The 144,179-nt window shown below is 38.7% G+C and overlaps 3 protein-coding genes across 3 annotated transcripts; all 3 read left to right on the top strand.

The window, feature by feature from the left end:
- The first annotated feature begins 8,044 nt into the window (after window positions 1-8,044).
- Window positions 8,045-8,707, top strand: LOC127799779 (uncharacterized). Its single transcript, XM_052334003.1, has one exon. The coding sequence runs from the start codon at window positions 8,045-8,047 to the stop codon at window positions 8,705-8,707; it is 663 nt and encodes a 220-aa protein (XP_052189963.1).
- A 47,454-nt stretch (window positions 8,708-56,161) lies between these two features.
- Window positions 56,162-83,484, top strand: LOC127799321 (CBS domain-containing protein CBSCBSPB3). Its single transcript, XM_052333248.1, has 14 exons — window positions 56,162-56,543; window positions 56,684-56,843; window positions 56,951-57,083; window positions 57,469-57,639; window positions 78,435-78,513; window positions 78,618-78,731; window positions 78,896-78,962; window positions 79,763-79,868; window positions 79,939-79,997; window positions 81,592-81,698; window positions 81,778-81,914; window positions 82,236-82,318; window positions 82,423-82,512; window positions 82,884-83,484. Exons 1-14 carry the CDS (start codon window positions 56,401-56,403, stop codon window positions 83,055-83,057), a joined length of 1,623 nt encoding a protein of 540 aa, XP_052189208.1. The 5' UTR covers window positions 56,162-56,400; the 3' UTR covers window positions 83,058-83,484.
- A 750-nt stretch (window positions 83,485-84,234) lies between these two features.
- On the top strand, window positions 84,235-94,600 carry LOC127799778 (uncharacterized). The gene is made up of 4 exons (XM_052334002.1): window positions 84,235-84,310; window positions 89,925-90,049; window positions 91,416-91,493; window positions 91,758-94,600. The coding sequence occupies exons 2-4, from the start codon at window positions 89,948-89,950 to the stop codon at window positions 94,164-94,166; spliced, it is 2,589 nt and encodes an 862-aa protein (XP_052189962.1). The 5' UTR covers window positions 84,235-84,310; window positions 89,925-89,947; the 3' UTR covers window positions 94,167-94,600.
- The last annotated feature ends 49,579 nt before the right edge of the window (window positions 94,601-144,179 follow it).

Here is a 144,179-nt window from a genome sequence, read left to right as displayed (position 1 = left end):
TACAGTCCCTCCCTAATAGTTATGGAAAAGACTCTTGAAGAGTGGTTGTCCATACTAAGGGAGACCGAACCTAAAATTGATTATAGGTTAAGGGAAGTGTTCTCTTAGTTGAAGGGCCTAAGACGCATAGGGGCAAACCCAAGAGTAAGAAAGCCAAAATGAAGAAGAGTTCTTCAATAGCGTAATCTGGAAGAGTCCAAAAGACCAAAACCCGAAAAGGCAAGGAGGATGCGGTCTATCTCCACTGTGATAAACTGGGAAGTGTAAAGTAAGAAGAGTTCTACTCAGGACACTTCAGGTATTTATGTTATTGGAATTAATCTATCTACTTCTAATCAGTCCACATGGGTATTAGATATTGGATCTAATGCTCATATTTGCACTTTCGTGTATGGGCTTAGGAGTACAAGGAGATTAATAATGGGCGAAGTGTACCTACACATGAGAAATGGATCAAGAGTTGTTCCATTAGTTGTAGGGACCTATTTATTGACATTGCCCACAGGTCTTGTATTGGAGTTACATAACTGTTACTACAATCCTAGTTTGACTAGGAAAATATTTTCTAATTCTTGTTTGACAAGGATGGATATTCATCTTTATTTAAGAACCATAGTTGTTCGTTTTATAAAAATGAGTTGTTTTATGGTAAAGCAACAGTATATAATGGTTTGTATGTCCTTGATGTTGATACTCTTATAAATAACATAAATATTAAGCGACTTAAATCAGGTGATTTAAATAACACTTATTTATGGCATTGTCGCCTCATCCATATAAATGAGACTTACACATTCAACTTGTATAAAGCTGGATATCTTAGCACATTTGATTATGAATCATATGGTGCTTGCGAATCTTGTTTACTTGGCAAGATGACTAAGTCTCTTTTTAAAGTAAATGGAGGCTACATAAGTGCTAGGGTTTGTGCACATTGATGTGTGTCTATGTCCACCCAAGCTAGAGGTGGATATCTCTACTTCATAACCTTTACTGATGATAAATCATGTCTTGGTTATGTGTATCTTATGGGACACAAATCTGAGGCTTTTGAAAAGTTCAAAGAATTCAGATTTGAAGTAGAGAAACAAACTAGGAAAAGTATCAAAGTACTCCGATCAGATCGAGGTGGTGAATACTTGAACAGTGAGTTTTTAGATCATCTAAAGTAGAATGGGATTCTCTTACAATGGACTCCACTTGGAACACCAGAGATGAATGGCATGTCTGAAAGGAGGAATATGACCTTATTGGACATGGTCTGGTCCATAATGAGTCACACTGAACTCCCCATTTCATTTTGGGGAAACGCACTCCTCATCGCGAGCTTAGTTTTGAACAAGGTTCCAAGTAAGTCAGTTACTCAGACTCCATATGAGATATGGAAAGGAAAGAAGCCAAATCTATCTTTCCTTAAGATTTGGGGTTGTCAAATTTATGTCAAACGTGTTGACAATAATAAGCTAAAACCTAAATCGATGAGATGTTTGTTTATGGGATATCCAAATGGATATTACTTTTACCACCCATATGAACAAAAGGTGTTTTGTTGCCAAGCATGTGGTATTCCTTGAGAAGGAATTCTTAGATGCTGTGGCTAGTGGGAGAAATGTTAAGCTCGAAGAGATTTGAGGCAAACCACAAACAAATACTCCCCTCCAGGAACCCGAGAAAGATTAGACACAAGATGTTGTGTCAACTCCCTAACCTTCTACACAAGAACCTCGTAGGTCGATGAGGGTTCGTCGCGAGCAAGAGAGATATGGATTTTTCATCTCGGCACATGGAGATGTGCTTCTAGCTGAGAACGATGAGCCTACTACCTATGATAAAGCAATGCTTGACATTGACTCTGGGTTATGACAAATAGATGACAAAATAGGTTCCCTTAAAGGAAACCTGGTCGAGGATGTGTATATGACACAGTCTGACAGTTTTGTTACTCATAAACATGCAAATAAGATTTGCAACTTGCAAAGGTCCATTTATGGACTAAGGCAAGCATCCCGGAGTTAGAATCAATGTTTTGATGAAAAAAATCAAAAAATTTGATTTTTCACAAAAGGGAAGTTGATCCTTGTGTTTACAAGAAGGTTAGTGGGAGCGTGGTGGTCCTTTTAGTCCTATATGTGGACAATATATTGCTCATAGGGAATGGTGTTCCCATGATGCAATTAGTTAAAATATGGCTTTCAAAATATTTTCTCCATGAAGGATTTGGGAGAAGCAGCATATATTCTGGGAATAAGGATCTATAGAGATAGATCCAGGAGGTTAGTAGCACTCTCCCGTAGCACATACATTGATAGGGTGCTAAAGAGGTTTATCATGGAAGATTCTAGGAGGAGAAGTCTTCCCATGTCACATGGAATACATCTCTCCAAAGCTATGTGTTTGAAGACACAAGATGAAAGAGATAGGATGAGTCGAGCACCATATGCCTTGGCTATTGGCTAGATCATGTATGTCATGTTATGTACGAGGTCTAATATCGCATATACTTTGAGCATATGTAGTAGATATCAAGCTGATTCAGGTGAGAAACACTGGATTGCTGTGAAAAACATTCTTAAGTACTTGTGAAACACTAAAGAGATCTTTTTTCATATGGAGAATGAGAGCATATCATGCAGGGGTTCATAGATGCTAGTTTCCAATTCGACCATGATGATTTTAAATCACGTACAGTCGAAATTCATATTCTGCCTATATGGTTGGGCCATGAGTTGGAAGAGTTCCAATAAGAGATAGTGGCAGATTCAACAACTGAAGCCGAATACATAACAACCTCTGAAGCAGCTATGGAGGTTGTATGGATCCGTAAGTTCATTAATGAACTTAAAGTGGTGTCCAGCATTGTTGATCCAATAATAGTTATTGGGACAACAATGGAGCCATCGCGTAAGCGAAGGAACCACAGTCTCATCAACGAACCAAATTTGTATTGCGGCATCACCATATGATAATGGAGATTATCAGCCGAGGTGACATATGTAGAGAAAGTGTCGAAGAATGACAACGTCGTAGATCCCTTGACTAAAGCTCTATCCCAGGAGAAACATGAAAGTCATGTTCGATCATCAGGTATAAGATAGGGCATGATGTACACTGACAATTGTAATCATGGTTATTATTTGAATAAGGAGTTCAAATTTACAAGAAGTCATTCTATTAGTTTTTGTTATTATTGTAATAACCGAATGAAACTAGATAGAAGTCCATATGATGTATACTGTGATTAATCTATAAAGATGTGAGATGATGCATCACAGTTTCTAGACATCATTAAACATCCCAAGTTGTAGCAATGTCAAGAATGGACATTGACAATTGCGGTAAGACTTGTATGTGCTATGTTTTTGCTATGTGATAGCAATGGGGGTCTCACACCCATAGGCATGGGGATGTCTAGACAAGTACATAGATGACCAATGTTGGAGAACGTATCACTGGACATGACTCGCCATGAGAATCCATTTTGGTTATATGTTGATGGAATTCTCATACGAGATGGGTGTAACTAATCCTTGGACCTAAGGTTGTCAGGTTCATCTCATAAGAAGATCGGTATGCTTTGACATCGTTTCGATGGGCCTAGACAAAGGCTGCACGTGGGCGGTCGTTAGGTATATCGTGAGGCTTATGGAGATGGGTGTATAACCAAGATGTGACTCGTTTATCCCTTGATAGAGGATGATGTATCTAAGTCGCCTTTGGTGGATATTCACTTTAAATCTATGGCCATGGTGAAAGAGATCAATAAGGAGTTATTGATTCATTTTCTATTAAATGAAGATATCCGGATGACCGAAGAAAAACTTATGTGATCATAATCAAATAACACATTGCCAACTTGAGATCACATAGGATACATTGATGAGAGGATCGAATTACACGCTAATCATGCTCGTGAAAGGTTATTTGCGGATTATGAATCCTTCTGAATAATTGGGTAGGCATGACGCCTTGCTAGAGGCCAATCTTGTCGTATGTGTTCGTACCAACACATTACCAACATATTCGGAAGCCTAATGAGTCATATGCAATAGGCATGGTCCCTGACTTAAACCAGGAAAATGGATGTATAGTTAAGTGGGACACTTCGGCAAGAAGTTGTGTCGTCGTAGGTTCTCATGGAAAAAGAACAAATAGACGTAATCACGTCGATATGACGAGCAGTCGTCATAATGGAAAGGGTTTCCTAAAATGCCAATTGATTAAATTAGGAAGGAGTTTCTAATTTAATAATTTTCTATTTGTTGGAGTGGCAAATAGGAAATAAAATATATTTGGGCTTAAATTAATATTTGGACTAAATTAGATTTGGGCCAAATATTAAATTAAATATTATATTTGGACTAAATTGGATTTGAACCAAATATTAAATATTATATTTGGATCAAATTAGATTTGGGCTAAATATTAAATAAAATATATTTGGGCTTGAATTAGATTTGGGCCAAAATATTTTATTTAAACCTATAAAAAGATTTGGGCCATTTAATTATATTTCTAGTTGGACTAGAATAAGCCCACTTAAGATTCTAGTTGAATTAGAATTAATGAGCTAGCCCAATCTATGTCCATTAGAATTTGAGAAACCCTAGGATATTTCTCTATTAATATCCTTTATAGGTTGCCTAAAAAAATAGGAGAGAATTTTGGTGTCGTTTTTTCAAGAGTTGAAAAACGTATTGCCGTTCACTCTTCCCCGTTTCTTTTTGGCATCGATTTGAAATGTGGGCATTCTTTTTCGTCCATACACAAGCCGCGAAAAGGAGGAGGTATCACTCCTATTCCGCTCTTCTTGCCAACGGACGCATGCCGAGTATCACGAGTTAGAGGTCGGGCGCTTGGATGACTCGAATCCGCGAACGACTCGATAATCTAAATATTATATTTATTTTATTTGTATGTGAATAATTTCATTTCGACGCTGATCCAATCGCCGAGATCGGAGTAAGGTTCAAAATTTTTGAACTACGCTTCTTGCCCCATAGCGATCTTACTTTACTTTCATAAGGTACATTTCTATAGATTCTAGGCTCAAAAGTCCTTTAAACTCCATCTACCAAAAGTACTTTATTTTGACAAGAGAAAATGTGCTTGATCAAAGATATGTGGAACCAATTAAAACTTAAATTAATCTATGGTCATTAATTAATATTTAACAATTTATACAGTGATGATATTTAATAATCACTTTTTACGCCCCCGACCCCAAATGTGAGATGAAATACATGCAGAATTTAAGTTTAACATATACTCATTCCTGTTGTAGTTTAATTGAAGATAAAAGGAATCAAACTTCTTGAAGTTCAAGGTGAGCTCACCCTCACACATAAATTTGCATGTATTTAACTGATGTTCATCCAGCTATGTTTAAGGATTCTGTGATTCTCCGGATACATGGATATTGCACAGCCACTCTTGTTAACCCAAAAAAAAAAAAAACAATAACAAAAACAGCATGAACTAATTCAAAGGGCTTGAGTTCAAGTTTGTTTTATAATAATAACATGAAGAAGCCCTTGGGCTAGAGAAAAGTAAGCAAAGAATAGACTGAAAATGCTATCCACTAGTCTAATTCACTGGAATAATGGTTTGGTTTACATTTAGTTGGAGAAGCAGAGCAATGTGAATAAGATCACAACACAGAATTTCAAACAAAGGCTTCTTACAAGAAAATTACATAACAGCTCAACTTGAATGCCCCTAGGAGCTCGCAATACAGGTACTTGGCCTATTATTTTGATGGTAAATTAACTCAACAATAACAATTGCAAGCCTTAATCTCATTAGGTGTACAACGTCAACAATTATACCAAGTAAATTAGACAAATAAATCACATGACACAAAAATTTACTAGGTGAGTATTTATAGGGTACATCTGAGACTTCTATAAAAGTTCCAACTAATGATGAATTTCCTAGAGAGCCAATGTCACTTCAGTTTAAATCAATTTCAGCCAAAGCATGATGAGGATTGATGTGGCACCAACTAAAATTACTAGAATACCCCTACGCGCTGATAGTCTCACTTGCCACGCGGATCACCTGAGAGACCGACACGTGGCAAGTCAACACTCCGGAGCGGAGCCCGGGAAATCCGGGCCGAACCGCAAGACCCGTCCCAACTTGACCGGGATTCTCGGGAGTCGTGCCCACTTATCTCGGGTACCCCAAAACGGGTTCGCCTATAAAAGACAAGGACTCTCGTCAGGTACATTCAAGCTCTACAGCTCCCTCCTTTACTGCTACTCACATTTACTCTACTGATTTGAGCGTCGGAGTCCACCCCGGCGGATCCAAGCCCCGGCCCTCCATTGTCTTGCAGGTCCTACACCCGAGGTCCGACATCCCCAAATCCGAGGTTCTATTCCCAAGGTCCAGTTGCAGAGGTGGCACATGGTGGTCGGTCCCAAAAACCATCATCATTTGGCACCCACCGTGGGGCCGACGTCCATACTCGCTAGCCTCTTCATTCCCTACCTCGCGCTTCGGATTTCAACTCCTCACCTCGAACCTCTGTCTTTCCGCGAGTGTCAAACGACTTTCGCTCCTTGTCATAACTAACCACATGGCTCCCCGAAGAGACGTGACTCGCAGCGAGGTCAGAGCCAATCTAGAAGCCCCGCAACAAGGAGAGAATCCACCATCTCTAGCCAATCCCATGCCGGAGGATCAACTCACCAGGTTGGAAAACCAGGTCCAACAGCTAACTGAGTTGTTGACTGGTTATCTACACCAGACTGAACAGCCTCGTTCGCATGTGCCCTCTCAGCGGGCGGAGCATCAGTCACCTCCTCCTGCTCGGGAGCCTCGTCAATCCCGCCAAACGGGTCAGGAAATCCACTCCTCTGAGGCGGCAGGATCCACTTCTGCCCCCTCGCGAGAAAGAGGGACTTCGCAGGAGAGACGATTGCGTTTCCTAGAGAAGCAAGTCCAGGAACTCAAGAAGGGAAAGGAAGAGCTACTCCACCTCGGCTCTAACCAACCCTTGAGTAAGGACATCATAGTAGAGGTTCCACCGGAAAGGTTTCGTATCCCCTCCATCAAGCTCTATGACGGAAGCACAGATCCCTATGACCACGTCGAGCTTTTCTCCTCTCACATGCTGGTGCAATCGGGGTCGGACGCGATGTGGTGCTGGGCATTTTCGGCCACTTTGGGAGGACATGCCCGGACCTGGTACTCCTGCCTTCCCCATCGTTCCATCAACCACTGGGAAGAGCTGAAGACCTGTTTCTTAGCCCACTACGCTCCCTTGAAGCGCCACCGAAAGTCTTCCATGGCTCTGGTGAACATCAAGCAGAACCAGGGTGAATCCCTAAGGGATTTCGTGGCTAGGTTCAACGAAGAGGCATTAAGTATTGATGAGTTTAACCAGCGAATCGCAATGGTGGCTCTTCAGAATGGCTTGAGAGCTGGGCCATTTGCTCAGTCCTTAGCCAAGACTCCACCTCGTACTTTCACAGAGGCCTTAGCCTGGGCTAATAAGTACATCAACGCCGAAGAGGTGATGAAGGTGAAGCGAGCAGAACAACCTGACAGGAAAGAAAGAGAAAAAGAGAAGAAAAAGCCCGCGCCAGAGCAGAAGACGGACTATCGCCCCTCCCGAGCTCCCAATCGCCCGGGTTTTGGGGGTGTACGTGGAAGCCTAGTGAATTACACTCCCCTCAATACAAGTCGAGCAGAGATTCTCCTGGCATTGGAGGATAAGAATTATTTACGACGTCCTCCCCCGCTGAAATCTCCACCCAACACTCGAAGCAAAAAGAAGTATTGCCGTTTTCACCGCGACCACAGCCATGATACTGAAGATTGCATCTAACTGAAAGAAGAAATACAAAAGCTTATCAACCGAGGATACCTCCGAGATTTCGTGGGTCGAGGAGGTACGAGCTCGGGCAGGGTAGAATCCAAGCCAGAGCATCGATGGAGGTCTCCTACTCGAGATCGCTTTCGAGAGCGAAGCCGAACACCGCCTCGGAGAGAAGGAAAGCAGCCCGCCGAGGAGGGGGGATAGAAGTTTATCTTGTACATGCTGGCGGCAAGGATAGTTCTAGGGTCCCACTCAACTGCTCCCAAGAGCACGATAAAGGAAGGGGTGGTCATCACTTTCTCTGAGGAGGATCTTCCAAGTTATCCCAACTATTCGGACCCTCTGGTGATCACTGCTCAAGTGGGAGAGTGGGAGATGAGGCGAATCCTCGTGGATCCAGGTAGCTCTTCAGAGATTCTCTACAAGAGGGCATTCCTAGGGATAGGGTTCACGCTCAATCAGCTGAGGCCAGTCCGTGTCCCATTAGTGGGTTTTGATGGAATGGTGATCCATTCTGAAGGTTTGATCCGGTTGCCCCTGACGGTCGGTAGTGGTCCTCATAAATCCCGGGTGACGTTGGATTTTTTGGTGGCAGATGTGCCCTCGGCGTACAATATGATCCTTGGTAGGTCTGGGCTTAGTGCTCTGAGGGCAGTACCGAGTACGTATCACATGGTGTTGAAATTCCCTACTTCGGGAGGGATTGGCAAGGTAAGAGGAGACCAACGGCAGGCTAGGGAATGCTACGTGGCCTCCTTGAGTGCCACTATGGCCAAGGGGTCAGAGTTAGACTCACGACCGAATCAGGAGGCGGTCCCTCAAGCTGGTCAGGGCCAGATGGAGACGGAACAGGTGAGAGACCCAAGTATAGGAGCAGGTTAGAGACCAGTAAGGGAGGAGGGACAGAATTTCGCTGCCTCTCCCACTGTGGTTACTAGTTTCATCTTGGAAGGTCCGGAAGAGCCTAAGACTTCAGAGCCCATGGATGAGCTCGAGGAAGTCCCACTGGGGGAAGAGCTCGATCGGACAGTGCAAATCAGTGCCAAGTTACAGGAGCCCTTGAGGTCCGAGATCCTTTCACTCCTACGTCGATATCAAGATGTGTTTGCATGGTCTACCCTGGATATGCCGGGGATAGACCCAGCGATCATGACACATCGCTTGGGGCTCTACCCGGATTGTGTGCTGGTAAGACAAAGGAAGAGGAAGCTTGCCTCGGAGCGGGCTAAAGCTATAGAGGCGGAGGTGGAAAAGCTTATGGAGGCTAATCATATTCGGGAAGTTAACTACCTAGAGTGGTTAGCCAACGTGGTTCTTGTCTCCAAGGGATCGGGAAAATGGAGGCTTTGTATTGATTTTAAAGATCTTAACAAGGCTTGCCCGAAAGATAGTTACCCTCTGCCCAGGATTGATGCGTTGATTGACAGAACAGTAGGGTGTCAGCTAATGAGTTTCCTGGATGCCTTCCAGGGGTACCACCAAATCCCACTACACCCTGAAGATCAGGAAAAGACCGCCTTCATCACAGATAAGGCTACCTATTGTTACCGAGTTATGCCCTTTGGGCTGAAGAACGCTGGAGCTACATATCAGAGGTTGATCAACAAACTGTTCAAAGCTCAACTCGGTCGAAACATGGAGGCTTACGTGGATGACATGTTAGTCAAGAGTCTATTGGCTGAACAGCATCCGGACGACTTGGAGGAGTGCCTCAGAACCTTACGTCAATATCAGATGAAGCTCAACCCGGCCAAGTGTGCCTTCGGGGTTACAGCTGGTAAATTCTTGGGGTTCATGGTGCATTACCGGGGAATTGAGGCTAACCCCTTGAAGATAAAGGCCATACTAGAGATGCCTCCCCCTCGAAGTATCAAGGAGGTGCAGAGGCTAACCGGGAGGATAGCAGCATTAGGGAGGTTCTTGTCAAGATCTACGGAAAGACAATTGCCATTCTTTAAGGCCTTGACTCGAGTCCAGAATTTTGCATGGATAGAGGAATGCCAGGAGGCATTTGAGCAGCTGAAACAGTGTCTAGTCTCCCCCTCAGTCCTGGCAAAACCACAGCCGGGAGAGTCACTATATATTTATCTGGCTGCCTCAGATGAGGCTGTCAGTTCGGTTTTAGTACGGGAGGAGGACAAAATTCAAAAGCCGGTCTATTATGTGAGCAAAAGGTTAGTCGGAGCTGAGATTCGTTACACTCCAACAGAAAAGTTGGCCTATGCCCTAGTCATCTCCGCTCGAAAGTTGAGGCCTTACTTTGAGGCACACCACATTATCGTCCTATCAAGTCAGCCGCTGAGGCATGTGCTGGGAAAGCCAGACTTGTCGGGGAGGATGCTCAAATGGGCAGTAGAGCTGAGTGCTTTCGACATCGACTATCGACCTCGGCCGGCCATCAAGGCGCAGGCTCTTGCCGACTTCATTGTGGAGGGTACCCTACCAGAGGAAGCAGGCGAAGGGATTTCCCAGACTTGGACTCTCTCTGTGGATGGCAGCTCCAGTGTCGGAGGCAGTGGCGCTGGATTACTACTCTAGGGCCCCGATGGCTAGGCTTGGCCGTATGCCCTCCACTTTGAGTTCAATGCCTATAACAATGAGGCCGAGTATGAGGCGCTCATTGCCGGGCTCAGACTAACGGAACAGATGGGAGTCAGGGATCTGGAGGTATATTCTGACTCGAACTTAATTGTGCAGCAGGTCACAGGGGAGTTCGAGGCCCGAGAGGACGTCATGGCCCAATACTTGGCGATAGCCAAGGATCTTATGACACGATTTCGGACAGTGAAAATCAATCATGTCCCACGGGCACAGAATGCAGTGGCAGATGCTCTCTCGAGGATAGCTACTTCTTCCTTCCCTAGGAATTCCCGAGCTGTTTACATGGAGTCGTTGCCCCAGATGAGCATAGAGACTGAGGTAGAGCAGCTTTGCGTGGAAGGGGTTGAAAGTTGGATGGATCCCATCGTAGCACATCTGACCAAGGGATGGCTACCCGAGGAGGAACAGGAAAGTCGAAAACTCAAGCGCCAGGCTGCCAAGTTTCTACTGGTAGGATCAGACCTTTATAAGAAATCCTTCACTCAGCCGCTGCTGAAGTGTGTGGGACTGGTCGAGGCCGACTACATCCTAAGGGAAATCCATGAAGGGATTTGTGGCAGTCACATCGGAGCTCGGTCTCTCTCCCAGAAGGCACTTCGGCAGGGGTATTACTTGCCGACAATGATGAGCGATGCTGGGCATTTGGTCCAGACTTGTGAGAGATGCCAAAAAACTTCCAACCTGGTTCACACCCCGGCAGCTGAACTCACCCACCCGGCTTCGCCTTGTCCGTTTGCTAGGTAGGGAGTCGATATCCTCAGGCCTTTTCCACTAGCGGCTGGACAGAACAAATACTTGATAGCAGCCATCGACTACTTCACTAAGTGGGTGGAGGCCGAGCCTGTGGCGACTATTACAGGCCGGAGGGTAAAACAATTCCTTTGGAAATCCATCGTCTGCCGGTTTGGTATTCCAAGGGTGCTAATAACTGATAATGGTACCCAATTCGAAGACCGATCAGTGCAAGAATGGTGCCGAGAGTTGGGATTAAGCAACATTTTACCTCAGTCGCCCATCCTCAAGCTAATGGGTAGGTAGAGCTTACGAACAGGACCATTCTGCAAGGACTCCGAGCTCGGGTTGAGAAGGCGGACGGTCAATGGGTAGATGAGCTCCCCAGTATACTATGGTCTTATCGAACCACACCGCGAACGGCTATAGGAGAATGCCCTTTCACATTGTGTTATGGCTCAGAGGCTCTTATCCCTGTCGAGATTGGGGTGAGGAGCTACCGAGTGGAGCATTTCGATCCTGAGATTAACGAGCAAGGGCTAAGGTGCAACTTGGATTTGATGGATGAGCTCCGAGACCTGGCACGAATTCGACAAGCCGCATATAATTGGCGCATTGCTAGGTACTACAATCGACGAGTCCACGCTAGGAGCTTCATGCCAGGAGATCTTGTACTACGATGGTTCAACGTGAGTCATCCCCGGGACATGAATAAACTAACTCCAAATTGGGAAGGACCGTATCGGGAGGTGGAATCCCTAAGTCCGGGGGCATATCGACTAGAAGACATGGAAGGCAAGCCCCTGAAGCATACTTGGAATGTGCAGAACTTAAGGAAGTTTTATCAATGAGCAGGGGAATTCCCCGAATCTCTTTGTACTTTTTTTCTTTATGACTAATGGCAAGGCTTCGTATTCTCTTCATCTAATAGCAATCGTACAAAGGATTATACTTCGTCAAAGAAAAATCCAAGGGTCAGGAGCCCTAGGCCGTCCTCAAAAGTGGACTAAGGGCCAAGAAAAAACTCTGGCTAACACCCTCTTTCGCGTGGGAGTAGCTAAAATCCAAGGGTCACGAGCCCTAGGCCGTCCTAAAAAATGGACTAAGGGCCACGGAAAAACTCTGGCTAACACCCTCTTTCGCGTGGGAGTGGTTAAAATCCAAGGGTCACGAGCCCTAGGCCCTCCTCAAAAGTGGACTAAGGGCCACGAAAAAACTCTGGCTAACACCCTCTTTCGCGTGGGAGTGACTAAAATCCAAGGGTCACGAGCCCTAGGCCGTCCTCAAAAATGGACTAAGGGCCACGGAAAAACTCTGGCTAACACCCTCTTTCGCGTGGGAGTAGCTAAAATCCAAGGGTCACGAGCCCTAGGCCGTCCTAAAAAATGGACTAAGGGCCACGAAAAAACTCTAGCTAACACCCTCTTTCGCGTGGGAGTAGCTAAAATCCAAGGGTCACGAGCCCTAGGCCGTCCTCAAAAATGGACTAAGGGCCACGAAAAAACTCTGGCTAACACCATCTTTCGCGTGGGAGTAGCTAAAATCCAAGGGTCACGAGCCCTAGGCCGTCCTCAAAAATGGACTAAGGGCCACAGAAAAACTCTGGCTAACACCCTCTTTCGCGTGGGAGTGGCTAAAACCCAAGGGTCACGAGCCCTAGGCCGTCCTCAAAAATGGACTAAGGGCCACGGAAAAACTCTAGCTAACACCCTCCTTCGCGTAGGAGTAGCTAAAATCCAAGGGTCACGAGCTCTAGGCTGTCCCCAACGGTGGACTGATGGCCACGAAAAGATTCATTCATAGGTCACGAGCCCTCGGTTGTCCCCCAAAGGTGGACTAATGGCCAAGGAAAAATTACAACACAACACCCTCTTGATTGTTGACTTAGGGAGAACCAAGGGTCAGATTCACCCTCGTCAACTATGGAAGGGATCGAGGTTCAACTAGTCTCAGCCCATATGTTCGCAAGCAAAAGATGAACAGTCAAAATGAAACGACATTGTATAAAAGCGAGATGGTCCAATACATGATAATAGAGGAAGTACAAAAGGCCCCAGCTAGAAAAAGAAGAAAAGCTCAAGCATCAGGAGGCGCATCATCATCGCCGGCCATCTCCGAGTCCTCCATCCCTGCCACAATCTCCGTAATAGACCGAACATTAGACATGTCCAAGTCTGGATGAGCTCGTAATACCTCAGTCGCATGAGCTTGGAATCCCTTTGTCCAAGCGTCCTGCAAGTTCTTCTGGAGGAACTCCTCTACCTCAAGAAGCTTGATAGGCTCGGCATACTTGCGCTCGTATTGGCGAATGACTGAGTTCACCCGGGATAGCTTGGAGCTCGTCCGAGATAGCTCTGCCTCTAGCTCCTGAATACGTAGGTCTGAAACCTACCGCTGGGAGGACAACTCATCCAAGTTCTTCCTGTGGCTCTCCAGTAACTCGTCCCTCTCCTGCAGCTGGGTGTCTAGCTCCAAAGTCTTCTTGGAAGCTTGAGAGAAACGTCCAGAAAAGTCCAAAACGAGTGTGACCACCTGCAATGGGCAAGACAAGTAAGGACAACATAGATGAGACTGGAGGATGTTGATCAAGTATAAGTGATTACCTGGGCCAGATACTTGCACAATACGGCTTCTATGGCCTCCGAGGACTGCTCGGCCAACACCTGACGATCGGCAGGAGTGGCAAAGTGGTGAATCATACGTCTTGCCACCTGAGTGTTCCTGCTGAGATCGCTTGCCTTCACTCCCTAATCGGGAACATGGTCTGGACTGTGGGGAGGAGACTCCGGGGCTGGCATGAGCTCTCTCTGAGGATGGGAAGTCCTCTTCCTCTTAGCACGACTAGGCTCTCCTTCCTCAGCAGGAGGAGCATTCAAGGCAGCCTTTTCCCTCGTGAGAGTTGGGGCGCCCTCGTCCTCCGTGGGTCTCCGTTTGTTCTTCCCCCAGATGAAAGCTGTGCTCACCATCTCAGCTGTAAATGCGAAAACAAGATATTAAGGGCAAGAAAAGCAAGTTAGACAAGTATGAAAATAGTGGGAAAATGACTACCCAAAGTGACATCAGGCTCGAAGCAAGTGTGAGTGGATAAACCCCCCAGGTACAAGGTGCGATCACATATCAGGACCCGAGCGCTGATAAGGTTCAGCTCCCTCAAGATCTGAATATTATGAAGCTCGTCCTGCGTGATCTTGCGACTACGGACCTTTAAGGGTTGGAAAGCCCACCCAACTGGCACCCCGAAGCTGACCACCCGGTCTTTCAAGCTAGCAAAGAAAAATCTACTCTTCCATCGTTTTACCGATGTGGGGTTATCAACTACGAACTGACGCTGGTTGAAAGGGGAAAAGGCGAATCGAGGTTCAATTTTGCTAATGGAGATTACCTTGAACATCCTAAAGAAAAGATGAGCAGTGGGCTCAATGTCCCGAGCTCGACAGCAGAGAACGAAGGTAGATAGGCACCTCCAGCCATTGGGAGTCAACTGAGAGGGGCATAACCCCACAATAGCGAACACCTCAACTACAGGAGTCGCGAGAGGGAATCTAAGGCCGGCAGCCAAGGCCTGCTCGTAGACGGTGATACAGCCATAGGGGGCCTGGTGAGCTTTTAGACCTCGGGGTTCACTATACCAATACTCATCATGAATGAGGTGGTATTTTCAGAGGAAGGAAAACAACTCCCTCTCGGTTATGGTAGAATGGTCCGTGGTTAGATCCTCGGGTAAGCTTCCTAAGTTGGGATCACTACTCACATGAGACTCTGAAGTGGGATGAAGTGAAATTCTTTCAGGCCTCCTAAGTTTCCCGGGCCTACGAAGAGGGCCATGGGAGGGGCTGGATAACTCGGTGTGTGATTCCTCACTACTAGAGCTGGTACTAGAGTTTTCGGAATCAGAGGAAGAAGAAGAAGAAGACATGCTAAAAAACGAGCAGAAATAGTTAAGAGAAGGTCACTGACCAGGAGAGTAAAGGCCGAGGTCAGGAAAAAACAACCACGACTGGGCTAGAGCCTCGGAGAGCTCAGTAGGCGCGATTTAGCTTGGGAAAATCTTGAGTCACGCCTGCGAAAAAGAAGAGCCAAGGAAACAGGTTAGTGAAGTTAAGCCTTGTTTTAAAGATCATTTTGTTATTATTAACAAAGGAGAAGCCCAAGGGTCGGCCATAGCTGACCCAAGGAATAAAAAATAATAATAATAATTAATTAATTAATTTAAAAAAAAAGGGGCAAAAGTCCGAAGGGTCGGCCATGGCCGACCCAAGGACGCCCATATATCTATGTAGGTATATATGTATATATATATATATATATAAATAAAAAATTGTAGAAAGAAGAAGCAGGAGGGGGGTCGGCCATGGCTGACCTCGGCCAGGCGAGCCAAGCGCTCTGCTGTGGCCTAGGAGCTCGGCCTCGCCGAGATCTGGCGAGGCTGAGCATGGCCGAGCCAGAGCTCGGCCACGGCCGAGGAAGCTCGACCTCGCCTTGGCGAGGCCGAGTACGGCCGACCTCGGCCGCGGCCGAGGTCGGGCCAAGCCATGCTAGGCCAGGCCGACCTCAGCCATGGTCGAGGCGGCCTGGCCAGGTCGACCTCGGCCAGGCAGAGGCGCCTGGCCGAGGGAAAGTTTAATTTTTTTAAAAAAAAAAAAAAAACAAACAAAAAAGACGAAGTGGAAGCAAAGATAAAAAATAAATAAATAACAAATAAGGAAAAATAAAAGCAAAGGAGAATGGGAAAGACTAACCTCAAGGAGATGAATGCTTGTCTTGAAATAATAATTGTGGGGTGGGGCCTTAGGGCTTATATAGAGGGGACCTAAAGGAAGAAAAAATTCAAAATGACAATGTTTCCCTCCAAACGAATTCTTCCCTCAAACCAAAACCCATCCCTATAATTTCGGGGTAGTAAATGGGGTTTTTAAGCACTAATCTCAACTCTAAAAACACTCTCGTGCGTCTTAGTAAAAATCAACAGTCAGGTAACCTACTCCTCGACCCAGCATGATTTTTAGCTCGGGTCAAGGAGTGGGGGGCAAGTGATGTGGCACCAACTAAAATTACTAGAATACCCCTAAACGCTGATAGTCTCACCTGCCACGCGGATCACCTGAGAGACCGACACGTGGCAATTCAACACTCCGGAGCGGAGCCCGGGAAATTCGGGCCGAACCGCAAGACCCGTCCCAACTTGACTGGGATTCTCGGGAGTCGTTCCCACTCATCTCGGGTACCCCAAAACGGGTTCGCCTATAAAAGACAAGGACTCTCGTCAGGTACATTCAAGCTCTACAGCTCCCTCCTTTACTACTACTCGCATTTACTCTATTGATTTGAGCATCAGAGTCCACCCCGGGGGATCCAAGCCCCGGCCCTCCATTGTCTTGCAGGTCCTACACCCGAGGTCCGACATCCCCAAGTCCGAGGTTCCATTCCCGAGGTCCAGTCGTAGAGGTGGCACGTGGTGGTCGGTCCCTAAAACCATCATCAAGGATGAATCCTCCAAACAATGAATTGTGGCTCTCTTCATAAGAACACTTGAGTCTCTGGTTCTATCTTTATCTTGTTGATTAATTTATAAGGACATCACATGAAAATACCAGAATCCCTAGAAAATGAAGGCTGCAAAGCATGGATTTTGATATCGTAAGTTTTATGACCAGAGATTCCATCCCATGATGTTAGATCCTGCTTACCCGTTTTGACAGTGTAGAAATTACTATTCTCACTGTAAGCTATTCCAATCAAGCTACCACATTTACGGCAAAGCAGCTTGGTTCTTTGTCGAAACAAACCCCAAAATCACTTGGAGGTGAACAAGGGCATGAATTGAAGCTCGTCAATCTGAGAGAATCTGCTCTCATCAATGGAAAAGAATGAAATAATCCCTTTCTTTATTGATTTCCCATATTTAGCTCCGATTACTGAGGTGTTGCGATTGCAGGAATTCAGATTTAAGTTGTAGCCACAGGAACCACAGTTGCAACACACCAAAAAAAAGCATGTCAACAAACCAAGCCAGCACTCATAAATCGTACCTCAACAATGACACGAATTAGCCAACAAACCCTCGCAACAAGAATTCTATTCTCTCACACTATATGAGTGTGTATCCAAATGATTACAAAGAATATACGATCCCTTAAAAGATCAGATATAACAATAAAAACTCAATAAATATACCAAGGATTTCTCAACACTTAAATGTATATACAAGGAACGCTAATGCAAAATATTGTTGTTGAGGCCTTTGAATAGCTCCTTAAATAGGTAGAGCTATTCAACATTCCAAACTGGCCATTTCTAGCCATTCGGACTTGTAACAGAGACAAAAGCTACCCTTAGTTTGTCAAATAAAATTATTTTGAAAGATTGAAACTGTAAAATTTTTAATGAAACTGCTCAAGTTCTGTAGGAACTTTAGAGCGTTTTTGATAAGGGAAAATACCCTCGGCTCCATAATTACCCCAATACCCTGGAAATATAGCCATTGACAGTAGTACCACGTGCCCACTAATGAGATACTCCACTGACGTCATCCTACTCGAGTCCAAAGGAGACACATGGCAAATGCGTATCACCACACTAGCCAGCCTGTTACTCGACGAGGATTCTCCGGATTCCTCTAGATCAACCATCCCATAGAGGATCATGGAGATGGGAACTACCCCGAACTCCTCGAGAGTGATTATGGAATCCATACCGGTAAGATCCCAGCTCCGCGAATAGCGGGATAAAGATCCCGATAATTTGAAAGAGGATCCTTACCTTAGCAGGGGGATAAAGGGAAGAGGACCAGCAACGAGTAAGGGATTCGATCTTTATCTTTCTCTAAGCTAGAAACTAAGATACTTGGAACCTCTGTTCATACCATAATCTGACTTGAACGTTGGAGTGATTCTGGGGGAGCAAGTCCCCGACTCCATTGCAAGTACTTGGTCCGACACAAAAGAAGGGTGATCGGCCACCGCATCATCAATTGGCACCCACCGTGGGGCCAGGCATCTTTCTTTTCTATCTCTCCAATACGACTTGCTGTGACGTTCGAGTTATCTCTTCGTTCTGATGGCAATTAGAAGGCAACAGTCTCGGGTTGACGGTGGTAACCCCGCCCTGGAACCTAGATAGAATAATCCTCTAAGGAGCCTGCAGGGGAGAGATTGTAGCCCAAACAATTCTCCTCCCCCACCTGATCAGATCACGCTTTTGGAGAATCAAGTCCAACGCCTGACGGAGTTGCTCACCAGCTTCCTGGACCACCAACACCAGCAAGCCCATCATTCTCAGGAGGAAGAGAGGCAGGAGCCCCCGCAGGAGGAAGAATGTTGCTCGCACGAGAGGGGTCCTCGAGGACGCAGTCGGGAAGATGGACATGGGGAGGCTACAGAATCTTCTGGTATGTTATATGCGCAGCTGCGCAACAGCTGGAGAGGAGGTTGTGTCAGTTGAAGGAGGAGATTGTAGCCCTGAAGCTGAACCTAGGAGAGTCTCGGGGGACGATGGTGAATCAGCCCCTTAGTTCGGAGATCACGGCTGCCATACTGCCTGAGCGCCTTCGCATTCCGCTATCAAGCCCTACGCAGGGACTACTGACCCAATGGATCACTTAAATCCTTTTACCTCCCATATGATGGTGCAAAATGCTTTCGACGCCATATGGTGTAGAGTCTTCCTGGTAACATTGGAAGGGCACGCGCGCGCCTAGTATTCAAACCTGGTCCACCACTCAATAGCCAATTTTGCGCAACTTTGGGGTAGTTTCCTAACACACTTCGCGCTTCTTCAGAGGCATCGAAGGTCCACTATGGCCCTCGTTATCCTGAAGCAGAACCAGGGCGAATCTTTGAAGGACTTTGTCTCATGTTTCAATATGGAAGCCTTGAGCATAGAGAACTTCGACCATAGTGTCACTATGGTGGCGTTTCAAAATGCCCTAAGGCCAGGTCCTTTCGCTCAGTTGCTGGCCAAAACTCCCCCACTCACATTTACCGATATCTTGGGTAAGGCGACAAAGTATATTAATGCAGAGGAGGTTATGCAGGCGAAGAGGGCAGAGTACATCGAGAAGAAGGAAAAGAAGAAACATCCTGAAGAACATAAGAGTGAGGGCCGAAGGGAGGATTGAAAAGAGAAGCATCGTCCTCGATAGGAGTCGACCAGTTTTACTCCTGTGAATGCTCCAAGAGCGGAGATCCTTGCCACTATCGAGGACAAAAACTATTTGAAAAAGCCCCGACAGATGAGAGCACCGTCTGACTAAGAGGAACCGGAATAAGTATTGCCGCTTCCATCGAGATCATGGTCACGATACTGAGGAATGTCACCAGTTGAAGGAGAGGAGATCCAGGAGCTCATTAATCGAGGCTTCCTTAGGAATTATGTTGTCAAGGAAGCAGATTCCCGAAAGGGGAGGGAGCGGCGTTCGCAATCGCGGAGTCCCCCCACCAGGAAGGACCGAGCAGAAGAGCAGGATCGAGTTCGGCGTTCGCCCCGAAGGAAGAGACTGCCCTAAGCGACGAAAGATCATCCTCAACCCCCAGTATTTCATACGCTTGTCGCGGGGGAGGTCCCAGGAGCAAAGGGGGAAGAAGATGCTGCAAACAGCCGACCCTCGGGGTTGAAAAGGTCGAGGAGAGGGGAAACGATCTCCTTTTCGGATAGCGACCTCCCTAGCTACCCGAATTGAAATGATCCGCTGATAATAACAGCCGAGCTTACAAAGTGGGAACTTTGGCGGATCTTGGTGGATCCCGGTAGTTCTTCGAAAATTTTGTATAAGCGGGCCTTTTTGGGCATGGGGTACTGAATGGAGCAGCTAAGACCGGTTAGGGTCCCCTTAGTGGGATTCGATGGGGAAGCGGTGTATTCAGATGGGGTTATTCAAGTTTCGCTAACCTTGGGAAAGGGTTCCTAAACCTCTCAGGCGGTGCTGGATATCTTAGTGGCGAACGTACAGGCGGCTTATAACATAATTCTAGGAAGATCGGGTCTCAACGCTCTTCGGGCTATTCCCAGCACGTACTACATGATGGTGAAGTTTCCCACGGCTAACAGGATAGGTGAAGTACAAGGAGATTTGCGTTCGACCTGGGAATGTTACATGGCCTCCATAGGCGTAGCAAGGAGTGCGAGAATCTCGCAGAGGTAGATAAAAGAAAAGTCACCGTAGGAAGAAGCTCTCAGTCAGAGAGGGGACTCCCGAGGAGAAAATGAGGGGAGTCCCCTACAGGAGGTCAGTTTTCTATTAAAAGGGTCGGAGGATCCGAAGACGGCAGAGCTAGTGGACCGGCTTGAGGAGATACCTTTAAGGGAAGATTGCCCTGATCATTGCATAAAGATAAGTGCTTAGTTAAAAGACCCACTATGGGGTCAGATCTTAGCCCTCATTCGGCAATATGCAGACGTCTTCGCATGGACTACCCAAGACATGCCGAGGGTTGACCCAGAGATCATGACTCACAGGTTGGGAATACGTCCAGGTTTCCGACCTATTAAGCAGAAGAAGTGAAGTTTCACCCCAGAAAGAGCCAGAGTGATTAAAGCAGAAGTAGACAAGTTGATGATGTCATAGTACATCTTGGAGGTTGATTGTCTTAAATGGTTAGCAAACGTGGTGTTGGTCGCCAAAGGAGAGGGTAAATGGAGACTCTGTATTGACTTCACCAACCTTAATAAAGCTTGCCCAAAGGATAGCTACCTTCTCCCTCGGATAGACGCTCTAATCGATGGGACAGCTGGTTGCTTATTAATGAGTTTTCTGGATGCCTTCTAGGGATACCACCAGATTCCATTGCATCTCGAAGATCAAGAGAAGACAGTGTTCATCACCAATAAAGCAATGTACTATTACACAATAATCCATTTGGATTAAAGAATGCTGGAGCCACTTACCAACGCCTGGTGAATAAGCTTTTTCAACATTAGCTCGGGCAGAATATAGAAGCTTACGTGGATGACATGCTGGTGAGCCTTATTGCCAAACATCATCCCACAGATTTGGAGGAATGCTTCCAAACCCTTCGTAAGTTTCATTTAAAACTTAATCTTGTCAAATGTGCTTTTGGAGTTTCTGTAGGAAAGTTTCTGGGTTATATAGTTCATCATTGAGGGATTGAGGTGAACCCTGCAAAGGTCAAAGCCATTATGGACATGCTAGCCCCGAGAAACATCAAAGAAGTGCAAAGCCTGACAGGGAGGATGACAGCTTTAGGGAGGTTCCTCTCTCGATTGGCGGAGAAGGGCCTTCCTTTCTACAAAGTCTTATCAAAGGCAAAGAATTTTGTTTGGGATGATGAATGTCAGGAAGCTTTTAGCAAGCTGAAAGAACATCTAGCCTCGCCTCCAGTCCTCACCAAGCCACAGCAAGGAGAGCCACTGTATCTTTATTTGGCGGTAGCCAAAGAGGCCGTAAGTTTGGTGCTAGTTCGAGAAGAAGATAAAAGGCAGAGGCCTATCTACTATGCTAGTAAGCGATTAACAGGGGCTGAAGTTCGGTATTCCCCCATGGAGAAGTTGGCCTTTGCCTTGGTAATCTCGGCGAGGAAACTTCAGCCCTATTTCCAAGCTCATGTCATTATCGTACTTACTAACCAACCTTTGAGGCAGGTTCGTAGCAAACCGGAGCTTTCAGGGTAGATGTTGAAATGGGCAATGGAGCTCACAACTTTTGATATTGAATACAAGCCTCGGCCAGCTATCAAGGCCCAGGCATTGACAGACTTTATCGCCAAAGGAATAGGATCCTAGGAAGCTTCGGAGCAGGATCAGAGGTCATTGATATTGGCCGTTGATGGAAGCTCGACCTCGGGTGGTGGCGGAGCAGGGCTGATGATCAAAAACCCCGATGGGCAGACATGACCCTATGCCCTACATTTTGAGTTCCGAGCATCCAATAATGAGGCCGAATACGAGGCCTTATTAGCGGGACTGAGATTGGCTAAACAGTTGAGAGCACAGCGAATCGAGGTGAGTTCGGACTCCAACTTGGTAGTAAAACAAGTGAACGAGGAGTATGAAGCTCGGGAGGGTCACATGGCAAGATACCTGGCTATGGTCAGGGAGCTGATCGCACGCTTTCAGTCAGTAAAGGTAGAGTATGTCCCTCAGGCCATGAATACGGAAGCAGATATGTTATCCCGGATTGCTTCTTCCTCTTTTCCTACAAGCTCCCGAGAAATCCGGATTGAGTCTTTACCACAGAAGAGCATCGAAGAGTTCACCGACTAGTTGTGTTTAGAGGACGAGCCTAGTTGGGTGGATCCTTTGCTATTGTATTTGAATGAGGAAAAACTTCCCAAGGATGACTCGGAAGCTCAAGAAGTCAGAAGGAAAGCCTGAGGTTTCGTAATAGTCAATGGGAAACTTTACAAGAGGTTATTCTCGCAACCATTGCTCAAGTGTATTAGGCCTCGTGAAGCAGACTATATCCTGAGGGAGATCCATGAAGGAATATGTGGAAGCCACATCGGGGCCCAAAACCTTAGCTAAAAGGCTCTTCGGCAAGGGTATTATTGGTCGACAATGACAAACGACTCGAAACAGCTGGTTAGAACCTGTGATAGATGCCAACAAACCTCTAACCTAGTTCATGTACCAGCTGCTACTTTAACTCATCTGGTCACACCTTGCCCTTTCGCTCAATGGGGCATCGACATCTTAGGACCTTTTCCCCGGGTGATTGGGCAAGTAAAATATATCATTGCGGCCATAGATTATTTCACGAAGTGGGTTGAAGCAGAACCAGTGGCCTCCATTACTGCTCGACGAGTAAAGCAATTCCTGTGGAAGAACGTAGTATGTCGCTTCGGGATTCCTCGGGTTCTAATTTCTAATAACGGCACTCAGTTCACTAACCGGTCTGTTCAAGAATGGTGCCAAGAGTTGGGAATAAGGTAACATTTCACTTCGGTGGCCCATCAGCAAGCCAACAGCCAAATCGAGCTCGCCAACAAAACTTTATTGCATGGTCTAAAGGCACGCGTGGAGAAGGCAGATGGCAGTTGGGTAGAAGAATTACCGAGTATTCTATGGTCTTATCGGACCACCGTGAAGGTATCTATGGGCGAGACTCCTTTCAGCATATGTTATGATTCGAAAGCATTGATCCCAGTCGAGATAGGAATACCTACCCTAAGGGTGGAGCTCTTCAACCCAGAGTCCAATGAGCAGAATCTGAGAGGCAATCTAGACCTCCTTGATGAACTTCGTGATCAGGCAAAGATTCGGCAAGCTGCCTACAATCAGTGTATCGAAAGATACTATAACCGGAGGGTAAGAGCTCAGAGTTTCCTTCTTAGAGATTGGGTGCTACAACGTGCGGATGTTCGGGGTGCCCGAGAGGCAAACAAGTTAACGCCGAACTAGGAAGGTCCTTTCAAGATAGTGGAAGCCCTCAGCCCTGGCACTTACAAACTCCAAAACGCCGAGGGTGCACCTGTTAAAAACACTTGGAATGTGCAGAATTTAAGGAAATTTTATCAGTAATGTTATTTATTGACCATGGTTTTTTGAAATAAATCTATCTTTCTCTCCCATCAGCTAAAGTTCTTCGCTGTACAAGACTCCAGGGGGACCACCCCTGACAAAAAATAAGGCTAACTTTGGGGGGCCTCGAACCCTCAATTAAAAAGAAAGAAAGGACCAGATCTGGTCCTCGAGGAGCCTCGAACCCTTAATTAAAAAGAAAGAAAGGATCAGATGCGATCCTCAGGGGGGCCCTGATCCCTCCAAAGCGCAAAGGATTGGATCTAATCCCTTAATAGATTTTCGTTCCTAATGAAGGGCAAGGGAAATCTTTTAAAGTATACACAGGTTGAAGGTACAACTCTCCAGTTTTATAATTACGGTCTTGGTTAATCAATTAAGACAAGTAACGCTCAAATGAAGGAAGCCAAATAAGCAAGCAAGAAAATTTTATTAAAGTAGCAAGCTTGAAGTACAAAAGCATCTACTCTAAGGAAGATAAAGCTATTGAAACATTGAAGGAGATGGAGTCCACATCTAGGTTCGAGAAGCGTTCCATCGTAAGTTTCTTCATATACTCGAATCCACCTCGAAGAACCCCCTCTAGCTCCATAGCATAAGCTTATTTCAGAATTCCTTGAGACCCTTTGAAATACAGGTATCTTTAAGGGCGGATCGGAGCTTCGCGTTAGCTACATGAAGAGCTTCCTTGCACCGGGTGTAGGACTCCAAGGTTTCAGCTTGGCTTCTCTTGCTCTCTTTCAGCTCCGTGGATAGTTTCCTGGTAGTCTCCCTAAGCTTCTCATTAGCGGCCTTCGCGGCATCCAACTCTTCTTCGAGATGGGAGTTAGCCTGACGAGCTTCTAGCATCCCGTTCTGCACCAGCTCCAGCTTCGGCCTCGTTTGCAAGCTTTGCCTCTTCTCGAGCTAGCTCGATGGATTTATCGAGAACGCGTACATGGTGTTCGAGGTCCACTACCTTTGAAGATAGGGCCTCGGACCCTTGGAGTCTCCGAACCTCAGATTCCAAAACCGATAGGCGAGCCAGGTAATCAGACTCTCGTTGGGCTACGGAATTCCTGAAGGCTGAAAGACACTATTGAAAAAGATAAAAAAAAAAAAGCGCTATTATTGAACCTGCTAAGGGAGAGGAAGCCTAGAGAGAAAGAGAATTATTTAATACTACCTTCAAGTTCTCAGCATAGTAGTCCGTCTCGCCAAGGATTAGCAGAAGCGTGGAAATAGTTAAGTCTAAGGGGTCTGCGCCTAGCTCAGGAGCGAGAGTTGGAGAGGAGGCTTAAGAGAAGGAGATCTCATATCCCCATTCTTATTTGTTTTATACTCGGAGTATTTTTCAAGATCTCTGAATTTAGCTACTGTGGGCATTGATTTCAATTTTCATCCCAAGTGTGGTAGGCTTAAAATTTCCCATTTAGCTTTTGTGGATGATTTAATGTTGATGGCCAGGGGAGATGTTGTTTCGGTAAAAATTATGTTAGACTACTTGTATAGTTTTGGGGACAGTTCCGGCCTTCGGGTTAATGAGCTTAAATCCAACATGTTTACTGCTGGTTTGTATGGCTACAATCTGGAGGATGTTAAGGCTGTTGCAATATTTCCGCTTGGGGTGATGCCTTTCCATTACTTAGGGGTGCCTTTGGCAGCTGAGAGATTAAAGGTTATTCACTATGCTCTTATCATTGATAAAATTTAGGATTATATTAGCTCATGGAAGTGTGCTTAGTTGTCATATGTAGGTGGGACGAAGCTGATTAGATCTATCATTCAAGGGGTGGAATGTTTTTGGCTCTTGGTGCTACCTGTTCCTTCGGCTGTTTTGGAGAAAATCATTCGAATGTGCAGGGTTTTTCTATCGAGTTCCCAGCATTCCTTGGTTGCTTGGAGGGACATTTGCTTGTGTAAATTAAAGGGTGGGCTTGGTTTGAAGGACCTGTAGTGTTGGAACTCAGTTCTCCTCATTAAGGCCCTTTGGAATTTTCACCAAGAGAAGGATTCCTTATGGGTTCGTTGGGTTAACCATGTTTATGTCAGTGAAGGGTCAATCTGGACAAGGGCCCCTAGGAGGGGGGATTCTCTGCTTCTCAAGCATATCATTACCTTGAGAGATCATTTATGCCAGTCAGAAGGGTCAGTTTCGGAAGCTATAAATCTTTTGTCTAGTTGGGACAAGGGAGGGTCTCTTTGTCTTGCTAAAGTTGATGGTTTTTTCCAATCGAAATGTGTTGCTAAAGTCTAGGCAAATGTTGTGTGGGACTCATCGAATATGCCCAAGCATGCTTTCATTTTGTGGCTAGGAGTTAAAGGTAAGCTTCTAACCAGGGACAGACTATACTTCTTGGACACAGAAAGATCCTGTGACCTGTGTGGTAGCCTTGAGGAGTCATCCCAGCATCTCTTCTTTTACTGCTCAGTCAGGGACAGTCTGATCACACAATGTTTGTAAAACATTCTTCAGATGGATTGATTTCTGTGTTGATTGTCTATGTTGATAATGTAGTTCTAACAGGGGATTATGCAGAGGAGTTTCCAAGGGTCAAAGAATTTCTACCTAGAGAGTTTGAGATCAAGGATCTAGGGAGACTCACATACTTCTTGGGAATGGAAGTGGCTAAGTCTAAGTAGGGCATTACAATTTCTCAAAGACGGTATGTACTGGATCTTCTTAAAGAAACAGGTATGCTTGGGTGCAAACCTGCAGAGACACCTATGGACTACACTACCAAACTTGGTTCAAATAAAGACAGTGCTTCTGTAGAGAATTGAAGATATCAAAGACTTATAGGGAAATTGATCTATCTCTCACATACTAGGCTTGACATAGCATTCTTAGTAAGTGTTGTTAGCTAATTCATGAACAACCCTATTGAAGAACACATGACAGCGATATACGGAATCTTGAGATACTTTTTTTTTTTTTTTTGAAATAAGTGAGCACAAATATATTAATGAGATCAAAGGAGTAGTAAATTAATGGCCCGGAAAAAAAGAGTTCCACATAATCCATACCATCCATAACACCCCCCTCCCAACACAAGCCATTAGGGGGAACATGACAACTTAAAATTTATTGGTGTCTGATAAATATTTACAACCCAACTTGAAAGGGAGTGTTGGAATTCTTTGTTGTAAAGTTTGTTGGATAATCAATCTTACAATCTATGGGATTGATTATAATCAATCTTAATTGTTGAGATTGATTGATTGATATAAATTAGTAATTGATGTAATTAAGATTCTTTTTTTTTTCCTTAGTTATAGGGATTTGATTGATTTCTTTCTCCTATATATAATCAAGTGGAAGAGAAAGATATACCAAGTTTTCTCACAATTGTTCAGTTATAGTATGTTAATATATAGAACTATGAAGAGTATTAGCTTAAAGGAATCATCAAAGTGCATGACCATGTGTGGGAATGTGTATAATCGTGTTTAATATGTTCAAGTGTTGTATCGTGACTGTTGCAAGCAAGGAATACCCTTAATGCTTGCCTGATGATACTGAGTACATGTGAGCTTCAGCTTGTGATGCTCACCCGAGATGGTTGGTGCATGTGGGCTACAACTCGTAATGCTCGCCCGAGGTAGTCAATGCGTGTGGGGCTTTGACCCTTGATGCTCACCTGGTGTAAATCTAGTGCATGGGAGGATATTGATCCTCATGAAGATATGGTAAAGTTATTATTGTATTGGTCCTTATGATGGCATGATAAATTTATGAATGTGTGATGTGGTAAGATATGTCAAAGGGGAATATGTGCTTGTTGTAAGTAGTTCTTATCTATTATGTTTCCATTACTCAATTCATGCTTATGAGTCCTGATGCTCCTTACTTGCTTTGAATTGCACTTGTTGAGTCTTGTGACTCACCTCTGTTTTTGCATCATTCCAAATAAGGCTAAGGCCGAAGAAGGGGGCGAGCCCAACAGAGTCTAAGTTTCTTGGATAGTGTGTGTACAGAGACATCCCAACCAAAAGTTCCGTAGGTGTGTTTGAGGGTGTGAGTCAAGAGTTTATTTTGTATTTATAATTTATTACCCTTTCATTTTGAGGTGCATGGGCAGTTAAGCTCCAAAGAGGTTGTTAAATGAAAAATGATGTAATATTTACTTTGGCTTCTGCTGGCTATTGAGAATGGAATGAGTGTCTTTAGTTAAGTTTGTTTCTGTGCCATTTTCTTTGACGACTTCCTCTCAGATTTTGCTGCTAGCAAGACTTATAGGAGTGGGCCGTCACAACTATTGCAAAATAAGGGAACAAGTATGTCACAGAATATGTCAATCTCCTAAAAGGACTTTGGCAAGAAATATATCACTACCGGGTTATTGAGATGAAACACATGATGATGCAGCCACACTGAAAACCTTCATAGAGAAAGACAAAACTTAAGATTTTCTAGCAGGACTTAATGGGGAGTATGATCAGGTAAGAATCCATATCCTTAGTAAAGTTGATTTGCCTTCACTTAATGAAATTATTTCAATTAAACTGGCTGAAGAAAGCAGAAGGGGTGTAATGTTACAACCTAAACTAGTCGAGGTTTCAACATTGGTGGCTAATGAAGGAGGCCGTGGATTTAAGAAAGACCAACTGAATGGAGACAATGGTAAAATAGTTCCTAAGCACATAGGGAATGACAGCCGTGACAACCTATGGTGTACTTTTTTCAAGAAACCTTGGCATACTAGGGAGATGTGCTAGAAGTTAAATGGAAAGCCACTAAGTAAATAATGGGGAAAAAAGAATGGGGAAATAATAATGGACAACTACATTGGAGTCAAGGGCAAGCCAATATGGCCACTTCACACGAGGAAGAACATATCCATGAACCAAAAGAACATAAAGAATTCAACCAAGGGGAGATTGAAAGATTGAGGCAATTCTTAAGTACCTTAGACAAACCATCTATCTCAGGTAACTACTCCTTGATACATTTAGGTAAACCTCCTATTTCTTATGCTTTAAATGCTTCTGATACTTATTCTCCAAATTCCTGGATCATAAATTCTGGTACCATTGATCATATGGCACCTTTCTTTCAGTTCTTTCACTCACATGCTCCCTCTTCTAACCATAGGAAAATAGCTATTGCTGATGGTTCATTAATCACAATAGCTAGCATAGGAGAAATTACAATCAGCCCAACTCTCACTCTTAAAAATGTCCATGTGCCCAAATTGTCCACCAATCTCCTTTTAGTATCTAAATTGTCTTCTGATGTTAACTGCAAAGTTATTTTTCTACCTTCTTGTTGCTTATTTCAGGACTAGGTCTCTGGAGTGATGATTGGGCGTAGGCATATGATGACCTCCTCTTTCGTCGGACCCTCAAATTGGCTCCCCACGTACTTGTTTGTCACTATTATCAGGGCTCAAAGGGATGGCTTCAAGCGCTTCTACTAGCTGAGGCTTGTTGGCTTTAAGAGTCTGTTCACTGATCATTAAAGTCTCTTCGTCATTGTTTTTTCCTTCCCCCTTGGCGCCTTTTGTGGAGCTCACATAGCATACCCTGACCTGCTTCTGATTACCTCTTACCTGACCTACCCCCTTGTGGCGTGGGGAATTTCATCAGTAAATACCCTGGGGAAATGGCGGCTCTCATAGCATTAATGAGGGAACGCCCCAGGGTCACATTGTAGGCAGGGGAAAAAGTCTTGACTGCTATAAAATTAACCTACCGGATGATCACTTCGGGGTAGTCCCCGAGTCTAATGGGCAATTGGACCGATCCGACCACTGGCACCGCCTCTCCTGTGAAGCTATACAGAGGTGAAGTGACTATTTTTAGTCAGTCATGGGTAATGTGCATCTTTTCAAAGCAATTCTAGTATAACAGGTTGACAGAGCTTCGGCTATCCACCAATATTCTTTCAATGGGGTGTTTAGCAATGACGGTCGAGGTAACCAAAGGATCATCGTGAGGGAGCAGACGTCCCCCTTGGTCTTCAGGTGTGAAAATAATGGGGTCTTCGTCTCCTTGAACCTTTGCCACTGAGTCCACGTGTAAGCCTGGCGTGCATACGCCTTTCTAGCAGAAGAGGTATCACCTGCCAGATTTTCTCCTCCTAAGATTACATGTATCCTTTCCCTAATGGGCTCATTGTCATTTTCTCCCACATTTGGCCCTGTTTCTTTCCTCCTCTGATTGTTTCTTTCTGCCGAGGCGGTTGGTTTTCCCTTCTGCTTAGGGTATCATTCCTTGGACGAGGGGGCCTCCTCTAGTTATCTCTCATGGACCCTTCTCCCCTGCCCTGTTGGTTTTTGGGCTTATCAAGTATGAATCGATCGAGCTTCCCATCTTTGATTAGCTGTTCAATCTGGTTTCGTAGCTCCCGATACTATTCTGTAGCATGTCCTGGGGACTCGTGAAATTTGCAGAAAGAGTCCATGTTCCTACCCATCGACTGGTTGGAATGTGGGGGAAAGTTGATGAGCCTTGTATGTGCAACAAAGGAAAGGATAGTGGCTCTCGGCTTAGTGAGGGGAGTGAAGCTCCGGAATTACATATTTGGGGGCTCTTCTCTTCTTCACTGCTCTATCCGATACAACATCATTTGGCCTTCCTCTTCTTTTTCCTTCCCATGCTTCTAGAATCTCCATTTGGACGATGAACTGTTTGGCTCGGGCAAACAACTCAACCATTGAGTCTGGCTTAGAAAAGGCCAGGGATCTTCTGAGCAGGGCATATGTGGTTCCATTAAGCAAGGCATACGCCGCCAAACCGACCAGGAGGTCCTTTACCTCTTGTGTTGCAGCTCTAAACTGCTCAATATACTGCTTTAGAGATTCATTTGGCCTTTGCTACAAGCTCATCAAATACATAACACTCTTCTTCTTCGGGACATAGGCAGAGAAGGCTTCTAGAAATTCTCTCTTCAGCTATTCGAATGACGGGATATCTCCAGCTAGTAACTCAATGAACCATTGTTGTGCCTATCCTGCTAGGGAGACTGGGAAAGCCCTGCACCTAGTAATCTTGTTCCATACATGTAGCACAGCCATTGCGATGAAATGTTGTAGGTGTCTCTGGGGGTCCTACTTCCCTATGTATACCGAGAGTTGTGGCAGCTTGAACCCTGGTTGCACTGGTTGTCTTTGTAACTCTTCTGATAGTGGAAATCCCTTCGTGGGTGTTTCCCTTTGCGTCATCACAACTTGCTTCTACTCTAGCACTTCCTTTATAAGGCGTTTGACGTCAGATGCCTTGAGTGTTTCTTTCTTCGCTTCGTCCTTGCAGGGAGACGGGACGCAAAGAGCTCTTGAGTCGGTGCTTTCTACCATCTCTTCATACATGGGGGCTTTTCCCAACCTCCTGTCATAATTCTCCGTCGGATTGGCTGTTTCTAGGACTTGGTTATTAACCCTAGGAGTCCTAATCCTTATCCCTTGCCGTGGGGCTCTCGGAAGGTTGTCTTGGGATCTCCAATGCCCTCCTTCTGCACTCGGTTGTCCTAGGTGGGGAATGTGGATGTCTGGCATCAGTTCATGTAACAAAGCGGTAATCACCTGCAGTCTTCTCATGCTTTCTTCATTTTTTGTTTTGAGCTCATCATTCTAGTGCTTTATCTCTTCAAAATTCTTCTCTAACTGTTCATAATCCGATAATGGGACTGTGAGTGGAGTTATCCCGGAGGGCCCTGGAAGCACCGAATTCGCCGCGAGGTTCCTTCTTGGAATTAAGAATTGCCCCAAGGAGTGTTGATCCTGATTCGTTGGTATTACGGGCGGGGTTTGCCTTTCTTGCCTTGCCACTTGCCTTCCTAACCCGACGGCGTGTACCTCCCCTTGTTCTGAATGCTCCATACCCCCCAATTCAATAGTCTGATGGCCTTCAAGGATTGAGATGTTTCCCGAGCGCACCTCATTGTCTAGGTGATCTTCCAAAAGTCCAGGTACTATAAGGTGCACTTGGCTGGGGTCTCCTGTCTTGGTACGAGCGCTCCTTTGAGTAGGGTTAGGCTGGTTTGCCAAACCAGTTGATCTTGTCTCTCTCGACATCTTGTGTTAAAATTGGCTTTTTGTTGTAATTTCCCACAGACGATGCTAAGGGGAAGGAAAAAACAATAACCGAAGAGACTTTAATGATCAATGAACAGACTCTTAAAGCCAACAAGCCTCAGCCAGTAGAAGCGCTTGAAGCCATCCCCCTTTGAGCCCCGACGATAGTGACAAACAAGTACGTGTAGGGAGCTAATTGGAGGGTCCGGAGAAAGAGGAGGTCATCAGTTGCCTACGGTCGTATGCGGATGTATTTGCTTGGACGCCCGTCGACATGCCTAGGTATCCAAAAATTATATCCTACCGACTTCCATCCGGATGCTCCGCCAGTTAAGCAGAAGAAAAGACACATTGCCCCAGAGAGATTGAGGTACTTGGAAGAGGAAGTAGATAAACTCCTTGAGGCAGGATTTATGAAGGAGGTCCAATACCCCGAATAGCTAGCAAATGTCGTCATGGTACCCAAGGCCAATGGGAAATGGCGAGTATGCATCGACTTTACCAACCTAAACAAGGCTTGCCCAAAAGACTCCTACCCACTCCTTCAAATACACAGATTGGTTGATCATACCTCCAGATATGCAGTGTTGAGCTTCTTAGATGCCTTTTTGGGTTATCATCAGTCCAGTATGTCTCTGCCCGACGCTGAGAAAACGGCCTTAATTACCAAAAAGGGGACGTATTGCTACCAGGTGATGCCTTTTGGCTTAAAGAACGCAGGGGCCACATATCAGAGAATCGTCAACAGGGTATTCAAATACCTACTTGGAGAGGTAATGGAAGCTTATGTGGACGACATGATAGTAAAAAGACAATAGAGCGAGTCGCATGCCACGCAACTTGAAAAAGTTTTTGATGTATTTAGAAAGAATAATATGCGCTTGAATCCGGACAAGTGCGCATTCGGGGTGAAGTCAAAAAAATTCCTAGGATACATGATTACTCACGAGGGGATAAAGGCTAACCCTAAAAAGGTGCAAGCAGTAATAGACATGCAATCCCCCTCCTCCATAAAGGAGGTTCAGAGGTTGACAGGTCATCTGACGGCATTGGATAGATTTCTCTCGAAATACGCTGAACGCAACCTTTTCTCTTCAAGGCCTTAAAGGAGGGTAGAAATTTTCAATGGACTCTTGAGTACAAGAAGGTCTTCCAAGAATTGAAAGAATACCTCAAGGAGATTCCCTTATTGATCGGACCAGAAACGGGAGAAAAGCTATGTTTATATTTGGGGGTCAGCCATCAGGCTATAAGCGCAGTCCTCGTCCGATAAGTTAGGCAGATTGACAGCCCAGTCTATTATGTGAGCAAGGTATTGCAGGGAGCAGAGTTGCGATATCCCTACGCAGAAAAGATAGCCCTAGCACTGGTGACGACAGCGAGGAAATTAAGACCCTATTTCCAGGCACACTCCGTAACAGTATTAACAGACCAACCATTTGAGGCAGGTTCTGCAGAAGCTCGAATGCTCGGGGAGGCTAACCAAATGGGCTATTGAACTCAGCGAGTATGATATCAATTTCAAACCTAGAAGGGAAATAAAGGGGCATGCATTGGCAGACTTTATAGTAGAATGCACTCACTCACCAACAATAGAGGAAGTGTGGAAAAAGAATGGATGTTATTTGTGAACAGAGCGTCCAACGCCAAAGGGAGTGGAGCGAGAGTGGTATTAGTTTCTCCCAAGAAGGAGGTGTTGGAATACTCCCTACGCTTCACCTTCCCTAGCTCAAACAATGTTGCAGAATACGAGGTTGTATAAGCTGGGATAAAATTGGAAGAGAAATTGGAGCTGAAAAGCCTGATAGCCCACAGCGATTCCCAGTTGGTAGTGCAACAGTTCCAAGGAGCTTTCGAAGTAAGGGAGCCGGTCTTAGCCCGCTATCTGCAAAAGGTAGAAGAACTCGCCCACAGATTTGAGCACTTCAAACTTATTCAGCTCAACTGGTCCCTCAACCAACATGTTAATGAGCTGTCCAAGTTGGCCTCCGCAAGAGACACCCCAGGCCGGTTGATTCACATGGAGGTCTTGCAACGACCAAGTGTAGAGGAAAATGAAGGGGATGTACACTGCATCACCGTGGTTGATGACTGGAGGACATCTATGCTAAAGTACCTACTTAATCAAGAGCTTCCAACAATGCCTTCTGAAGCCAAGAGGCTGAACACCAGTGCGGCCCACTTTACAGTTATTGGCCAGGAGCTATACAAGAGGGGGTATTCCGCACCATTACTCAAATGTTTGGGGCCCCTAGAGGCAGAGCAAGCTCTGGAAAGGGACCTGGGACATCGGTATATCACTTTCCCTTTCCTTCCGAATCTTAGCCTATTTACCCTTCCGTAAGATTATTTTACTTCCGTTACCGACTTAAGCATCGGAGGGTTTTCGCGGGAGGAAAATCCTGCAAGCCTTCTAACCCTTGTTTACCTTCTACAGTTCCTTCGGAAGCATCACACCTCTTCCTTCGGAAGGATAACTTGTGGGTTGACCCCTTCGGAAGCGAAGTTCCTTCGGATGTATTATGCAGCATTTTTGTATATCTATCATGTGATTCATGGGGCATGTGATGTATGGTTGGTTGTCATGCTTTGCATGAGTTTTACAATTGGGTGCGAGTAATCTCTAGCTTCCTTGCTCTTATCAGCCTTTCATTTTTTATGTGCTTGCTAAGTCTTGTGACTCACTCTTGTTTCTCTTCATTCCAAGTAAGGGCAAAGCTAAGTGTGGAGGCGAGGCTAGCAGTCTTTGAGCTATCCCGATAGGTGGTGTACAGGGCAGTCCTAATAGATCCTGGTTTGGTGTATATCTTGTGATTTTATGCCATGGATGTTTAGTTTTTGAGCTTGGCATGGTTTTGTATGTGTATATATATATACACCATGTAACCCTATGATCGGTTATCATTTATATGCATGCCTAGGATGTGAGTTATGCTTCCGCTATTATTTATTCAGTATGAGTTCATGTGATCCTAGTTGAGCATGCATGGCAGGGTCAAGGTAGTTTCTTTTCTATTTTCTCTACCCCTCGTGGGCTCTCGCTTAGGTTCTTTGGCTTGGCTAGGGTATCCGTGTGGGGGTTCTACATGATTATTTTGTATGATATATTGTTTGTTGTTAATATTATTAGTGAATATTTACAATGTAAAGATATTTACAATTTAAAGATATGGACATTGTTGTTGCAATAAATCATTTGAAATGTCTTATTTCTTTTTTTAAAAGCAATAAAGAAAATGGGATTAAATCTTCTATGGTTTTTGCCAAGAGTTTGCAGAATAAATGAATATAAAACCAAAGTTTCGTGAAAAATGTACAATAAGGAGAAAGAAACAATTTGATGAGAATGAAAATGAGAAGATTAAATTATCTATTGAACAATCTTTTAAAATTAATTATTTTACACATTTAGTTGATCATGCAATTTCTTCCCTTCAAAATAGGTTTGAACAATTTAAAATATACGAAAATAATTTTGGTTTCCTTTATAATATAGAAAAGTTAAAATTGCTTGATGATGATAATTAGAAGAAATTTTGTTTAAATCTTGAAAACTTTCTAAAACATAACATGTTCTCTGATATTGATAGCTTGGATCTATTTTCAAAATTAAAAGTTTTAAAAGAAATTATAACCATGAAAATAAAAACATCACTTGCGATACTAAATTTTAAAAAAAAAGATAAATTCTTTTCCAAATGTATGGATAACTTATAAAATACTATTAACCATTCATGTTACTGTAACTTCAGCATAAAGAAATGTTTCAAAATTAAAATTAATAAAATTTTATTTACGTTCCACTATGTCACAAGAAAGATTAAGTAATTTGCTTATATTGTCAATTGAAAAAGATTAAGTATCTCTTACCTAGAGTCACAAATATTCTTAAATCGGCCCTGCATCGCTCTTTCCATCGCTCCTCTTTCTCTTTCTAGTTTCCAATGATGGTTGCAATCCAACTAAGGTTCTTGCCATCACACCCAAATGGGTTACAACAAGGAGGCTTGTTGTTTATTTTATATTTTTTTAGTTAGGTAGAGATTAGACTTGATTTTGTCTTAATCTCGTTTAATTGACCACATTATTGATAGAAAAGGTGTTCTAGGCATTTATTTAAAGTTCAAAGACTAATTTGCCTAAAAACAAACTACAAGAGGTATGTGAGCGAGAGGCCCAAACTATAAAGAAGGGTGTACGGGCAATTTTCCCTAACTTTTATAGCATCCTTCCAACTTTGATTTTGTACTGTTCGAGCCCAAATTCCACACTTGTTTTGCTGATTCTTCATCTCTCACTGCATTACAGCAGCCCCACCACATCAATCCATCCCTTCAAAAGGGGATACGCAACTTGAATACCTAATCCACCCACGCAATAATGAAACGTATACTAATATAGAAACTACTTTCTACACAACTTGGTTCAAACCAACATTATTTAAACTGATTGAATAATGCACCTACAATACAGGAAACAACACACACATATATTACAGAACACAAACTAACACACAATTGTACAATAGCGCACAACGATAAAATAGATTACTTAACAGAAGGCAAAGAAAATGCTCAAGCGCACTGAATAAAGACGAGCTACAAAAACAGAACAACAACGCAAAGAGTGGATGCAAAATAAGAAAGGTCTTAATATTGGTTAAAAAGTTTTCCTTAAACGGATTTAACCAAAAGGAAACAGAAATTGCATATTAAAAAAAAAAAAACTTAGTTCCTAGTTGCAGATACTCCAAAATTAGATTGGTTTCGGTAAAATCCTGCCGTGCGTGAACTTAAAATTTCATCGAAGAACAAGCGATTCAAGTAAAGGCGAGAACAACATAACGATCGGGTAACCTAAAGTAAAGCCTTTTCATAGCGCAAAACAGAGAGTCGAAGATTTGGTGTCGGAGAGAGGAGAGGGTTGAACCTGTAGTTGACATCTCGGCAAGCCGGAGAAGATAACGATAACTGAAGAAGATCCTCAGTTCCGGTGGGGTAATCGACGCCGGCTAATATCGGTTTTGGCCGACCGTTCATCTTCTTCTCTAGATCCATTGTGACCGTTATGGAAATCGATCGATCGATCGAGAGAGAGAGAGAGAGAGAGAGAGAGAGAGAGGAGTTGGGGAAGGGAGTGCCGTTGGCTATTTCAAGTGAATTAACGGTACAAAAAGTTAGAAATTTTTTAAAATGTGCATTCTGCAAACGGCCCCTCGGCAGGATGTCTGTGCTTTATTTGATTAATTCATTATATTTTTTTTCGTAAAAATCTATTATATTATATGAACAGAGACTTAATTTGGTGTTTAAAGTGTTCTATTAAAGTGATTTCTTAAAATATTTATGACATATTTATTTTAAAAAAAATTAATTTGTCAATATTATTTAAACTCAAGATCTTTCAACTAGATTAAATTTGAAAATAAGATTACCATTACAACGCTATCTTTATTTAAATTTTGCCTAAAAAATATAAAATTATACCATTAAGTAAATTTTCATTTTGAATCTTTTATTCTTTTTACCTGCTGCACCTGCATAGCTTGGGTTACACCACTAACATATCTGAAACAAACAAGATTTGATATTAATACATGGATTATATTTTGTGTTTCAAAAAGTATTGGCTAACCCTAATTATACTATTCAAAAGTTTTATGAAATTATCTCTTTGTTGTTAAATTTAGGTTATATGGATATTTCTAATGTTTACGTAATGTTTCAACAAGTACCAATGTTTTTCATATGAAATGTATGTCAAATTCATGAGAAAAAAAGGCAAATGATCTGAAATGTGAAATTAGTAGACCTAATATGAAAAATAAGGATTAATAATAATGATTATCAAATTATATAATGTATATATATATATGTGTGTATATAACAAAAAAGAGAGAAAAAGAGATAGGCCCACACAAATTGAGTTAACCTAGCCTAGCCTGTGTGGGAGGATGTAGGCTACGCCTCACTATGCACCCCATGAAATGGGATGACTTTAGAGGCCTAAGGCCTCGACCTATTTGTGCCAGCACCTCTATATAAGGAAATGAGAGTCTTAAGGGAACCCTTTGGTCTCCTTGTTTCTCCAAAATCACTCTATAAAAAGTAGAGCTTTTTTCCAACACCTCATAACGTGTTCTCATTTAGGTTTTGACAACACATTTACCATCTTTCTATCATACACCGATTAGCGGTGACAACACTTGATGACCCTAATCACCTTAAGGAAATTGCCAAGCCACTAGTAATGGAGATTCAGTACCTCATCATAATTGGTGACAAGTATATATTCTTTAAATCTCGTTGAGACATGCATGTGTGTTTTTAGATATGTTGTTACCAATGTACAAGAATTAACATTTGTTCATTTCAAGGAAACTTAGCAAGTAGATAGTAAGGCTTAGGGGAAAACATGATGCTATGCCAGGCACACTATAACGTGGGAGAAGATAAGTAGTCATCCGGAGCAGGCTCGATCTGTTGTCTAGGAGAGCTAAGTTAGGCCTTGGAGAGAGCTTAATCTATTGTCTAGGAAAGTTAGTGTGAGACCAGAGGAAGAATGGAGGCCACGATAGTTTGAGGGGTAGACCCCGTTGTTCAAAAGAGTTGTCACGTTCCCTAAGAATGGTCTACAAGACAGGAACAAGTGAAAAGACAACACGTAGGGATTTCTCTCGCACGAGCCTTCCAACGCTTAAGTCAGATAATGTCATGGTAAAGTCTAGATCTAGAGTGCAATATGTAGCGAAATGTCGTGTTATGTATTTGGGAGAAAAAGTTTCCTTGAAAGAAATGGTATTATTGGGTGTCTGGGAAGCGAGAATTTGCCCAGGATGAAAGTAGAGAATGTGAAATGACCTTTAAGCAGTATTGAATACCAAAAATCTATAAATAGGAGAAGAAGCATGCTAATGGAGGTTACAACCAGTTTTGCAAGAGCTTGAACTTGACTTCAAAATATTCAAAGCTTTTTTATCTTTCTTGTGCTTTCAAAGTTTATCATTTGTGATATTTTAAAGAGAGAGTTATGTAATTTTATATTCTACATCTCTCTTTCTCTCAAGAGAAATTTCTATTCTTCATTGTAATATTTTTTTTTCTTTTGAAAAATCCTTTCACATTATTTGTGAAAACTTGTAAAGGTTAAGCTTGAATTTTAAAAGGCATTTGGTTGTCGGCGAGCCAAGTGTTAAAAGCCAACTTGTAAAGGTTTAGTAGCTAAGCCTGTTTAAAAGCTACAAAATAAATGTAAAAATTTTGTTTTGCCAAAATTCTTGATAAGAAACCAAATTAGTGGATTAGGCTTTGTTGTTACCAAAGTACAACAATTAGAATTTTTAGGAGTGGGATGCCTGTGGATGCCGACGGTCTTGGGATTCGATCGAAATTCTGTCACGAGGTTAAGGTGGGCTTCCAAAGGAATGCTTCTGAAAAAGGGTCTTCCAAAGGGATGCTTCCAAAAATGGGTTTCCCAAAAGATGCTGCCAAAAATGGGTCTTCCGAAGAAGGGTCGTCCGAAGGGATGCTCTCGAATGGTCCTTCCAAAGGCTGGCTCGCGATAGGCACAAGCCAATTTGTCAATGGTCTTGTGGTTTGGTTCTTCCGAAGGATTCTCCCGAAGAGTCTTCTCGAATGATGCTTCCGAAAGAACTTTCGAAAGGCTAGAGTTTTCGAAGGGATGAGTGTGCCCTTCCGAACGAACTTGGCTTCCGAGGGAGAGGACCTTCTCTGCAAGCTGACCTCCCAAAGGAGCAAGTCTGGTGCTTCTTGACGAACTGTAGACAGCAAATAAAGGTTAGAAGGTTCACGAGATTTTCCTCTTGCGAAGACCTTTCAATGCTTAAGTCAGTAACGAAAGGAAAATAATTTTACAAAAAGGAAAGTAGGCTAAATTTCTGAAGGAAAGTGAAAGTAGTATACCGATGTCTGGATCCCCTTTTTGAGAACTGTAGCTAGGCTTTTATAGGGCTCGAGCTTTGAGGACACGTGTCATTTTTTAAGGCCCCTTTAGGAGTAAGCTTCCGAACGCCTTTTCGGAAGAGATCTTCTCCTTCCGAAGGACCCTTCCCCAACAGTTTCAAACCTTCTCTGTAATGCTTGGCCTTCTTCCTTCCGATTATTAGGGTACAACAATTGTCCCCCACTCTTTGTTTTGTTCCTTTTCGGTACAAAATGAAGATTATTTTCTAAGGACATAGAACCAAAAATCGAAGATAACTTTTTCTGAAAGACACTTTCGAAGGATCCTTCCCGAGCATGATTCGGTTGCCAAGATGCTTGGGCTTTCACACATCCATTATAAATAGGACCACTTACTTCAGGAATTCTCTCGCGCTTGCGCTTTATCTTGAAGAAACTTCTTGCTCCCTTTCGTTATTTCCTTCCGAAGGAATCTTCTTCTGAAGGAAATCTTCGTTGCCTTCTGCCATTTCTTTTTGAATGACCCCCTTCCGAAAGATTCATTGTATTCTAGGTAACCGTATAATTCTATTCTCCACACTATTCTTCCCGAAGCATCAGCAGTGCTAGAAACACCCATTCCGAAGTCCTTTCTGCATCTCGGTGTCTCTTCCATAGAACCATTTCTTCCTTCCGAAGAATTTTTTCCTTAGAACTGTGTAATTTCATTCCGAAGTCCTTCCATAGGAACGTTTAATTTCCTTTTGAAGGATAATCCTTCCGAAGGTATATCATTCCGAAGGAATTTCATTTCTTAAGCAAAATAAAATTTGACTCTTTCAACATCTTTTTCCCTTTCTCTCATTCCTTCTGATGTTCTACATTCTTGTGATTAATTTTGATGATTAAAAACAACATTTGGTTTTGTTGGTTTTGATCCCCAAGTCATGAGTCAAGTTTATGGTTTTCAACAAAAATCAATTTAAAGTACCTATGTGAAAATGAAAATCGAATGATCTAAAATTTTTTCTAAGTCTGGAAGATTAGTACATTATAAGGAGACATATATGAAAATATTTTCATTTTGAAAAACTATCTCCCGGTATTTTGATATCTAATATTCATTGTTGTTAAAATAATTTTTAATAATTTTTTTCAAGAAATAGAAAGTATGTATTTTGGGAGTGGTAAAATTACAAAATACCGAGTTTGTACTAAAACCAAAATTCTACTTTCTTATTGTTATGTATTTTAATTTTTTAGATATTTTTATTGAATCCGAATGGGGGGTACTTTCTTATTTACATTTATGTATTAAAGTAAATGGAAGGTAAAATATAAATAAAAGTAAATATAAATAAGTTGTTATGTATACATGTTGTGGATTGTATCATCAAGCAAAGTTAATTTCATAGCATCCGAATTTCAGTGATTTTTTATCTTGACAAACTGTCGACAGTTTGTTTCAAGATGTTGACAGTTTATGTTAAAATGTCGACAGTTTCAAATCTTGCTCTCTGTATCTAAATTTCAATAGCTCCTGCATAAAAAATGTCGACAGTTCTTCAATATTGTCGACAATTTTTCATCAAATGTCGACAGTTTATGTTGTAGACAACTTCCAACGGCTAGATTCTTCTCTATTCAAGTCTCCAAATGGCTATATTTTTGAATGGGCTCGAGATACACTATAAATAGAGATCCCAAGGAAGCATCAACACAACCAAGAGATTATATTTCAAGCTTCCAAGTGCTTACTCTATTGTGTGCGTCATTGGTGATTTTATTTCTCTCCAAAATGCTTTGTGCTTGTCTTTGTAAATTTATCTTCAATCCTTGTTGTATTATTGAGAGAATTTGTAACTGAGAGTGATAACTCTTAGATCCTCTCTTATCTTGTACTACTTTGTAAAATTCCTAACTTCTTGTGCTAGAGGACTTGCTTATTGAAGCAAAGGGTTGAAATACCTAACTTAGTGCTAGAGGGCTTGCTTGGTTAAGCAAGAGGTTGTATCTTCCTAGCTTGTTGCTAGAGGGCCTATCCGGAGAGATAGGGGGTTTTTAATTGATTGATTGAAAAATCCTTAGTGAGGAGCTAAGGTAGTGGATTAGGCTTCATTTAAGCCAAACCACTATATATTGTTGTGTCCCTTCTTTTGCTTTTGCTTTTCATTCCATTTATTGTTCCAAGCAGTTCATTAATCCTCATTTGCTCTAAAATCTCATTTTTCATCAAAAAGATTTTCAAAGTTCAGTCAAATTTTTAAATAACCCAATTCACCCCTCTCTTGGGTATTGTTGTCATTACTATTCATACCTAACAACTTCCACTTGATGCTATGGTCAGTGGAAAAATATATCATCATGAAGTTGATTCCCACGGGGTCGATCACTTATTCTTGAAAGGTAAATGCTCTCGTATGATCGAGAACAACGTGGCCCTTATCTGCCAAAATTACAACATCCCTTGGGATTACAGTACTAAGCTTCCTGGTCCTGAAGAAAATTGTGTGGTTGATGTAGAAGAAAGGTGGATGAGTGTCTATGAGGCTAATTTTTGCTTAGGTTTTCACCTCCCTCTCCATAACTTCGGTCTCAGGTTTATTCGCCGTAGTGGGTTAGCTCCGGGCTAATTGCATCCCAATAGCTGGGCCCAATTAGTTGGGTTTTTTTGTCATTTGTCGCTATAATGACATAGACCCCACTGTAAACTTTCTTTATTGTCTCTTCCACTTACGTCTGGTTAAGGAATGTTATCATATGTACACCCTATAATAGACCCGAGAGGATCATCTCTTTTATGACTCCCCTCCCTGAAAGGCTTCGTTCGACTCCTAGTGGTTTTTGGTCAAACCTCTAAAATGTGTGTGGAACACTCCACGCGAGTGGTCTAACCCTGAGAAAGTAGCGAAACTGAGATTGAATGCATCCATTTCCAAGCTTAGGGAACGATACGAGGATAGTCGTCGCGTTATTACTCATGGTAGTCCTAAACATCTCCTTGACCTCTTGACTGTAGACAGATTAATAAGGGTGGGCTAGATCCCAAAGCGTAGCGAATCATTTAGTCGTGGGGTGCCCAAGGCACTACATCCAGATCATCCAATTAACCCAACGCCTACTGTCATGGTGAGAGGATGGGACATCCTTCACCAGGAGCAGCCTTCCCCTGAGAGTGTGGACCTCCTAGCTGCTTACAATCCTTCCTTTTTTGGCTAGCCCTACTTTGTTTGAATTTTTGCACTCAAGTTATTTTTTGGTATCTAACCACATCGTGTCTTTTCCTTGTAGCCATGCATCACTTAATGAGGTTTGCTCATCAAAGGGCCACCTCTGGAGTGGCCTCGACCAAAATGTCACCCCTTCTTGACCCCCAAGACGGGACCCCATGTCCTGATGTTTAGAATGCCGAAAAAGGCAAGGGTGAAGGGGAGACCTTGGCTCCCCCGCACCGCCACCACCAGAGGAAGAAGATGAGTCACCTCCAAGAGGCGAAGGTGGACCCTACAACTTTTCAGCCTGCCGATGATCTCAATCCTCATGACCCGTCAATGGAACATTTTCTTGACTTTCCAGTAGCATTGGGAGCTGACCCAGCATTGTATTCTTTCTTTGGTTGTTGTGTTTTATTTTATCAACCTTTGGATGATTGGAGCCTTTGTGGTCATTCCAATGCGCCTTGTGTTATTGTCTTATTTGCATAACCGTGTAATCCTACGCTACTTTAATCATTAGCCTGTTTATTATGTGACTTGCATTTACACCCTTTTGAGCTTTTATTTATTTGTCTTAAAGGCTTAATTTTTGTCTATTTATATTTGCGTTCCCTCTTTGAGGCCCTTTTGCCTTAAGGGATTCAAGATAGGCTTCGCGCCCTTGACGTGATTACGAGACTCATACAACATTCCTCGAGCTCTCGTCTTCGGTCAAATTCGGGGACAATCCCATGGTCAGATTTTCGCAAGCGTTTTCAGGGCAGGCATGTGTTTTTTTTTTTTTTTAAGAGAAGACACCTTTCAATGGTGCTCATTATTTTTCTTCAGTTTCGTTTTGCCATAGAAAGTCTGGATTGGGCCAAAGATCCAACACGGGATTCCCTTCGGGCGTCCGAGTTTGCCGGGAAACCTAGGCACCAGATCAACCAAGGAGTCAGGTCTAGATTAGGGACATAGCATCGGACTCAATCGAGAAATCTAGGTGAGTCTATGAGCATAGGCGTCAGAGCATCCGATTATCCCGAGTTGGTCTATGGTCATAGGTGTTAGATTAAGGCTAGGCAATCAGACCTTCGAGGGTAGAATCTTGTCTTTCACTTTCTTGCCCACCGTTTCGAGATCCGATCTATCTCAAGGGATCAGGGTTTGGCCAGCGATCCTATTCGGGATTCCTTCCAAGTGTCCGAGTTTGCAAAGAGACCTAGGTGCCAGATCGACCAAGGAGTCAGGTTTAGCTTAGGGGCATAGTACCGGACTCAATCAAGGGATCTAAGTGAGTCTGCGGGCATAGGCGTTGGAGCATCCAATGATCCCAACCCGATCTTAGGTCATAAGCGTTAGATAAGCCTTGTGCGGTAAGGGCATCTTTTGATTTACCATATAGTTGCTTCATCGTCTTTTGTCCTTTCTGAGAATCAATCTACCCTTAGTGAATCTAGGTTCAACTGACGGTCCGATTAGGGATTCCTTCCTAGTGTCCGAGTTTGCCGAGAGACCTAGGCGCCAACTCAACCAAGGAGTCAGGTCTAGCTTAAGGGCATAGCATCAGACTCAATCGAGGGATCTAGGTGAGTCTGCGAGTATAGGCATCAGAGCATCCAATGATCTTGACCCGGTCCTAGGTTATAGGCGCTTGATTACTGCCGGGTGACCCTGACTTCTTTGGGGACCATCTCTGAGCTGTTGTACCTGTATTATATTTTATCGTACATACAAATGCTCAAGACACGAGGGATTTTACGTGGTTCGGCTTATAGTTTTGGATACTCCACTGGAATACAGGGGGATGTATTCTTTTATTCATGAGAGAATTATTACATGGAAAAATTAAAAAGAATTTTTGGCTCACAATGGAGTCGGGTAGTGCCTCTTACAACAAACGCATCTCCAAGTCTTGTGCCTCAAATCCTTCATGCCCAGACCTGACTGATAGAGCGGGGAAATACCTTTTGTGGTGCATAGTATTCCAAGTCGTGCTCATCATCTCTCCTTGCAATGCAAGTATTAGGTCCTAGCATCATTTGTATTCTATAGGGCTCTTCTCAATTTGGTCTGAGTTGCTCTTCTTCCCTAAAGGTGTTAGTAATTACTATTTTCCTGAGCACTAAATCCCCTTCCTGAAACGTTCGAGGACGGACTTTCACATTGTAATAACCGGTGATCCTTCTCTAATACGCTACTAGCTGCACAACCACATTCTCTCTCAACTCATCTAATAGATCCAGGTTCTTCGTCAAACAATCTGAATTCCCCTCTTCACTAAAAGCCATGACCCGATGGGAGGTGAGGTCTATTTCCACTAGAATAAGGGCATATGTCCCATACACCAAGCTGAAAGGCATTTCCCCTATAGGTACACTACTAGTCGTGCGATAAGCCCATAAAATGCTAGAGAGTTCATCTGTCCAGCTACCTTTGGCCTTTTCTAATCAGGTCTTCAACCCGTGTAGGATGGTTTTATTGCTCATTTCAACCAGCCTGTTGGCTTGGGGATATGCTACGGATGACATCCTCAAATTGATTCCCCACCTTTGACATAATGCTCTGAAAGCTTCAGAGTTGAACTATGTCCTGTGATCAGTTTTAAGGATTTGGGGAATGTCGAAGCAACAAATTATATCCTTCTACACCATTCCCTCTACTTTCTTCTCGGTTATGATTGCTAAAGGTTCGACTTCAACCTACTTTGTGAAGTAATTTGTAGCCACAAACAAGAATTTTCTCTATGCCGATGCCATTGGAAATGAACCCAAAATATCTAACCCCTATTGTGAAAATGGCGACAGTTGGAATATCGGCTGGATTGACGAAGGGGTTCATACTGTTAGAGGGGCATGTTTTTGGAACTTATCAAATGTTTGCACTTTTCGAGCTGCGTCTTGTCTCAAAGTGGGCCAAAAGAAACTGGCCCATAAGATCTTTCCAGCCAACGCTCTCCCATTGAGGTGTTCTCTACAGTCCTCTTCATGCATTTCTTTCAAAGCCTGCTCTGCATTTTGGGGCCCTAAGCATTTGAGTAATGGCACGAAATACCCTTTCTTGTATAGCTCTTGGCCGATAACCGTAAAACGAGTTGCACTGGTCTTCAGCCTCTTGGCCTCCAAGGGTGTTGTTGAAAGCTCTTGATTAAGTAAGTACTTTAGCATTGGCGTTCTCCAATCATCAACCACGGCAATGCAGAGCACATCCCCTTCACTTTCATCTACACTTGGTCGTTATAAGACTTCCATGTGAGTCAACTGTCTCGAGAAGTCTCGAGCGAAAGCCAACTTGGACAGTGTATCAGCATGTTGGTTGAGGGACCTATTGATTTGAATAAGTTCAAAGCGCTCAAACCCGTGGATGAGATCTATCACCTTTTGTAGATAGCAGGCCAAAGCTGGCTCCCTTACTTCAAAAACTCCTTGGAACTGTTGCACTACCAACTGAGAATCGTTGTGGGTTATCAGGCTTTTTACCTCCAATTTCTCTGCCAATTTTATTCCAGCAATAAAGCCTCATATTCTGCTGCATTGTTTAAGCTGGGAAAAGTGAAGCGCATGGAGTATTCCAACACTTCTTTCTCGGGAGAGATTAATACCACTCCCTTTGGCATTAGACGCTCCATCCACAAATAACATCCATTATTTCCCTTGAACTTCTTCTGCGGCTAGTGAGTGAGTGCATTCCACTATAAAGTCCGCCAACGCCTACCCCTTTATTGCCTTTCTGGGCTCGAAGATGATATCGTATTCACTTAGTTCAACTACCCATTTGGTTAGCCTTGGTCAACATTCAGGTCTCTGTAGAGTTTGTCTTAATAGTTGATCTGTTAATATTGCCACGGTGTGGGCTTGAAAGTAGGGCCTTAATTTCCTCAATGTTGTTACCAATGCCAGAGCTATCTTTTCCGCGTAGGGTTATCGCACCTCTGCCCCTGCAATACCTTGCTTACATAATAGATTGGGTTGTCGATCTGTTTAACTTGCCTGATGGCTGACTCCTAAATATAAGCATAGCTTTTCCCCGATTTTCGGTCAGGCCAACTGGGGAATCTCCTTTAGGTACTCATTCAACTCTTGAAAGGCTTTCTCATACTCAAGGGTCCATCAAAAATTCTTCCCTTCTTTTAAAGCCTTGAAGAAGGAAAGACTGCGTTCAGCATATTTCGAGAGAAATCTGCCCAAGGTCGTCAGGCAACCTGTCAACCTCTAAACCTCCTTTATTGAGGAGAAGGACTACATGTCAATTATTGCTTGCACCTTTTCCGGGTTAGCCTCTATCCCCCTGTGGGTAATCATGTATCCCAAGAATTTTCCTAACTTCACCCCGAACAAGCACTTATCCGGATTCAAATGCATATTATTTTTTCTAAACACAGCAAAAACTTTCTCAAGTTGATTGGTGTGCGAATCGCCTTGTTTTCTTTTTACTATCATGTCGTCCACATAAGCCTCCATTACCTCTCCTAGTAGGTCTTTGAATACTTTGTTGACCATCTTCTGATACGTGGCCTTTGCGTTTTTTAAGCCAAAAGGGATCACCTGGTAGGAATATGTCCTTTTTTTGGTAATAAAGGTTATTTTCTTAGTGTTAGGTGAATACATACTGATCTAGTGGTAACTCAAGAATGCATCCAAGAAGCTCAACATAGCATATCCGGAGGTATCATCAACTAACCTGTCTATTCGAGGGAGTGGGTAGGAGTCCTTTGGGCAAGCCTTGTTCAAGTTGCTAAAATCGATGCATACTCGGCATTTTCCATTGGCCTTAGGTACCATCAGAACATTTGCTAACAACTCGAGGTATTGAACCTCCCTAATGAATCCCGCTTCAAGGAGTTTATCCATTTCTACTTCTAGATACCTCAATCTCTCTGAGACGATGTGTCTTTTCTTCTGCTTAACTAGCCAGGCCTCCAGACGGACATTCAGTCTATCGGATATGATCTCTGGGTTAATCCTAGGCATGTTGGTGAGTGTCCAGGCAAATATGTCTGCATAGGATCGCAAACATCTTATGACCTTCTTTTTTTTTGGACCTTCAAATTGGTTTCCCACACGCATTGTCAGTTGCTATCATCAAGGTTTAGAGGGATGGCTTCAAGCGATTCTACTGGCTGGGGCTTGTTAGCTTCAAGAATCTGCTCACTGATAATTAAAGTCTCTTCAATCATTATTTTTTCCTTCCCCTTGGTGCTTTTTCTAGAGCTCACATAGCATACCCGAGCTTGTTTTTGATTACCCCTTACCTGGCCTACCTCTTGTGGCATGGGGAATTTCATCAACAAATACTCCGGGGAAATGACAGCTCTCATGGCATTAATGAGGGAACGTCCCAGGATCACGTTGTAGGTAGGAGAGAAAGTCTTGACTACCATAAAATTAACCTACCGGGTGATCACTTGGGGGTAGTCCCCAAGTGTAATGGGCAACTGAACTGATACGACCACTGGTACTGCTCCTCCCATGAAGCTATAAAGAGGGGAAGTGATTGTCTTTAGTTGCTCATAGGCAATGTGCATCTTCTCGATCAATTCCAATATAACATATTAACAGAGATTTCGCTATCTGCTATTATTCTTTCAATGAGGTGCTTGGCAATAATGGCAGAGATAACTGACTGTTACGCTACCCTGCACATTTATTTGTCAAAACAACAACCAAATTCATCAAACATTAATCATATTGTTAAAGCAGGTATAAGACGATTATACTCGCCAGTGTGCATGTAGTACAATTTTAAATTTATATTTTGGTGAGTCCGAGTTAGTTCACAGGGAGATTATTTATGGATGAAACAAAAATCACAAAAGATTTGATTTTAGGAGGTGATTAAGATGATCTAAAGGCAAGAATTAAAACTAAACTAACACTAAATTTAAGCAGATTGGGTCAAGACAATTTCAGTGTCAAAACCAATTAATTTCCAATTTAATTAGAAAATATCAGTAATATTCATCTGAATTAAGTTTTGCAGATCTCTCAGTAATTTTAGTTCAATATAATGATAATTCTTGTTTAAGCAATTTCCATACATGGAATGAAAATTCTAAGTTAAGCAATTACCATAAATTGAATTATATCCCACAGACAGAATTTATAGATACAGATTAATCATTTGGGCTTGGGTATGAAAATATTTCTAGATTTAGCAATCTCCATACGTGGCATGAAAATTCTGAGTTAGGCTTATGCTCCAATCCAATCTCAAAAATACACTATATGCACACTACTCAAATTAAATCAGATTAATATTACACATTTGAAGCACAACTTTCTTTGGGAATTATTAGCGTTAGACATTGTCTTTACCTTAACCTAAGATTGGATTTAGCTACTCATCTTCATTTGAAAATAAATTGGCAGGAATTAAAATTGTAGAAATTAAAAGACAATATTTAACTGACCATATAGGCGATGTATAATTAAGAGACAATAATTAAAAGATAATATTTAACCGACCATATATAATTAAAATATAATAATTAAAAGATAATATTTAATCGACCATATAGGCGATGTATAATTAAAATATAATAATTAAAAGATAATATTTAACCGACCATATAGGTGGTGTATAACTAAGAGACAATAATTAAAAGACAATATTTAACCGACCATATAGGCAGTTTATAATTAAAAGATAATAAGAATAACATAACACAACTATATGGAAACTAAAGTTTGAAGAATTGAGAGATAAATTCTAAGAACACGACTATGTTTTAATTATAGAAAAATTGGATGGTTACAAATGCAACCAAGTGAGCTATTTATAGCTTACAAGATGTAATGGAGACCACACAATTATCTAATTTAATAATAAAAATGATAAAAAAATATTTAATTTAATAATAAAAAATAAACAAAATATCTAATTTAAAAAATACAAAGATAAACAAAATATTTAAGAAGCTTCCACAACTTAAGCCTTTAGTTTTGGGCTTGGGCCTTCCTTGTGTTGGGCTTGGGCCCTCCTTGTTTTGGGCTTAGACCCTTCTTGTGTTGAGCTTTCAATCCATATATTATATATATTATATTTATTTTTTATTTTATATTTTTTTATATTAATATTTTTAAACCTGCACACAATCACAAAATGCATAATAATATTCAATTTAAACCATTTTAGGATCAAAATAAGGGTGAAATTATAACAAAATTGATCACTAATCAATAACCAAAGGATCATCATAAGGGAGCAGCATATCCCCTTGGTCTTCAGGTGTAAAAATAATGGGGTCTTCGTCTTCTTGAACCTTTGCCACCGAGTCCACATATAGCGCCTGGCGTGCATATGCCTGTCTAGCAGAAGAGGAATCGCCTGCTAAATTTTCTTCTCTTGAGATTACGTGTATGCTTTCCATAATAAGCTCATTGTCGTTTTCTCCTGCACTTGGCCCTGCTTCTTTCCTCCTCTGATTGCTTCTCTCTTCTTTTCTTTGCCGAGGTGGTTGGTTTTCCCTTCTATTTAGGGCATCATTCCTTGAATGAGGGGGTCTCATTTGATTATCTCTTCTAGACCCTTCTCCCCTGCCCTATTGGTTTTTTTGGCTTATCCAGTATGAATCGATCAAGCTTCATATCTCTGATTAGTTGTTTAATCTCGTGAAATTTGTAGAAAGAGTTTATACTCCTACCGGTTGGTTGGAATGTGGGGGAAAGTTAATGAGCTTCGTATGTGCAATGGAGGAAAGGATAATAGCTCTTGGCTCAATGAGGGGAGTGAAGCTCTGGAATTGCATCTTTGGTGGCTTTTCTCTTCTTTGTATCTTTACTGCTCTGTCCGACCCAGCGTCATTCAGCCTTCCTCTTCTTTTTCCTTCCCATGTTTCTAAAATTTCCATTTAGACGATGAACTGTTCGGCTTGGGAAAACAATTTGGCCATTGAGTTTGGCTTGGAAAATGCTAGGGATCTTCTGAGTGGGTCATATGTGGTTCCATTAAGCAAGGCTAATACCGCCAAACCAACTGAGAGATCACTTACCTCTTGCGTTGCAATTCTAAATCGCTCGATGTATTACTTTAGAGATTCATTTGGCCTTTGCTGCAAGCTCATCAAATACGTGGCACTATTCTTCTTTAAGACATAAGCAAAGAATGCCTCCAGAAATTATTTCTTCAGCTATTTGAATGACCGAATATGTCCGGTTGGTAAGTCAGTGAACCACTGTTGAGCTTGTCTTGCCAGGGAGAGTGGGAAAACCATGCACCTGGTGACCTCATTCCACCCATGTAACACGCCCATTGTGATGAAGTGTTGTAGGTGTATCTTGGGGTCCTCCTTCTCTAAGTACACTGAGACTTGTGGCAGCTTGAACCCTGGTTACAATGGTTATCTTTGGAGCTCATCGGACAGTGGAAATCCTTTCGTGGGCATTTCTCTTTATTCGCTTCATTTTTGTAGGGAGACGAGATGCAAAGAGCTCTTGAATAGGTGTTCTCCGTCGTCTCTTCATACATAGGGGCTTTTCCAAGCCTCCTGTCATAATCCCCCCCTGGGTTCACCATTTATGGGACTCAATCATTAAACCTGGAGTCCCCCTTACCCCTCGTCGTGAGGCTCTCAGAGGGTTATCTTGGGATCTCTAATGTTCTCCCACTACACCTATTTGTCCCATGTGGGGAATGTTGATGTCCGGCATCAATTCATGCAAAAGAGCGGTAATCCCCTGCAACCTTCATTGTTCGTCCTAAGCTCAACATTCTGGTGCTTTAGCTCTTCAAAATTGTTCTGTAGCTGTTCATAATCTGATAGTGGGACTGTGAGTGGAGCTACCTCGGAAGGTCCTAGCAGTACTAAAGTCACTGTAGGATTCCTTCTAGGAATCGAGGACTGTCCCAAGGAGTGTTGTTCTGGGTTTGCTGGTACTGCGGGTGGAACTTGCCTCCCTTGCTTCGCCACTTGTCTTCCCAATCTGACGACGTGTACTTCTCTTTGTTCCGAATGCTCCATGCCCCCTAGTCCAGCAATTTGATTGCCTTCAAGCATTAGAATATTTCCCGAGCGCACCTCATTATCTAGGTGATATTCCAAAAGTTCAGGTACCATAGGGTGCACTTGGCTGGGGTCTCATGTCTTGGTACGAGTGCTCCTTCGAGTAGGGTTAGACGGGTTTGTCAAACCGATTGATCTTGTCCCTCTCGGCATCTTGTGTTAAGATTGACTTTTAGTTCTATTTTTCCACAGATGGTGCCAAATTGTTGTTGCCAAAACACAACAATTAGAATTTTTAGGAGTGGGATGCCTATGGATGCCGACAGTCTCGAGATTTGATCGAAGCTCGGTCATGAGGTTAAGGTGGGCTCTCGAAGGAATGCTTCTGAAAATGGGTCATCTGAAGTGATGCTTCCGAATGTGGGTCTTCTGAAAGGGTGCTTCTGAAAATGGGTTTCCCAAAAGATGTTACCGAAAATAGGTCTTCTGAAGGGATGCTCTCGAATGTTCCTCCCGAAGGCTAGCTCGCTATAGGCACCAACCAAGATGTCAATGGTCTTGTGGTCTAGTTCTTTCGAAGGATTATCTCGAAAAGTCTTTCTGAATGATGCTTTTGAAGGAACTTCCAAAAGGCTAGAGTTTTCGAAGGGATGAGTGTGTCCTTTCAAACGAACTTAGCTTGACACATCTTTCGAAGGAACTTGGCTTCCGAGGGGGAGGACCTTCTCTGCAAGTTGACCTCCCTAAGGAGAAGGTATGGTGCTTTTTGAGGAACTGTAGACGACAAACAAGGGTTAAAAGGTTCGTAGGATTTTTCTCTTGTGAAGACTCTCCGATGCTTAAGTCAGTAACGAAAGGAAAATAATCTTACGAAAATGAAAGTAGGCTAAATTTCTAAAAAAAAGGTGGAAGTAGTATACCAATGTTTGGATCTACTTTTCGAGGACTATAGCTGGGCCTTTATAGGGTTTGAGCTTCGAGGACACGTGTCATTTCTAAAGACCCCTTCCGGAGGAAGCTTCCGAAGGCCTCTTCAGAAGGAAAAGGTAATGCTTAGCCTTTTTCCTTCCGATTATTGGGGTACAACAGCTTTAACGATGAACCACTTAAAATCAGTTGTGTTGCATTCTTACATTCTTATTTTTCTTTAGTTCTTTATAATTTTTTAAGGGTGAAAAAACTTAATTTACCACCCCTACTCTTAAACTAATTGTTTCAAGACGATTGATCCTTGAAAAATAATGTAAAAAGATTATAGCTAATCCCATTAAAGTACCTAGTAAGTTGTTCGGTTGAAATCCTTGGTAAAGAGCAAATGTATTGGAATAAGCAATGGAGACGAACCACTCTAAAATCTTGTGTGTTGCAATTTTTTAATTCCTTTACATTTTATTTACAACAATTTTGAATTTTAGATTTTTTAGTGAAAGTTTAATTCACCACCCCCCCCTTTTATTTTAACTGTGTGCATCACTTATCATGGACATAATCATGAGTGCATAGGTGTTAGAGTAACTTATGATGTCAAACCAAATTGTTTTAAGCCCTAGTGAATCTAAAACTTCAATTTGATGCCAACTTTATCATGACCCTAATTTTGTCCATGATCGGTTAGAATAACTTCTTATTACTATTGATTGTTAAGGGAAGAATAGTTTGGATCTAAAACAATTTAAAACTTCAAAGATTTGTATAGCAATAACTTAGCTTTAAGCATGCTTAAAGGTGCAGAATATCATCATTTGTCTTGTAACGTGTAAATTGTTCATACCTCTCAAATTTTAAGTATTGTATTGTATACAAAGAATCGAAAAAAAAGTTAAATTTATCGTTTGCTTCTTCAGAAGACCTAGTTTTGATCAGGCCTCACTATAAAATCTCTTTATAAAGGATCTCTTTGACCTTACTCTACATGATTGAATGTATCTTATTTTCAGTATATTTTTGTTTTACTATGGCAGGCAAAATAACAAGCACAACAACACCCAAAATACAAAAACAGAACAATATCAAAGGACCCATAAAACTAATAATTCATATTCCATAACACTTTCACATTATATATTTAGTCATTAGTAGAGAGTAAAATAGAAAATTATCAAACAAGAAATAACCAATAGTAAATAACAAATCCAAACAAGTTTCAGCTTATGATCACTACCACAGCTTCTCAACAAACAATGAGGCAGTGGATAGGTGACAGAGACCAATAGATAATAAACACTTAAACAAACCCGAGCACTTAAAAATCAAACTCAACAAGTATGTGACATTAAGAGGCCAAATCAACAAAAATAACAACAAAATTGAAAGGTACTAAAATCAATACATCTGCTATAGGAAGGAAGAACTGGTGGTCCCTTGAGATAGAGATATACTCAAGAGGAGGAGGATGAATTAAGTAATTAATTTTTTTTTAATTTTAATAAATATTATTGATTAATTATTTTTTAAAAAAATATATATTTAATAGTTAAAATAAATTATATTTAAGATTAATAATTAATGTAACTCGCAAGATATAACAAAAATAAATAAAATAAAGCACAAGACAATTTATAGTGGTTCGGTATTTCACACACATCTAATTCACTATCCCAAGATTTAACCACCTTTGGAGTTCCACTAAATCAATTTCAGCAAGGTTTCCACATTAATTCACATTGAAAACTAGATATACATCTAGATTACATCGGGTTCTAGAAAATCACTATACCAAAGTTTTCTCTCTAACTTATATTGGAAACTAGATTCGCCTAATTTTTAATGGTTTTAGAAAATCTATACAAACCTCAATGATAATTTAAATATTTACAAATAGTTTATCCACACTTGAATACAAATAAACAATTAAGCATAAAAAAATATATAAGGCAATAATAATTAAATAAATAAATAAATTAGTGATATCGGAAAAATTTGGAGTAGACTAAAAAATATTTGTCTTTTCTTGTCTTGTGGCTCTTCAATTGATGTGTAATAATACTTCGTGAGTCTCGAATTGTTTGTATGATAGTTTGAGAGCGTTTGAGATCTTTTGGGTACTTTGGATTTGTAATGGAAGCATTTGATATCTCAAAACTAAGATTTTGAGAGGTATTTATAGGCATTTTGGACATTTTTCTAGCGGTAAAAAATCTAACCCCTAATTATATGCAAGAAAACTTAGAAGTATAACTTAAAATTAATATGTGCATTTATATAATTAAGAAGACTTGTAAATTAGCTGACATGAGTGCGCAAAAGAATGTTGGAGGTCTTGGGTTCAAATTAAGGGCATGAGCCCACTTGTTAAGTTTTTTTTTGAGATATATATATATATATTATAAAAATATTTTATAAATTAATCTAAAATATATTTAAAAAATTATTTTTAATAGAAAATAATATTTTTGATAATACATATGCTATAAAAAAATTATTTAATAAATTAATCTTAAAAATATATTTAAAAAATATTTTTAATAAAAAATAATATTTTTGATACTACATATGCTATAAAAATATTTTATAAATTAATCTGAAAATTATATAAAAAAATATTTTAACATAAAATAATATTTTTGATAATACATATATGAAAAAATATTTTATAAATTAATATTTTATCAAAAGTAATTCGATACTACAATTAATATTTTCATATAAAATATTCTTTTTGTTAATCACTCAAAATACTATAATTTGTATATTAAAAAATCTTTTTTTGTTAATTATTAAAACTTAATTAATATGAGTAAGTTGACTCAATAAGAATGAATAAACAAGGTTAGATGAGCTATATCCCTTGTACTATCAAAATAAGGCAAATATTATAGAGAGGTTGACATCAATAATTAGGTAAAATTATGTTCTAAGTGGTGATAGAGATATTGAGGGTTTAGGTTTCAATGATTAAGGCCAACAACAAATAAGATGGAGAAAGAAAGAAACTTACGTGAAGCGGATTAAAAGAGGTGCTAAGATGGGAGGGTGCAATAGTTGAGGTGATCATGGCAACAATGATTAAAAGATGAGAGAGCTTCTAATGAAAAGTAGACTAAGAGAGCAAAGGCAAAATTGAGAGATAGAATAGGAATTAAAGTTGGAATTTAAAGAGTTTTTTCTTCTCAAGAGTCTCATGTCTTGCAAGGAAATTATCTATTTATTTTTTTAATTTTCAAGAATCTTCAAATTAACCGCCATTGTCCGAAATTAGATGAATGAGTTATAAAAATAAAAATTTATTATAAAATTATAACAAATTTAAAAGTTAATTTCTTTTTGTTTTTGACTTTATTAGGGGGGGGGGGGGGGGGGGGGGGGGGGGGGGGGGGGGGGGGGGGTAGGGTTTGCTTTGGCACATAAGACATAGTGGCTCAAACATTTTGAGGCCCAAACAAGCCAACATCCCGTCACCCCAAGATTCGTGGCTGATACTATTTAATTTATCCAAATATTTAATTTAAAATTCCAAAATATAATTATAATTTAATTTGAAATGTCTCTTTCTCGTCTCACCTCTTTCTCTTCTCCGAGAGGAGAGCAGGGTTAGGGCAAAGCCGGAGAACGCCATTCCCTGAAGAAGAATGCTGAAGCCCTGACCCTTTCTCTCTCTAAAATTCTCCTCGTTTGCGTTATCGTCCCCCCCCTCTCCCTCCCCCCCCCCCCCCCCCTCTCTCTCTCTCTCAATTATTGCGTTTTCCAATCAACTCCACTGCAAAGAAACCCAGGTTGGTTTGTGCAGCAATTGGGGAGGATGAGTGGACAGGTCCCTCCTCCAGCTCCCAGGCGGAACAGTTTGGTTCAGAAGCGCCATCCGTCGAGTGTGAAGAAATCGTCGTCTCAATCCGAAAACGGAACCGCCAATGGCGCGGCCAAGCCCTCGTCCCCGAACCAACCGTGAGTCTCCTTTTCTTTTTGGCTTTTGCTTAATTTTGAATTAATTCCTTCCTAACTTCATGTTCGTGTTATTCGGAAGACGAAGTAATGGATTTAATAGGGGGTGTCTAATTGATTGCTTTTGCTTTGACCCTTGGTAGTGGCGAGAGGACGGTGAAGAAGCTGAGGCTATCGAAGGCCCTTACTATTCCGGAGGGGACCACTGTTTCCGACGCCTGCCGGAGGATGGCGGCCCGCCGAGTTGATGCCGTGCTGTTGACTGATGCAAATGCTTTGCTGTCTGGGATTGTCACTGACAAGGTTCTTTCTGACAACTTCGTCTGCTTTTTTAATTTTAATTTGGTTTGACGTTCTGTGTTATTGGGTTTCTCTGTCTTCTAAAGTTGCTGTCTCTTTTTTGTGTTTAGGACATCGCCACAAGAGTAATAGCAGAGGAATTGAGGCCTGAGCAGACCATAATTTCGAAGGTTATGACAAGGAACCCCATTTTTGTTACCTCGGACTCGTTGGCAATTGAGGCTCTTCAAAAGATGGTCCAAGGTTAGCTTTATGTCGTTCCATTATTAGTCATCTTTCATCACTAAGAATAGAGTGAGAAATGAGCATGACATGATTGAAGTAGTAGTAGCGTAGTTGAGTGCATCTTAATGAACTATAGTTATTGTATGATGGCTGTGTTGACTCATATACAGTCTCTGGTAGCAAATATGGTATTTGATTGCATTAGAATGAGGAAAACAGAGAGTCAGGGACAATAACGTGGCATGCAGGTTCTTCAACTTATGCACTTTGCTTGTGATGGTGTTTCTCTGTGCATTTTAAATTTAACCCATTATAAGCCACCGATTGTTTTCGCTCGTATGTTAACCAGGCTGTCTTTAATTGAGATATTCTTGGATGATCTTGGTTCTCTTTTGGTTGACAGGAAAATTTAGGCATCTACCTGTTGTAGAAAATGGTGAAGTTATTGCATTATTGGATATCACGAAGTGCCTTTATGATGCTATTTCCAGGATGGAGAAGGCTGCAGAGCAGGGCAGTGCCATTGCTGCTGCAGTTGAAGGAGTTGAGCGACAGTGGGGAAGCAATTTTCCTGGTAAGGTGCCGTTTCTTTGGATTTGTAATCTAATCCATATTATGGGAGGATAGGATAGCAGCTGCACTCGAAAAACATCAATGAAATCTGTAACGGACTTGTATGTTAAAAAAAAAAAAGCTTATCAATTTTGTATCTATTTAGGGAACCTTTATGTTCTTTTGGATAAGTTGGCAGGCAGTTCTTATTTGTATGGGTAGTACTTATGGGTTTGTGCTTCTTGTTTTGAGCCCTTCAGGAAGCACAAATGTTTCTAAAAAGTAAGTAGTGTTGGACATATTATGTAGATTGATAAGTTTCCATCCCACAGACGCTCATCAGACATGTTTAAAAAATGCCTCTTATTTTTTATCTTTTCAGAATATACAATGGATACAAACAGGACAAAAATATCCAATAGATGGTGCACACAACTCTTGTTACTGGTAATAGAAGAACACATCAGGAGCCAATGATTAAAACAAAAGTTTTCTGTATTCTGGCTATTTATTCCTGTTCCATGAGCGTTGAATTTTAAAACCCAAAATCTTGAAGTACTAAGTTGGCTGGATTGAAGTGATTTAGAATGGATATGAGGAGTTTTTAAAGAAAATGAGAATGCATATTGTTCACAGTTATTTCCCAAAGTATAACAAGTGGAGATCCCTAATATTCTGCTATAATCTATATCAAATACATTATATTTCTGTAACCCAAAAAGAAAGGAAGAAGCTTTATTATTTTTATGCATGCCATTTGAAATGCATAGTTGTTTGTTATTATGCCCTATCATGTCTTTCCTTGTTGAATTCTATTGCAGGATGTCTGTATAATATCACATCCAAGTTCCCAGCTTGTCCTGTGCTTTTTAGCATGTTGTTTGTAATCTATTAATCTATAGAAAAAATTATGTTTCTACTATTTTAGTCTACTTGTATCATCAATGATTTTGCAACAATTTATTTTCTCAATATTTTCATTGTGGTGTCATGTAATACTGTTCAACTGTTTATTTAGAATAAGAATTTTGATTCTGATGGAATCTCTCTGCACACCTTGTTGTCTGATTCCGTCAGAATCAGAATCACTGTCCTTTTATTTAATACAAGTTGATTATAGCAGTTATTTGGCCCAGTGTTTAAAAAAGCATGCTTAAGCACACTTTAAGTGCAAACTGCAGCGTGCTTGGGGCTTTTTGTGTGTGAAGCTCAGCGACTTTAGTTGAGCACAATTAAAGCACGCTTTAGTTGTGCTTTTACCTAAGCTTCGAAGCACAAAAAAGTGCCCTTCAAAAATATGCTTGGTTTTTTTTATTAGACAATATGAATGGTTGGATTTGTTTAAATTTTTGCAATGATGTGGCTGCTTGAATGGGTAAAATCATATATACATTTAAAAAAAAAAGAAGAAGATTCGACTGTATTTATGGAGCAAAAAATATTGATGGAAATATATAATTAGGTATAAATTAAAGATTGCTAATATATTCTTGATTGTTGTAAATTAGTGATTGGTATGATTCATTCTTGATTGTTGTTAATTATAGATTTTTGATTAATTGTAAATCAAGGATTGATTGTTTGGGGATTACTCTAAATTAGGGGTTGATTAATTGGGGATAGGTGTTAATTAGGGATGAGTTTTTTTTTTCCCTTAGGCTTTTTCTATGATCGTATGAACTTGTAATAGGTATAAAATGTAAATGAAAAATGGTATCTCATTATTTGTTAAATTTGCACCCCTCATTCTTATTTAGTTTTTTTTTTTTTTTATGGCTGCTTTTTTAATAGTTTATATTTTTTATGCTTATAAAAGTTTATGCCAGTTATATTCATTTCACCTCGCTTAAGCTTCGTAGGCCTTATGTGCTTAGTGCTTTTGAAAGCACTAATTTGGCCCAAGTTTGATATTGTAGTAACTTTTAAAGTATTTTCATATTGTTCAATTTCCCCAATAAATATCCCCCCCCCCCCAAAAAAAAAAAAAAAGAAAAAAGAAAATCTTTTACCTGTGAATAGAATAATTTTCAAGGAAGCTGGTCTAATCAATAATGTGAATAGAATAGATTAACCAACAATTCATTTTAGCATTAGCTAATGCATATAGCACAAGATGATCAACATCATCAGGTCAACTTCCCTGGCTAATAAATATTGAGTGCTTGGCTTTGAATTTTTGGAAGTTTTATGATAGTCCCTCAGCTGGTGCCTTCTTTTTTTGGTGCTTTCTTGTTACTTTGGTGTATATTTCATTTTACCTCTCTTGTGAAATACAAGGGTATGTGGATATGAGTTTCTTGTTAGAGGCTTGGTCTATGTCACGACCCAAGAGTTAATTAGAAGGGCTATGCTGTATTTCTTTTACTTTAATTGTTGCATCTGTATTCCAACTATCAATTCTGTTAGAATTAGAAACGCTACATGTGAGGCCTTAGGAAAATGACAAAATAGTTTGTTGTAATTGCTGGGGGGGCGGGATGATCTGCTGCATCCATATCCACGGCTCACGCCAAGCACCTATATGTATTCATTTCATTCCATGGGAGAAGGCATGCAAAAATAGAATACAACATTATCCTATTCTCTCTCTCTCTCTCACTCTCTCGTCTCACTCAATTCTCTTTTCCCCCTCTGTTCATTCTATTCTTCCCTATTCTTCTTCTAAATTCTCCCTTCATTCTTCCAATTTCCAATTCAACCCTAGGCTAAACCCTAGGTTCATGACAGTCTATTCGTCTATTCATTTATTCATTATGGAGATCCTAGGACAAGTTTTTATCGAACTCGATCTTGAATGGCCAATCAATAATGGCAGTGAGATAATGAAAAAATTCTCCTTCAGAGGTAGAAGTTCCTACAAAGGATCTACCAATTAGTATTGGGGGCCTTTGAGTGTCCTGTATGTGACTCAGCACCCATCATGTTTGGTTTTGTGCATAAAAGCGCATTGCATGGTGGTGCAGATATGAGTATCCTAGCATGCAAGTTTTAGCATGTAAACACACCCTGACATAGTTCTTCGGGTTATGTAATACTCGTTGCTACTATATTTGAATGTTATTTAAGTTTTGAAATGCTGAGCTCGTTTTGTTTTCTTTATCAAAGCCTCACTGTCCAGAAATAAGGCCTTTTTTTTTTGGCCAAGTAAAATTGAAATAAGGTCTTTTCAATTATCAGTTTTTGAGGGTAAAAAGAGGTCGCCAAGAGCAAAAGGTGCCCTTAAGGCACTATGATGTTCATATCGCCTAAGACACTAGGTGCCAAAAAAGTGCTTGCCTAAGCAAAGCTAGTGGTTAAATTAATAATAAATATATTTAATATAAAAAAGACAATCAAATAATGCATATAATATAGAACATCTAAAAATTCCTAAATACATATTCTCTTAATAATTTTCAAGCAAAGACATAAAATGTAGCAATAGATAGATGAGATTGCCTTTCTCTGCTTGTTATCTCATTTTCCCTCTTCTTATTAGATTCTCTAGGACATTTGCATGTCTTCTTTGATATTTAGAGACAATGATCTTTTATTTTCATTCTTTTTTCTATTTTTTTCCCCTCTGTTACAGCCCAGGTAAGTGTCTAAGGGCCTCAATTCCCGTGATGAGGTTCTCATCTAGCAGCACCTGAGTAAAGGAGCCTTGCCTAGCAACATGCAAGGTGCCTTGCGTCGCCCGAGCACCTCTCTTGTCCTTGGTTACACTAGGTAAAACTAGGGAAGTGATTTAAGGGGGTTGATGAAGCTCTGGTTAAATTGACATTGTGTTGTACCAATTCCTTCCCTATCATGTAGACACAAGTAAATGGTAGTGCACATGTATGTGCAATCTTATGATGGGCTCTCTATGTTAGTCCTACTACTACAATTGCCATTCTATCTCAACTCAAGTTAGCCATTGTAACACCTTATCCCAACCTAGGGTATGAAAGAGGGTGCTAGCTGTTCTACTTGGGGAGAACATTTGATTGGTAGCTATCCATTAGGGATGATCAGGTTATTAGCTATAGTTTTTGGTTCTCCCATTCACTAGGCTAAGGAAAAAAATTAGTGGAAATGTGAAACCTTTCCTTGTTAGTACTCTCTTTGCATGCACCTATAAAGTGAAGGTGAGCATTTTATGTTTTGCACATGTGAAATTCAATTTATATATATATATATATATATATAACCTAAGCATGCTATGATCTCAACCCAATATCCAACTATCAGGAACCCGAGCCTGACTTGTGATTAACTTGAAGATAGAATTGGGAGAATAGGAGAAATAGAGAGAAATGGGGAAGAATAAGGCAGAATAAGGGAGAATAACAGAGAGAGATGGAGGATTAGACAGGAAAATAGAGAGGGAGTGTAACGCCCCATTTTTCAAATATATAACGAAGTTAAATACAGGTTAATACCCCACATGGGCATTATAAAAATCCTTACCAACAGAAGCGAAGAATCAAACCTGAAAGCTAGCTAAAGCTAGATAATAAGGATTTCTGCTATAAAATCTTTAGAACAAGTATAATGGTAACATACGTCCCTAAAGGCAACAAATAGTCCCTTATCATCATAGCAATTTCTTATACAACATTTGTAGTGCATCATTTGAGATATACACATAGTGAACCCATATCCGTCTATAATTAATGTAAACGATTAGAAATCCCAAAGGTTACAATATCACTTCTTTATATAAGGAATCGTAGTACAAGAACAATAGAAATCAAACTAAACTTTGGCTACAGTTTTTCCCTCTCTTATTTGTTTTCAGGGTATCTGGCACGTTTGATATACCTGGGATGTTGAATATTCTAAGGGTATGAAACACCCAAGTTAGATAGTTACATCTAAGTGAGATGGTTTAGAAAAGGAAAATACATGTGTGATGTGTGTAAATGCAATATGCAATATGAAACATCCCCCTGTGGTAGCAATGCCAGGGTGTTGTAATCACTTATGCTGGTTATTATGTAAAACTCTTGCCCCACACTCATGGGCACGTGATCCCTCCTGATCGCACATGATGACCTACAACAACTAGCCACAATCCACAAGTATCGTGAAGCATGAAAAATAGCAAAAATATGCAAGAACAAGGAAACATGATATGTAAGCCACAAATTACACACAAATGGATCCAAGAATGATCAAGATGAAGTAAGAAGCATGCAGGAACTACTCACCTTGACTATTTACCTCTTGGGTGTACTGTTCACACTTGTAGGTCTAGGTTTTCTGTAGAAATCATGAGTTTCAGTGGACCAATTATCAAATATTTTTATACAAGGTTGTAGCACAAAAAATAAGGAGTGTTTCTGAAATTTTTTAGGAAAAACCAAGCTATCATGTGCCTTCACCCGCTTCGGGAAGCGGGCCCACGCGCCCTCACCCGTAGGCAAAACCAATGCGTGCACCATACGTGTTGGTCGTCTTCTCCGGCGATGACGGACTGCAACTCGATTTTTTGGCCATATCTCTCTCATTTTAGCTCTGATTCGACCCTCGTTTGAATCTATGGCTCCCTTTCTTTCCCCTTTATAGGAATATAAAGTTAAATGAGACTTACCTTACTATTTTGTTAACTGTTTGGCACGAACTCCAATAAAGGCCTGAACATTCCGGCGAGACCCGTTCTCCCTCGTTTCTCCATCGATTTTGCTCATTTTTGCAGAATTCTCCCACACTCTCGAGATCTTATTTAGGGGTGAGCAAAAATTTGGGTAAATCGAACTAACCAAATTGAACCAACCGAACTTGTCGGTTCGGTTCAGTTTGGTTATTTCCTTCAATATTTTCGGTTATTTAGTTTGGTTTGGTTATTAGTTTCGGTTCGGTTATTTTTTTTCAAGAATTTCGATTATTCGATTCGATTTTTTTGGTATTATTAACTGAAAAACCAAACCGAACCGACAAATTAACCCTCTTTTATTAGGGTCGGTTCGGTTTGATATTTTTGGTAAAAATTTTGGTTTGGTTTTCGATTCGGTTACAACGGCTCAAAATTCGGTCAGTTCGATTTCGGTTAGTTTAGATGATTTAGTCGGTTCGGTTCGGTTATATGCCTTGGTTCGGTTCAGTTTGATTAATGATTTTCGGTTCAGTCGGTTCGGTTATAATCGATTGCACACCCCTAATCTTATTCCTCACCTTAAAACCCCTCAAATCCTCATGGTTTTGCCTCAATTTTACTTGAAATGGTTTGTGAATAGAACCTTAGCCTATTTATAGATTTTTTGGCCAATCCCGTTTTGTCAAGTGTTCCGCCACTTAACGCCGTAATTATTACATCGCCACTTGTGTCAATTCTATCCCGCCACATGTCCTAAAACTATATTGAAATTCTATTTGGAATCCAAAGCCAAATTGGAATGTTATTTGAAATTCAAAGTGATCCAAAGTTATTTTAGAATAAGTTTTGAAATCTAAAGTGATCAAAAGCTATATTGGATTTGAAGTTTGAAATTCATAACATTCAGGTCCTTACACCAATTCCTAAGTCTTTGGGTCAATTATACTTTTATCTGAACTCCAATAATTACGATTTTGCCCCTTCTCAGAAATTGAACTTTTTATCTCAGGACTTCCATAATCCTTTGAAATGTCCGATTTCCGAAACAATTGAACTTAAAAATCTCGGGTATTATGTTATTGCGATTACATACATGGGTCGAGGTAAGTCATAACTACGAGTGGTATGTTTTCCCTGATGTAGGCATGTGATGTGTTGTGGGCTTACTTAGGAAACGTGTTTTCCCATAATAGCAAGCAATGGGATTATGGTTCCCATACTTAGCCTTTGGAAAAGAAAAATTTTACTCTGGTTACTAACTTTACGTTCGGTTTAGTATGTAGATTGCTGTACACCTCAGCAATTGTGAGCAACTGGCTCTGATTTGATTATCCTGAATTTTGCCCTTGTTAGCACAGATGCTGATGCAGTAATGGGCGTGCTTTGGCAGCACTATTTGAAAATTTTGAGGTCTTCATGATTGCTTGAGGTACTTGTTCTTTCAGAGGGATTTGAATGCGGGATAGTGACGGTGGATAGAGTTTTTGAAGGATTGCGATTGTGTGATCCAATACCACCTTGGGAGGGTGAACGTGGTGGCTGATGCAGGAATGAGACTACTTTGATAGCCTGTTCTGATGACTCGAGGGTGGGGATTGGTGGGGGCTTTTAGCCAGTTGTTAGTGACTATAGTTCTTGAGGGAATGTCTATTTACGTCGCTAGCCTGGCGATTTACTCTCATATGATGAGCAGACCTGTCAAGCTATTCTAGAAGACTCGAAGATGTAGTCATGTGTTGACGATTGGGAATGGGTCGAAAACTTTGATATTGGTTTTCGAATGAAATACTTTGATTTTTGAGTCAAAATTATGTGATTGAAGCAAAAAATTGAGGCAAATCATATTGAATGAGGCACACCAAGCTAGGTGCGCTATCCTTCCTGATGTGAGTCTTGAGGAATGAAATAATATCTCTTGGAGAAGGTGTTCTGCAGACACCATGATTTTGAGGAAAGAGGTGAAATTTTGAACACAAAATTTATTTTAAGGGGGGTAGAGTGTAATACCCTAGATTTTTAAGTTCAAATGTTTGAGAAAACAAGACATTTCAAAGGATTATGGAAGTCCTGAGATAAAAGTTCAGTTTCTGAGCTAGGGGCAAAATCGTAATTATTGGAGTTCAGGTAAAAATATAATTGACCAAAAGACTTGGGAATTGGTACAAGGACCTGAATGTTATGGATTTCAAACTTCAAATCCTATATAGTTTTGGATCACTTTGGATTTCAAAACTTATTCCAATATAACTTTGGATCACTTTGGATTTCAAATAACATTCCAATTAGGCTTTGGATTCCAAATAGAATTCCAATATAGTTTTGGGACATGTGGCCGGATAAGATTGGCACAAATGGCGATGTAATAATTACGGCGCTAGGTGGTAGGACACTTGGCGTAATGGGATTGGCCGAAAAATCTATAAATTGGCCAAGGTTCCATTCCCAAACCATTTCAAGTAGAGTTGAGGCAAAACCATGAGGGTTTGAGGGGTTTTGAGGTGAGGAATAAGATCTCAAGAGTGTGGGGAAAATTCTGCAAAAGGAAGGAGCGAAATCGGTGGAGAAACGAGGGAGAATGGGCTTCTCTGGAATTTTTGGGCCTTCATCAGAGTTCATACCGAATAGTTAAGAAAACAGCGAGGTAAGTCCCGTTTAAGTTTATATTTCTGTAGAGGGGAAAGAGAGGGAGCCGTAGGTTCGAACGAGAATTGAATCAAAACTAAAACGAGAGAGATATGGTCAAAAAATCGAGTTGTAGTCTGTTATCGCTGGAGAAGATTACCGGCGCGTATAGTGCACGTGCTGGTTCTGCGTGCACGTGAGTGCGCTTGGGCCTGCTTCCTGGAGCGCGTGAGGGTGTGTGACAGCTTGGTTTTTCCTAGAAATTTTTAGAAACACTCCTTATTTAATGTGCTACAATCTTGTGTGAAAATATTTGATGTTTGGTTCACTGAATCTTGTGTTTTCTGCAGAAAACCTAGACCGACAAGTGTTAACAGTACACTCGAAAGGTAAACAGTCAAGCTAAGTGATTCCTGCATGCTTCTTGCTTCATCTTGATCATTCTCGAGTCCATTTGTGTGCGGTTTGTGGCTTGCATATCATGTTCCCTTGTTCTTGCATATTTTTTCTATTTTTCATGCTTTACGGTACTTGTGGACTGTGACTAATTGTTGTAGGTCATCATGTGTGACCAGGAGGGATCACATGCCCATGAGTGGGGCTAGAGTTTTACATGATGACCAATGGGGGTGATTGCAACACACTGGCATTGCTACCACAGGGGGAGGTTTCATATTACATATTGCTTTTGCATACATGTATTTTCCTTTTCTGAACCATCTCACTTAGATGTAACTATCTAACTTGGGTGTTTCATACCCTTGGGATATTCAACGTCCCAGGTATATCAAATGTGCTAAGTACGCTGAAGACAAATAAGAGGAAGGGCAAAGCTGTAGCCGAAGTTTAGTTTGATTTCTATTGTTATTGTACTACAATTCCTTGTATAAAGAAGTGCTATTGTAACTTTTAGGATTTCCGGTCGTTTCCTTTAATTATAGATGGATATGGGTCCACTATGTGTATATCTAGAATGATGCACCACAAATGTTGTTTAAAGAATTGCCATGATTATAAGGGATTATTTGTTGGCTTTGAGGACGTAAGTTACCATTATACTTGTTCTAAAGATTTTATAGCATAAATCCTTATTATCTAACTTTAGCTAGCTTTCAGATTCGATTCTTCGCTTCCATTGGTAAGGATTTCCATAATGTCCGTGTGGAATATTAGCTTATATAAGAAAACAATATGGAATACAATGATATCTCAACACTTCTCTAATTTATATACAACATCTTATATACACACAAAAAGATAGAAAGGCAAAACCCATAAACCAAGGATACATGTAACCCATGAAACATGGATACATGTTTCCTCAATTTGTGGGATCCCATAAAGTATGGATCAATTGTCTCCATTTTCTTCATTTCTACACTTCCCCTCAAGCTAGCTTGAAGATATCTTCTAGGGCAAGCTTGCTCACTAATTTTTCAAATTGATTTTTGTCTAATCCCTTTGTAAGAACATCGGCAACTTGATTAACTGTTGGAATGTAGGGCATACAAATTATCCCATTATCAATTTTCTCCTTAATAAAGTTCTTATCCATCTCTACATGCTTTGTCCTGTCATGGAGTACTGGATTATGGGCAATGGAAATCGCATCTTTATTATCACAATAAACCTTAGCTGGTAAGGGAGTGGAGACCTTTAAGTCCTCTAGAAGTCTCTTTATCCACATGACCTCACTAATCTCGTGGGCAATTGAATGAAATTCAGCTCCAACGCTACTTCTGGCCACCACGTTTTGTTTCTTGCTCCTCCAAGTGATGAGATTGCCTCCCACAAAGGTGCAACATTCCGATGTAGATCTTCTATTAGTAACACTACCTGCCCAGTCTACGTCTGTATAAGCTTCTTTGTGAAGATGTCCATTTTTTCTGAAGAGCAAACCTTTTCCAAGAGTTCTTTTTAGGTACCTTAGAATTCTATAGACAGTTTCAAAATGTTGTGAACCTGGTGAGTGCATAAATTGATTTACTACACTTACTGCAAATGCTATATTAGGTCGAGCTTGGGATAGATAGATGAGTCTGCCCACAAACTTTTGATATTTCTCCCTTTCTACCACATCTTTGGGTTCGATAGGTTGAAGCTTAAAATTAGGTTCAATGGGAGTTTCAACTATCTTATACCTGAGCATTCCTGTTTCAGCGAATAAATCCAGGACATACTTATGTTGGTTAACAAAGATTACCTCCTTAGATCTTGCAAACTCCATCCCAAGGAAGTATTTTAGGGGTCCCAAGTCCTTGGTCTCAAAACTCATATGCTAGTTCCCTCTTAAGTTCTTCAATCTCTCCCCTGTCATCGCCAGTCATTATTATATCATCCACATAGACAATTAAAATAGCTTTCTTACCGTCACCAAAGTGCTTGAAGAACATTGTGTGGTCTACTTGGCTCTGAGTATAACCATAGTTTTTTATCGCATTTCCAAACCTTTCAAACTACGCTCTTGGAGACTGTTTCAGACCATACAAGGATTTTTTTAGATTGCATACCTTGTTAGTGCCAACGCTCTTCTCAAATCCAGGTGAGAGGTCCATATATATTTCTTCCTCTAAATCGCCATTTAGGAAGACATTTTTTACATCAAGTTGGTGTAGAGGCCAATCTTGGGCCACTGTGAGAGAGAGGAGGACTCGAATAGAGTTTATCTTTGCCATTGGAGCAAATGTCTCTTGATAGTCAATGCCATATGTCTGAGTGAACCTCTTGACAACAAGTCTTGCCTTATAGCTCTCTATGCTTCCATCTGCCTTACATTTTACAGTGAAGACCCATTTACAACCTACAATTATCTTGCCTCTCGGTAGCTCCACAATTTGCCAAGTCCCGTTTATTTGAAGAGCATTCATCTCCTCGTTTACGGCTACCTTCCAATTTGGATCACCTATAAAGCATCCTGAATTGTTCTTGGTACATGCAAGTTGGAAATATTTGAAAGAAATGTCGTGTGACTATTGGACAGTTTTTGATAGGATAAGTATTTGGCAATAGGATGTTTAGTACAAGATCTTACTCCTTTTTAGTGGTGATGGGGACCTCAAGATTAGACAAATCAACTGAGGAAGAATTTAAAGGAGTAAATTTAGAATTACCCAGAGTGGAAGAAGGACCATCATCCAATGATGCCAACTACTTAGTTATTGGAAGGGTATTCGGATCAATAGTATTTCTCTGAGATTTTCTTCTGATATAAAACTGAAGCTCAGGTTTCGGATTACTTTGATCTGTTTCTAGTAATTCTTCCCCTGGTTTTGACTCCATTATGCTTGGCACCTGTGGACTAGGCGCATCTTGTTCTTTATTGTTTTGAGTATTAATTTCCCTATTTCGTTTATCAGAGTGGAGTGGAGTGTCAATTATATTAGACATATATGGAAGAGATTTAGAAATTTTCAAAAAATTATCTTTATCTTTTTCTACATGTTTAGAAAAATGATATTTTTCTACAATATTCTCCTCCTGAAGATGATTTTTGATAAAATAGGGTTGATTTTTCATGAAAGACACATCCATTCTTATGTGAATTTTTTTTTGTCAAAGGATTAAAGCATTTGTACCCCTTTTTTCCTGGGAGTATAACCAACAAAAACACATTTTTCAGTTGTTGGATCTGATTTGGATCGAAAAAATTTGTGGAATATAAACAAAACAAGTGCATTCAAAAATTTTTAAAGGTAGATCAGAGTACAACCGACACATGGGAAAAGTCTTTTTTAAGGAATTTAAAGGTGTCTCAAAGTTTAAGACTCAAGAGGGCATCCTATTAATTAGATAACAAGCTGTTAAAACAGCATCTCCCCAGAGGTATTTTGGGACATTCATAGAAAACATAATAGCCTTAGTTATCTCAAGTAAATGTCTATTTTTTCGTTTAGTTATGCTATTCTGCTAAGGAGTTTCACGACATGTTGATTGATGTAAAACACCTTTTTCTTTCAAAAAACCCTCTAAACATTCATTGAAGTATTATGTTCCATTATCAGACCGAAAAATACAAATTTTTGTTTGAAATTGGCCTTCGATCATGTAAAAGAAATCTTTAAAAACACTTGCTACGTCGGATTTCTTATTAAGCAAGTAAACCCAACATAGTCTAGTATGATCATCAATAAAAGTTATAAACCATCTTTTATCAGATAAAGTGGTAACTTTTGAGGGTCCCTAAACATCGCTGTGAATCAAATAAAATGGTTTTAAAGGACGGTATGGTTTGGGAACAAAATGAGCATGGTGATCTTTAGACAAATGGCAGTTTTCACATTGAAACTTAGAACAATCCACTTCTTTAAACAATTTAGGAGATAATTGTTTTAAATAAGGAAACTAGGGTGGCCTAGCCTGAGATGCCATTGCATTATTGGATCAGAAACAGAGATTGAACTATTATCACTTAATCCATGAGCTTTTTTATTATCGAAGAAATCCTTATTGAAGTAGTAAAGTCCGTTTATCTCTCTAGCACTACCAATTGTTTTTCTCGAATTTTGGTCCTGAAATAGGCAATAAGAATCAAAGAAGGTAATACCGCAGTTAGAATCTTTTGAGAGTTTACTGACAGACAAAAGATTACAAGTAAGTTTAGGAACATGAAGTACTGATTGAAGATCAATACTTCCAGAGATTTTAATAAGGCCTTTGCCAGTAATAGAGAAAAAACTACCGTTTGCTATCCTTACTTTCTCATTACCTGAATAAGGATTATATGAATCGAAAAGATTGGCCAAGTTAGTCATGTGATCAGATGCCCTTGAATTAATAATCTATAGAGCAGATTTAAAAGAACTTGACAGGGCTAAAGTAGTTCTACCTGAATGTACCAAAGAACCATTAGGTGTACCAGGTAACGAATTGGTTAGTAAAAATGTCGAGAATTGATTGAACTGTTCTTTGTTGAAGGAACCAAATGTAGAGGGAACGTCTGACATGGTGGCAATAGGGATTGAAGATTTGTTGACTAGTGTGTGACTGCACATTCTATAGATTCGGCCACTCTTTTTTTTTTTTTTAATAATTTGAGTTGGCTGGGTTAGCTGGATTTGTCTGGTGGATCTGGTGCTGGATTTGTCTGGTGGATTTGGTGGTCGGATCTGAGTTAACTTTGGCTGACCAAATATGAGCGGGTCGTGGCTAGGTCAGATTTGAACCAAATCTGGCAAGGATCTGGGTTTGCTGAAACTGTGGCCTAGCTTGCAACAATGGAGAGACCCAATCGGCAGCGATGGCAAAGGCGGAGAAGCTGATAGCGAACCTTGCCGCAGCAGCAGAGGCAGGCGACGGTTACAAAAGATCGATGGCTGCCAAAGACGTTGCCGGTCGGTGAGAGCGAAGCAACATCCGTGGAAGACCTAGACCAGGGCGTTGCCGGAGAATGAAGGTCAGCGGTTGCGCAAGACCATGAAGACCAAACGATGGTGAGCGATGGTAGAAGGCCGACAACCGCAAGGCAAGGCCGCACTTCACCCAAGTTAATTCAGAGCTGTCGCTGGATCTGCAAGTCGCTGTGGCTTGCAGATTTGAGAATTCCTTGACCGACGAGCTACTGGGTGTAGAAGGAACCAGTGACGGTGGTGGTGAGTCTGGTGTGGAACTCGATGGGGAGGACGGTGCTGCACACGGCAACGATCAAGGGGAGATTGGTGGTGCTGGCTGAGTTGTATCGAGTCAGGCCTGAGTGGACCTGGGTATTAACTGGCAGTAGCGAGACCGGGCTTCACCTCTGCGTGAGGAATAATAGGGTGGAAGGTTTGAAGGTTTTGGTGGCGGCGGCACAACTAGCAGATCTTGCCTTGAAGCCCCAACAAAACGACGTTGAGCACAGACAAGAGACCCTTTGTCTTCTCTGCTCTTGGATCTTGATGGCAGCTGCGGATTCGTCTGCTAGAACAGTGGTAGATCGACAGCGGCTGCAGGCGACTCTGATACCATATAAGAAAACAATATGGAATACAATGATATCTCAACACTTTTCTAATTTACATACAACATCTTTGTAGAAATAGAATATTCTGTGTATATCTTAGATTCTATGTATATTCTATGTATATTCCTATTTCCTTTTTTGTTATTTCCATTTTGTATTATTCTCTTCCTCTATAAAGAGAAAAGGGAAATCATTGTATTATTATCAAGAAATAGAGAATTATATTTTCTCAATCTTGTTTAGATGGTATCAGAGCAGGAATTAGGATTAAATCACAGCCGTTCAACTGTGAAACCCTAATTTCCTCTATTCCTCTGCCATACCCTAGAAGTCCCGCCGTTCTTCACTGACCACCCTCCAGCGGTCGCCCCCTCTGAGATTCGACCGTCCCGACCGCTGCTGCTGCATCTTCAGCCGCCGCCTTTGGTTCCCACCTCTGGAACGGTCGCGATCTCCTAGCCTCTCGCAAAGGTCGGCTTTCATCAGTCGCGCCTGTTGCTATTCTCGGTTGCGAAGGATCGCGTTGCACTCTAGAGCTGCTCCTATCCGTCGTTCGTGCTGCTTCTCCATCGAACGTCCGCACTTGTTGCTGTCGAGAAGGTCGGCTCTGCATCGCGCATCAGAGCCGCTCCTATTCTTCGCTCTTGCTACCTCGTTTGTGCTTAGTTCGTGCGATTTGTGCTGTTGTTCGTACTGGTCGTTCGTGCGATTTGTGCTGCGATTTGGGCAACTGGGTACCCAGATTCAAGGATCCAGATCCATGGGTCTTTGTAGGGTCTCCATATTTGTACTGACCAGATCCAGATCCGATCCAGATCCAGATCTAGCTGGTAGTGGGTCCTTACTTTTGCTGCCCTAATCCGTTTCTTCAACCATCATGAATGACTCTGCATCCTCAGTCACTCCGACCCAGCAATCTCAGTCTTCTCAAGCTCAGTTTCGAGTTTCTCGAAACTCCTACTCACATCCGGTATAGATTACGACTATTCGTCTCAATGGTACTAATTTCCTACGTTGGTCGCAATCTGTTCGTATGTACATTCGAGGTCGGGGAAAGATTGGCTATTTGACTGGCGCCACATTAACCCCAGACAGCAAAGACCCGCTATATGACATTTGGGATGTCGAGAATTCGATGGTGATGACGTGGCTTGTTAACTCCATGGAGGAAGAGATAAGTTCGAACTATATGTGCTTCTCTACAACAAAAGAACTATGGGATGAAGTCATTGCCATGTATTCCGATTTGGGGAATCAATCCCAAATCTACGAGCTCAACTTGAAACTTGGTGAGATTCGACAAGGTAGTGATACTGTCACCCTATATTTTAATTCTTAAAGCGCATTTGGCAGGACTTAGATCTCTTCAATACATATGAGTGGAAAAACACAGAAGATTGCAAGTATTATCAGAAAATGGTCGATGCTAATCGAGTATTTAAGTTTCTTGCTGGACTCAATGTTGAGTATGATGAAGTCCGAGGGAGGATCGTCGGTAGAAATCCACTACCGTCTCTTAGTGAAGCCTTCTCTGGAGTTCGGCGTGAAGAAAGCTGAAGACTGGTTATGTTGGGCAAGAAAAAGAGTGGAGAAAGTGGGTTATCTGAAAATATGGCACTTGTGACTGCTGATGCTAATGCTGGTGGACGACATATTGCGAGTCAACGAAAGGCAGAAGAAAAACCTCGTGTTTGGTGCGATCATTGCAATAAACCACGCCATACTCGGGAGACCTGTTGGGTGCTTCATGGCAAGCTAGCCAATTGGAAGTCTAGATCAAAGCGATCCCAACCTACTGCACATGAAGCTGATACAAGACCATTCAACAAAGAGCAACTTGATCAACTTCTGCGATTGCTAAAGCCTAATCTGTCCCTGGTACACCCAATTGTTCTTTGGCCTATTCAGATAGAAACTCTTTTGCCCTATCTAGCTCTTTTCAATCTGTTCCATGGATCATTGATTCAGGAGCATCTGATCATATGACTGGTTTATCTCATCTCTTCAACTCGTATGTTCCTTGGTAGTGAAAAAATAAGAATAGCCTATGGTAGTCTTTCACCTATTGCAAGTAAAGGACTCATTAAACTTTCTGAGAATATTGATCTTCAATCAGTACTCCATGTTCCTAAACTTGCTTGCAATCTTCTTTCTGTTAATAAACTCTCCAAAGATTCTAACTGTCGTGTTATCTTTTTTGATTCCTATTGCATTTTTCAGGCCCAGAACTCGGGGAAGACGATTGGCAGTGCTAGAGAAATAAACGGCCTCTATTATTTGGATGGGGATGTCTTGCGTAATAAAAAAGCTCACGGGCTGAGTGGTATTAGTTCTACTTCTGTTTCTAATCAAATAATGCAATGGCATCTTAGGCTAGGTCATCCCAGTTTTCCTTACTTGAAATATTTATTTCCTACGTTGTTTAAAGGAGTGGATCCTTCTATGTTTCAATGCGAGAGTTGTCATTTATCCAAAGATCATCGTGTTAAATTTCTTTCAAAACCTTATTGTCCTTCAAAACCATTCTATTTAATACATAGTGATGTTTGGGGTCCTTCTAAAGTCTCCACTTTGTCTAGCAAAAAGTGGTTTGTTACTTTTATTGATGATCATACTCGACTTTGTTGGGTTTACTTACTTGCAAAAAAATCAGATGTGCCTCGAACTTTCAAGGATTTTTTTCATTTGATTGAAGCTCAATTTAACACAAAAATCTGTATTCTTCGATCTGATAATGGCACTGAATATTTTAATGACTCTTTGGGGGGTTTTTTAAAAGAAAAAGGAATTTTACATCAATCCATTTGTCGTGAAACTCCCGAACAAAATGGTATTGCTGAACGAAAAAATCGACATCTACTCGAGGTTGCTAGGGCCATCATGTTTTCTATGAATGTCCCTAAATACCTCTGGGGTGATGCAATTTTAACCGCTTCCTATCTCATTAATCGTATGCCCACTCGTGTTCTACAGTTTCAAACCCCCTTACACTCTTTAAAACAACTCTTCCCTCTCTGTCGTATATATTCTGAGTTACCCTTAAAAGTTTTTGGATGCACTTGCTTTGTTTATGTTCCTCACATTTTTCGTTCTAAATTGGATCCCACAGCTGAAAAATGTGTCTTTCTGGGCTATGCACCAAATAAAAAAGGGTACAAATGTTTTAATCCTATTACCAAAAAAACTTATATTAGTATGGATGTGTCTTTGCTCGAAACTCAACCCTACTTTCCCAAAAATCATCTTCAGGGGGAGCATATTGAGAAAGAAGATAATTTTTTGAATTCTAATGTTGAGGATCCTCGTCCTACCATGATTGGTGCTTCCCTCCACTCTAATAAACAATTCAAGGATATAAATGTTCCAAATATTGTGGAACAAGGTGTGTCTGGTTCACAGGTGCCTAGCGTGATGGGATTGGAACTAGGGGGAGAATTACCACAAATAGATCAAAATATTCCAAAACCGGAGCTTCAGTTTTATACTAGAAGACAAACCTTGAAAAATACTATCAGTCCAAATATTCCTCTAACAATTGAACAATCGACGTCTTCGAGTGATGGGGTTTCCGATAGTTCTTCTTCTTCTCATGGTAACTCTAAACTCACTCCTACAGATTATTCTACATTTGATTTGTCTGATCTTGATGTCCCTATTGCTACTAGGAAAGGAGTGAGATCTTGTACCAAACACTCAATTGCTAAATACCTGTCATACCAAAAATTGTCCAATCATCATAAGGCCTTTCTTTCAAATATTTCTAACTTGCATGTCCCAAGAACAATTCATGATGCCCTTGGTGATCCAGATTGGAAGTTAGCAGTCCAAGAGGAAATGAGTGCTCTTAGAAAGAATGGAACTTGGGAGATTGTGAACAAACCAGAAGGCAAAACAACAGTAGGTTGTAAGTGGGTATTTACTATAAAATGTAAGGCAGATGGGAGCATTGAAAGATACAAAGCAAGGCTGGTTGCTAAGGGTTTCACCCAAACATACGGCATCGACTATCAAGAAACATTTGCTCCAGTAGCTAAAATAAACTCTATTCGAGTTCTCCTCTCCCTTGCAGTGAATCTTGATTGGCCACTCCACCAATTTGATGTAAAGAATGCCTTCCTAAATGGTGATTTAGAAGAAGAAGTTTTTATGGATCTTCTACCAGGGTTTGAAAAGAGCCTCGGGACAAACAAGGTATGTCGTTTAAAAAAATCATTGTATGGTCTAAAACAGTCTCCGAGAGCGTGGTTTGAAAGATTTGGAAAGGCGGTGAAAAGTTATGGTTACATTCAGAGCCAAGCAGACCACACACTATTCTTCAAGCACGCCAACGACGGTAAGAAAGCAATCTTAATTGTCTATGTGGATGATATAATAATGACTGGTGATGACAAGGGAGAGATTGAAGAGCTTAAGAGGAGATTAGCTCATGAGTTCGAGATCAAGGACTTTGGTCCTCTAAAGTACTTTCTTGGGATGGAATTTGCAAGATCCAAGGAGGGGATCTTTGTCAACCAACGCAAGTATATTCTGGATTTACTCAATGAAACAGGAATGCTTGGGTGTAAGGTTGCTGAAACTCCCATTGAACCCAACTTAAAACTTCAACCTGCCGAGGCTAAGAATGTGGTAGAAAGGGAGAAATATCAAAGACTTGTGGGTAGACTTATCTATTTATCCCATACTCGACCAGACATAGCCTTTGCTGTAAGTGTTGTAAGTCAATTGATACACTCACCTGGTTCACAATATTTTGAAGCTACCTACAGAATTCTGCGATACCTAAAGGGAACCCCTGGGAAAGGTCTACTTTTTAGAAAACGTGGACATCTTCATGTAGAGGCTTATACAGATGCAGATTGGGCAGGTAGTATAACTGACTGAAGATCTACATCAGGGTACTGCACCTTTGTGGGAGGCAATCTTGTTACTTGGAGGAGTAAGAAACAAAATGTGGTGGCCAGAAGCAGTGCTGAAGCTGAATTTCGTGCATTTGCTCATGGTATTTGTGAGGTCATGTGGATAAAGAGGCTTCTATAAGACTTGAGGGTCTCCACTTCCCTTCCAGCTAAAGTTTATTGTGATAATAAAGTTGCAATCTCTATTGCTCATAATCCAGTTCTCCATGACAGGACAAAGCATGTAGAGGTGGATAAACACTTTATTAAGGAAAAAATTGATAATGGAGTAATTTGTATGCCCTACATTCCAACAGTTGACCAAGTGGCTAACATTCTTACAAAAGGAGTACATAGAACTCAGTTTGAGAAACTTGTGAGCAAGCTGGCCATGGAAGATATCTTCAAGCCAACTTGAGGGGGAGTGTAGAAATAGAATATTCTGTGTATATCTTAGATTCTATGTATATTCTATGTATATTCTTATTTCCTTTTTTGTTATTTCCATTTTGTATTATTCTCTTCCTCTATAAAGAGAAAAGGGAAATCATTGTATTATTATCAAGAAATAGAGAATTATATTTTCTCAATCTTGTTTAGAATCTTATATACACACAAAAAGATAGAAAGGCAAAACCCATAAAACAAGGATACATGTAACCCATGAAACATGGATACATGTTTCCTCAATTTGTGGGATCCCATAAAGTATGGATCCATTGTCTCCATTTCCTTCATTTCTCATGTTTCCTCAATTTGTGGGATCCCATAAAGTATGGATCCATTGTCTCCATTTCCTTCATTTCTACAGCTTGTATTTAGCTTCATTATATATTTGAAAAGTGGGGCGTTACAGGCAGAGAGGGAATAGATGGGAGAATTAGAGAGAAAAGGGAGAATTTCAGATAGAAAGGAATAACTTTTAATGAACAAAAAACATAAAATCAGCCAAGAGGTTACAACTTTATATAGGAAGCTGACCAGTAGTTATTTGTGGTAGGTACCACTCCTCCATTACCAATAACTGCTCCTTGAACACTAAACAACTATTTTTAATCTGGAAGTAACTATCTAATACAATTTTGCAGAAATAAAAATAAAATGTAACTAGCCTAAACCATGACACCAACATACAATCAAAACCTATGGTAAACATGAATAAACCTCAAACATGAATTACAATCTAAAAACAAACTTATTTACAACACAAGTGTTTGTCTCATCTTATACATCTAGCTCGTTGACTAAACAACTCCTTGACACTACTAGATAGTCGATCCTTTACCTGGACCAACCGCTACCCTTTCATCCTTGATGGAACCTGCATCAACTATAAAAATATAGGGGAAAAGGGTATGAGTAACACTTTACTCAATAAGGCCTACCATTGGTGCACGGGTGCCAAGGTCTATGCAACATGAACATTCTTGCAATTTCATAAAAACTGTTTCTCTGTTCTTGGCTCTTGTCGATTGTGCGTGCACTTACCTGAAACTGTTGTTATATAATTATTTATTTAGTTGGACGTGCCCACCCCCTAAAAAAAAAAAAAAATACTTGTGGGGATCTTGTATTGGAGCAATATCATGTGTTTTGCCTGTCACATCTGTTGTATTTACTATTTATCTTGTGTGTCATCTCTGACAGAATAGATTTGCAAGCATGATGAATATATGTTTTTGTTCTATCATGCATGGCTATCAAGTCATAATAACTTAGTTATGCATTTATATTTAAATCCAAAACATATACATGCTTGATGGATTCTAATTATTGCTTGGATTTTTCAATCTGGATTTCAGCTCCATCTGCTTTCATAGAAACACTTAGGGACCGGATGTTCAAGCCTTCTTTGTCAACCATTATTGGTGAAAATGCCAAGTATCATTCATAATCACTTGCTCACATTTATTTGTTGAAGAAAATGGTTTATGTCTAGATATTTTGCTGTTCTTGTGTTACTAAATTTTGCTTCTCTTTTTCAGAGTTGCTACAGTTTTGCCGTCTGACCCAGTGCATGTTGCTGCCAAAACGATGCGGGACTTGCGGGTTAACTCTGTTGTTATTGCCACAGGGAATAAGATTCAGGGGATACTAACGTGGGCATCTTTTCTCTACATGATGTTGTTTTCTTGCCTTTTTCTTCAGAAAACATTTTGCATCTCATTATTCTGGGTTGTGTTTGAGTTGTTGCCATTTTATGTGCCTTGTTTCAATTTATTATAGCAGTAACTTATATTTGTTTGTTGTTGCTGGCCTGCAGTTCAAGGGATATCCTTATGCGAGTTGTGGCCCAAAATCTTTCTCCTGAGTTGACTCTGGTGGAAAAGGTTCTTTTTGTCATACCTCAATTTGATTTGTTCTAGTTTTGCAATATGCAAACATTCCTTTCCAAATTTCCATAGGATAACTCAGGTCATTGGTTTTTTTTTTCAAGATTTCATGAGTTATAAGTCTTACAGATGATGTGATTGTAGATAGAGATTACAGGTGAGCTGGAATTCATCTAACCAACATCATCTAATGGGATTAATGTTCTTATAAGTGATTATATCATTTTGAAACATCCAATGCTACTTTCATAAAAGAACTTTCTTAAAAGTTTTCAGATTTCTTATGCCTAAGTTGTTATACAACCTGGTTAGATAGACATTACTCCAACATGAAAGTTCAATTCCTGATATAAATCTCCCATACAAAATAGGGTGTAACTTCTCTAGCATAGACGCCATTGAAACCAATATCATAAATGAAGACATAAATTAAGGGTGCTTGAGGGGTGCTCTTAACAGGAGAAATTTGATATTTATAGCTAACGACAACATGCCAAGTCTTAATCTCTCTGTGTGGGGTCCCTATATAAATTCTAACTCGTCAATCATTTCTATTTGTGATCCTATATTCTATAAGGTCCTTATAACTCATACGTAAGTCTCCCAACTTTTTCTAACTGTATTTTTATGTTTCCTACTTTCCTTGTGCCAAGTATACAGGTTTACATCTTGTATTCTGAAAGCAAAAGCTTAATGGGTCCTCGTGTGCTATTTTCTTTACACTTATGGTCTCATCTTATAATTTAGTTACAATATGTATGTTTTACTATGTTTATAGTTGTTTTTACTTTCTATAGATAATGACTCCAAATCCCGAATGTGCAACCTTAGAGACTACAATTCTCCAAGCTCTGCATATCATGCATGATGGCAAGTTCTTACATCTTCCTGTTCTGGATAAAGGTGAGTTTAAGTTCTTAAATCAATTTAATGAATTTTCAGGTCATATTTCTTAACTTTTTCTGGTTAGCAGATGGATATGTCACTGCTTGTGTAGATGTTCTCCAGTTAACTCATGCAGCAATCTCGCTGGTAAGCTTATTTTGTCTCAATATTGCTGTATATATGCTCCATCCTGTGAATTTGCAGGTTTAACTGATGCAGTGATTATTCGAAGATTTGCTGATCTGTTGTCCCTTTTGTGCTTAATAAGAAGCTTGTGAAACTTGCAATTCTGTCAGAAGCATGATTCTTGGCAAAGGAACTACATTAACTAATTACAAAATTAAACCTCTTCTTTTGGAAGAAAAGTAGGTTAACTAGAAAGACAGTACACTTACTTAATTTAGAGGGGTAAAAAGGTAAACTAGAAAGTACAATTACTAATTTACAGGGGAAGACTTAAATTTCTGAGGGAGAAAGAGGAGACAAAAAAAGATGATGTATGTTCTCACATGGGCATTGGTCACATTGATTCCATATAGAACCAACTTATTTATCTATAACATTGATGCGCAACCAAGATTCATATGTGTGTGTGTACATATATTTATGTGGAAGATATTTTTAATTGATGGATAGTGTTTGTATGGATGAGTTGAAAGATAAGACTAATGGAAAATTTGTAGAAAGGTTATAGAAGGAAGAATGATGAAGTGGTTGTAGGTTGCTATTTTGTCTCCTACTCTACACCTGTATTCATTCTATTATTTTAAATAAGGAAAGATTATATCAGGATAAATAACAACACAATTACTGCCATCAATCATCCCAGAGTCATAGCAATCAACAGGATGCATCTGGACTAAACGGAACATGAAACTGACTGAAGGAACAAGCAGCAATGATCATATCCATTGATTAAAAGTTCTATGTCATTGTGATGTGTCTGTCTTGTATTATTGTGATGTTGAAATGACCGATGTGTTAATGTATTGTGGGATTGTCAAGTCACATAATATCTCATTTACTTTGTGTTTTTCTGTGGATATTAATTATGAATGCATTTATTACATATACTTAAATAAGTTCTGTATCTGTCCGTGCTAACCATTTTATGCAATTCCACAAAAATATTACACGGGCAGAATATTTTGGCCACTTAGCAGGGCTTGAAGTCCTCCTGGCTAAATGACACTTGTGTTTGAGCATAAGTTGGAACTCTGCGTGTCCAATGGGGCTGATTTTGCAAGTGGTACTCTATACTCATTACTATACTCGTCACAACATTGAGTAGTTTAACTTTGTGGTCTGTATTCCTTGACTACTCAATTCCACGGAATTCTCATTTTCTGCACGTGAAATCTATATTTTATTTGCTTTATTTTGTCTCTAATCATGCCTTACCATCTCTATATCACTCTTGATAATATTTCCAATGATTTGCTTGGAATATTTCTCACTTAGAAAGAAAATTAAAAAATTTCAGTATCATGTTTGAATGCTTTTTTCGTTGCAATTCAAAATCTGGAAGCTATTATGATAATAATTTATGAGTTCCCACAATATTGCCATTTTATATTGTTCTCTCGTCTTGCCTCTGTAATCAGAACAGTCCAGAATTTACAAGTGCAATGGTGATGACAGTATCTCACTCAAAAAGTGCTGAACTTATCCATAATTTGTAGGGAGAATATCTCATATGTAATGTAGAAGTTAACCAAGTGTTTGATGTGTCCTTGTCAAGGTTGAGAGTGGCTCCGGAGCTGTAAATGATGTGGCTAATACAATGATGCAAAAATTCTGGGATTCAGCGCTAGCTTTGGAGCCTCCTGATGATTCTGACAACCAGAGGTATCACTTTTTATGCATTGATTGTGTTATTTTGTGATTGGTTTTGATTCTTCAATCATGTGTGTGATGCCTTGTCCAGTGAGATGTCTATGTCTGCATTCAACACTACTGAGGGGACTGAGCATGGGAAATTTACATATCCATCTCTTGGCCTTGGAAATATGTTTTCCTTTAAATTTGAGGATAGCAAGGGTCGTGTGCATCGATTAAATTTTGGTGAGTAACATTTCAAGCAATACGTCCTGTTGCTGGTTGGTTATAGTAATGCGAGAATGTTCAAAACCAACAACCCCCTGCAACCCCCCCTCTCTTCTTTCTGTTTTGATGAGGTAGATAGTAGTAATTTTGGTATGATGATGCCATGAATTATGGTTTTAGTAATTGACAAACCAGAGCAGGAGCATTTTTACAGCACTAGCTTTGGTTTTAGTCAACATATAGAATGAAAATGGAGTGAGCTTCTCTCTCAAAAGATGACTTTCCATGCTATATAGTAGCACCAATTAACACGTTGATTTGATTTTGAACTTTCATCAGGCACTGAGAACCTAAGTGAGCTTGTTTCTGCTGTTATGCAAAGGATAGGTGCTACTAGTGATCGCGACTGCCCACATCTTTTGGTGAGTTTTTTTTTTTTTTCTGTTAATTAGTGCTTTTGGTATTTGAATATGATGTATTTTCTGATGATGTCAAATATCCTTATCTTCTTGCAATACTTCTATAGTATGAAGATGATGAAGGTGATAAGGTTCTCCTTACCACGGATGATGATCTTGTTGGTGCTGTTAGCCATGCAAGATCAATAGGGTTGAAGGTACCTGCTCTCATTTGTCATCTTAGCCTTTTCATTGGAAATGATTTTCTTAAGAGTGAGGATGGTAGCTTGAAACGTTGGGGCTGTTTAGTTGTAGAAAACATGTTTTGATTTTGTATCTCCAATTTTGAACGTAGCCTCAAATTTTCCTTTTTGACATAAAATTTGGAAAACATGTTCAAATGCCAAATACAAAAATATTTTCTACTCCTGAAAATCAGAAAACTTGTTTAAAATTGTCTTCTTTTAATATACAGAAAATTTAGAAAACTGAAAATATTTTGATCATAATTCTATTTACAGAATATCATACAGCAAGAAGCAACACAGTGCTTCCAGTCGCTGTTCTTATGAGATGCACCTTCTTGCAGGTTTTGAGACTGCATTTGGATTTTTCTGATTCAAGTCAAGAAAAGATGATAGCAGAAACTACTACTACAATGACTGCACAGAAAACTGGGTGGCTGAGGTCCGGGATTTTGGCCGGTGCTGTTGCTCTGACGGGCATTAGTGTAGTGCTGTACTTAAAACGCTCCGAGCTCTAATTTTGTGTTATGATGTTGAAAGAAAATATACAAGCTGCAAAGTTGGTGGTTCTATTTGCACTGATATCTCGCTGGAGGCTTAACAAGTGAAGATGGCAGTTTCCGGCACATGATAGCAGCATTAGGGAATGGTGAGTACGTACGGGTCGGACGATAATGTGCGAATACGATAGATAGTTGGGGGAAGAGACACTGTTTTGTCTATGTTACTGATGCTACAATTGCTCATTGTGCATGTGCATGTGCATGGGGAGAGAGCCGGAGAAGAAGAAAGCATTACAAGAGCTGGAGTGTATTTTTTGAGTCCAGCTTAGGTTTAGGGCTTGCGATAATCTGTGGCAGTGTCCTAACTAACGTTCAACGCACAATAGTTGAAGTTGAAGCTTATTATGATAAGAAATGACCATGAATGTCTATATTTGTGTTTTGTGTTGATGATTTTCGTATATATCATTTGTGCATTTGTTCTCTTCTCTGCCTAAATCGTTCTTTATAATGGTCTCACTCTCACCTTTTGCCATACTTAAATATAATGTAGTGACATTCTTTTAAAATTTTAAATAATTTATGATCGAAATGGTATACTAACAACTTGTTGTCAATATAAATAATTGTTTTAGCATTTTGAATGTTTTCTTTAACACCACACCATCGTATCTTGTAATGAGAAATCATTGCATTTCACTGTCTCACCAAAACACCACGAAAGTACTAATTACTTAGTAACTTCTAACCCCTATATATATATGCTTCAATATAGTCAATGGCTACATAAAATATATAAACTTGAATGTCATAAGGGAGAGAGGCATATATATTTACACCACATTTATATTTCAAGAATACAACTAAATCATTGAATATCAAATCATCAAAGTATTAACAAATACGTAGTACACATCCAATGAATCCAACAATAAATTGGAAAAAAAATGTTGCGTTAACGGTAAGAGTATTTAGAACTTGAAACTTAATCATGCTAGATTTAGTGAAGAAAGGAGAGGGAAAGAAAGGAGAGCAGTTGAAGTTAGTTGCCAGTCAGCATTATGATCCAACGGTCATGATTGCTCGGAAGTGATCAAATGATGTAGAAAGGAAGGTATTTATACCCACACTTGACGCCTCATCCAAACCATAAAACCTACCCTTTTTCATACTCATTTTGTTCCTCTTTTCAAACTTCACATGTTCGTTTTGGCATTTCGAAAGAAGACATTTTCCTGATCCTGGTTTTCAACTCATACCTCGCCACTGTACGTAATTCTGATTCTTTGCGGCTGTAAGTTGGAAATGTTTATGTATACAGACGCACGCACGCACACAAAAGTAGATGTTTTAATTAATGGAAACTTTTGAATGTTAGAATCGCTTTGTGCGTGGTTGGAACTGATCTTTGTTTACTGGCACTGTACGTAGAACTTCCGCTAAAATCCATTTCAATTGTTGTCTTTTTGTGGTTAATTTTGATCATTAAATCTGTGTACTCTATTCGATTGTGGTCGTGAAAGCAGTTCTTATTGCTGTAATTGATGAACTTCTTCCCCAATTCTAGGGTTATTTCTATCTAGTGTTGATTCTGATATTTTCCTTTTGATCCGTTATTTGCTATATATTTGGATGTTGAGGAACTACACGCAAAAGAATTCGAGAAGAAAATAGAACTGCAACTTGAATTGTGTATACGTTTTGTGTCTAGGAACTGGGACAGACTCCAAAAATGACCCTTCTTGAATTATCATGTGATCGAACTCTGTAAAAGCAAAGCATTCACACATTTATTTTTCTTTTCCTGTGCTAGCACACCTCCTCATCCATTTTTCACCCTTTTCCCCGGAGTTTGCGCTATTTTCACCTCTAGCCGGGTCAATCTAGGGTGCCACCATAGTGTAGGACAATTCTTTGGCATACCTTGGCAATTTATCATCTTTCTCTTGCCATTTTTTTTTCTATTACTTTCTCTTTTGCCCCTTCATTTCAAGGATTTGCGTTGCAGTCAATTTTTTTGTTTTTTAACTGCACTTGGTTCTCTTACAAGATTATATTTGAACTAAGTTTTACAAGAACACCATCTAAAAGGGATACTCAATCATTCTTCAAAGGCAATCCCTCTCTACTCTTCTCTTCCTGTTTGGTGTAATTTACCTTATATGGCTGACCATTTCATTTGATATTTCAAGTTCCTTCTTTGCCTACTAATTGAATTGAGAACGAACCTTCAGGTTGTTTTTTCTGGACATTGTATGTTTTGTTCAAATCTGCTGATGTTTATATCTTACATTCCAAATAATTATTTTAATGTAAAAGGACTTATTTAGGACTTTTTTTGGTGATGTTGTTTATTGTTAGTTTTTGTTTTGCATAAGTGCGAATTTTTTATGTACTTATTGTTCTTTATACTATGTATTTTGATTGCTTTACCTTTGTAATGTTTCCCTTTCTCAAGAAAAATTAAACAAGAAAATGCATTTTGTTTTCAAAAATAATTCCATAATTTCAGTTGTACATTTGCTTAAAATCTAGTAATTTCCAAAGGTCAACAAACCTAAATTCCCACTATACCCTTTTGTGAAATGTTTTGTCTTCAGTACAATATTCTTTCCTTCTTCTATCTACTCACTACAAATTCTTGAGGATGTATGCCGATCATGGTGCTAGTGTTATACTCATGGATTTTTATTTTAAAAAAAAAATCCATACGCCATACTGATCCAAGATTAGTAACAGAAAATGCCATTGCTCTCTCTCTCCCCTTTTTTTGTCTAACTACTGTCTCTCTCAAGTTAAACCAATTTTATGTTACTAGTTGTTGCGTATACCCCTAATAAATTTAATTCTAGCTTTTCTCTTCTTTGAGTTTTTCTTTTCATGTTATGCTAGTTTGTTCTAATGACACTTTATTTTCCCCAAAAAAGGGAGTGGTTATTGGTAAAGGTTGAAAAGATGAAGAATACTAAAATAGTTCAATTTTGATCAAATGATATCCCAATAGAAACATAGAAATGCAACAGAAGCATAGAAATGCATAAGAGAAGGTATTTTTTGATTAACAAAATTATTAATAGGGTAAATTGACTGTATACCCCTTGAACTTTGTCTCTTTGGCTTGGATGCTTTCTAAACTTTAAGATTCCCAAAATCGGTCCCTAGACTTACCAAAATTAGGCATAACACCCCCACCCCCTCAAAGGGTTAAAGTTCTGGGGAGTTGTGGCTAATTCAGGGGTGTCTTGGATAATTTCTGAAAGTTTAGGGACTGATGGTGAATTTTAAATTTTATGGGGTGTTCGGGCCAAATGACCAAAGCTTAGGGGGCATTTGGTCAATTTACCTCTATTAGTGTAATCCTTAAATAAAAAGGATGCTAGACTAGTGAAGAAAGAACACTTTAATCCCTATTTATAAGAATGAAGGAAGTCTTCAAAGTTGTAAAAGATCCTAAAACTCAAGCTAATTAGGCACACCGTGAAACTTTGGCAGCAGATAATTAAACCAATGTTTAAGAGAGAAACCAAGGTTCCTGAAAACCAACTATTTTATGTTTCCTTTAACTTGCCAAACACTAAACCTGGGGAACTTCTTTTGAGCCCCATACATATGTTAGTTGTTTTGGTAGTACTAATATATAATGAATTATGAAAATCAAAATCTTATATACTGTCATAAACAATACCCTGATTGAAATCATGCAATATCCTCTCTGAATTACTCAAGTTAATGTGCATGCAACATTTAAAAACTCATTTCTCCGCGGCTGCGAAGGACTTCAATTTAGTGTGAAGGCAATGGTAAGTGTGAAGTTAACATTATGTGAAAATCATTATGAATCTTAAAAATATCATTATGTGAAAAGGCAACATTATGAATCTTGAAAATATCCACTAACGTTGTTCCAGTTGCAGAACATATGGACTAGGCACTCAAATGCAAAAATGGGTGGCTTGGTAAGGAATTAAATAAATCGTTGACATCAATTATGACTGATAATCATATATTCGTATGTTAATACTATATTTGCAAGAGTTATTTTATATTTTCTCTAGGAAAGAGTTTGTTAATATGTTTTAATAACATCTTATTTGTAGTTGTATATTGTGTTATTAAATGCTTAAGACACATTAAGGCGCACAAGGATGTTGGAGTTTGAGGCGCGAGGTGCAAGGTGCAAGGGGAGATGCACGATTGGTGGAACTACACACTTGCTAACTACAAAAAAAAAAACTATATGTCCTAGTTGAAGAATAAGATGTAAAATATGTTCTAACTTATAATAGTATATTAACTAGCTTGTTATCGAGAAAATTATAAAATTCAACATATACTAACTAAAAAATTATTAAAACACAAATTTCAGCTATTATTTTTTTTTTCTTTTGATTTATTGTTTATTTAGTACTTGGTTTTAACTGGAATTAAAATTCGAAAAGTTTCCTTCTCTTATTAGGATTTTATTAAAAATTATGTACAACAATAAACAAAATACTAATTCCAATAACTGAATATCAATTCCAATTAGTATTTAGTTATAATTGGAATTGAAATCGGAAAAGTTTTCTTTTTCTATTAAAATTTTATTAAAAATTACAATAATAAACATTTAAACAATTAAAATAATTAAAAAAATCAGGCGCGCCTGGGTGTGCCTTGCTAGTTTGTGCCTACCTGAAAGCATTCTAGGCGCCAAAAGTGTGATTAGGTGTGCGTCTTTAATAACACTAATTGTATATATAAAAAACACGTGTTTAGTGTGAAATGGAAGCCATTAAAATTAATTTAATTTCAATTCTTTCATGAATTAATCCCATATTGGTAGTGGATTGGGGAGCTTTGAACATATTATTTGATCTTATTTATAGAAAGTTTAACTTCAGGAACAATTTTTGGGTGAGGGCCCATATTGTTACTAGTTCCTTGAAGTTATAGTAATAATAGACCAGTGTGAAGTAAATTACATATTGTTTATGCCTGAAGAATTTTAGTATGAGATTATACGTCATAAGGTTAAAGTGATTTTTATTAAAAATAAGATGTGGGAGTCACAATTAAGATGGTTTGAATATGTGAGAATAAGATTAATTGACATACTTGTGAGACAAATGAATAAAATAGAGAAAATTTGTGGCAAAAAAGGGAAAGGAAGACTAAATAAGACTTTTGTGAAACCCTAAAACAAGGTATAAGATACAATGTAATAAGCATTTTGACATTTATTTTTCTTTTCTTGTGCTACACACCTTCTTTTCAATCATCCAACCTCTTCTCTGGAGTTTGTTATTTTCATCTATAGTCAGGTCAATTCAGGGTGCCACTATATTGTAGGAAAACTCTTTGACATACCCCAGCAATTTATCATCCCCTCTTGCCATTTTCTTTTATCTATTACTTTCCTTTTTGCCCCTTTATTTCAATGATTTGGGTGAAGTTTTATGAGATCTTGTATGGTTGACCTTTCTGCATGATATTTTGGATTCTTGGTTTGCGTACTAATGAATTGAGAATAAACCTTCTGGTTTTCTTTCTAGAAATTGTATATTTTATTTGAATTGCTAATGTTTATTTAGAACTATATCTTTTACATCCCAAAGAATTATTTTAATGTAAAAAGAATTATTTAGGGTCTTCTTTAGTGATGTTGATATGCCAATATAAAGGTAGCTTGTTAGCTCATTGGACAAGTAATGTAGCCAAACCGTTCCCAATAAACTATCGAAGAGGGATTGGGTCATGACAATGAACCCCACATCAAATGCGAGTAAGGGTGAGTTGTTGGCTTATAAGTAGGGGGCTACCCCCTTCCTCCTTGAGGGCCTCTTTTTAAAACAAAACCATGTGGCCAATGTGTAAGCATTGCATGATGACTAACGCCAAGCCAAAGCAAACAATACCTTGTGCAGGATGCGACCAATTTTTGACTGCCTCAATTCTATTACATTTTGACTAATTTCAAACTTGATTTCGTTTGTAAGATTCTTCAATGCATAAGTTGAACAAGAACATAGAAAAGAATTTGAAACAAAAGAAAAGAAAACAAACCAACTTCTATAACAGCAAAGTGTCAATTTAACTAATTAATTTCCACTTGAACGCTAACTATAAAATGTATCAGGACCCAAGATAATGAACCAATTAACCCTACCCCCTCCACACCACAAACTTAACACACTAATGTATCATGTACCTATTCCCATATGACACAACCCGAAACATATCGCATTCTTGGTAACTATGGGCTGAAGGTCTATAATTAATGTGGCCAACCCTATCTAGTGAGATTAAGACTTATAATTGTTGTTATAAAGCATAAGCCTTTGTGGAAGCACTGCATCTAAAGGACGGGAATACTAGATTCGCCTTTGTTTTTTCCAACTGAATGTTGATGCTTAACTATGAGATTTGGTGTGGTTTATTCTTAGGTTAAAAGGTTAGGTGCTTGATCATTTTTGTGGAGGTTTGCGCTTTCTTAGGGATTATAAAGTGGGTATCTCTAATTTTTACAGTGAGCACCAAAATCCCAAGACACGCGCACCACGAACACACGGCACGGATAGATGAAATTATTGTAGGTGTTGTAAACCTATAAAGCACACATAATCACTTCTGGTTGTCTTGGTAATGAACTGATCATCTTATTGTACGATGTCAATGAGGAAAGCATAACATATTTTTTTTTTGTGAATCTAGAATCTGCATTCTAGGAGACAAGTAAAATTGCAAATCAAGATCCCCCTCCCCTCGTGGAATGCAGCCCTTCTATAAAATCAACTAAGTTGGAAAGGTCTTTTAAGACCCATGAAAGATAAATAAACTTAAATTTTAAACTTAAACGTATCTTTGCGTTTGCTGCTTGTGTTGAACATTGTCCAATTTTAGTTTGCAGGTATTTATTGGTAGATATGGAACTCGAGGATGTAGAATCAGATCTCAAGGCTTTGAGAAGATTATACTGGCTTTTACAAAGTAGTGGAAATGGTTTGCAGAGGGCAAACGCTGAATGTGTAAGGTTTTTGTAATGCATGTGGCTTTTTATCTCCTTTTCATTGTAGAAAATTTGTAAACATGCATGTCAATTGCACTGGCAACAGTTGAATTTTCATTTAATCGATCTCATGAAATGAATTTTCACTAAATATGCATCATATAATGAGATCTTGCAAAACACTGGTTGGAATTAATTTATTTGACTCTGCCATTAATCAGGTCTTTCAAAAGAAAAACCTTTAGGCAGCTAGAAGTGGATTGCTTTTGACTTTCCGATGACGTCTCCTTATTAGTAGACAAATTGAATAGACAAATGAACAGATAGAGATTAAAGCTCTTATATTTATTGAGCAAACCTATTCAAAGAAGCAGATGGGAAATTAATACAAGGAAGCAAGTTGTTTGTCAGTACTGGTGTGGAAATTCACCAATATTAAATAATGGTTGACTTGGATTAAAGGTCAAGCATTTGGGGGTTGAAAGCGGCTGTTTGCTTGTCGGAAATGTGCAATATAATTAGAAAGATCACTTACGAGAGCGTCCGGAAAGGCTCTCCATGCAAAGAGAAATTTTATGAAATTGAGTAGCTGTGTTTTCAAGATGTTTGAGCTGAGATAGTAGGGATTGACTTGAGGCTTTCCTTAGTAGGCATGACCTGGATGTTGCATTATCTTGCACGTTGAACTTTTTTGCATTATCTGGCTTGTCAATATCCTTGGTTGATTATTGTGATCTTGAAATGTTTGGGGGTTGATTCAGCCATTGAATTTATTCTCTCTCCCCCCCCCCCACCCCACCCCCCCCGCCCTCTGGGTTTCAATGAAGTATTGAACGCCTAACTTATTGTTGACAAGCTGCTGATACCAAGCTAAAGCATGCCCACTTTCTTCGTATTCTGGTGCTTGTACCATAAACTGGGATATCTTATACTCTATAGCTTTTTTTCTTTTTCTTTTCTTTTTGAAGTGAAATAGAAAAGGAGAAAATTGATTCACTAGGAGAGTGGAGTTATCTTCACATCTAGGGAAAATAAACCAAAACTCCGGACCTGAAAAGAGAAATTATCAGAAAATTGGGTCTTCAAGAATCATATCTTCATTGCACTCTTTATTTGAAAATGAAATTACTTTGACGAGATTGTTCTTACGATGAAATGCCTATAGGCTTGAAGCCACCCCTTTTTCTCATTTAAATAGTAATAATATATTACTACAATATATTTATGAAATTGCAGAGGAATAGTAGACCTCCAATAGAAGGTCTCCTTATCTCTTTCCCTCTCACTCTCTTTTTCACACACACAGACAAGAGTATCTCCAGGTAAATATGTTACGCTTAAGTTGTGTGGCTATGTTTATAGGGCTCTCTGTTTTTTATTTCCAGCTGGATGAGAAGGCTCGAATCTTCTTAAAAGGTTTACTAGATAGTGCTACTGAAAGGGTTTTTGGAGCTCATTCAAAGGTATATTACATTCTTAATATGTTATGCTTAAGTTGTTCTCTCAAGGTTTATATAAATGGACTCTCTCTCTCTCTCTCTCTGAATATCATTGTACAACTATTTTCAGAATGCATGTGGTAAGTCCTCTAGAGTAATTTTAGAACATGATGCTGTTGAAATTCTAGGTTTTAAGTTGAGCTTGGATGAATGAAAACCAATGATTGCAACCTTCTGATATTTGGTTTTTAATTGATATTTATATATATTGGTGTGCTTGTGTCGCAGCTCAAAGCAATTCAATTATGGTTCTGTGATGCACTGCCTGCTGGTAAACTGGGAAAACTAAAAGGCGTGCCAATTCAAGGGCCAGTGTCACCAGATGCGCCAGAAACATCTCTTGGAATAGGCCAAATCTCAGCTAAAGCTCCGATTCGCAACCAAATCACTCTGCATGAAGAGAATAAGATGCAAATTATGCCGCCAACTCAGGAAATTTCTTCAGAGAAGTCGAAGTTAGACTCTTTTGCCACTGGACCTGAGAAGACAAAAGGACATTGCAGGATTTTCCAGAATAGCAATTTAGAGTGCCAGAAATCTACTGAAGAAGGAAAAGGTTCTGACTGGAAAAATCTGAATCGTAACGTAGATATCACAAGTTATCAGTATCAACAACCAAATCAATATAGTTGGTTTTATGGGGGTAAAAGGCTAGGGTTGGACAAACAAAACACGTCTGTTAGTGGCACTGGAAGTCAACAGAATAAGGGAGTTGAGAAAATTCGGCGCAACCCGAGTGGCCTTGGGCCTTGGATTGCTATGTCAAGTTGTGTACCTGACTTGGGAGGAGAAATTGAGCAGAAACCTGACTATGGTGATTATATTTCAAAAGAAGTTGCTGATGCCATTAGACAAATTGAATTGCGCATTTTAGATGTGCATATGGCCAGAAAGCATGTGAGTACATTTGACAAGTTGAATTTTGCTAGTAAGCAGGTGAGCCAAAGGGTTTGGGAGAGTAACAACTCACGTCAAGTGCCTCAAGTACTGAGTCAGGATGTCAAGCCTGGGTCACTGGGAAATGATGTGATGAGCCAGATGGTGAACCACAATATGATGAATCATACTGAGACTGAATTTCCAAGTCAGATTGCAAGTCGTGCTTCCGAAGTACTGCCCCCAAAAAATGGAGTGTTGAGTCAGTTAGTGAGTGAAGATATTGTAAGAAATTCGAGTCCAATGCTGCTAAACAAATTTTCAGGTCACGAGGGGAATAACGTGGTATCAAATGGAGATGGCAAATCAATCCGGAGGACAAGTCAGGTCATTGGTCAGAATGTCAAGGCCATTGTTGAGAAGTTTGATAGTCGACTACCAAGTCTAAATGATAATACATCAGGTTGTGCTCATAAATCTGTTCGGGGATTGAGGCTGCCAGCAGTTCCAGCCACAATTGTCAGTACGATCCCTGCTTTTCAATCTAATATCCCAAGCAAGATTGACAAGGAGATAATGCCCCAGAATGAGCGATTTAGGATGGTTGAAACATCTCAATCATCATCGAAGCTCACTGTGTCTTTAGAATCCAAAGATGTATCCAATCAAACAATTCAAATGGAAGGCGGAGGTCAAAGAAAGAAAGGAACTTGGACCATGTCTACAACTCACGGGAAAAAGGATCTGCCACATCAGAATTCCATTCAGTCTAAGGTGCCTGAAATCTCGTATGGAAACCAACTGGACCAAGAGAAAAGTGGGCTTTGTAAAAGTAACAAGTTGGGGACCCAACGGAAAAAGCTCTTTCCATATCAGCAAGAGCCAGAAGACACAAGTTCATCCTCACATAATTCCTCCAGCTCAATGAATCAGCAATCTAGCACTGGTGGTAGTGAAGATGAAGCATTCTTGTCACCAAGCCAGACAAGGGGTTGCCATTATATGGATCCCAGTAGAAGTACTAACAGGGATAGTGATCAATCCCGATCAGCTCAGACAGAGGGCTCTAACTTGGGCCTAACAAGCACCAGTGAGAGCGAGGGCTATGCATCGTCAAGTGGGAGTTGGTCCCATCATACAGGTTCTACGAGGAGTTATTCTCATAGCATAAATCCTGTAAATTCTATTGATTACGATGGGTATCCACCATCAGATCAGGTCACATCAACTAATACGGGTTCTACCAGGAATTCCAGATCAGGGAATAGACTAAAGCCAAAGGACCGCATAGGGCGGTTAAGAAAACTGAAAAACAAGCTAGCCCTTATCTTGCACCACCATCACCACCACCACCATTACCACCATCACCATGATAATGGTCATAATGAACAGAAGATCAAGGTCAGGCATGGCATGCCCTTGTGGAAGTCTTCCAGGAAGGTTTTTCAAGGCACAGGTAGAGGAGAAGCTTATGGAGAAAGAGCAGCTCAGAAACTTACAAAGCTACAAGGAAAGAACCAGCGTGGGCATTTGATGAAGTCCCTTGTAGAGAGGCTACTGAGGCACGTACGTAATTCGAGGAAAACGAAACTACCCAAATGCATCAGACAGGGGAGAGACGGCCATAAGGTGATCAAGAAGTTGCACTGGTGGCAAATGTTTCGTAGGAAAAGGGCAATGAAGCTGCCCAGAAAATCACATGTCAAGCTGGGACTTGGGAGTAAGAAATCCCAGTTACAATCATTACCAAAGATGGGATAACTCACTAAGTTTAGGACTGTGAGGAATCACGTCAATGACTATTTTTGCTGCAGCCATTGCCTGGGTCTAATGGTTTGGCTCAACATATGAATTGGAGGTGGTGTTGATTCCGTTATACAAGGTGTGGATGCCACCCCAACCCAATGTGTTCCTTGTAATCGTAAAATGAAAAAATTGAAAATAATGGCAAAATCTTGTCCTTGGAGAAGAATTTCTTGTAGTGCACAGCAGTTGCGTGCGTATGGTTCTACGTCACATTTCATGGTTGTTTTTTGTAGAATCTCCATTTCTTGTCAATCTGCTATTAAATGTTCATTTCGAGGATTTTGCAGTTGGTTGGAAGATGGACTTGTGCATTTTCAGCACTTACATAAATGACAATGCCTAAGAACTTGTGTTCTGCAAACGTGGTAATCTGCATGTGTTGACTTTTACCTTCCGCAAGAGTTGTAGGTTTTGTAGCTCATTATATGCTTTTCTCTTAATTCTTGCAGTTGCAGATGGTACTAGATTTGATGATTCCTTCCCAAGTTGAATGCGTTTTCTTTTCTTGGGAAAGACAAGGTAGATGTGCAAACAAACAATCTCTCTCAGGAGACACATCATACACGGATGGAAATATTAAATTATAGTGTTTTAACTTTTAAATTTGGAATTGGTCTCCAGCTCTGTTTATCCTTGGTTGTTCTTATTTTGTGTACATACTACATACCCTACCCCATGCACAGGGACTGTCTTATTTTTTCTGTAAATGAAAATATATTACTAAGAAAAAACCACACGAGAGTTTACAAAACAACATGCGGTGCATACCCCGCAAAGACGTACAGAAGCAGACCAACCTTCAACCTAGAAGAGGAACCGAATTCGTTGCCTACTCAAAACATGCAATGCGTAGAGAAAATAAACTAGAAGTGAAAATACAATGTGGCAGAACAACAAGAAGCATCCCAGATGTAGTGGAAGCTATATGCCAGAAAACTTACAATGAACAGTAATAACAATCTCCTATAAACTTGTTGATTCGTGAATGAATACCAAGAAAATAGGCACCAAAATTCGTTGATTCTTAAAGAATGTCAAAAATTGGATAAAATAGAGAAAGTCGCCTATGGTAGATCTTATTCATCCAAAAAAAAAAAAAACCCCTTGAACCCCAAAACATACAATATATATAGGGAATCCAAATCCAACCCTAATTAGGGCAAAAAAGGGTCAAAAAGGTCAAACCCGAAATTTGCCAAAAAAGGAAAAATCGAAATTAATGTCATAGAATCAAAATACTCATAGAATCAAAATACTATTTCAGACAAAAAGAGTGCCACAAATAGTGCCTTAATTCGAGTTTCCTAGCAAAAGCGCGAATTTCGAGGCCCAAACAATGGAATCTGGCCGAAAAGTGATGAACGTCGTAGCAAATCAGTGGGTTTTGATCGTTGGCCCGTTTCCCATCAAAATGGACCCAAGAAAAGCCTAAATCTGCAAGTCGGAAGGTCACCATAATTACCAAAATGCCATTATGCCAAATTCCTCCTATCCCATTGCTCCATGAAATCCAATTCTTTCTCCATTGTTTGTTGCCCCGCATCAATCCCATAGAGATGAAAGAAACGAGAGAAGATGAGGAGGTCTTTGAAGAACCACTGAACAGGGGGGGTATGGGAGGAAGGCAATGACGACTAGCCCACTTGACCCCAAGGTTGAGCAACGAGTGTGTCCAACCATCGAAATCAATCTCTTTTCCTTCCATAAAGATATGATACAGGGGAAATCTATTCTTAATGATGACAACAACATTGGGAAACTGCCAGAAGATGAAGTGAAACTTGGGATAACGTTGCATGAAAACCACTCACAGGCAAGAAAATCAATAGCATTTGAAAAAATATCCAAATAGAAATGAGAATAAAAAGGAGAAGGAGCTAGATTATACACAAAGGCAAAAGATGCCACTAATGAGTAGAAACCAAACCTTCACTACAAGAGGTTTGAGTTTTTCCGGCGATTAAAAAACTGTCGGAAAAAGTAAAAAAATCGTCGGTAAAATTTTTACCGGCGGTAATTAATCTGCCGGAAATACCTCCGTCGCAAAATATTACCGGCGGTTTTTAACCGCCGGAAAAAAAAATTTACCAACAGTTTTGTTGAACCGCAGGTAAAAATAAGAATTCCCGACGATTTTAGAAATCCAGCGACAAAGTTTTAATTTTGCCGGTGGTTTAAAAACCGCCGGGAATGATATTTTACCGGCGGTTTAAAACCGCCGGTAAATTTTCTTCCTTTGCCGGCGGTATAAAACCGTCGGTAAAATATCATTATCGGCGGTTTTATACCGCCGGAAAAATATTATTACCGGCGGTTTTTAAACCGCCGACAAAGGTGAACCGCCCCGAAAAATCCAAAACCGCCGGCAATACTAAATTTTTTTTTTACAACCTATGATTTTAAAACCTGTATAACAAAAAATTGCAATCAAAACCTGTATAACAAAAAACTACCAACAATTTTAAAAGATTCACCCACTACACATAATAAGTATAACAATTGTATATAATAAATCTATTTAAATACCATTACAATTTTAAAATATCGATCTTATCTCATCTCATTACACAATACCATTTTTACACATACAAATCAACCCTAAACTAAAACATGTCCAAGTGACCTCAGATAACTATTTATTACACCACCATGCTGCGACAACCAAAATTGCATATCATAATTTTTCGATCTGCATTGAAAAACAATAGATTTATAAGTATGGACATTAACTATGAAATTGCATAAAACATGATCAAAATTGCATAACAACTATATATAAAAACACTTACATCTGAGACCCTCCATGGTATCGTAGTTTTACTGTTATTAGCATCCCTCAAAACACGCATCCCAGAAAATTGTCGAGGCAATGGATATAAAGGCTTAAGCACTTTCTGAATACTAATTTCAACAAATTCATTACCTAGCTCTACTCCCCCTACAGACTTGGTCGGATCAATGGATACAATAATTGCCTCAGCAATAATGTGGCGAGGTATTCGTCTATTCATCAAGTGAACAAATTCACTAATCTGGTCATACAAAATAATAAGAATTACTTAGTATATAATATCATGAGTATCCATGAGAACAAAGCAAGGTTTAGTTTTGATTTTTCCAACTGAAAACAAAAACTAAACACAAAATTTGAAAACTTAAACTAAAAATGAATACGTGAAAATTAAGAACAAAATCAAACAGGCACTTGATCTCCAAGGAGTCCCTTATATTTCAAAAATTACATTGATTGCTCCTACTATTTACAAAGGTACGAGACCATCTTGTGCCATTAAATTTAGTTATGTAAGGTACTCTTGGCATTTTATATTCTTACATAGATTCCTTAATATCGGGTTTAACGAAGGGAATTCATTATAATATTTAAAATATAAATATTAATAGGTATTTTGTCAGATCTCCGACGACTGCTGCTGAACTTGCCTCCCTAAAGTCTATGGTATTATTACCCTATTAGGTCAATTAAACCTACTGGAAATCAACAAAATGGAGGAACTCGCCTTGTGGGATTTGATGATCAGCTAGGTGAACAACAAAGAAGCCAGTCTATTTGTTGTTCTTTTGTTTTTTCGTTTTCATCATTATTTCTCTTCTATAATCCTATTACATGGAGACCGTTCGCATGCCTTAAACCTTCTGCATGTAACTCTTCAGTTTCCCTCATTCTTTTTTTAGATTTGCTTCTTTAGGGCCTTAGGCGAGTGCCTGTGGCAATTGCCTAGGTGGTGCCTGAGTGAAGGGGCCTCGCCTAGCAGTAGGCAAGGCGCTTTCCCAGCACCTTGCATTGCTCGAGCGCCTAGGCAAGCCAAGCGTCTTTGACTACAGTGGGATAAACAAGAAGTGCTCCTCATCATTTAATTTTCTTTTTAATCCATTCAGTCTAAGTTGTTGATGCCAGGTAGATTCGGTGCCAATTCTTCTGTAAAATTTATAACATCTAGTTATACCCCTTTTTGATAAATTTTGCATAATGAAGAGGACATACTCATTATCTACGTTTTTGTTTTTATTTTTTTTTCCTTTTGCAAAATGTAGTTAGATAATGTTGTCTAGGATCAACTTCAACTGGAACTGTCTGTTAGGGATGCAACAGCTGCTGATTTCATTCGTACTGCCAACTTTCCCAGTTTTTAACAACAACAATCACAAGCCTTTGTCTCACTAGGTGGGGTCAGCTAGGTCTAGTTTTAATAATTTTGAAAATTACATACTGGCCCAAATAATTTCTGTGTATTCAGAACAGCTAATACCTTTTAAGTTCTTGCGGCCTTTCTCTTTTAAAGTAAACCAGAATTGTTCTTCAGAAGTCCTGCTCAGTAGAATACAAATTTTAAACCATTAAACAAAACCTAGTTTTTTCATGTGTCAAAACCCACATTATTCAAGGAGATCTCCGATCCCAAATTAAGTGGATTGTTTTTGCTTAAAACAATCCACTTAATTTGAGAGATTCTGTAACTGTTGCAGATCGTTCTCAACTCACCCTCAATGTCTCACTGGATGAGGATTTGGGATCCATTATCTTTTGACAACTCCCAAGCTATCTTGTGTTGAAACTGAACCACATTATCTCTATTTGAACTCTTCTTTTCACCAAAATGCACTTAAACTGAGTGAACAATTGGATGGACCACCATATGCGATGCTTTTTACTGAAAAAACATGGCAGCTCGGTGGTCAAATTCAAATGTAACTAATATGCAATATGCTCTTTTGAGACACTGTTGCACTGGATATGAATGATGTGGTGTCTATTTGAGCTATACTAGCTGTAGTTGAACTACAGCTAGATAAGAAATATCCTTTTTCTTTAAGCAAGATAAGAAGTATCATTTTTCTTTAATTTTCAATCTTGTTCGCAAATGGATCACAAGACAATTGCCAATTTCTTATTATCCCAAGCAGTCAAATCATTTTGCTAAAAAAGAAAAGTGCAAAACATAAACAGCATCACATTAATGGGACAAAAAGAGTTTTGAGTATATGAATAAGTCTAAAACTAAAAAGTGTTTTGAGATAAAATGCAGAAAACTAAAAGAGTGTTCTTCAGCCCCTCTATCCAAACCAAAACGAAAGTGAAATCCAATTTCCAAATAAACAAATCAAAATTCCCAAATTTCCACAAGCACAGATTATCAAAGCATGATTAAAGTTAATGGGTTTTAATGGTGGCAGGCTTGGTTTTTGCAAGGAATTGGGCAAGATCAATAGTGCATTTGATTTTGAAGTATATTAACTATTTGGTAGCGAATTACCTCTAAATGATGATCACATTCTGGTATCGATAATCCAGAGCATTCAGCTTCGGGTGATGGTGTGCTTGCATGTGTGGCAGAAGCACTAGCATATGAGGATGACTATATTTCAAAATAGTTTAGTTAATATATATAGTAAACATGTAATTTTAAATCAAATGCACTAATGAACGACATACCTGTCTCGGTTGTGGTGTATTGTCTGGAGCTGGTGGTATATGTCCCATTGCCTCAAGTATTGCACGAACTTGCATTTGAACTTGACTTTGGATTTGAACTTGAAATTTTTCTTCTAGCTCGGCAGTAATTTGCGCACGCATTTGGTCATATTGCTCTTGAGGCACTTGATACTGTTGTCTTTGTCTAACCTTAGTTGGGCATGTTCCAAGTCCTCCCATCCTTACCCTGCCATGCCCATCTTTGCCTAGTATTTGAGTAAAGACATCCTCTACCGAATCTAGGGTTTGTTCATCTGTGGGTATTTGTGACAACCTTTCATCCATTTGTTCCTCAAGAAACATTTCACAAGTTAGTTACATAAGTCGACAAGTAAAAGAAACAAAATATATCTACAACTTTCAAATTTTAGAAATACATACAATTATATATGAAGATGTAGAGTCTACTATCTCTCTGCTCTTTTTGGTGTGTGTCTTTCTAAAGAGCTTGATTCTATCTGGCTCATCTCCACTTGCAATAGTCATCTAAAAACATATATAAGATATGAAATATATTAAATGTTTAAAGTTTAGGCATTACTAATTAAATTATCAATAAATATATATAACTAATATCCATTCTATTCTTACCTGGTGTCTAACCTGAGGATGTGATCGCCTACCGCTGGTGTGACCCATCTTTTGCTTATCTCGATTGGCACGATTTGTCACACTACGTTCCTACTTGTAATATGATATTAGAACTAGGCATAGAGAATCCATCTGATATATCCACCCATACATAAATCATACATACCTGTGCTTGCTCACATCCCCAATACTCCACAAGAACCTTCCACTGTTCTGGGTCCACCCCAAGCGGTATTTTTGACAGGCGAGCCTCATCTGTCTCATGGCAATCATAATGCCTCTTCAAGGTGGCTTTGTATTCTCTCCACTTCTTGGAAGCATGTTGCAAGCAAATTGATCTCCATGTTGTGGGTACATCAGTGTTATCCTACAATGATATCCTTATTAGAGTATAAAAGTTTAGAGTCAAATAACTACGAATCAGAGAGACATTATTTACTCACCAAGACCTCTTGCCAGATGCGCTCCTTATATGGTTCCATCCCTGGTGATCTCCAATCAGTAAATGTAAGGGGAGCAATACTCCTTACCATCACACCTAGTTGGGTTTCCAACTTAGTTGCCATCTCCCCAACTGGTTGTCCTTCAGCATCAAATTCAATATGAATCTTTTCCTTTCTCCATTTTGAAATTTGTCTTGATATTCCTCTTCCTTTCTTGGCAGTAGATGACATGGAGCTTGTACCTGCTAAAACATAATAACACAATAAATTCAGATTGAATTAGGAAAGAATAATAATTTATTATTGTTCATATAAATTTTTGGTATTTACCTTGCTGACTATGTGAGTTTTGGGAGTTGGATTGTGAGTGGATCAAGTCCTCTTCAGGATGATGGGGATGTGGCGGGATTGGTTTTGGGGTTGGATGATGGGATGGAATTGATTGTGAATCATTGTGGTGTGAATCTGTACTACGTGACATGAATCCAATTGGCCAACGAGTCTGCCTCTTAGGTGCCATCAGTGTAATTGCCTATTATTGATTTGAATGTAAAAAATAATCTGTTACCATATCAATTTAGGTTAAACAAAAATAACAAATCAAAACATAAAAAGCTAAAAACATAAACATATGTACATACCACATCATTAAATATTATGCAAGGAAGACATATACATGCCACTTCAATATTAGAAATCATTATCATCACTATGTGCAGTATAAGGAATGAAATTGTCGTCGTCATCTGATATATCAACTAGCATACCATCCTCATTAAATTCTCCAGAAGAGTAGTCTTCATCAGATTCTCCTAACTCTGCATGTAAGGACTGATCATTGTTGATTTCAACATGATTACTAATTAAAGCATCTTCCTCATCACAGCTCCCTGCCACATTTCTTTTACCCATGTTATACAAATCTCTAGGTGTCATCTTCATGACAACGTGCCATTCTTCATCAAGAGGATCAGCCACATACCACACTGTGATGCTTGAGTTGCAAGTATAAAAGGTTCGTCTGTTGGTTTATTCTCTTGATACATTAAACAATTAAAATTTATAGTTATGAAATTCAAACTGTCAACTTTCATCCCTCTGTTATTATCAACCCAATCACACTTAAACAAAACAAATTTGAATTCGTTAGAGTATCGTATCTCAATAACATCTGTTAGGACTCCATAAAAGGTAACATCACCACTGATAGGACGTTTATCTTTTGAACTAGCATAACTTTCAGTATTTGCAGTTAGTAATACTCCACTGTTTTGAGTCATTCTTCTCCTTTCTCGACGCCTCGTGTGGAATTTGAATCCATTTACGATGTACCCAGAATACTTCCATGCCCATGAGTGAGGCCCAGCAGCTAATGTTTTCACTTCATTGGGTACATTGTGACCACTTACTTGCAATTCATAAACCTGTTTTGTAACATGTTTATAATTCGTTACGCAAATAAATATATGCAAATTCTAAGATGGTTAGATATGGATGTTTAGGGTGTGGTGGCAGCATGTTAAGACATCACTTACATGTTTTTGAAACCATAATGGGAAGTTTTCATGGTGTTTTTGTGTAATTTCACGATTGCTAGCACCTCTTCTTTCCAATCTAATGGATTGTAAGTGTGTCCTGCATTGTATGCAAATGATAGGAATTATGAAATTAAAGTATAATTTTTTTTATTATGAAATAAAATTGATCAACCAGATTAAGTTATAATAATCTTACTCTTGATAAGACGAAATTGTACTACAATTTGTTAGCACATAACGATGGGCTTGCTGCAATGAAATCTCATCTAATGTGAATAATTTCCCTTTTTTTGGGATAGGTTGACCATGTGCACCCTCATAATTTTGAACCGGCCTATTAAACTTTGTTTCCACATCATCCAAGTACCTTGCACAAAAAGTCAAACACTCTTCTGCCAAGTAACCTTCAGCAATAGATCCTTCTGGATGACTTCTAATCCTTACATACTTTTTCAATGTCAATAAGAACCTACACGATAAGTTACATTGTCAAGTAAATTCACAATATTTACTTAAAAACGAACAAACAAATTCACAAATAAAAAAAAATCATGGCTTAATATACCTCTCGACTGGATACATCCACCGAAACATTACCGGTCCCGCAATTTGGACTTCGTCAGGCAGGTGAACAACTAAATGCTCCATTATATTGAAGAAGCTCGGTAGAATTATTTTCTCGAGGTGACAGAGCACCAATATAATGCGTGACCTCAATTGGTTACACTCGTCTACTGTAATGTTTTTAGAACACAACTGTTTAAAGTAATCGCATAATTCAATCAAAGTTTTACTGACATACTTCCTCTTGAACACCCTCCTAATTGCCAATGGAAGCAAATGTTGCATCAAAACATGATTGTCATGGCTCTTAAGTCCACTCATTGTGTGTTCTTTGAGTTGGACACGACGTGATATGTTTGATGAGAATCCATCGGGTGATTTTATACTTTTCAATACTTTTAAAAATACATGTTTTTGTTCTCGATTCAACGTCAAAGATGTAGGAGCTAAATACTTCTTCCCACCCAAACGATCTTCAGGATGCAACTTTTTTCTTATCCCTAGTTCTTTCAAATCAAGACGTGCTTTCAAGTTGTCCTTTGTTTTACCTGAAACATTTAATAACGTCCAAATTATGTTGTCACAAACATTTTTCTCAATATGCATGACGTCGAGATTATGTCGGATCAAATTGTCTTGCCAATATGGAAGCTCAAAGAATATACTATGTTTTTTCCAACCACCCATTCCTCTCCCAACACTAGCGCCAGAATTCTCACAATTTCCATACATCTTCTTAACAAATTCAACATCTTTGGAGGAGCAACACGGTTCTCAATGGTTCCATCAAAATTCTTCTTGTCTAACCGAAAATGATGACTCATGTCCTCCAAGAATCTACGGTGACCCATATAACAAAACTTACCACCATGTTTTAACCATTTGGACTCTGTCTCTTTCATGCAACAAGGACAAGCAACTCTTCCTCGAGTACTCCATCCAGATAAATTAGCATACGCAGGAAAATCATTAATCGTCCACAACAATGCTGCATGCATGTGAAACATTTCTTTTCTTGAAGCATTATAAGTTTCTATCCCCTCGCTCCATAATTCTTGTAACTCTTGAATCAACGGTTGCAGAAACACATCAATATTGTCTCCTGGTGCACGAGGTCTATCAATCAATAAAGATAAGATGAAGTAAGGTTGTTTCATACACAACCAAGGCGGTAGATTATATGGCATTAACACAATTGGCCAAATGCTATAGCTAATGGTCATTGTTCGAAACGGATTAAACCCATCAGAAGCCAACCCAAGTCTAACATTGCGACTATCTTCAGCGAATTTCGGATGTTGTTCATCAAAAGATTGCCAAGCCAATGAATCAGCAGGGTGCCTCATTATACCATCCTTTCTTCTACCTTCTTCATGCCACCTCATTAACGATGCTGTTTTGTTAGACATAAACAATCTTTGCAGTCTCGAGATCAAAGGAAAGTGTCATACTTGTTTAGAAGCGACTTTTTTCATCTTCGTTATATCGTCGTCTACGTGCACCTCTTATTCTTTGTACCTTGACTCCCCATAAAAAGTACATCTGTCCAACTTTGATGCATCTTTCCAAAAGAGCATACAATTGTTAGGGCATGCATCGTACTTATAGTACTTAAAACCTAAATCCTCACTCAATTTCTTAGCCTCTCGATACGATCGTGGCAATGACACTCCTTCTGGAAATGCCTCATTCAACAACTCAAGCAACATATCAAATATTTTATCCGACAACCCGCCCAATACCTTCAAGTGTTGTAAACGAACAATAAACGATAATGTCGTGAAGTTCTTACAACCAGGCCATAACTCTGTTTCTGCCTTCTCCAACAATTCATAAAATCTCGTAGCTTCTTCACTACTTCCAACATTGTTTATGGAAACTCCATGTGCATCATGTATCATTCCCACCATATCATCTCCAATATTACATTCCTGATCTTGAAATTCTTCTCGACTATGACGAGGCACATATAACTCTCCATGAACCGTCCATATTATGTAATTAGTGTCAAACCCATTCAGAATGAGGTGTTCCTCCACAACATCTCGTTTATGAAAATATCTGTTAACACATTTAATACACGGACAATATATGCTTGCCCCAGGAGACTTATGTCTATAGGCAAACTGAATGAACTCCTGAATTCCTTGTTCGTATCGAGGATCTAGCCTGTTCGATATGTTAATCCAACTCCTATTCAGCTCCATTAGAATAATTTATATAGCAAACCTGCTAAGAATAAGGATTCAAAGGGTGCTCTAAGAATGGGATTATAATATATTAAAGTTTTAGTTATTATAATCGGTAATAGTCATACAATCACAAGAGAAACAAAATACAACCAAGTATAATTTATTTTGCAAGTGGTGGTGGTGTTGTCACTTTTTAAAATGGTAAATTAGTAAAGAATTCCATGTATTGAAAATAATACCATTGTGATGCAATTAAGATCATCATTTATATGTAAAGAAGATCATTTGAGGCATTATAAGTAGAGTGGATAAAATGAAAGAAATGTGTAGTAAGAGAGGTAGCGGAGGATTAAAAAAAAAAAATGGTGAAAAACTCTTAGATCGAACATGAGGTATAATGATATTATAAAAGATGTGGCTATAGATAATGATTGGAGAACTAAAATCTATGTGACTTTGCCTAGTAGAATTGAGAATCGTTATGACAATACTTTAAACACTAATCAAAACTCAAAAGCTATAGGTTTCTCCAACCACCAACCACCTTCCACTAAATAAATGAATAAATAAATATACAGAAAAGAAGAAAATGCTAACACTATTTCTCTACCAATTTGTCTTTTACCTTTAAAGTTGCAAACGGCAGTTAAAAAAAAAGAAGAAGAAAGAAACATGCATGCATGCTATATATAGTAGCATTAGTGAAATTCAAATTCAAAATCAAATTTGCTTCCCAGATTTGATATCAGAATTTGACTAACGGAATTGTGAGGCTCCTCATTTGGGTTCTTCTATCCTTTTATTCCTTCTGATCACATCAATTCTACATTATTATTTGTGCTTTATTTATCACCTTTTCTTTAATTTACCTTGAAATATATTAAGTAAAAACTAATAAACACTTGAAATTTGTTGTGCATGTAGGAGAGCTAGTAAGAGATTATCACAAATGAATAGGAGTATTCGAATTTTAAGTCTAGTCCATGACCCACAATCGAGTAAGCTTGGATTTGTAACTTGTCACGATATGATTTTTGATTCGATATTGGTCTAAAACAGAAAATTGAATTCTTCATATAATATATTATATATTATTTATAATGTATTGCTTTTATATTATTCTTAAACCCAAATTTCATATTTTGTTTTGTGGAAAAGTAATTAGATGTTAAAATTATGTTAATTTTGTTTGTACCCTTGTGTGTGTGTATATATATATTTGGTTCCTTGTTAATTGGCTGTATTGTTACACATTTTCTCCATATGCAATTTTTTGCAGTTTACAAAATCAAAGTGAGAGTGCCTCCACCCATTTTCTCCATATGCAATTTTTGCCTGATAATGATAAAGCGGACATGACATAAGAAAAGGAGTAATTTGGTTAAAAAAAAAGAAAAGGAGTAATTCAAGAAGTTCAAGAGGACAGCTACTTGGACCATTGAAAATAGATTTTGGATCACTTCCAATCTAGTCCCAACTCCCAACCAAACATCATTTGCAAGACATGGTACCCTACTACCCTTCCAAGAATGCAACACTACACGCTGAAGACTTCAGCACATGTAGCACATCTTAAGCAAGAAACACCTTAAGCAACCAAGTATGTAGCACATCTTAATGAAATATCAGTTACCAGTCTCAAAGGATTGTGATTGCTTTTACTTCAAGGTGGTTATAGTTTCTTACACATTAAAAGGGGTGAGCGCTTCTTATTTTCCATTTGCACAACATGGTTATTCCCTAGTTTCTTAAGTTAGCATAAAACTAGGTCTCCTTTTTGGTATTCATTAGGTTTAAAATCTTCTTACTAGTCAATTACTTACTCTACCAGCTTCATCCTAAACTGAATTATATGATCTCCTTTTTCATAAAACTAGTCAACTCACTGATATTCCAAAACCTCCTGCATCTTCTTCTAGAATTCTGGTAACCAAACACTCCATCCTTAAACGATAAACCTCAACCTGACCTCCAAAAACCACAAAGCTACAAGCTTATGCCATCAAAATGTTAAAACATAGCAACATAATTTCACATTCTTACTGTTATCCTATGTTAAAAGATTGATTTGATAGTCATAATGTTTTATTTTTTCCTTTTCTCACAAGTAACTGTAACCAGATTATACAAGATTTATAGCAGAGGAGCTCTATACATGTCAAGACATAAAGCTAGACCTTGAGCTCTCTGCATTTGTGAAATTATCTACTAGGCAACCAGAGGCAATATAATATCCAACAAGATAATACTTGAGGCAGCCAGCCTGAATAATAAGCAACGTAAATTCCATCCACCAAAAAGGAAGCTTCACAAGCTAAATAGACAGCTTCTTAATTGATCCTCAATCATGTAATAGTGATTGATCGAACAAAAATTTGATTTATTAATGGCAAATGGATTGATTGAACAAGAAATTGAATTACACGGATGGTTAATTCAATTTCCAACCAACCAAACAACACAAAAACAACAATGTTGATCAATAATTATGATCTAATAGAATGAATTATCATCTAAATCTCAACCGATAAACAGAGGATCTGGGATAACACGCAAGATTCATACGTATAGACAGATAAATAAACGATAGAGATACATTATACACAAGCTGGGGACAAACCTGATCAAGGAAGAACAACTATCGCAGAGCAATCGAACTATAATTTACCCCAATTCCAATCAACACTTCTCTGGTTGCATGTGCGACTGATCAGTGAGCAAGGGAGGGCGAGGCCGAGGCCGAGGGCGAGAGCGAGTGAGAGTGAGCGAGGGAGGGCGAGGCCGAGCGTAAGAGCGAGTGACAGTGAGCGAGGGAGGGCGAGGCGAGGTGAGGCGAGCGATCGAGGGTGATCGAGGGAGGCAGCGAGGGCGATCGAGGGAGGCAGCGAGGTGCGAGCTAGAGAATGTTAGGGTTTGCAGGGGGGGATTTTGGAAGAGATCGAATTGGGCCGAGTGCGCGCGGGAGGAGAATTGGGCTGAGTGCGCGGGGGGGCTTATATAATCCTATCCCCGGCGGTTTTAAAACCGCCGAGGATAGGTAAACACAACTGGCGGTTTGATAAAACCGCCGATTATGTTTCAAAATCACTGGCGGTTTTTTGAAAACCGCCGGTAATTGTGGTGTTTTCCCGACGGTTATTAAAACCGCCGGTAAAACTTCGCCGCCAATGACCCTTTTTCCTGTAGTGCTTATAATGATCGAGGGAAGGACATCGAGGATAAACGAGTTTGAACAGAGGTGTTGAGGAAAAAATAAGGGTTGAGGGAAAATATCACGTTTTGTCATCCAAGCACGAGACTGGGTAAAATATTCATTTAGAAAATGTTTTACTTTAAAATAAACATAGTTATGTGAATGTGAAGAAGTTAATTGAAATCTATGACAAATAATATTGTTGTTCCCCTTGTTGGAAATAAAGTAAACATGAACTTTGTTTACTAATATAATATTAATTATAATTAGCTCATATTGATTATAAATCTTAATTCATTTTTATAATTTTAGATATTCTATTATACTAATATTGTTGTTGAGAAATTTGTATTTTGATTTATGGAGAAAATAATTTAAAAAAATATATTTTCAGTAAATTTGATTTATTGAGGATTTCCAAAATATTTTATAATTCATTTTAAATTGGAGAAATTCATGCTCATATACTTATATATTTCAAAATAGTCAAATATGATTTTGTATTAGTCGAGCATGATGTAAAGCTAGTGAGAAAAATTCTTTGAAAATTGACTAAGTATGAAAAAGTTTTTTTGATATAATCAATCAAGTATATGCTCATATTAGTCGAGTTTCTTGAAAACTTTTGAAAGTAAAGTAATCAAGTAATCTTTTGTGATACTCGACTAAAACCTTTGAAAATATTTTAAATCTAAAATAGTTTTTTAAATCAATTGAGTATTGCTCAATATGCTTTTCAAACAATCGAGTATTAAAGAGATTTAATCAACTATCATAAGTTCCTACTCAAGTATGCTTTGCAAAACCTCTATTTCTTAAAGCTAAAATCGAGTATGGTGCGTCTATAATCGAGTATTGATTTTTCACCACTCGAATAAACTTTTTGAAAAAATCGAGTATAGCATTGAAATCTAAGCATATTTTTTAATCGAGTAATGCTTTGTGTATTCTTCAAATTAGTTGATTATGTGTTTTAGCAAAAAAGTTTTCAATTGAGTATTATGTGTTTTAACAAAACCTCTCTTCTTGAAGCTTCTATCGACCAAGATGAAATATAGATACGAGAAGCTGGAAGGAAGGAGAAATATAGGAGAAGAAGGCAGAGATAAATACGTAAAAGAGGGTGAATAAGAAGAGAGAAACAGATGTCATCATTATAGATGGAGCACGAAGGGGGAAATGTAACAGGAATGTAGGTCTGCACCTGCAAATTGGTCGAAATGACTTGATTGCTCCTCTCCTCTAACGACGGTCAAAGGAAGACCAATGATAGTAATGATATTTGTTGGCCATTTTAATTTATTATAATTTTCTTTAAAATTCAAAGCTCATTCTTCAATTGGGCTCAGCCCATGCCGTGGCCCATTCCATGGCCCAACACATTGACCCAATAAATCTCAATTGCATCTACGCCCATTCATAATATAAGCTCATAAACTCATTATCACTCTTAAAATTTATGCTATTGAAATTTTATCATGCCCAAGATTCAAATAGAAATACAACTTGAAATATCACATACCCTAGACCCATTAACGAATCGTTATATCATTAGATGTGGAGCAAGCTGAGAGTTTTTCATATTCACTTGGGAGAATTGAACAAAATATTATGTACTTTGATTTATGATCCATTTGATATTTTTTAATATCTTCTTCAGTGCATTCTTCTTCTTTGGTTGAAATCGTAGTAAAACCATCCCTAAATATCTTCTATAGTTGATAATCTATAGAGAACAAAAAGGATTCCATCCTCATTTTTCAATAAGTGAAGTTTGTGCCATCAAAGAATGGTGGCCTAGAAGGCGATGGTCCTTCAACTATAGCTTGGTTAGAGAATGAGGCCATTTTGGATTTCTTCTAGGTTGAAATTATGGATTAAAGATTCAACTATTTTAAAAGCTCGCTCTGATACCAATTGTTGGTCCTATAGGGGTATAATCACTCAAGAAGATGGGTGAATTGAGTGATTAAATTTTTTTTCATTTTAATAATAAAAATCCTTGATAGATAAATTTTTGAAAACTAGGCTTGTATAAATATGTATAAGTAAGATTGTTTGATATTGTTATTATTGCAAGCCACAAGATGCAACACTACAAGAAAATGAATGGCAATAGAATGTTGAGCCAACTTATATTATTATATTTATTTTAAGATTTTGATAATTAACAAAAAGATCAATTTTGATTTATGTACAAATCATTAACCCCCAAATTTTATTTTCTAATATTTTTTATGGCTCTAATTCAAATAAAGCATGTTTTATTTATACAAATCATTATAATATATGGGAAAACTTATTTTCAACATTTTTAGTTTATTAGTCGACTATTCATATAGTATTAGTTGACTAAGCAGATGACATCTCTTCATAAATATTTTTTTTCCATGCAACATTAGTCGACTGGGCCGAGTAATGATTTTTTATTAATCGACTAAACCTCAGATTAGTCGACTATTGAATTTCATCAGTTAACTAAAGATTCAACAATAATCGACTAAATGTTTTGATTAGTCGACTATCTGAGTCTAAGGGACAGAAAAGTTTAAAAGGAAAACAGGTTGTCCTAAGGAGTATAAAAGCTTCTTAAGCTCGGTTTGTGGCCTTTCTTAATCATGTTCAAGTACTTCAAGAGCTATCAACAAGAAGTTCTAAAAGCCCTTATTCTTTCATTCAAGATTCAAGAAGTTTGTGTGCTTGATTGTTCAATCAACATCAAGCCCAAGGCAATTGAGAGTTGAAGCGCTGAAAAGAGATTGATTTTTTACTCCATCAACTGAGGGTATAATTAGTTTATTCTCTTATTGCCTTGTAATATTTTTCTGTGATTTATTTGTGTCCTTGTGAGGACAATCCTTGTAACTGTTAAACTATTGTGTGGTTTGTTTCGGTTTCCTAGATTCGTTGAAAATCTAGGTGTTTGTGTGTAGTTCCCAAGGTAAGCTAAGGGAAAACCTTGGCGTTGATTGGATTAGTAGAACCCTAAGAGTGATTGAGATCTTGAGAGAGTGGAGTAGGTATTTGAAATACACCGAACCACTATATATCGCCTTGTCTATTATTTGTCCTTTATTATTTTCATATCTGCATCATTATTTGTCGTAAAATAGATATAATTCGATATAGGGTGAATAATCATCTAAATATTGGAAGAATCGAAAAAGTTTTATATAATCACTCAATTCACCCCTCTCCTCTTGAGCGACCATTATCTAAGAGACCAACACAATGGATAACACATAGTATATAATGGTTCGGTATATCCCAAACACCTAATCCACTATCCCAAGACCTAACCACTCTTAGGGTTCCATTAAATCCAACACCAAGGTTTTCCCTTATCTCACATTGGAAACTATTACACACCCTAGATTTTAAACAGTTCTAGGCAACCAAAATAGTTCACAACAATAATTTAAATGGATACAAGTATTTTTCCACTCTTGGTGGACACAAATGAAACAAATAACATACACAAATGTACAAGGAAATAATAAATTTTTTTGCATTAACCTCAGTTGATGGAAATATTTGGATTTGGCTTGGGTAGCTCTTCTCCACTTTGTCTTGAGGCTCTTGGATGGATAGACAATGAAGCTTGAGAGCCTTAGATTTTCTTGGAAATTTAATTGAGAGAGCTTGTGTGAGCTTTAGATATTCAGAAATGAAAAATACTTCTCACCATTTCGAGCCCAAATATTTTTAGATGCTGCTAGACAAATTGCATAACGGTCAAATTTATAGATGTCATTTGTTCCTTCCTGACCAAAGGGGGACGATCAGAGATAGGGCCCGGGCTCCAGCGACGGGTCCGTCTGGGTGGCGGTTGGCACCTGCAAGTACTCCGACGGTCGAGTGAGTAAGAGAGTAAAATGAGGTAGTGTATCATTAGGTCAAAGGTGAGAACATATCTTGGCTCTTAAGAGAGCTGGTTGATATAGAAGGAGAAGATGTCCTCCTGCATGCATGAGACGTGCGCTTGCAGGTGATGAGACTAGCTATCCGATGCCGGTGGAGGTTCCTAGGAGATAGCATGGTGGCGACGAGACCCTCATTAATGTGGATGGGATCTACCATTAATGAGGATGGGATCTGAGATGGTCACGCGGATATCCAGTGAGAGTCGCAATGATGCCATGGTAGGCTGGCGCTGGGCCAAGGCTAGGTCCAGAAGGAAGACCATATTGGGCTTGAGAAGAGGGCCGAGATTGGGCCCAAGCAATGACTGGATTGCACCCGAGGTCCGCGCGGGGCGGACTGACCATGTCGGTCTGGGTCCTGAGCACGGCTTAAAGGAGGATCGAGTCGGGCTCGAGGTCATGTGTGCTTGTCTGATACAAGGCGTGGTTCAATAGGGTCGAGGCGGGCTCGAGGCGCCTAAAGCAATGACGGGGTTGCGCCCGAGGTCTGCGTGGGGCAGACTGACCATGTCGGTCTGGGTCCCGAGCATGGTTTAAAGGAGGACCAAGTCGGGCTCGAGGTCCTGTGTGCCTATCTGATACAAAGCGTGGCTCGATAGGGCCGAGGAGGGCTCGAGGCGCTTAGAGCAATGACGAGGCTACGCCCAAGGTCCGCGCGGGGCAGACTGACCATGTCGGTCTGGGTCCCTAGCACGGCTTAAAGGAGGACTGAGTTGAAATCGAGGTTCTGTGTGCCTGTTTGATACAAGGCATGGCTCGATAGGGCCAAGGCACCTAGAGTAATGATGGACGGGCTGACCATGCCGATCCTAGTACCTGTTTTTAAATTTGCTTTGTAAAAATGTGGAGTTTTTGGCATACCTTATTATATCGGCCTGCTTTGGTAGTGACTCGCCCGAACATGTCTTTGTTTAGGATACACGCTATGCGAGTTAAGGTTGCTGGTGACTCGCTCTCATGTTTAATCGATCATGCGAGGCTAGTCGAGGCGGTTTTCGGGGTGAAGGAAAAAGTGGAATTGTTATGGGGCTTGTTGGGGAGTGCGGAAGGGAAGTCCATGTTCCTGCTTTTTGTGAAGTCATGACAAGTAGTAAGTGGGAGCAACTGTCTTTATTCAGCTAGGAATTTTATAATAATGAGTCACTAGAAGTACGATTGCTTGGTCAAGGTGCGCCCTAGCTTCTTCATGCCGCAGATTCAGCTAGGCGGTGGGTTCTTTTGCTGATATTAACCCTGGTGCGACACTCGTGCCATGGATAGTTTGCCCTGGGCAGGAGTCTGGCTCTTCGGGGCAAAATTTGGGTCGATGTTGGTCATCTGCTGATTGGTTTTGTTTTTCTAGTTCTATCGCGTGCACACTGGAGTACGGGGCTTGGTCATTTGTCTTTGCCGCTTGACCATTATTCCCTAGAGTGCTGCTTCCCTTGTTATTCTTACTGGGTTTAGGGTTTCGAATCCTGAGGCTATCGTGATAACATTGCTGAGCTTCTTTTTGGTCTGCGTGAATGGTTCCGACCTTGGTGTTTGTTACTGGGAACTTCATGGCTAGGTGGGGAGTAGACACCATTGCACCTAATTTGTTGAGAGAATGACGGCCTAGCAACGCGTTGTATGGTGTTTGACTGTCAAAGACTAAGTATCAGATGCAAATTGTCTTGATGAGGGGAGCTGTCTCGAATGAAGTTAGTAAGTCAACTTAGCCCTTGACTCCTACCTGTTCTCTTGAAAAATCAATCAAATTTCCATCGAATGGTCTAAGCTTTTCTTCGGGAATTCCCATCTTCTTTAGGGTCAACAAGTACATCAGGTCGACCGAGTTACCCTGATCTACGAGGACTTTTTTCACCAAGAAGTTGGCGGTGACAACAGAGACAACCACAGGATCGTCGAGGTTTTTGTCGATTCCTTCGAAGTCCTCTTCAGTAAAGGAGATTGTGGGGGTGGCGGGGAATTCTCCTTAGCCCTTTTTCGGCACTATCTATTGACATTACCGAGTGAAGATGTTGCTTTCTCACTGAGCTTGACTCTCCTCTGCTTGCGAAGCCTCTAGAGATGGTATCAATAATCCCGACTACCTGATTTCTCAATGGTGGTCCAACGTTTTGTCTATCGCCTGCTTGGTGCCGCCTCTGAGGGCTGCGACTCCTTTGTCTTCCTGGGTTTCCCTGGGGGTACCGCCTCTGGTTAAGTCGGTAGACGTATTGGCAAAGGTAACCCTCCCTAACCAGTTGCTCTATCTGGTGTTTTAGGGCGACGCACTCTTTGGTCGTGTGCCTGAACATGCGGTGGTAATCACACCGCTTGCTGGTGTTGGTGTTTCCACGAGGGGGTCATTGTTCGCTAATATTAGGGAGAGGGATGACCCTGGTGTTATAAACTTTTGGGAAAATTCGATCCTGCCTTGTCGTAAGGGGGTGTACACGTTGTAGTGTAACTGGGGTGGTTCGAGGGCCTGAGGTGGTTCTCTTCATCATTTGTTGTGATCCTGGCCTTCTTGGTTTCGGTGAGGGTCCCTCCTGTGGCTGTGTTGATGCCGGGGAGGAGGCCCCAGTTAGGGGGCCGGTTGTGGTTGTATTTGTGGCTCAGCCTCTGCGTGTCGGGCAACCGAGACTTCCTCATGTTGATGTACCCTGCTGAGCGTGTCCTAAGGTCAGCCAGAGTGGCGGGGGGCTTCCGGGCCAGTGAATTGACGAAGGGACCTTCTCTCAATCCAGCCGTAATGGGGTGTAAGGATACCGTAGGGTTGAGATCTTTGATCTGGAGGGCCTCTTGAAAGAACCTGTTCATGAACTCCAGTAGTGGCTAGTGTTCTCTCTATTTCAGGTTGATAAGACTAGTCGAGGTCCTACGATGGGCGGGACTGGTGGAGAAGTGAGTGAGGAAGTGGGTGGCTAACTTGGAGAAGTCGTGGATAGAATTTGGCTCTAGGGATGAGAACCATAACATAGCCGACTTTCTTAGGGTGCTAGGAAAGGTTCGGCACATGATCGGGTCCGAGCTTCCGCTTATCAACATGGCGGCGCTGAAGGTGGTGAGGTGATCCTGGGGGTCAGTGGTGCCATCATAGGGTTCTAAGGCGTAGGGAAGGCATAAGCCGTCGGGTAAGGAAACAGTCATGATGAACTCGGAGAAAGGATGGTTGTGAGAGTACAGGGATGCCGAAGGTGAGGGAGTAGGGGTGTGAGTAGCCTGATGGTGTTGGTGGCGACTGCCCTCCGTGTCGCAGTCAGCTCACTCATTGGGTTGGTCGCACTGTTGGTTTTGTGTTAATTTGGCAACTCGATTCTGGAGTTGCTCAACTATCTAGAGAAGGACCTCTATGATAGCTGGATTTTGCGGTGGGTGACCGAGGTTGTTTGGTTCTTGGGCGGGGGCGCTTCTGGTTCGCACAATGGTGTGGTCGCAAGGAGATGTTCGAAGGGCTTTTGGGTGAGCTTATGGGGTCGATAAGTTTTATTGAGCCCCACGGTGGGTGCTAGATGTTCCTTCTTGACCAAAGGGGGACGATCGGAGGAGGGGCGCGGGCTCCAGCGACAGGTCCGTTCGGGGGGCGGCTGGCACTTGCAAGCACCCCGACGGTCGAGTGAGTAAAAGAGTAAAATGAGGCAGTGTATCAGTAGGTCAGATGTGAGAACATACCTTGGCTCTGAAGAGAGCTGATTGATATAAAAGTACGAGATGTCCTCTTGCATGGATGAGACGTGCGCTTGTAGGTGATGAGACTGGTTATCCAGCGCCGGTAGAAATTCCTAGGTGGTAGCATGGTGGCGACGGGACCCTCATTAATGTGAATGGGATATGCCATTAATGAGGATGAGATCTAAGACAGCTGCGCAGATATCCAATGAGAGCCGCAATGATGCCGTGGCAGGCTGGCGCTGGGCCAAGGCTGGGTCTAGAAGGAAGATCAGATTGAGCTTGAGGAGAGGAGCGAGATTGGGCCTGGGGAGATGGCCGAGATTAAGCCCGGATTGTCCACTGTTGGACTTTGAAAGTCAACTTTCCTAAAAAGGAGTCGACTTCCATTTAAATGAGAGTCAACTTCCAAGGTTGAAGGTCGACTTCTCAAAAAAATAACTCTCGGGTGGATTGACTCTGCACAATTTGCTCTCAGTTGGGTTGACTAAAGTTGTACAAATATTGACTTTTGGCAAATTAGGAGTCGACTTTCCAAGGCAAAAGTTAACTTTTTAGTCCAGATATTTAAAAAATATTTTTTATGAATTTTATATTTATTTGAGAAATTGTTTTAATGGAAAATAACAATTTTGATTATACATATACTATGAAAAAATATTTTATAAATTCATCAAAAATAATTAGCATCTATAATTTGTATAGTTATTAATAGATATAATTTTTTATTAGCATCAAAACTTAAATTAGAGATTAAATAGAGTAAATTGGCTCAACAGTAGCCTCTTCCATTGGTATAAATAAAGAGGTCCTCCCTCCCATTCGGTACACAAACTTTCACACTCGTACTTACTTCTTGCCTTCAAGTATTTTACTTCTACGAGAGGCTGATTTAAGCATCAGATGGTCTGTGCGAAGATTTTCACCCCGCCCCTAACCGATTTTCTTTCCAAGCAAGCCATCCATTGCCGAAGAGGTTATCCATCGCTGCTGCTCCACCTTAAATGACTCATCCATTGTTGTTGCTACCCCCGAAAGAGTCATCCATCCATGTCGTTCCACCCTCACCCATCACTTGGATAAGCTACACGTGAGTCATCCATTGGCGATTTTCTACTTATAAGATTATTATAATCAAGGACGTTTGCCTAAGGATGGATGTGGTTAGGTTAATTAAAATAAATTTATGATCACATCCATTTGAATAAGGTTAAAATAGATATGGATACAATTAGCACTATAACAGATTTTACTATTAGTGACAATTTTTTAGTGGTGCTATGAATTTTCGTCACAAAAAATGTACTTTTTGTGACGATATAAGCATTTCGTCACCAAAATTAGTGAACTATTATTTTTTGGTGACGATTTTGAGATTTTGTCACAAAAAAATGTCATGCATAAGTTTGCACCAACTTTTAGCGCCAACACCCGATTGCGAAAAATGATTTCGTGACGCTTTGTATATATAGGTGACGAAAAATAAAACGTCACCATATTAATATTATATTAGGTGACGATATATTTATGTCACAAATGAATGGATGACCATCTGTGACCCATTGGATATCGTCACAACTGTAAATAGTATTATGTGACGTTAACTTTGGTCACCCATTGATAGTAATATTTTAGTTTGTTGCATAAGATGACGACTTTAGGAATGTCACTAATGAGTGTTACATTTGGGGACGATATGATCTGTGTCACGTATACAAAAATAACCTATTTGTGATGCATTACAAATTGTCACATTTGTGAATAATATTTAGTGACGTTCAGTTTTGACACCCATTGTTAGTATATTGTAGTTTGATGTATAAGGTGACGACTTTTGAAATGTCAATAATGAGTATTACAGTCGGTGACAATTTTCTTTTCGTCATGTATGCAAGAATACCTATTTGTGACACATTACATATCGTCACATATGTGAATAGTGTTAGGTGACATTACGTTTTGTCACCTCTTGTTAGTAATATTTTAATTTGATGTATATGGTGACGATTTTAGAAATGTCACTAATTAGTATTACATTTGGTGATGATTTATTGCGTCACATATTCAAAAATACCTATTTGTGACACATTACATATCGTTATATTGGTGAATAGTATTAGGTAGCGGTGAGTTTCATCACCCATTGTTAGTAATTTTTTAAGATGATATATAAGGTGAAGATATTGGGTGATAATTTATTTGCATCAAATATGGAAGAATACTTACTTGTGACACATTATTACAAATAGTAAATAAATATTTAAACTTGAGATGAATATTTAAATATTTAAATTTTATAAAAAAATTAAATATATTAATGTATAAATATAAAAAATTAAATTAAATTTAAAATTAAATATACATTTAAACATGAGATGAATATAAAAAAATTAAATTGTAAAATTAAATTTTTTTAATTTAAATAAATATATTAAGTTTAAAAAAACATAATATTGTTAAATTCTAAATATATCAATTAATATATTTCATGTGCATAAAATAAAAAATATATTAAATGTATAATAATTAAGTATTGATAATATTTACTAAATGTGTACAAAATGCAAACAAACACTACATTTAAAAAATAAATAAAAATTTTAAAAATTATAATATTGTTAAAGTTTTTATTATTTTCAATTTTAAAAATCACAAAAATAAAACAATATTGAGGGATTGTATTATAGAGAAATGAGTTTAAAGACTACTTTGTCAGTCTCTTTCTCTCTATAAATAGGAGAACTTTTCACTAAGCTAAGATATACTTACAATCTTAGTGAAACTATAATTTCATTTCGAACGCAAGACTAATTTATACATCAAAAGGTTTGCAGATGATTTCATTCGCATCCTAATAATGGTTCCTAAAATTTAACTCGAACATGCAATTTTTATTAGAAAGAAATTATTTTTAAAATAAATTCACGAAATGTCTCCTTATTTTTTATAAAAGTATTATCAAAACCATTTCTAAACCTCCCAATGCTCGTTTTCATGCATTGGGCTCTTCGTTGTTTTGTTGATCATTACTTGACCTTTTTGTATGATAGTCGTACATCGCTAGTTTTGAAAATTTATTTTCTTTTTAGTGTTTAGTTTTATTTTCGTTTTTTACAAGTTTTGCCTCATTATTTGTTTTGTGATAGTCGAGGTCTACCCTAATAATCTGTAGATGTTATGCGATTTTCGTTTAATGTAATTTTTATTTATAGAAAAAAATTAATTATTTGATATAACAAACTAATAATAAATAATCTAATATATCAAACTAATTTATTATAATTATTAGATTTATAATATAATTCTATTTTTAAATAAATATTAATTTGAAATGTAATAATTTAAATTATTTTATTATCACATTTTAGATGATTACAATAAATTATTATTTAAATTATTTAATAATTTAAATTATTTTGTGAGCTATTATAATTTTAAATTATATTATTTTTATTTAAATATTAACTATAAAAAAAAACTAAGTGAATTAAAGAGGCGGGAATCACCCCGCCTCTTTCCCTAGCCAATTCCGCCCCCCGCCCCCCAATCACAATAAGCCTTCTGCAAACCCTTCCCTTCTCCTTCTCTTCCTCTCGCCCCCTTCTCCCTCTTTGCCTCTCTCGCCCTTGCTTCTCGCGGCTTGCGCTTGCCATCGCTATAGCCTCTCCCTCGCTGTCTCGCCCTTGCCTCTCACTTGCTCGCTCTCTCGCTCGCGATTCGCCCTCGCCCTCACCCTGGCCCTAGTCTCTCACTCGCTCGCGGCTCGCCCTCGCCCTCGCCATCGCTCTAGTCGCTTGCCTCACTGCCTCGCCTTCTGCTGTAACGTTTATATTCTTTTTTTTTTTGTATTCTTAATCTTTCTCTGTTTTTACTTTTTTATACTGGCTCTTCTATTTTCTTGTCATTGTCCTTTGTCAGCTATATTTTTGCATAAATCCTACAATTTCAATTATTGAAAAGGAAACTGCTCGAGTTCTATTTTCTTGGATTATGCTTAACCTGTCTTGCTAATGATGCCAAGGCAGCAAAAATAAGGGGATAGACAGTTTAATGGCTTGATTGATGTCTACAGAAAGACGCTACAGTCAAATGGTGTTGCAGGCCTTTATCGTATAATTGTGTACCTGTACACAATTATATCCCAACGGTGTATCTAAACTCCAGGACAATGGCTTTATAGAGGGCCAAGCTAGGTGAGGCAGCTTCAGAGGCAGAGGTTCTTCATCTTCTTATGGAGGTTTGTTTTCATTTCTATTGTGTCTCTATGATTTGATACTTGATTATTGTGAACAGAAATTGTATGATGCCAAGGTTAAATATGGAATCACTGACTCTTTCTGCAACAGAAAGAACTGGTGGATGTAAAAAATTCCATCTTTTCTGGGCTTCTATGTTGGTATAGTATTCTTTAGACTCCTTGTGATTCTTTCTTTTGAGGGAAAAGTGAATTCACAAAATGTCTTTTGTAACACTTAATAATATTTTTTGGCAATTGTCATGCATTTCATGTTGGTAACTATTGGAATATAATTCCAAGCTTTGTGTTTATCAGATAAAATTTTGTCCAATAAGGGTTCTGGTTTGTTGTTCTTCTTGTCGTTAATTGATATATTATCACCAAGAAAGCTCTGAGTCAACTTCTTTCATAGTCCGAAGAGAATCTTCTTTCATAGTCCAAAACTTTTCTTATGGATAAACAAAAAATAAAAAACAAATAGATCAAGTGAAATTAAAAATAAACTTTTCTTATTTTGTCCAATAGGGGTTCTGGTTTGTTATTAAAAAATAAAAAATTAATCTAATCATTCAATAGGGGCCGGGAAAATTTCAAGTAGTTAATGGTAATGTCAATGGTAATCTCCAGGCTAGTCTCAAACCAAAGAGTGGGCTGGGAGCATCAACCTAAGAGCATATGAACAAATAGCATATGAAAACATTAGCAGGGACAGTGCTGTGAGAACTTGAGATTGAGCATCACACGTGTCAGATTTTGCCAAACGGCGTGCAGATTGGTTAGTGAACATTGAAGCATTCAATCGATGATTGGATAAATAGGCTTCGTTTAGAGGGAAAGAACTCGTGGCATGTCTCACTTGACATTTATAGAGTTCATAAATTTAGTAGAATAACAAGTAATATGACAGTTTTGTTTAAATGAATATTAAATATTTAATTTATTAGAAATATTGAAAACAATTTACTAAATCTCAATAAATATTGAAAAATAAGTTACTTTCCCATACTTTCTCCTAGTTAAATTGCGGTTTGCAAATCTAAAAGGATCTGGAGAGCACATAATAGGGTCAGGTTTCTGGGATTTGCATCCATTTGATACATGACAATGAGATCATTGAATTCGTGATTGTTTGTTTGATGATTTGACAATATAATTATATTTTTTCATCCAACAAGGTTAAAGCTTCCATAATGTTTCACAATCACGAGTTGGGCAACTAACCAACCGCACATATTTCATTACCCCAATCTTCGATGACTAGCTAACCATTTTTTATGGACAACAGATGGGTATTCTTTAAGAATTATAAAACGATCTATTACTGTCAATTAATATCAACCCTCATTAATCGAGGGTTATGACAAGAATAAAATTTATAATCTTCGACCCCCTACTATCTTTATTATCATCTCAATTAGTTATGGTTTATCTTTTTTTTTTTTTCATCATTTCAACTAGCGCTCTATTCTATTTAGTGGTGAAAATCCATGATTAAATAGTCGCTAAATTGTATTATCTTCATTATTTCTATTTATCTTACCTGTTGTCAAGTCTCAACACTACAACTTCTTATTTTTTTTCTTCTCTCTTTGTTCTAGTTACTGATGGACTGCACTATCAATGTGTTTGCCAATGATTAAAACCTTGCTTTTGCCAATTGGTTTTTTTTATTTGTTTTTATTTTTTAATTTCACTTGATTGAATGATTAGATTAATAACAAACCAGAACCCCTATTGGACAAAACTTTTCTTATTTTTTAGTCCGAAGAGAATCTTCTTTCATAGTCCAAAACTTTTCTTATGGATAAACAAAAAATAAAAAACAAATAGATCGAGTGAAATTAAATAATAAACTTTTCTTATTTTGTCCAATAGGGGTTATGGTTTGTTGCTTATGGATATACTGCTCCTGGTTATGATTTTGTTCAACACATGCCTTATGCTTACATTCATGAGTTTACTCGAACTTCCATGGCTGGAAAGATTAGGTGTTTTAGATATGGATACATGAGTCTTTGGCAGAAATTAGTGAAGCCCTTACAGCAAAAGTGCACTTGAACACTGAAGTTTTGGCAGTTAGACACAATTCTTATGGTGTCAACATGGATATTATAAACAGTAGTGGAGAAGTCAAAAAAATGGAATTTGATAAAATCATTATTTCAGGGTCTTTTCCTTTCAGGAATGGAAAGACTTACAGATCACCACAATTTGATTTAGCAGGGTTTTTTACTCTGCATTATATATCTTCATTTATATTTTGCTCTCATCTTGTTCCTTTTCAGGGATTAAACTTGGTTTTTTTTCACCACAGAAAATAAAAATGAAGTAATGGATTTGGACGAGCTTGAAAAGGATATGTTTAGTATAGTATAGACTATTGATTACTACACCACTGTGTTAAAGATTGAAGGGCTAGAACACATGCCAGTTGGATTCTTTTGAAGTACCTGCACCGTTGGAACACATACCTGTACATCAGGAAGTTGCAGGTTAGTAGATTATTTTGTAGTACTTGTACCTATATCTACATCCAATCTGTGGTTCTAGCAAAAGGGTTCATACTATGTTAAATGTGAGTAGGTAAAGAATTGTCCCCAAGAGCTAAAAACAGTTTTTTTGTTTGTTTAGAGAAGGGGTTAAAAACGATTGTGTCCATTTGTTTTTGGTTAATTATGAATTCTTCTCATCTTAGCTCTTTTTTGTTCCTATAATTTTCTCTGTAAAGAATAAAGAACTTTGGTCAGTTATCTTATTCAAAAGTATGCACAGTGAACTAAATAGAAACATTGTTTTGCTGCTCGTGGGGCATCAGATAGAATTTCAGTGATAATTCAATGTTAATTGAAGTAGAGGTGCTCTTGGGGGAATTGTAATACTAATATGCATTTAGGATATATCCCTATAGGATTAGCTTTGACACTTCCCCAAATGATACGAAAAGATCATCTGATGTACTTAGTCTCCTAATAACTGAATTTAGCTCTTATTAATATGACATGTGTGTCTTTGAGTTTATCTAGGTGTTTATGTTTGCTCACATGGGTTATATATGTTTTTGGGATTTCAGGATAGTTTGTTCGCTAGCTTTCCCCTTGGTTGGCTTTTCACCAACGGTGTTGGTCTTGCATCGTACCCAACTGACAGTCCACAGGAGGATGATGATGACGTCTGGCAAAACTGTGAAGTACAAGAGTTCGCTGGACGCATATCAATCCATTTTGTGTGTAATATGATTTTAGTATTTTTAATTTCAAATTTTGTGATGAAAAGGTTTATATGTGACAAAAAAAATTATTGTGGTAAAAAAGTTTGTAAAAATATATATTTGATAGGTGACAATATTTATGCATCATTAATTAATATACTGACTCAATTTGTTAGTGACGAAATCAATATTTGTGATGAAGGGTAGTTTCCTATCGCAATGATTTTTTGTCACCAATTACATGATATTTTGTGACGTTTTAGTTTGCGTTATTAAATTAAACTTTGATCAAACTATTCAGTGACGATTTGATTTAATAGTGACGAAATATAAAAAGACTATAGTGACGATATTAACGTCATTGTTGTCACAGTATTTAGTGACGATAGAAATTTTGTCACTATAAGAAATCTCATCACAGTAGTTTCGTGACGATTTGAACTCTAAGATGACGCAATTTTATTGGTTTTTGTGGCAAAACTATGTGTCACTAAAGGACATTCTTGCAGTGACGATAAAAATTTCGTCACCTTTCTTTTATGCATTTGTGACGAAATATAAAAAACGTCACTAATTACTTTTCCCTACGGACCTAACGTGACGATAGTTGTGACGCCATAAAATTGTCACCAATACAATTTCGTGACGAAATTCTAATCATATGTGACGATTTTGTGTCGCCACTAATGTCCAAATTTCTTGTAGTGTAGGATTGAAAAAAAATAAAAGAATCTGTCATAATTGACAATTATATATAATATTAGTTTTTATATGTAATATAGTACTAGTTTATAAATTATTAATTTAAATATATATTTATTTATAAAATATTCTTAAATTGTAATTTATTTATAGCAACCTTTAATAAAAATTTAATAAAATTGCCCATTATTTATTTTAATTAATAATTTTGATTCTTATTGAAAATTTTATTTAATTGTATAATTTGTTAAAACATTTACAAAATTAAAAATACAATTAATTCGTTAATTATAGACGCAATCATAAAAATTGATAACTAGGTGGTTATGGCTATTGATATGATTAGGATCATAGGATCATGATAACGGTCATGATCATTCTAAAATAGTAACTGAATCAATTCGTGCCCATCTTTACCCTTAACGAGTCCTACTAATGCTCGCTGTTTAACCCTAAGAATGATGCTGAGATAAAAGAGTAAGGAGAACTAGAGAAGAAAAAAATATTATTCTTCCCTTGTTGCCGTTCTTCACTTGAATCAGCCAAACTCGATCGATTTGCAGAGCGGTCGCAATGGATCTAGAGGAGAAGACGAGAGGTCGACCGAAAACTATGTTTTCCGGCGTTGATTACCGTAGGGGAACCGAAGATCTTCTTCTTCAGTTTTCGTCATCTTCTCCGGTTCGCAGAGACGTTGATTACAGGTTCAACTCTCTCCTCTCTCTCGGACACCAAATCTTCAACTCTCTGTTTTACCCTACGGAAAGGCTTTACTTTAGGTTACCGATTGTTATGTTGTTCTTGACTTACTTGCATCGCTTCTTCTTCAATGAAATTTTCAGTTCACACACAGGATCTTACGGAAACCAATTCAATTTCGGAGTATCTGCAATAAGGAATTACATTTTTTTTTAAATCTGTAATTTCTGTTTCATTTTGGTTAAAGCTATTTAAGGAAAACTTTTTAACCAATATTAAGAGAGTTCTATTTGGTGCGTGCATCCAGTTCCAGCCTTTGCGTTGTCGTTCTGTTTATTCATTGCGCTTGAACATTTTCTTTACCTTCTGTTAAGTAACCTAGCTAATCTATCATCGTGTCCTATTTTACAATTGTGCCTGTAATATATGTGAATGTTTTCTTCTTGTGCGGTAGTCATGTTATTCAATCAGTTTAAATTAAATATTGGTTCAAGTGTCGTGTAGAAAATACTTTCTACCTTAAATATGCGTTTCATTATTGCCTGGGTGGACTAGATATTGAATATAAATTAAATTATCCCCCTTTTGAAGGGATGGATTGATGCAGTGAGAGATGAAGAATCAGCAAAACAAGTGTGGAGTTTGGGGAGAACGGTATAAGATCAAGGTTGGAATGATGATATGAAAGTGATGGTTTGAGAAACTTCAAAAGGTTGCACATAATGTGTCTCAAAAGACTATATATAACATGGTTAAAATAATGATAAATCCTAGCTATTGGTTCCAGCGAAACAAATTAAAAATAATAACAGCGTTGTCTGAAATCGTTGGAGCCCTGTTGTCCACAACTGGAAGGAGCCTCCATAACTCTGGTGATGCCCTGGGAAGGCGTGTAACACTAGAACCGATCACAAATTGAGGGGAAAACAAGCAAACTAACGGCGTTGAGAGCTGGGCTTAGGAATTGACTGCCATGAACATAGACTAGGAGGAGTTGTACCATGGGTGCTCGGCTGAGGAGTGGTTATACCTTGGTGTTTATACAAATTTGTTCTAGAAGGTAGTGAGGGCCAGGTCATTGTATGGGAGGATCAATTAGTTGTTGTACTCAGTAGATAAGGCCTGATTAGGCCTTATCCAGGCATGAAATATCAATGTAAACTTTCCAGAATTTCTCCCAAACATTCTCTCTCACTCTCTCTCGATCATTCTCTTTCTCACTTTATCTGTTCTTCTAATTCTCCCTATACTTCTTCTCAATTCCCTCCTTGATTTCTTATCCAAGTTCACTGAAACAATGAGAAATTCAATGCCAGACTCAGAGGTTTGACAATATTGGTATTAGAGCACCTCCTTGGCCGACAAGCTTCTGGCGACTTCGACTTCTGTGGCGGATGGAATGAGAACGAAGAACTTTGAGGCCCATCTGCAGTAGTTCGGCACCACGATTTCCGACTTACAAAACATAGTAGACCAATAAGAGTTTGGGTCCAATCGGAATCATGAAGTGATCACTTCTTTAGATTGAAAGATGGAGAACTCGATGGGAGGATTGGAGAGGAAGGTAGATGTGGTAATTGCCCAGATGCGAATTGAAATTGGTCGTCAAATAGGTGGCCTACGAGAGAAAGTTGGGAGTCAAATTTGGGAGCAGTTATAGAGTTTCATGGTGATGTTTGTCAGTGAAAACTCAGCAAGACTCTCCATTGACTTTCCTCCTAGGGAGAGATCAAAACCACTATTATTGGGGGTTGGGGAGACCCATCGAGTTGCCGGGACCTCTGAGTTAGGGGAATAGTCGGCAGTGAATGGGGAGAATATGTTTAAAAGGGGGTAGGAAGTGCTAGCTGCCCAAAATTAGCCTTGTTTTCCTCTACTAAAAATGGAGATTCCCTTGTTTGATGGTCTTAGTCCGAGGTGGTGGGTAAGGAGGTGTGAAAGAATGTTTAGTTTGTACAATATACAGGACCAACATAAAGTGACTATGGCTACTGCCTACCTCAACGATGTAGGGGACGCTTGATTCCATGGTTGGTCAAGGGTGAAGGAGAGCTATCAATGGGATGAATTCGTGGAAGATTTGTATGAAAGGTTTGGGGATAGGAATATGATGGATATAGTCAAGGAATTCAATAAGTTAAGACAAGAGGGAATAGTAAAAAAACTATCAACTGAGGTTTGAAAAGATGAAGTTGCTGATGATTAATGTTGTATTAGACTCACTGGATTAGGCATATAATAGATGAAATAGATCTTTCTCAATCTCTTACCCACTCTCGTATCAACGGTATAAGAGATAACACAAACATAAATGAAGAGAATTGAAAGAATAGAACATTAAGTGAAATCAAACCAAACAAGGAGCCAACGATTATCCTGGTTTGGATTGCAAGAGATGCAACCCTACATCTACCAGTCAAACACCCCCAAGAGTAGTCTTTTATTGCCAAGAATGATCAGTACAACAGCTTTTTGATCCCTCTTTTCTATCCCCAAGTACATTAAATCTTCGCTCCCCAAGATTATAAAGCTATCTCAAAACACTAGCATTTCTCTCAAAACAAAACAACACTCGTTTCAATAGAATGAGACAATCGTACCAACTGGCTATTCCTCGCCCTCTATTTTTAATAGGGGTGGACATCCCAATGAAACTAATTGGAATTTATATAATTTTGGTTTGACCCCCAAACTTTCACTAATTACATTTAGGGTATAATTTCTAATTGCTTATCTAAACCTTAGCCACTTTATGCCACTGCCTTCACTGATCTTCTAGGTTAACTCGAGGCAAACATATCAACAATTAACCACAACTCCCATCTAATCGAGGCTTATTTTGTCTCTAAGTTTCATTAATGGCTTGAGTGAGGAATTAAGATCTATGATTAAGATGCTATAGCCAAAAACCATTAAACAAGCAGCCAAAAGTGCTAAGTTACATGAATTAATAGTGGAGGCCCTAATAAAAAAGTAGAGGTTGTAGGCAAATGGGATAAATTCTAGTGCCCAATAGTAAGAAGGAAAAGGATTTAGCAAGGAGGTCCCTAAATTCAACCAAGGTTCGAGAGGTTGGACAATCCCAACAACTATCACCCCTATGCAGTCACAAGGGGGAAAACTCATGGAGCAAAGGAGGCAAGTTGGATTATGCTATTGGTGTGAGGAAAAATATTCTCCCGGTCACCAGTGCAACAGATAACTACTTTTGTTGGAAGGGAAGAAAGATGAAATGGAAGCAAATGAGGAGATGGTTACATTTTAAGGTGAATCTAGAGCTGAGGATAATGGAGAGATTTCTCTGCTTGCATTAAAAGGGCTGACCAATAGTAAGATAATTAAGGTGGAATGGAGGATACCTAATTGCAAATTGATGGTCTTAATTGATAGTGGGAGTACCCCCAATTTTTTTGGATGAAGGCACAACAAGGAGAGTGGGCTGTAAATTGACCAACACTCACCTCTTTTTACTAACCATGGCTAATGGTAGCAGGGTAGTGAGCAAATTTGATGTGTTGGGTTTTCTTGGCAGATGTAAGGAGAGGAGTTCAAGGTTGACTTAAGATTGTTAAAGTTGGGTGGGTTCGACATAGTATTGGGAGTGGACTGGATGAAGAATGTGAGTCCCATAATTTTCGATTTCAACATTTGGTAGTAGTCATCACTAGTGACGTATTAGTGGCATTATGAGAACTGATGAACACTACAGTAGAATGCATCCTAATAAATGTCTTATTCTTAAGCTATTAAGACTATGTTTTAAAATGGTTACCTAAGATTAGTCTTATGGCTTGGAAGAATATAAGTGACAGAAGAGAATAAGTCGTTGATGACCGATTTCTAGGAGTAGTTAGGCATTTGTAACGGTAACTACTAATAAGGTAACTACCGGTTAGTTAGGTATTTTCTCCTTGTAACTCCCGGCTCTATGATCTATAAATAGAGGGTTAGGGTGAGTGTTTTATCTCTTCTGTTTTCATTGTATCTTGTGATTATGTACTACTAGAAAGAAAAGCCTTAGTCTTTATAATCTCGGTGAGGATAGCTCGGTCCATAGAGTTGTGAGTGCAGTGCATTGTAATGATTTTGATTTCAAGATAGTGGAAGATTGAAGTCCTTGATAGTCTGGATGTAGGATCTACCTATTCAAGGTGATTCGAATCATGATAAAATTTGGTGTCCCTGTGTATTTTTGTGTTGTTTTCTGTTCTATCCTATTATGTGAGAAGTCTTGTGTCTTTCTTGAAGGTTGATTGCGAGTGTGTGAAGCGTGAATTGAATCAACAATATGTGACAAAAGATATTTGAATTTAGGATTTCTTAAAGTAATTCCTAGTTCTTAGATTTCTTAGAAGGAGAATATGATTAATCGATTACAGACTGGCACATGGGCTGCTACTTTTGATTAGTATGAGATGTTAATTATAAAAGATGGTGAGTCACATGCTATATTTCATGAGATGAAAATAACAGACATGTGGGTAGATGTTAGTTGATCATCTACTAAATGTGACACAAGTAACATATCACATGGCTGAGAGAATTAATGACTGTTACTGGTTTCGATTGTGTTATTAGTCCTTAGACCAGAGGTAATACAATTGTCTTGTATGTTGGTGTCAGAGATTTGCCATTATGCGGAACCGCCCAAATATTGCGATGGGAATGTTCTCTATGTGGCGTCTGTACAGTAACGTATGGAGGCATGTGATTACTAATGGAATCCATTGACCTTTAGTGTGAGACAAACATCTTATGCAATCAATTATGGCTTGTGATTGTTTAAACCCCTAGCCAGAGTGTACATGATTGGAAAGGAAAGGATTTTCTAATGTCAAAAAGAGTTTCGAAGTGATATCTTAATCACACCATGCTAGATCTTGGCATAGTTATCGAGTTTTGTGAGTTTGATCAGTCCATAGCTCTCACTTGATCAGGATGTTATTCGATGGAAGGATTATAGTACATGAGAATCGAATGCCTTAATAGACTCACTTGAAGTTATGACTTCATTACTGATAAGATCGTCCTGACATAATACTAGTTGTCACTCAAGACCTTTCGAGATGCATTAAGGAGATGGAAAGATCCTTATTGTAGATCAAATCATTTGATTGACGTCAAGGTCGTTAATGTGTCTCGATTACTATTCAGTGTTGAACTTAGAAGGTCACACACAAATCTGAGTGTGGTATTGGATTAATGATGTATTGTTGTAATTAATTCTTGATCATCATTAAGGGTTAATGATGAAAGACGTTGTTAAGAGTTAGCGGAATTGGTTTAATCAATAAGAGAAAATTGTTAAGAGTTAGCGGAATTGGTTTAATCAATAGGAGAAAATTGTTAAGAGTTAACATGCATGCCATTAAGAGTTAACGGGGGTATCGGTTTCATTAAGAGTTAATGGCGGGTCTAGATGCAATTAAGTGAAAGTTGAGACGAGGGAATAAAAGCGATCGATCGGTCTTGGAGGCAGTCGATTGGTCCTTGATGAATCACCCCGAGTCGATCGACTGGTTCTGAATCGGTCGACCATTCCTTGTTTAGTCCAATTCATGCATAATCCAACCTAGGAACATATGCAAGTAGTGAGAAGAATATTATGTTATCTAAAAGCAACACCAAGGAAAGGCTTGTTATTCTAATCAGGGAAGGAATTGGAGGTTATAGGATACACAGATGCTGATTATGGGGGTTCATTTGTGGATATGAGATCAATTATAGGCTATTGTGTATTCTTAGGAGGTAACTTGGTGTCCTAGAGAAGTAAAAAACAAAATATAATGGCTCGGTCTAGTGTAGAAGCTGAATTTCGGACACTGGCACTTGGTTTATGTAAATTATTATGGTTAAAAATAGTGTTGGATGATCTAAAAATCCTTATCATGGACCAATGAAGTTGTTTTGTGACAATTAATCAATTATTGTAATACCCGAGAAATTATTAAGAGTATAAATGATTTTTAATGAAGGGTATAACGGGAATTATCGAAAGAATAAGGCTATATGATACACTAACGCAGTTTTAGATAATTAAATCAGTCGGAGGGAGTAACCCGGACCTTAGATAGCCAAAGAAAATTATACAATATCGACAAGTGATTCGAATTATGATTTTTAGTGATGAAAGAAATTGGATCAAGAACAGTTTTCGGTACAGCTGTCGACTGGGCTGAGAAAATCGAATCGACGTTAGAGATATCTGAAAAGGTCAACGGAACGTGTCAAGGACTAATATTTTAAGTATAAAACAACCCTTAAGCGATTTCAGATTAAATTAAATGGATTTAGGGTCAATTTAACCAGCCGGGGCTAAGTGCAGTTTTCTAAACCTGCCAGAGGGAGGTCAAAACGGTAATTTTTCAGGAATTTCGAGGGTCAAACGAGATGTGCTAAGCTTGAGGGACTTAGTGGTATATTTGGATTTATCAGGGGTGTTGTGAAAAGGGCAGAAGTGTCGTTTAAAGAAATTGGGGGCCAAAGTGTAATAAATGGAAAATGATGGTGTGAACGCGAAGGAAGGTGGCCGCCGCAAATCCACGCACATGGAGGCCAAATTTGGAGATTGGACGGCCGAGGGAGGTTCGGGGGAGGTCGTATACGGCGATGGGATGCTTGGGGTCCAAGTTGAGGCCGTTGATTGGCCGGAATTCGATCGGTTTTTGGGTATAAAAGGGGCCGAGGGTTTCGGATTTTGGGGCCTGAAATCGACCTTGTTTTCGAATGATTTTGGGAGATTGATTAAGGGGTTTCTGATCCTTGTGTCAAGGAGAAGAAAATGGGAGTGTTTTGAAGCATTTTGGATCAGCTTAGAGGCCAAACGAGGCTTGGCCGAGAACGGGTGGCGGACCGCCACTGGCCGCCTGTAACTGCCCGTTTGGGGCGTTTTTCGGTGACGTTTCGGCACGAAAATCATGCCATTAGGATCGATTCTCCAAGGGCTTCAAGGGGGTATCTTTTGTTTGGGCATCGGAGACGTCGACGGCGGTCGGAAAATTGGAGAAGATGGTGGCGCGTGGCTGCACGCGCCAGCCTTCACGCGCAGCCACGCGCTAGGCGCGTGAGAGCGCGTGCCAAAGGGTAATTCAGTAATTTTAATTCCAGTATTTTTGTTAATTTATTTGAGGATTTATCATGTTGAAACATTTTGGAAAATGTTTGAGGAAATAATTATTTTGGAATTATCAAGGAGAAAATTGGGAGAAAATAGAGAAAATTAAGGAAAAATTGAGGAAAATAGATTTTAATGCTTCCTCAATTAAATATGATATTTAGGAAGTATCTTGGCTGGAGGTTGAGCACAAGTTCAAGTATTTGGGGTTTGGCACGTAAATCGAGGCCGTGCACGAGGATCGAGGCGATCCGAATACGTTCGAGGTGAGTGGTTTGATTCCAACTTTTCCTTGTCTTAGAAGTGTTTTAGGTGCTTGTGGTGAGTTCTAGTGAGCGATTATACCCTCCTAGACATAAATTGTTTTTCAAGGCTTTTACTTATGATCATTGTGTCGATATTTGCTTCATTGCATTAACTGTTTTATTTTAAAATGTTGGTGCATGGCGTGTAAATTTTCATATCATTTGGGGTCAAGTTTAATTGCATCGTTGGGTCCGTATGGGGCGGGATGGGGTCTGCTTGAGATTGGGACAATGTTAATCCAGGTGAACGGGTGTCACACTGGGGGCACTCGAGGGAATAATGTTAAACCAGGTGAACGGGTGTCACGACGGTGCACCCGAGGGATTAACGTTGGACCAGGTGAACGTGTGTCACAGTGGGACATTCGAGGGATTAAGTATGTCAAGGTGATATCTCAAGTTAGACATGTTTTGCATGTTGCCGCTTGTCTGAATATGCCATGCTCGTGTGTCTCTCATGCATTGTATAATCTGTTTCTATACCGTCACTTAGATGTTTTATCATCTAACTTGGGCTATGCCCCTGGAACGTTTAATGTTCCAGTCAGGAACTGCTGCGAGGGCAAGGATGTGGCGGGTTGAGGCCCAATGGTGCTTAGTTTGTTAAGTCGTTGTAACGTTTGGAGGATTTAATATGCATTTCAGGTTGTAAATGAACAGTTGTATAATAGCAATTTTATCATTTGATCTGTATTACATATTTTGCTATGGAAACACAATGTAAGAATTATGGTGTTCTGGTATTAGTGTATCCGCTGCGTTGTATTAAGACTCGTTTAGTTTAAGATTATTGATCTTGATAGTTAAACAGGCAAGACTGGGGTTCGCGGGGTTTTGTTTCTGCATGTGAAGATTGTTCTTGAAATACCGCGCGTGTTGAACTTAAAGAGGAAAAAAAAAAGAAATCCCGAGAATACCCTTATAGTGACACGCTTGGCGAGACGGGGTGTTACAGTTATCAACATTGCACATAATCTAGTGCAACACGACTGCACCAAGCATGTTGAGATGAATCGTCATTTCATTAAAAAAAAATTAAAGGTTGGAGAAATTTGTATACCCTTTCTTACTTCAGAAAATCAGCTAGTTGATGTATTAACAAATGGTCTTCTTATCAAGAGGTTTGAGGAGCTTGTAAACAAACTGTGAATGATGGATATTCATTCACCAGATTGAGGGGGAGTGTTAACTGATTCTCGAGACTTATGAGGAAATTGGAGGAAGATCTTTTGGGCTAATCTTCCTAAATTAGACAGATTCTATCTCCAAAATTTAGAAAGAAGTTTTGATTTAGATATTTCCTATTATTGTCTTTGTATTTTTTATTTCTTTGTATAATATACAACATATCTTTCCTTTTTATGTATCTTTCCTATATTGTTTTCTTCTTCCCTATTAATAGGGAATGTAATACAGTGTTCATATCATTGAGTAATAGAATTGTTTGGTTCTTCCTATATCTTTATGATCCAATTTCTATAAAAGGAAATACTACGAAAGGAAACAATGATAATCCTCTCAATTTGATTTGATTCTGCAATCTTCCAATAAATTACAATCATTTTAAGGGCTTCCATATGATCCACAATCATAAAAATAAAAAATAAAAAAATATGGATTTCATATTATCCTAATCTCTTCCTATAATCAAAATAAAAAAATGTTACAAGTATCACAAGAATCCATGTATTAGTCACAACCAAAACTAAGTGTTCTTTGTTTGACTTGTATCTTCAAGTATCTACAAATTGTGAAAAGAGAGAATTGAATTAAAATGTGCATAACATATATATACATACAAACATGCCTATTTTTTTTTCTACCACAAACTAATTATGAAACAAAGTAAAGTAAGCCAAAATAGATAGAATCAACCACATTGTCAATCCAACAACCAAATGAAAATAACCATAAAACTATTGGATGCATTTTTATAGAACCTATTATTCTTGAGACCAAGCATCAATGCTTGCTAAAAGATTTAAAATTTTATTATTTTATATCTTCTTTTGCATCAACCTATTACATGAATTGTGTACAAAATATCATTTCAAAATCATTCACAAAAAAGAATCAAGCACTAACTAAACCTTCTAATCCTCTAATTCTTTCATTTGTCCAATCTCACTAACCACTCCAAAAGTGACAAAAGAATCATGAAAAAATATATCAACAAAGAAAAATATATAAAGAAACAAAATAAACTCCATAGAAACAAAAGAACATTAATCCTTAACACTCTCTCTAATCAATAATCAATATTATTAGCAATTAATTAGGTTCACCATGAACCTCACGTAAGAGGTTTAAGAATGTAATACCTATGTAACAAAAAGTTGTCGAAAAACTTTCATATGATCTAGCTTTGAACATCGTCCTACAAAAATTTAAACCATTTGATAATAAAAAAAAAGCTTTATGTTTAGAAGTATTCATGTATTTGAAAATAGTCTTACACCACAAAGTTAAGAAAAAATAAATAAATCCCTAAAAAACTATGAAGTGAAAAAAGAATTTCATGAGGATCTTCGTCAATAGTAGATAGGGGAAATTCAGTTGAAGCATTTGGGTGTTGTTGCATGAAATATTCAACCCTTAACAATCTCTCTTCAAACTCTACAATGAGCCTCTTTAGAATGCGATTTTCTTCATCCTTGTCATGAAGTTTAGTTTGAAGCTCTTCCATTTTTTTTTACTAGAATCTTTGAAATTTTGGCTGTGATGCTGCGCTCCAAAACATTTTTCAATGACCTCAATATTAGAAAGTGTTGGCTCTATTTGAATGGTCTCTATAATTTGAACCTACGAAATTTGGATAGACATAAAATTGAATGGTAGAATACTACTCAAAGCAACTTTAATAAAAGCTAAAGTAGTAGAAAATACATATTTTTCTTCAATTTCAGGCTCAACCAACTTTCCATTTTTCTTTCGAGTTTCAAAAAAGATCTTTCCCATATTGGGTGGATTACCTTTTTTCCCTCCCTTTTGACAATTATATATAAAATCATTAAAAATATTATATTGAACAATAAACATCATAAATAAATAAGTTTCTATTTATTACCATTTCATAAATAATCTTTCTATGAGGCTTACTATCAGTGCAATGAGGCATTAAAGATTTAGCTCAATTTTGAAAGGCTTGAAAGCTTATTTTCTATATAAAAATAAAAAAATAATTATCAATTGAGACATGTAGCAACAAAGAATCATAAACATTAAAACCATTTTACATTTGTATTTCAAAACTAGATCATACCTTAAAATGCTCAGTTAAAAAGTGTTTAGTGAGAAGCCTTTTCCAATCCTCCTCCTCCATGCTTTTTGGCTTATTTTTCAAAGTCTTAGCTACAATTTTAGAAGGTCTAACATATGTTGTATTTAAAATTGATCTCCAATTCAATCACAAGACATTCATATATTCCAAGGTGTGGTCACAATACAACTCTATGTCAAGATTCTCAAATTTATCCTATTCAAAATGATGTATAATTAGTAAAATTGACAGGACATCAAAGATCATTTTAATTTTATAAGCTGAACTCATTCTATCTATGAAGTTAAGAGCTGCATCCTTAGCCATGTATGATATGGAATTTCATTACTTCAAACAAGACCTTAAGGTTCTTCTAAACCACCCAACGGGAGGACAATTCTATGAGTAAACAATCAAAATAAAAGATAGAGTAAAATGGATAATTTACCTTAATCGTTTCCCACATGTGATTTTTCTGATTGTTCCCAATTTCTTTCCAAGCTTTTACTTGTACAGGACAAATGATTTGATTACGCACAATTCTTCCCAAGTGCCTCGATCATAATTGATGATTCTCTCGCACTGCTCGATTGTTGTAGAAGATGATTGGGAGTTTTTCTCCACTTTTGTGGTAGCTACTTTCTTGTTCTGATTTATTCTTCGAATCTTCGAACTTTCTTTTTTTTAGTATAGATTTCACCCGTAAGAATTTGGAAAATAAAAAAATATTAAAATACTTATAATTAAATATAAACCAAATTAAGACTTGAATAGCATGTACTTCCTCTCAACTACTTTTTCTAGGATAGTAAACACTAGTTCACCTGATTTGCCATCATGAGTCATAGGAGTATAATTTGTAACAATGTAATACCCAACAACTCCTATTGGTAAGAGAATTCCTAAAAAAAATTGCATAACCATTCAATATTATAGATCAAAATTACAAGTTAAAATTTGCACAACAAATTTTAAATTAGAAAAATAACCTTGCATAATACATGCTTTCCCAATACTAGACATGTTAACATCTTAAAGACCATTCTGAATATCTAATTGTGTAGCGATGGCATTTTACCATCAAACTACACTAGCAACTTCAACCCCTCCAACAATAGTGTCAGTAATTGTTATTTTATTGTTTTCCTTGAGATCACCATGTATGTTCACATTTGTTACCTTTGGAGATTCTGGTAATTATGAAACATATAAATAATCAATAAACATTTGATAAATTAAAGGACATGGTAAATATTATTTAGAATATAGACATAGTAGAGAAAGATACCAAAACTTGGATTATGTTAAGAAAGATAGAGGAATGGATGTTGTCCCTCTAAGTTTTGGTATTTTTCCCTACTATGTCTATATTCTAAATAATATTTACTATGTCCTTTTATTTATCAAATGTTTATTGATTGTTTATGTGTTTCATAATTACTAGAACTTCCAAAGGTAACAAATGTGAACATACATGGTGATCTCAAAGGAAAACAATAAAATAATATTAAAGGGGCTAAAGTTGCTAGTGTAGTTCAATGGTATAAAATCACTACTACACAATTAAATATATAGAATGGTCTTGAAGAAATTAGCATGTCTAGCATTGAAAAGGCATATATTATGCAAGACTATTTTTTTTTTTATTTAAAATTTGCTGCAAATTTTAACTTGTAATTTTAATCTATAATATTGAATGGTTTTGCAAAATTTTTTAGGAATTTCTCTTACCAGTAGGTGTTGTAGGGTATTACATTATTGCAAATTACACTCTTATGACTCATGATGGTAAATCAGGTGAATTAGTATTTACTATTTCAGAAAAAGTAGTTGAGAGTAAGTATATGCTATTCAAGTCTTATTTTAGTTTATATTTAATTATATGTATTTTAATGTTTCTTTATTTTCCAAATTTGTACAAGTGAAATTCATACTTAGAAAAAGAAAGTTCGAAGAAAAAATCAGAACAAGAAAGTAGCTGATCTCAAAAGTGGAGAAAAACTTCCAATTATCTTCTACAACAATCGAGTAGTGGGGGAGAATAATCAATTATGGTCTAGGCATTTGGGAAAATTGTGCTTAATCGAATCATTTATCCTATATAAGTAAATGCTTGGAAAGAAATTGGGGAAAATGAGAAAAATCACATGTGGGAAACGATTAAGGTAAATTATTCATTTTACTCTATTTTATTTTGATTGTTTACTCAGAGCATTGTCCTTCTTTTGGGTGGTTTAGAGGAACCTTAGGGTCTTGTTTGAAGTAATGAAATTCAATATCATACATGGCTAAGGATGCAACTTTTTACTTCATTGATAGAATGAGTTTAGCTTATAAAATTAAGATGATCTTTGATGTCTTGTCAATTTTATTAATTATACATCATTTTTAATATGATAAATTTGAGAATCCTGACAGAGTTGTATCGTGACCACACCTTGGAACATATGAATGTCTTGTGGTTGAATTGGAGATCAAGTTTAAATACAAAATATGTTAGACCTTGTAAAACTGTAACTAAGACTTTGAAAAATAAGCCAGAAAGTATGGAGGATTAGGAATGGTTTCTGGCTAAACACTTTTTAATTGAGGATTTTAAGGTATGATCTATTTTTGAAATACAAATGCGAAATGGTTTTAATGTTATGATTCTTTGTTGCTACATGTCTCCATTGGTAATTATTTTTTGGTTTTTATATAGAAAATAACTTTCCAATCCTTTCAAAATCGAGCTAAATCTTTAATGCCTCATTGCACGGGTAGTAAGTCTCATAGAAAGATTATTTATGAAATGGTAATAAATAGAACCTTATTTATTTATGATGTTTATTGTTGAATATAATATTTTTAATGATTTTATATATAATTGTCAAAGGGAGGGAAAGAAGGTAATCCACTCGATATGGGAAAGATCTTTTTGAAACTCGAAAGAATAATGGAAAGTTGGTTGAGCCTAAAATTGAAGAAAAATAAGTATTTTCTACTACTTTAGCTTTTATTAAAGTTGCTTTGAGTAGTATTCTACCATTCAATTTTATGTCTATTAGTAGGTTCAAATTGTAGAGATCATTCAAATAGAGCCAACACTTTCTAATATTGAGGTCATTGAAAAATGTTTTGGAGCGCAACATCACAGCCATGCGTTTGGCTATGAGGGTGAAATCAAATGGAAAAATTTCAAAGATCCTAGTAAAAAAAAAATGAAAGAGCTTCAAACTAAACTTCATGACAAGGATGAAGAAAATCGCATTATAAAGAGGCTCATTGTAGAGTTTGAAGAGAGATTGTTAAGGGTTGAATATTTCATGCAACAACGCCCAAATACTTCAACTGAATTTTCCCCATCTACTATTGACGAAGATCCTCATGAAATTCTTTTTTCACTTCATAGTTTTGTAGGGATTTATTTATTTTTTCTTGATTTTGTGATGTAAGACTATTTTCAAATACATGAATACGTCTAAACATAAAGTTTTTTTTTTATTATTATTATCAAATGGTTTAAATTTTTGTAGGACGATGTTCAAAGCTAGATCATATGAAAGTTTTTCGACAACTTTTTGTTACATAGGTATTACATTCTTAAACCTCTTACGTGAGGTTCATGGTGAACCTAATTAATTGCTAATAATATTGATTATTGATTAGAGAGAATGTTAATCATGTGATTAATGTTCTTTTGTTTTTATGGAGTTTATTTTGTTTCTTTATATATTTTTCTTTGTTGATATATTTTTTCATGATTCTTTTGTCACTTTTGGAGTGGTTAGTGAGATTGGACAAATGAAAGAATTAGAGGATTAGAAGGTTTAGTTAGTGCTTGATTCTTTTTTGTGAATGATTTTGAAATGAGATTTTATACATGTAATACCTCATGTTTGAATGAAGTTTCCACGTAATTTAAACAAGTTTAGAATACTGAAAAATTGGTTCGATACCAGTTATAAGTACCGAATCAACTGCAGGGAATGCCTCGTAGTGAAATTGTCTAAGAAAAATTATATGGTCTCGATGAGCGTTCCGAGATAAGATTATGGTATCAAAAGAAATCGGATCGGGAACGATTTTCGGTATAGTTAAAATGAAGCTTTCAGTTAGACTGCAAAATCGAATCGTCATAGGGGACTCCCGAAAAATCAACAGAACCCTAGGGGGCTCTGATTTTTCGTAATAAACAACATTTCAGTGGTTTCAGGATGAAACGATAGCCTGGTGAGGACACTGGGCAAAATCGTCATTTTCAACTAAGCTTTGAATTATTAATTTTAGATTTTCAATATCGGAATGCAATCTAATTTAATGTTTGAGGATGTAATTGTAATTAAGCAATTGTCTTAATGAATTTAGAATGAAATGTGAGGTTTAAAAGTATAATTTCTCTATTAATATAGTACAATATATATATATATGTAGTTATATATATAAGTATGGGTGTAGCAGTGCTTGTGTGATGGCCATTCTGTGAAGCTTCATGGCCAAGGATTTCTTGCATGATTAAGCCATGCTTTCTGCATCCGAAATTTACGCAAATTGGAAGAGAATGGCATCGAGATTTGAGGAAATGATAGCTAAATTTGTGGAGATTTTCTGATTATATGATGTGCGTGGTGGGCAAGCATACAACAGTGATATATATGTATATATAAATAGGTTTTGCGTGGAGCCACTGCCTATAAATTGGCAGTGATCGTGGCCAAGAGAAGGAGAGGAAATGGAGGGAGATCGAGAGAGAGAGAGTGGGCTAGAGTGGAGGCCAAGCTAGTAGCCGAAACCAGCGGCGGTAGGAGGTCAACAGCCATGGCAGCAAGCTGCGGCCATGGTAGCTCGGTCGAAGGCGGCAAGGTGGAGCAGCAGCCGACCATAGGAAGGTCGGTGGTGGCTGGTGTGGTGGTCGGTGAGGTTCGCGGCGGTCGTCGGGTGCAAGAAGGAGGACTGGTGGAGCTAGGCTATGCTCGCATGGTGGCTGTTCGCACGCAAGCATGCGTGAAGCAGGGAAGAGGAAGGCAGGGAAGGAAGAAGAAGAAGAAGAAATGAGGAGAAGAAGGAAGAAGAAAAGAAAAGAAAGAAAAAGAAAGGAAATAAGAAAAAAAAAAGAAAAAGAAAAATGGAGGGAAGCTGGGCGTGCGCAGGTAACAAGAGGCAGGGGAGGAAGAAGGAGGAAAAAGAAAAGAAAAAAAAGAAAAAGAAAAAGGAAGAAAAGAAAAGAAATGGAGGAAAAATAGAAAAAATTCTCGAAAAAATGGGAAATGGATATTTATTAATATTTCAGAGATTTTAGACAAGAAAATGGTTTGGGCACACGTTTCGAGAATATGACACGCATACCGAAGAAACTAGAGATGCCAAGTTAAGGTAAGTAAAATTTCCTAGAAAATTTCATAAATTCAAGAATATTATTTTATGAATTTTCATAGTGAAATATTTGATAAAATAATTGAGAAATATTTAGTTTGCATTTATTGAGAAAAAATAGGAGGAAATAGAGAGAAAAATAAAGAAAATGCAAGAAATTATGGAAAAATAAGCTTTAATACTTATTTAAATAAATATGGTGATTAGGATGCTTTGAGGCTTAAAGTTGAAGTGACTTGTGAGAGTTTTGAGGCTGGCATGCAAATCGAGGCGATACACGGATTTCGAGACATGCGCGAATATCGAGGTAGCCTATAAGCTTGAGAAGGTAAGTAGTGCTTTCCAACTGAATTTGGTTTTATGGAAAATGCTTGGTTTGTAGGTGATTTATATTTCAAACCCTGATCCTCGGGAATGCTTTCATCATATTAACATGCTCTAATATGTATTTATCACGTAGACTGCATGCATGACATGATTATGAAATGCATAAATATACGTTGATATCATTGATCACGCGTATTGTGGCCGTAAGGAGTACGAACTGGCACCGTTGCTTTACCAAAGATGCACCCATACACCCTGGCTTCGAAAGAGGTGGCCGCAAAAATGGTGAGTAGTATGAAGGGTGTAGTTGACCCTTACGATGAGTAAGACATTGCATTCGTGCACGAAATATATTTTTTGTACCCTTACTTAGATGATTCATCATCTAACTTGGGCTTTGCCCCTAGAATATTCAAACGTTCTAGATGGAGATTGTAGCTGATACGAGGATAAATGAGGCATGAAATGGCACTTAGCAGAGTGCATGAGGAATGAAATGTATGTTATGTAGCCTATGTATTTAAGTTCTGCTGCTTTGAATTCTGAACGTTTTGAAAAATATTGATATATATCCTTATGGTTAATGAAGATGTAAGAATTGATTTATGATCAATGTTAAGATATCAGGTTTCAATCATTGCTTCCGCATTTGATGTGTATAATGATTCTCTTTCGAGATAAATGAATGAGAATTCTGGGACGGATTCGAGAAATAATGTGGTTTAGTATTAGTTTGAAAGAAAAAAAATTTATTGTCCTAAAATTGTCCCAAGTTATAACGTCCCCGAGAAGCGGGGCGTTACAGTACACAATTCATGTAATAGGTTGATGCAAAATAAGATATAAAATAATAAAATTTTAAATCTTTTAGCAAGCATTGATGCTTGGTCTCAAGAATAATGGGTTCTATAAAGATGCATCCAATAGTTTTATGGTTATTTTCATTTGGTTGTTGGATTGACAATGTGGTTGATTCTATCTATTTTGGCTTGGTTTACTTTGTTTCATAATTAGTTTGTGGTAGAAAAAAAAATAGGCATGTTTGTATGTATATATTTGTTATGCACATTTTAATCCAATTCTCTCTTTTCACAATTTGTAGGTAATTAAAGATATAAGTCAAGTAAGGAACACTTAGTATTGGTTGTGACTAATACATGGATTCTTGTGATACTTGTAACGATTTTTTGATTTTGATTATAGGAAGAGATTAGGATAATATGAAACTCGTAGGTTTTTTTTTTTTTTTTTTTTTCACTTTTATGATTGTGGATCATATGGAAGCCCTTAAGATGATTGTAATTAGTACATAATCAATGTCAATGTTCATATTTTGCGTATATCTTGTTTTTACTAAATTAATAAATACAAAATAAATTCCTATATAATAGTTACAATGGTTATTAGGATTGTAATAATAGTAACAGTGACTAGTAAGTATAGTTATAACGACGAGAATATTCATCTTTGATGTTATGTTTAGTGAATGGTGAATATTGTAATAACAATGAGGTATTCATTGTTGATATTATGTTTAGTGACTGGTAAATATTACAATAACGATGAGAATATTCATCGTTGATATTATGTTTAGTGACCATAAACATTATTATAGTGACAAAAATAGTCGTCGTCATTATTATTTTTAATGATAGGACTTATGCCCCTCATTGTGTAGATCCAAATGATTGCAGTGATTATAATAAAGAGCTTGTGGCAGCAAGACAAACTATTAAAAATTACAATGCCAAAAGAGGTAGACTAGCAGAAAACACAAAATCAAGAGCTGTAGAAATAGGGGAGGCTAGGATTGATGCTGGGTTTAATGGTGAGGATATATGTAACAGATCTTGTGAAGGTAGAATAGATGGTGGTGAGCCATACCCAAGAAGCTTAGATCCAGATGATTCAAATGTCAATGATTGTCAATTAGGGTAGGAGTTAATAAAAAAGAAACAAGGAAAGGAGAGGAAAACACACTTTGATCTAGGTGTTGTTGTGCCTTACTAGGAACTTGGAACAATATTTAAAAATGTGTAGGAATTTAGAGAGGTTGTTTTGAATTATGCCGTTGTGAAAGGGGTTGATGTTGTTTCAAGGCTAAATGAACCAAAAAGGGTTAGAGTCAAGTGTAGAGAAGGTTGTCCTTGGTTTCTATTTGGTAGTCTTAAGACCACCAACAACTTCATAATCAAAACTTACAATCCAGTGCACAAATGCTATTAGGAAACCAAAAATAAAAGGTGTAATTCAGTTGGCAATTCTTATCCCACAATCTATGCGATTGATTATAATCAATCTTAATTGTTGGAATTGATTAGTTGATGTAAATTAGTAATTGATGTTGTAACGACCCTAAAGTGGTACTTAATATCAGTTTAATGGTATTTTAAATGTGGGTTTAAGTATTTTAATATTTAATGATAACTTGCTTTGAAGGCACAAAAAGAATTCTTGGATTGTATAATTTTTTATTATGGTTCATGTGGTCGTGAAAATAAGTATTTGAGTCTAATTTTTAGAAATCAGGAAATAACATAATGGGCCACAATTAATTAATGAGCTCATGGATTTATCATGTGGGCTATATAATTGTTAGTTTGGGCTTAGGCTCATAGTGATTAATAATTTGAAAATAATGGAATTGGTGGTGTAATAAAGAAATGGAAAAAGGGAAAATCAATTAAGTTAGCATTTGTCAATAGAGCTCCTGGATATTTTTTGTCTATAATATGAAAGGAAGGGCATTTTGGTAATTGATGGAGTTGGCGTGCAATTTGTACACATTTCCTCTTTTTTGCAACAATTGTATGCGAATCCCCCTTATTTTAGTACGTATCCTTCCTTTTTTACTATTCCATTGCTTCCTCTCCAATTCTCTTCGTGTCTTTTTCTATTTCATACATTTTCTTCTCCTTCTCCCCTTGTTCTGTTGGCGATTGGAGCTTTAGTGGACACGTTGTTTTTCTCTGTTGGCTGCTGTTCTCAAGCAAGTTCCTTCCACACTCTCTTTTGAAATTCTACAAGTTTCCTTGCATCTTATCTCACTCTTGTGTGAGTTCCTATTCGTCTCCCCATTATGACTGTAAATCTTTATATACATATATATACATATTTGTTATTGTAATTTTTCTCTTGTTATAGTATCCTTATTTCTTTTTCTTGAATTTCCTTGCTAAACAACCTTGCGATCC

This window comes from Diospyros lotus, chromosome 4, assembly GCF_014633365.1.
Source record: "Diospyros lotus cultivar Yz01 chromosome 4, ASM1463336v1, whole genome shotgun sequence".
Classification (NCBI taxonomy): Eukaryota; Viridiplantae; Streptophyta; class Magnoliopsida; order Ericales; family Ebenaceae; genus Diospyros; species Diospyros lotus.
Note: the sequence above shows the minus strand (reverse complement) of the source record. Positions and strands in the feature narration are given on the sequence as shown.

What these genes read in the sequence shown, in the direction of transcription:
- LOC127799779 (XM_052334003.1), top strand. Translation starts at nt 8,045, where the DNA reads ATGCTGGCGGCAAGGATAGTTCTAGGGTCCCACTCAACTGCTCCCAAG.
- LOC127799321 (XM_052333248.1), top strand. Translation starts at nt 56,401, where the DNA reads ATGAGTGGACAGGTCCCTCCTCCAGCTCCCAGGCGGAACAGTTTGGTT. An exon ending in TCTTCAAAAGATGGTCCAAG is followed by an intron (nt 57,084 to 57,468) that starts GTTAGCTTTATG and finishes TTTGGTTGACAG; the next exon opens with GAAAATTTAGGCATCTACCT. An exon ending in GATGATTCTGACAACCAGAG is followed by an intron (nt 81,699 to 81,777) that starts GTATCACTTTTT and finishes TGCCTTGTCCAG; the next exon opens with TGAGATGTCTATGTCTGCAT.
- LOC127799778 (XM_052334002.1), top strand. Translation starts at nt 89,948, where the DNA reads ATGGAACTCGAGGATGTAGAATCAGATCTCAAGGCTTTGAGAAGATTA. An exon ending in AGAGGGCAAACGCTGAATGT is followed by an intron (nt 90,050 to 91,415) that starts GTAAGGTTTTTG and finishes TTTTATTTCCAG; the next exon opens with CTGGATGAGAAGGCTCGAAT. An exon ending in TTTTTGGAGCTCATTCAAAG is followed by an intron (nt 91,494 to 91,757) that starts GTATATTACATT and finishes CTTGTGTCGCAG; the next exon opens with CTCAAAGCAATTCAATTATG.